The sequence below is a fragment of the Camellia sinensis genome, chromosome 8 (assembly GCF_055761805.1).
Source record: "Camellia sinensis isolate YWXY chromosome 8, ASM5576180v1, whole genome shotgun sequence".
Lineage (NCBI taxonomy): Eukaryota > Viridiplantae > Streptophyta > Magnoliopsida > Ericales > Theaceae > Camellia > Camellia sinensis.
The window spans coordinates 117,950,584-118,094,762 of NC_138968.1; the positions used below are offsets into that span (position 1 = coordinate 117,950,584).

At 37.8% G+C, this 144,179-nt stretch overlaps 4 protein-coding genes and 1 pseudogene across 10 annotated transcripts; 3 read left to right on the forward strand and 2 right to left on the reverse strand.

Moving 5' to 3' along the window:
- The first annotated feature begins 6,725 nt into the window (after window positions 1–6,725).
- On the forward strand, window positions 6,726–17,106 carry LOC145797063 (serine/threonine-protein kinase D6PKL3-like). Its single transcript, XM_082883212.1, has 2 exons — window positions 6,726–7,314; window positions 16,152–17,106. The coding sequence occupies exons 1-2, from the start codon at window positions 6,824–6,826 to the stop codon at window positions 16,948–16,950; spliced, it is 1,290 nt and encodes a 429-aa protein (XP_082739338.1). The 5' UTR covers window positions 6,726–6,823; the 3' UTR covers window positions 16,951–17,106.
- A 2,427-nt stretch (window positions 17,107–19,533) lies between these two features.
- On the forward strand, window positions 19,534–34,827 carry LOC145797065 (IQ domain-containing protein IQM3-like). Of its 2 annotated transcripts, none has more exons than XM_082883214.1 (9): window positions 19,534–20,083; window positions 20,194–20,308; window positions 20,428–20,493; window positions 20,581–20,669; window positions 21,764–21,851; window positions 22,336–22,476; window positions 22,591–22,683; window positions 33,756–33,857; window positions 34,120–34,827. In XM_082883214.1, exons 1-9 carry the CDS (start codon window positions 19,929–19,931, stop codon window positions 34,156–34,158), a joined length of 888 nt encoding a protein of 295 aa, XP_082739340.1. In that variant the 5' UTR covers window positions 19,534–19,928; the 3' UTR covers window positions 34,159–34,827. The 2 variants fall into 2 exon arrangements, with proteins under 2 accessions (XP_082739340.1, XP_082739339.1); XM_082883213.1 differs by having other exon boundaries at window positions 19,541–20,083; window positions 34,124–34,827.
- On the reverse strand, window positions 21,662–37,142 carry LOC145797064 (pentatricopeptide repeat-containing protein At2g27610 pseudogene; annotated as a pseudogene). Of its 5 annotated transcripts, none has more exons than XR_014338087.1 (3): window positions 34,403–37,142; window positions 33,228–33,452; window positions 21,662–21,866 (listed from the first exon to the last, which is right to left on the reverse strand). The product of XR_014338087.1 is annotated as a pentatricopeptide repeat-containing protein At2g27610 pseudogene, transcript variant X3 (transcript). The 5 variants fall into 5 exon arrangements; XR_014338088.1 differs by having other exon boundaries at window positions 33,386–34,274; XR_014338086.1 differs by having other exon boundaries at window positions 33,228–34,274.
- Window positions 37,143–50,991: 13,849 nt separating this feature from the next.
- On the forward strand, window positions 50,992–66,268 carry LOC145798003 (uncharacterized). The gene is made up of 3 exons (XM_082885445.1): window positions 50,992–52,009; window positions 52,097–52,347; window positions 66,130–66,268. The coding sequence occupies exons 1-3, from the start codon at window positions 51,020–51,022 to the stop codon at window positions 66,266–66,268; spliced, it is 1,380 nt and encodes a 459-aa protein (XP_082741571.1). The 5' UTR covers window positions 50,992–51,019.
- Window positions 66,269–104,427: 38,159 nt separating this feature from the next.
- ATX1 (homolog of anti-oxidant 1) lies at window positions 104,428–107,945 on the reverse strand. Its single transcript, XM_028269425.2, has 3 exons — window positions 107,783–107,945; window positions 105,663–105,738; window positions 104,428–104,786 (listed from the first exon to the last, which is right to left on the reverse strand). Exons 1-3 carry the CDS (start codon window positions 107,789–107,791, stop codon window positions 104,596–104,598), a joined length of 276 nt encoding a protein of 91 aa, XP_028125226.1. The 5' UTR covers window positions 107,792–107,945; the 3' UTR covers window positions 104,428–104,595.
- Between the last annotated feature and the right edge of the window lie 36,234 nt (window positions 107,946–144,179).

Sequence of the window (144,179 nt, forward strand, 5' to 3'; positions counted from 1 at the left end):
TTAGATGATCCTGTCTGTAATGAATTTTGTGAAACTGTATTTTTGACGTGGGTTATTAACATATCTGAGCATGGTTTGTTTGATGTGCATATAAGCACGGCTCTATGGACAAAGTTTTTAAATTTTTGCTTCCGTTTGGCCCCTTTACTCTGACGAGTTACGTCTGTATCGGTCTGAGGCTGTAGGTAATCACAGGATTACTGGCCGGTCATGTCCTTAACCCATAGGGGCGGGTTTGGGTCGTGACACTTAGGCAAAATTCAGGGGTTGTTTGGCATGACCTAAATAAGTATACTTTTTGTCTTTTTATGAAAAGATGTGTAGAAAAATAGAGAGGTGATGTGATGAAAAAAAGATAAAAAGATGGATTATTTGGTGTATGCCAAACTTGGCCTCAGCACCCTAAGAAGGGATAGAGGCCTTCCCTCTTATAGAGAAACAACTCTCAAGCTTCTTGGACAAGCTAAGAGCTTGTTTAAATCCCTCCATACACGTGTATGAAGGATACAGTCTGTGCCCTCCAGCTGGCACAGCTGGCATCCATTCAGTCAGACAAAACATGAGGAAACCTGCCGACCAGAAAAGGTGGTCGGCCTGCTACTTTTAGTGGTTGGCTGACCACCTAAAGTGGTTTCCCAAAAAAAAAAGTAGTCGGCCAGGGTAATTGGTGGTCTCCACACTGAAAGCAAGCCGATGGTGGGGTGGGAAACCAGAAAATGTGGCCCAAAGACCAAGAAAATCAGTTTCCCGACCAGAAAATCGGCTGGCGGAGAGAAAAGTGGTCTCCAAGGAAAAAAGCTGGTTTCCCACCCTTGTACCACTTCCAAATAAGGAAAACAAGGTTCGTGCCAAGAACGAACCAACACGGATACAAAACGGGAGTTCGAGAGGCAAGACGCGCAGCCGGAGGCCTCGAAAACTGGCCGTTGAGCACAAAAAGTGGCGTACGACCACAAAAGTGGTCTCCCGGACCACAGTGTCCCTCTAGACAGAGGAAACAAGGTGTGTTCCATGAACCGTGCCAAACGGAGAATGTTAAGCAGTCCCGAACCGAGGCGCATGGTCGACGGCTCCGAAAACCAAAAACTAGTCTCCAAAAGGGAACAGTGGCCTACGACCACGAAAAGTAGTCTACGACCACTGAGAGATGGTCTACAAGACCTCTCCCTCCCTCCGGGAAGAGAAAACAAAACTCGGTCCGCGGATCGAGTTAAAGTACAAAGGGTCCCGAGGTCCAGAGGCGAGGCTCTCAGCCAAGAACTCCGAAACCTCGAAACGAGCACAATATGCGGAATCACCGTGCGCTCAATCGATGACGTCTGAGTCTTAAGGTCGGTCAAAAATGGGGTGTCTACAACGACTCTCCTTGTTCACAGTTATTGCCCTAGATTTTTCATTCGCAGAGGTCATCGAATTACTAGTCATTTCGACTTTCTGTTTCTTCTGTTTCGTTCTTTCGGATTCAGTTGATGATGTTGGTTTTGATATTTTCAAGGATGCTATGTTTGCCTCAGACATTAAGGCCCTATCAAGAACATCCACGTATTTTGGCAATTTTAAGACGCCAACTCGATCAAACACATCTAAGTCAAGCCCACCTTCAAATTTTCTAGCCTTTTTGTAGTCAGTGTCTATCATGTAGGGTGCATATCGGGCCAGTTTGGTGAATTTTGTTTCATAGTCGGCCACAGTCATATTGCCTTGTTTTAGTTGTTCAAATTCGGATACCTTCCTATCCCGGATGCATTGGGGAAAGTATTTTTCGAAGAAAATTTCTTTAAACCTCTCCCACGTCACACCTTCATTATCATTTCGTACTAACATCCACCACCCCCTAGCTTCTTCTTTAAGTGTGAATGTTTCCAACAAAACCTTATGTGCCTCAGTACACGGAAATACCTCAAATATTTTCTCAGTTTCTAAGACCCAAGCCTCAGCTTTCAACGGTTCAATACCCCCCTGAAATTCCGGTGGTTTCATCATATTATATTTCTGTGTCAGTGTTATCATATCATAATTAGCTGGTTCAGGCACATGTATCTGCCCTTGTTGCTGTTGTTTCAGATTTTCGGTTAAGGCTTCAACCATTCTTTCTAACCAGCTAATTCTAGCGTCAGAAGATTCAGATTCGTCTATATTCCTTGTCCTTTCCATTGGCTACACACAAACAGGGTGCTTATTAATATAAGGAAAGTTCTCACTGTTCTCACATTTCATATCAGACGCGTTTATACTTTCATTTCAATTCAGATACAGTCACATGATCCCTTACTTTCATACGTTCATGTTCACATAGATTCCACTTTCGGTATTGAAATTAACATTACATGTTATTCCACTTAACTTCTTTGATCATGCATAAAGGTTTCATTTCAATTCATTTTCAATAAGGATGTGTTCATAATAGTTCATACACTTAAACATGGTAATGCAATATCCTTATTTTATTTCTAATACATCCTATAGCTCATATGGACGCGTGTGTGCGGTATAACTCGTGCTCTGATACCACTCTGTCACGACCCAAACCCGCTCTTATAGGTTTAGTATCATAACCGGCCAGTGATCCTTGGATTACTGAAGGCCTCTGAACAGATTAACAAAATTAAGGGGCTAACGGAAGCTAATACATAAATATAATTGTCCAATGAGCTGTGCTAACTTATATGAAACGGAATATTTAAAAACTTTATATACATAATCAAAAGTCAGTCATACATTATACCCACACACATTAAAGTATCTTAAGTACAGCCAACAGAACAACTGAGTCTTATATATACTGAAACAACAGAACTTAAACACTTGAGACACTCCAGGAACCTCCACGTGAGGCACAATGGTTGGCTGACAACAGAACACAGATCCAGACAAAAGCCTTCAGGCTTGGGCTCCAGAATGCTCACCTATATATATATACACACAATGAGCTAAAACCCAATGAATAACATTAAGGTAAAGGGGTTAGTGAACGAAATCCGAATATATCATAAGCAGAAAACAGACCAGAGCATAATCATTTTCATATCAGAACATAATAATGGTACATCCCATAGAACACATCACAAAACGTCTTCCGACTAGAGTAATCGGTTTCAGATACCGATTAAACACATATCACCACAATGAAGTGGCTAACGAGATCTCGTAATTACTTGTATGTCATGGACCCGCATTTTCATGCCGTCCCCCATGACTTGGGACTATCTATGGATGCCATAATAGATTTCAAACATGGAATATTCGTTCACGAAAATAGATATCGTTTCAGAAATCAGAACTTATCATATTTCATTTGGAATGTAATTCATATGAACATATCTTTACAATAACGTTACTCACAGTGGTTTCCTGTAATGGTCAATCAACCCTCGAGTCTTGACCTACAACCACAAAATACATAACACAAGCATGTCTTATCATTACACATTCAAGTGGCCATTAAGGCTTAGCTCTCATTACATTAATTCTTATTCTTTCTTATCACATTGCCTAAAACACACACACTTGCAGTCTCGGAACTTGGTACATTCTTTTCTTAGTGTGTTTCTAATCCATAACCTCATTACTATGACTTAAATAAGGCTTAGGAATGCCTAAGATGCAATGAGGATGCCAAAACATGCCTTGGAACACTTAGGCAAAATTTCTGAAAATAAGGTCCACGCTCGAGCGTAGCTTTCCTAGCTCGAGCGGAAATGCAAAATGTGAATAGTCGCTCGAGCGCACATTCCTTCGCTCGAGCGATCTGTAAAAGACATGAAACTTTTGGGAGATTGCAATTCACGCTCGAGCGGACTTTTGGTCACTCAAGTGGAGTGCACGCACTCAGATTGGTAGCTCGAGCGTGAACTCCCACGCTCGGGCATAGATGCAAATTCTGAAATTTTCAAATTGCACCTTTAAGCTCAAAACTCGAATTCCAACCTTCAAAACACATCTCTTGGGCCCCAAAACGTGAGATAACAAAGTAAACTTGTAAAACATGAAGCATTACGGATTATTTCATAAAATCATGGCCCAAAAGTTAGTTAAAAACTCACAATTTCAACTTAAAACATGACGAATGTTCATGAACACAACATGCATGGGTTTTCTTGGTCTTGAACTTCCCAAAACATAATTAAACACCACAAAACAACTTGAAACTTGATGATTTCCCCAAATGAAGATGAATTTCAAACATGCAAGAGAAGATTCATGGAAATCATGCTCAATTTGTAAGAAAATGTACATGCATGCAAAACTTTTCGATCTCTTTGCTCCAAAACTCATGAAACTTGTATATTGAGCTCATAAGCTCCATGCATGTAAGAAATCCCTTTTCAAAATATGAATTCAAGGTTCAAAACATGATAATTCAAACATGGATGATATGAATCATGTTCAAAATGATGAAATTAAACTAAACTAAGCATGCATGTATGAATTAACTCTAAATTCATCATCTTTGGTCCAACTCTTGTACTTAATCACAAATTCTTCTTGAAATGATCTACTTGATGGTTAAAAGTCATAATTAAGTCTTAAATCCTTACCTAGAGTATTCAATTAGCTAGGTACTTGCACAATCTTTGATCAATTCAAGCTATAGCCTTCAATTTCTTCTTAATCTCTTCTTATCTCTCTCTAAAATTGCACTCTCTCTCTCTCTAAAATGAATTCTCAGATTTTGGCACTAAGAGATAAAAGAATTGAGCTCAAAAATGAGCTTAAGGGTTACATATATAGCTATGGTGCTAAAATACATTAATTAGAACATAAGGCTTGCCAAACGCAACTTAACGAATCAGACTGAATGAATTTTTAATAAAATTTGTCATATGGTTCTAAAAATTCCAAATAACACATCGGTGTAGTCAATTTCGGTTTTCGAGTGTCGATAAGGCTTTCGATTTACATATTAAAGTGGAATTCCAAACAGATATTTCTATAAGTAACAGATGGAAAGCCAAAATCATACAAAGTGCCCAATAAACACATAATTTATTTTAATCATCTCATTAACATCATTAAATACGGATTAGTGGCTAATTACGGATAGGGGTTGTTACACCTTTTGGAAATTACATCCCCTTCCTGAGGTTTAAAGTTTCATTACAAATTGCCCCCCGAGGTTTAAAGTTTCATAACAGTTCCCCCCCTCACCATAATGATCATCATACATAAAATTAAATTAACAAGGGGATCAGTGTAATTTCCCAAATATGAGGGGTGAACTGTAATAAACATAAACCTCAAGGGGTGTCAGTGTAATTTACCCTAAAAAGATAAAATTATATAAATATGATGTGTTTTAAAAAAAAATCACCAATTTAATTTTTAGTTTCTTAGAAAAAATTTCTGAAAATAAATTTTGAAAATCAAACCAAACACAACTTTATAACAAAAAAACTTCCAACATTATTCATTAAAAAAAAAGGCCATCAGATTTCAAACAACATATAAGTTAATCAATACAAAATAAGTTGTATAATGACTTTACCATTAAAACAGACCATTTTGCAAATGAAACATCTTTAATTGTCCTTGTTTGGAACAAAATTCAAAATTCATGATCAAATGTATCACAATTGAAAAGTTAGAAAACAAAGCGACATAATTCCCAAATTACAGGGACTGTTAGGCCCCTCGTTTGTTTCAGGTTATAGCAATTCGGAGTGGACTGTTAGTGAGGAACAGTAAAATAATATTGTGTTTGTTTTGCAAAGTGAGCTTCGGATTCGTAGTCCTCTTTGGACTACGAAAGGCCTTGGCAAGCAGATTAGGAGTTTGGACTAGGAAATGATATTAGAAAATAATCCATTTGGCTTATGGTGTTACCGGACGTTTGCCTGGTCAATTGGCCAAGTGCAATTTTGATTTTTTTTCCCCATGTTAGACAGCACATTTTGAACATTAATGTTTAATATATTTTGTATTTTTTGTTAACTAAAAACCATGATTTTATTTGTTTTGTTATTTTATATTTATTTTATATAAAAAAATAATTTAATAATCCACACACTAGCAACTATCATCAAAATAAATACAATTTACGTAATCCTCTCACTAACAATTCTCTTCATTTTATCTCTGAAAATAAATAGACCCTGCTATATTTGGTTGGAAAATTTGGGAATAGATTTGGAAAGTAAAGAGGAAATGATAAATAAAATGTGAATAAAATATATTTATATTTCACCTAATTTCACATATATTTTTTCTTTCTCTTTCCAAATTCATTTCCAAATTTCCCAACTAAACATAGTTTTTTAATGTAATTTGCCGATAATATAATGAAAAATAATTTGGAGCTTTAATTCTTGAGCTCTAAAGTTAGCTCTAATGAGCTAGTAGTAGGCCCCATCCACTGTGATGTAATGTTTTACTCTTGGTTGGTTTGTTTTTTTTTTTTTTTTTTTTTTTCCTTACCATGTAATTAGTGCTCCATTAAAATACCAAAATTAATGCTTTGAATCTGTAATATAATAGAAGTTTTCCATTATAAATGGGCAGGATCACAATTCCTACGGGACTCCTTAGATTAAAAGAAAAAGTAAAACATTTAAAAAAAAAAAAAAAAAAAAAAAAAAAAATCCCAAACAGAGAATATCCAGCAATGCAATCTATCTATCTTCAACTTGGGGCCTTTAATGGGCCCACACCAATGCCGGCAGCAACCACGACCCAGCCCAACCCAAGCAGCCCCTTCAAATCCTTGTCTCTCTTCATAACCCCCCACCACCACCACCACCACCACCACCACACTCCCCCAATAATCATTTCATTCTCTCACTCTGGCTCCACCACCACCACCACCTTCCTCCGCCGTTAAGCCACCATGCAATCGTGTGTAGAGGATGTGGATGTCCTGAGCTTCGCCTTCACCACCACCACCGGGTCGGAATCCGGCACACGTGCCGCCTCCGCGAAACCTCATGCGCCATCCACCAACCCCTGCTGGGACGCAATCCGCGGCCTCCAATCCTCCACCGCCACCGCTCTCCAGCTCGGGGACCTCCGGTTCCTCCGCCGCCTGGGGAGCGGCGACATTGGAAGCGTGTACCTGGCGGAGATAAAATGCGCGGAGGGTTGCGTGTTGGCAGCAAAAGTGATGGACAAGCAAGAACTTTCTAGTAGGAATAAAGAGAGTAGGGCGAGGGTAGAGAGGGAAATACTGGATTTGTTGGATCATCCTTTTTTGCCCACTCTCTATGCCACGTTGGACTCTCCTCGGTGGTCTTGTTTGTTGACTGAGTTTTGCCCCGGCGGCGACCTCCATCTACTCCGCCAACGTCAACCGGAGAAAAGGTTCGACGAAGCTGCTGTCCGGTGAGTTCTTTCTCTTTCTCTTCCCCTTTCTAGAATACCAATCAGCTTCTTCGTTACCAAGGTTTGCCTCCACTTTCTATAAAAACCAAAACAATAAATTGGAGTAATAAATTAATCTTGTGTGTTTAATTTGGGTAGAAAGCTAAGGAACCATAATGGTGCTTCCATTATTTTTACGCTAAATTATTAATAGGGCTTATTTTTAGGATTTATTATCTTATATTAATTTTTTTTATTTTTATAAATAAATTTATAATGATAAATTTATAGGTAAATAATATTAGTTAATATATAATTAATTGGTAAGTGTTCATAATTTTTATTCGTTGAGGTTTTATTAGTGGGAGTGAAAAATATTATTCATATATAAAAATTTAAACAAAATGTGCCGATGGTAGCTCTTTGTGGATGGATTGGATGGTGTTGTTAGGTCATAAGGCTTATCACTGTTCATGTTTTGATGATCCAAAGTATTCATTTTATCAAGTATTTCGTATATTTCATCTACAATAAAAGTAAGTCGATTCGATAAATTATAACTTATTCAATTTATTGTGTTGTGACCAAAAAAATGAATGATTTATTTTTTAAAAACACATTGTCGTCTTTTTTTTTGTGACAAACTGAATAAATTAAATATATTATAATTATTAAATTAATTTAATATTTTTTAGATAAAATATAAGACATACCTAGTAAAATAAATATTTTAAATCATCAAAATTAGGCTTATAGTGAGCCCAACCGTCCCAATATCAACACTCTCCTAGAGAAAATCCTCCTCAAAAAATGGCATTTTAGTGCATCTCCACCCACTTTGCTAATTCTTGAGCATCTCCAACCCACTAGGCATATAATGCTTGTTAGTTAAAATGCCTAGTATAACTCATTTTTTTCAACTCCAATGCACTAGGCATATGATTAGGCATTTTAGCTCAACTCATATTCACTAGCTACATGTAGCTAGCTTTCAAGGCTAGACAAAATGAGTTTAATCATTAGGATCATTTCCCTCCATCTTTGTTGCTGATGTGGCATTTTCTAAAATTAATAGTATTTAGATAAATAGCTAAAATAAAGAGCATGGTTGGAGTAGAAATATGAAATAGTTGATAGGAAAAATAAAATATATACTTTATAGTAATATTTAGATAGGTAAAAGGCCTATTACCGTTAGAGATGCTCTAGGTGACACTTTTGATGCTCCACCTGATTTTCCAAAAATAATATGAAGCATGTCAATTTTGACATAGTAAAAAGAGGATGCTAAATTATTTTATTTTTATTATTTTAATGGTAAGGAAGTAAAATTGATAAAATAATTTAAATAAATCGGTAAAGTGTTTTTTTTTTTAGAGATGTCATTCAAATATGTCAATTTAACACTTAAACCTTCAAAATAATTTGACATACAAATTTTTAAATATTCAAGTGGAGATGCTCTTAATAAATAAATGTTATTTTTGTGAATGTCTTATTTTAAAGTAAATGATTTACATTGAACATGTATATAAATTATGTATAATTTTTTTTATACGAATAAATTTAGATCATAAGTAGATGTTTCTTGATAAAATTATAATAAAAAATTCTTGATTTGTGGCATTGCTCGTAAAAAAATGTTCTACATACAAGTTTTCTTCAAAATAAAACACAAAATATAAACATAATGAACAAGATTTTATAAATGATTACACACACACACACAAAAAAAAAAGAAAAAAAAAAAAGAAAAAAAGACAATTATGAGGGGGTCAACAACTGGTGAAATTATTTGATCAATACTCTATATTATTTATCACTTGATATTTACTAAGTTATTTTTAAAAAATTTAAAAGAAAAATATTAAATTAAAACGTCACCAACATTTGTCCAAAAATCATCAAATAATTTTCCCTACAGTTTCCCCCCAACAACGGGGTCTCAGCATGTTCATTCTGCTGTGGGTCTCAGATTTTCCCGTGCCAGCTTTTGAATATCGAACCGGCATATGTTAGGCATACACTGGAATATTGGAATGGGTAATTTTATTTACACACCATCAATCTTCTCAGAACATATCATTATTTAGTACACATATATAATAATTTTTAGATTGTGAAAATATTTCAGTTTACACCATAATTTTCTTTTTTTAACCCTAAACTAATAAACTGGTACACACCATCACCAAAATGTTCAATTTTTTATATATGAACATTTAATATTTGATCAACCTTAATAATTTGAACAAAATAATTTTGTTCAAATATAAATAATTGAACATTTTATAAATGTTCAACTCTGGTTGTCCGAATATGTGACAAACGAACAAGTCATCTAAGAATGAGATAAAACAAAAAAGTAAACTAACTTGTTCATTGTTGTATATTGTTTCAAATCAACAATATGAGAGTCATCAATGGTGTGTAAATCTTCAAAATCAATTGATTTTAATGTTTTTAAAATCTTAAATCTTTAAAGGCAATAAGATTTTGAGTTTGGAAAATAATAGTGAAAATTACATTGGCGAAGGTGATAAGTGTAATGCGTTAGATTATAATGGTAAAGATGATGAGTGTAGTATGTTGTATTATAATGGTAAAAATGAGCAGTGGCAAATGCCATATTATTATTATTTTATTTTATATGAGCATTTAGCATTAAAATGACTATTAAAGACTATTAAAATGCCATATTATAAAGACAATATGAGCAGTGACAAATGCCATTAAAATAATAAAAATAAAAATATTGACACCCATATTGTCATCAATTTTGACAATATGAGCAGTGACAAATGCCATTAAAATGAAGTAAAATGACTATTAAAGACAATATGAGCAGTGACAAATGCCACATTATAAGACAATATTTTTTATTATTTTATTTTGATTTCAACATTTTATTGAATTTATTAAATGAAATGGAATAATATGACATTTTTTAAAAAATATTTATTTTATATTTGATTCATTCAAAAAATAATAAAAATTGCATTGTAAAAGAAATAATAATTATTCCATAAGAAAATAAAAAAAAATAAAAAAATCATTCCATTCCATTGCACTTCATTCCATTTCCCTCTACCTGAACTTTTTCTCTAAAAATAAGATTAGTTTCTTACAAATTTGAATAGAATAAGTGATTAAATATATGATAGAAATTTTAATTTCTATTTTAAGGTACAATTATGGAATAAATAGATGCCATAAAATTTTAGTTCAAATGAGTATATTTTTTGTTATTGTTTTTTATTAGGATGGAAAATTGAATATACACGCCAATGACCATATAGTATCACCATTAAACTTTGTTTTAGTTTCATTTGTAAAAAATTATTTTTAGACCCATCCAAGGCACGGGCAGTTTTTGTGACAAATTTATATTTCCAAAATACAAATCTTATAACAAATTATTCTATTTGGTTTCATTTAAAATATATATATATATATATAGACGAATTTTCATTTTTTTAAATAAATTTTTTCATATTTTATTCAAATCATTATTATTATTTTACAATTTTTTTCAGTTTATTGTGTTAAATTAAAGATTCTATTAAGGAATAGTTATAATTTCTAGTATTGTAAGGGCATTTCATATTTTAAACAAATCTCAGGGGTGTATTTATAATTTATCCAAAACTAAAATATTTATGTTTCATAACTAACCGAGAATCTTTACATTATTACCAAAAATCCTTCACTCAAATTAGTACTACCAATATTGGTAAATATTACCAAAGAAAATGGTAAAATGAAAAAGTCAAATTATAGGTTACAATTAGTAAATTATACAAAATAAAAGGGCAAAATAAGGAGGGGGGAGGGAACTCAAGGGTGTATTTGTAATTTACCCAAAACCAAAATATTTATGTTTCATAACTAACCAAGAATCTATGCATAATTACGAAAAAAAACTTTCATCAAAATTGGTACCACCAATATTGGTAAATAATACAAAATAAAAGGGCAAAATGGAAAAATTAAAGTGCAAGTCTCTAATAGAAGATAATTCCAAACAAAAGGGAAAATTGAAAAAAAAAAAAAATACGAGCCTCAAGTAGGTAAGCGCTTCTTATATGGAGGGATGCTAAATGCCCCTACCTTACTACTTCGGGCCCCTCACTATTTGGGAAATTGTAGACTATTCCTAGAATATCACGTATTCGTACTCCTAACCAATCATAATTTATTATATCCCTTCATGTTCCTCAATTACCCAACATAATACCCCACATATCTACATTGTCCACCAATTACAATACTATGAAATACCACGTGTCTATACTCCATAATTATTGAATAATTACATTCTTTGGGCTTCTACCACAAAAATTGATTCCCTCTTTATTTTTTCTTTGGATCCTTACCATAATCACAAATATACCCTTTGAATCCCACCTTTACACCTTCCACTTGCAATTCCTCTTTCCTTCCTCCGGCAGTCCCCCTCTCATTTCGGCGCCCGCTCTCAATTCCCTTCTCTTGTTGACGACCCTGTACCTTTCCTTTCGATTTCCACCTTCGCACTTCTAGGATCTCTCTCACATTCCGGTAGGCACCTCTAACTCATCTTTTTACTTTCGTGGCAACCCTGGCCGGTGTTCGAAAAACCGTTCCGAAGAAAAAGCTTGATGTTTGGCAGTATGTAGTTGAACAAAAGGCATATGTTTGGTTGTGTGGAGCACTGAGCATATTCAACAAGTTCGGCTCTGTGCAATCGAATAAAGAGAAATTCACCAAACTCTGAGATGAGGAGAGAAATCGACGAGGAAGAGAGAGAAAGTTGTGCATGGAAGACAATCATGTCCTAAAAACACAGCTCATTGACCCTCCAACTTCATTTTCTTTCTTTTTCTTCCTCCTTCATTTACTTTCTTTTACATAGCATTGCCTTCTCAAATCCATTATACTCAAAGCACTCTCTTCATTACGCTCTTTTAGGCTTATTCTTATTCTCTACACCTTTTTTCTTTTTCTCTTTTTGTAAATCTATCCCTGTCTTCTGCTCTCGGTAAACCCTCACTTCTCTCTCTATATTTAGATTATTCTCCATAAATATATGGTTTTGTATCTGGGTTGATGAAGATTGCGATTTTCCAAAGGTTGTCGGCACGACTGGAAGTGGTAATAGGTTGGTCGTCGAATGGTGGGTGGGTTGGTTGTTGAAGGGTATCAACAGAACTGGAGTTGGTAATGGGATTAAAGTTAGATTAGACTTGGGAGGATACGGATGGGGACAAAATTGGAATTTGATATTAGGACAATTATAATAAAATAAAATAAAATAAATAGGGGATTCAATGTAAAAAGGTAGGGATATGTAGCAACACTCCTTATATATGTATATATGTGTTTCTCCTAATCAACTTAAAAAAATAAAAGGAAAATTGCCCCACACACAAAAATAAATAAATAAATCCATAATTTAACATTTGTAATAAAATAAATCTTAATTTTTTAATTTTATCAATTTGAACTCTAAATTTTTATTTATTTTTAATCTAAACCATTCACCTATTTTCGTTAAGTAAAATCGATATAAAAATAGATATTTTAGTCGTTAAACGCAATAAGAAATTATATTTTAGACATTTTATGTATATCTATATTGAGTTTAATAATTACAATACGTTTTTTTTTTTTTTTTGGTTGATTTTAGTTAATAAAAATAGATGAATGATTTAGATTGAAAATAAATCAAAAGATTAATGTTTAAATTGATCAAATTAAAAACTCAGAATTTAAGCCTCATTTGTCAACTATATATTTAAGCAAAAAAGTTAAAAAGTCACTATAAATTGTTACATTACTCTCTCTACTTTTTTACACATATTTTTATAAAAAGTCAAAAAATTATTAAAATAGCCTTAAAAAAACTCAAACTTTTTATTCTTCTTGTAATTGTCCTAAAAATGAATGATATATTATGATACTAATAAAAGAGCTCATTTATTGGGATTTCCTCCTAATTTCTTCCCATAAATTGAGATCATCTACATAATTAATAGTTTGTTGAACCAATTTAGTTTTAAAAATTGATAAATTATTATTATTAAATTTTTTTTGGAAAGAAGGGGTTCATATTTATTTATTTATTTATTGAATAATGTTATATGTACCAATTAATGCTAACTAGTATACTAACAGATAATGTGGCATAATTTTAGAGGTTTTGTGGATTTGTAATTCATATAATAAGTGGAGTCAGTAATAATAACATAATACTAATTGGTACACTAGTGTGTACATTAATTAGTGCATGTAGCACCACCGCCATTTATTTATTTGAATTCAAGTTAGATTGTATTATTTAATGGGATAGACTGATTTGAAATTGATATACAATTATAAGGTTAGATTGGGCATGCCTCGGTTTGGGAAGATGCTTTTAGGGTTTTTTTTGGCTAAAAAAGTCACAAAAAATAAAATAAGTTTTTTAGCTTAATAAGACAAAACATCACATTAAACTCATAATCATTACATTCTTTCTCTCATAAAAAAATCAAAAAAGTCAAAAACTTTCCCCAAATCAGACTTTTTAGCTCCAGGCTAAAATAGCCAAAAAAGTCAAAAAATTAAAAAGCAACCTACTTCCCAAACGATATATTTGTATGTTATATAAATGTAAATGTATAATTTATTTAGTTTATTTTTATTTCGTATAAAAAATATATTTAAGAGGGAAAATATAATCACCAGACAAAACTTAAGGGTGTGTTTGGTAACGTTTACGTTTTTAGTTTATATTTACAAAAATTTTATAAACTGGTTTTTGTTTATTTTTTTGTTTATTTTTAGAAAAACATAAACTACAAACACGTTTGGTAATTGACAAAATGTTTAAAAAATTTTAAAAATATAAAAAGAGTGAGAAATGGCAAGTGGTGGCAAGTGGCGGCGGAAGACGGTGGTGGAAAGTGGTGACGGTGGGTGGTGGGTAGCTGGTGGTGGCGGGTGGGTGGGTGACGGTGGCGGGTGGTGGGTGGTAGTGAGTGGGAGGTGGTGGTGGCGGGTGGTGGGTGATGGTGGGTGGCGGATGGCGGGTGGTAATGGATGGCGGGTAGGTGACGGGTGGTGGGTGGTGAGTGGTCGATGGTGGGTGGTGGTGGGTGGCCGATGGTGGGTGGCGGGTGGTGGTGGTGGGTGGCCGATGGTGGGTGGCGGGTGGTGGTGGTGGGTGGGTGGGTGATAGTGGCGGGTGGCGGGTGGTGGGTGGTAGCGAGTGGGTGGTGGTGGTGGTGGTGGCGGTGGGTGACGGATGGCGAGTGGTAGTGGGTGGGTGTGTGGGTGGGTGACGGTGGCAGGTGATGGGTGGTAGCAAGTGGGTGGTGGTGATAGTGGTGGCGGCGGGTGGTGGTGGTGGTGGTGGGTGGGTGGGTGACGGTGGCGGGCGGTAGGTGGTAGCGAGTGGGTGGTGGTGGTGGTGGTGGTGGTGGTGGGTGGTGGTGGCAAGTGGGTGGCGGGTGGTGGTGGTGGTGGTGGGTGGGTGGGTGACGGTGGCGGATGGTAAGCGGTAGCGAGTGGGTGGTGGTGGCGGGTGGTGGCAGGTGGGTGGCGGGTGGGTGGTGGTGGCGGGTGGGTGGTAGGTGGGTGGTGGTGGTGGGTGGCTGGTGATGGCAGGTGGTGAATGGTGGTGGCAGGTGGGTAGTGAGTGGTGGTGGCAAGTAAGTGGCGGGTGGTGGCGGCGGCTGGTGAATGGTAGTGGCAGGTGGTGGGTGGTGACGGGTGGATGACAGGTGGGTGGTGGTGGTGGTGGTAGCGAGGGGTGGGTGGGTGGGTAGTGGTGGTAGTGGTGGCGAGGGATGGGTGGTGGTAGTGGTGGCGAGGGGTGGGTGGGTGGTGGTGGCGGCGAGTGGGTAGCAAGTGAGTGGTGGGTGGTGGTGGTGGTGGGTAGTGGCTGGTGGTAGCAGATGGGTGGTGAGTAGTGGTGGTGGCAGGTGGTGGTGGAGGGTGGGTGGTGGTGGCGGAAGACGGTGGTGGAAAATGGTGGCGGGTGGTGGCTAATGTTGGGTGATAAAAAAAAAAAAATTGAAAACTCAAAATGGAAACACATTTTTTGTGTTTTCATTTTTTGGCCAAATTTATAAACTGAGACCACTGATTTATAAATCAAAAATTTTACCAAATAAGTTTTTATTTGAGTTTTTAAAATTTTTGTAAATATAAACAAAAAACTGAAAACGTAAGTGTTACCAAACGACACCTAAATGTTTGTGTATACTCAATCAAAAAGTTAGTATTTGTTTGGGTTAACTTAAAAAAGTATTTTTTTTTCTAATATACATATACTTATTTGAGTCACATCTATCAATATCTCATCTCTACTTTTCTAATTACTTTTTCTACTTTTCTACATATTTTTTTTTTATAAAATGTCAAAAAATACACTTGTTTAGAACATTCTAAACCATCCATTAATTAATAGATTTAAGTTTTTATTTAATATATAAATTTATTAGACAATTTTTATTTTTTGACTTTTTATAAAAAGATGTACAAAAAAATAGAAAAATGATACGATCCAAAAAGAAAAAAAAGTACACTTTTGTAGATTATGCCAAATAGTTCTGCAAATTCAAGATCTGAACATGTTAAAATGATAAAATTAACAACTCCCACTACAAGTAACCATTCTCCTTGCCTGTTTTTTTGAAATTCGGATGAAGATGAAATCCAATTCTAGAATTCTAATATGACCATTGAGAAATTTTATGTTATATATATGTGTGTGTGTGAGAGAAATTTGAAATGTTTGATCTCACTCACCATGGGGATGCAAAGAGAGTTTATTTAATTAGCAAGTGACTCATTAATCACTAACAAACTCATCATGTCTTGGTTGTTTGCAGGTTCTATGCATCGGAAGTGGTGGTTGCTCTGGAATACCTCCACATGATGGGGATAATCTACCGTGACCTCAAGCCCGAGAACGTCCTCGTTAGATCGGATGGTCACATTATGCTAACCGATTTTGATCTCTCCTTAAAATGCGATAGTTCAACGTTTGTTTTCAACCAAAACACATTCGTTGCACACTCATCAAATCATGTCTACCCATTTAATCCTTCTTCATTCACTACTTCATCTTGTGTCCTACCCAATTGCATTGTGCCAGTTGTCCCCTGCTTCTACCCAAGACACAAACGCCGAAGGAGGTGGAGGACCGGTCATCATCAAGGGGCCGTCGAGATTGTGGCGGAGCCAGTTGATGCTCGATCGATGTCATTTGTTGGGACACATGAGTACTTGGCCCCAGAGATTATATCGGGTGAGGGTCATGGTAGCGCGGTCGATTGGTGGACCCTAGGGATCTTCATATTTGAATTCTTCTATGGTGTGACCCCATTTAAGGGCATCGACCATGATTTAACCCTGGCTAATGTTATGGCTCGAGCGCTAGAGTTCCCAAAGGAACCATCCGTGGCAGGACCTGCTAAGGATTTGATGGCGCAACTCTTGATCAAGGACCCGGCAAAACGGATGGGGTCAACAATGGGGGCCACGGCGATCAAGCACCATCCATTCTTTGACGGGGTCAATTGGGCACTATTAAGATGCACACCACCACCGTTCATTCCCAGGCCGGTCAGTCACCGGAACCTTGTCTCCAAAGATGATTGTCCTGATGTTTCAATAGAGTATTACTGAAGTAAGAAACTAATGCTTCCATGGCATAGTAATTACTATTATAAAAGTTCAATTGCTCTACACATATACATTAAATAAAAAGAGCTCAAATTAGAAGCCAGTTCTCGTCAGCATGGACAAGGATCTATCCCCAAAAAAAAACCGCATTTGTCATATAGGTCCCCAAGCTAAGGATTTAGATTGTCGAAGTGGTGATAGAAGTGGAGGTGATAGTGAAAGTAGCAATGTTGGACTATTTGGAAAATATTTTTTGCATTTAAGAAAAAAAATATTGTCTGCCCAAATCAATTCATTTTTCGTAAATCATAAAATAAAATAAAATAAAGTTTTTCCTTGACTTTTATTTTCATCATACCAAATACTAAAAAATAATTTTTTTTTTAATTGAAATAAACGAAATTCATTGATAATGAAAATTGTTTGCCAAATTATACTAAAAAAGGTAATTACAAAAAAAATAGCATATAGCAAATAACTCAAAAAAAAGTTCCAAAAGAGGACATTGTATGCAAAATTACAAAAATATGATTTCTATAATTCAGCCCTAAACCACAATAACAAAATTTGTAAAAATTGGACCTTAGCTTTAAAATAAAAAATCAGAAGAGAGCAGGGGTGGGCATCGACCTGTCGGCCATCTGACTTAGCCCTATTTTTTTAAAATTTGGGAATATTGTTTTAACTTATAAGGTGAGGCTGAGTCAACATTTTCAGTCCGATATATTAATAGATTAGGCTTAGAATTTATATTTTCAACCCAACCCGGCTTGACCCACTATTAAATTAATTAATTATAATACATTAAAATATATTTTTTTATTGGGATGTGGACTAATCTTTATTGATTTTATTGAAACTCATATTTGTAGTGATGTATGGTTGAATTTATTTAAGAAATCTTTCAATTTATAATGATATCAATATATTTATTAAAAAAATATAATGTGTTATTAAATTTAATTTTGAAAGGTTTTATTTATTTTAAGCATATAGCCCGTTGAGTGAATTTGGAATTTATAATTATTTTTTTAGCCGAGCTTGGATATATATAGAGTCCCGATGATAGGGTCAGATCAGGCTAGGACAAACATAAAATCCCTTATTATGTATTAGCTTAGTCTGAATCCAACCCGAATCGACATATACCCACCCCTACACCACATAGGTTGCAAATGAGTTGAGTAATAAATTGTTCAAATTTAATTTAAAATCTCAATGAATTTCTAAACATATTCAAACTCAACTTATTTTCATAACGAACCAATCTCGAACGAATTTTTAATGAGGCAAGTTGGAATAGTTTGGCTTGAAAACCTAGCAGCTTTAAAATATGTTCAAATTTAACTTATTTATATAACAAATAAACTTTTAACAAGTCAAACTTGAATAGATTGGTTCATTTTACAGTTTTAACATCACATTTTTTTTTTTTTTTATTTCTCAAATGGGGCTCAATATTTTGAAAAATAAAAAACAAAAAATAATCCACTCATAGTCTAAGCCTGCATTTGGTTATGTTTTGTAAATGTGATTTGAGAATATGAGTTTTATTTTGAGTTTGTGTGTTGTAGAATTATGATTTGAGTGTAGAAAATTTATTTGGTAAAGAGTTTTGAAAATAGTTTTGGAAAAGATGTTTGATTTGAGTGGGGAATTATTGATGTGACATTTGATATGTGATACAAAAATTTACAACTCATAACTAAACATACAACTCAAAATTATTTTAAAACACATAAAAAATTAAAAAAAATTCAGAAAATATTTTTTCCGAGTATGTAAATCAATTGCCAAAAAAAAAAAAAAAATCTGGAATTCAGAGAACATCCGGGTGGACGTCCCCAAGGACATCCGGGTGGTCTTCCCCAAAATTTTGACAAAAAATACGGCCTGTGCATCAGAGTTCTCTGCAGAGAGTGTGAAAAATTGATTTCAAAACCATAACCAAACATCATACTCAAACACACGTGTAAAAAATTGATTACAAATCACAACCAAACAGAGCCTAAATTTTTTTGTCTGAGAGATGCTGTTAACTCTTTTCCAAAATTTACAACCATTTGAAGCTTTTAGAGTAAGACATGATAAAGGCAATAGATATATAACTTAACCCCCTATTTTTTTATGGGTTAAATGCTCAAGAAAGCTACTACATCATGTACAAGATATTTATAAAATCTGACAACTCAACCACTATCTAGTTTATTAGAAATTGACTCTAGCAATTTTAGATCTGTAATGCATAACATGATTGTAATTTTCTTATTGATTATATGAGGCATCTATTTATTTTCGCACAAATGATTCATCAAACCTTCTAGATCACCAAGAGGTCCAATACAGACTCATCATGTATGCAAAAACTAAAAACAGAGTGCTCCGTGACTTGACATGCAGTGTGAAAGGAGTGGACTCAATGGACAAGCCACTGTCTTCCTCTTTTTTCTTTATTCTTTCTTGATCAAAAGTCTCTCCAACCAAACAGGGTTTTGTTAAGAATCTGAATCGTCTAACCAGATAAGTGAAATGTGAAACACACGAATAAACGCACAAAAATAAAATAAAACAAAATCTCACACACAAATAACACAAGATTTACATAGTCTATTCCAAACTAAAACTATGTCTACAGTTGCTACGGTTTTCACTATGATCGAACAGATTACAAGAAATTACAAAAATAATCACCTCTCCACAATTATAAATACATAAAAATTGAAGCAAAATATCATAAACGTGTAAATACTAGAAATATCCTTACTTTAAAATTAAAGTTCGGATGATCTGTAGTTGAATGGTTAGTATTCAATGCTTTTTCCAATTCCACACTACCACTAGTCATGAGCTGTGTTGTACCACCCATTAAATGAACACTAATTCTATATCTAACCATCAACCAATAATTGAAGCAATATATACAGATCCCATAGATAGAGAGAGTTAGTACTATTACCATCTTTTTATTCCCCTTCATACATATGGAGTCTGAGAACCGAGCTCCTTCTAGCTCTGATGTGCAAGAAAGCAAACACACTGAATCAACAGTGGCGGCACTGAGGTTACAGAAGGTTTATCGGAGTTATCGCACTCGACGCAGGTTAGCAGATTCTGCTGTGGTTGCTGAAGAGCTCTGGTACGTACGTGGCCAATATTTTTCTACACTTCCACAAACAAAAGCATATGTATATATAACATTAGTACATGCGTGATGCAACATTGAACTGACAAAGTACTGTTATGAAGGTGGCAAGCAATAAATTATGCTCGTTTGAATCGCAGCACGATATCATTTTTCAATTTTTCTAAACCTGAAACAGCCGCGTCTCGGTGGAGTAGGATCAGCATGAATGCTTCAAAGGTTAGTCGGTTGCCGGTTCATGTGAAAATGACCATGAAGACTGTAACTTTTGTGACTAATTAATTAAACTATGTCTTCATTAATTATTCAAAATTATATAATTTGATCTTGTCTGGTAGGTTGGAAAGGGATTATGTAAAGACAATAAGGCTCAGAAGTTAGCTTTTCAACATTGGATTGAAGCTGTAAGCCTAAAACTGTGCTGCACATACTTTTCTTATACCTTCTGCAACATGGATTAAACATTAGTATTGTTGTTCGGTGTTGCATAGATTGATCCGAGGCATCGGTATGGTCATAACTTGAATGTGTACTATGAAGAATGGTGTAAAGCAGATGCAGGGCAACCATTTTTCTTCTGGTAAGTTGCACCGTGGCTTTTATTTCTGATTTTTTGTTTTGTTTTTATTTATATTTTATATTTTATATTTTTTTTAATTTATTTGAGCTGGTTTTCCTGATGACACAAAGATCTGCATTTTAAGTCACTAGATGTTTGTTTTTATGATATATCCAGTAACATATTTGTGATGGGACAAATACTAGTGAAAAACAAGCTTATATAATCTCCAATGAAATTCCTTTAGTTATTTACTTTACTGCTTTTCATGAATGTACTTCGCAAGTTTAAGTTGCTAATAAGAAGTATGACTGATAATAGGAAGCAATTAACACTGAGTAATGCAATTGAATAGAGAAGGAAGAGTGTAGGATTGTATATGATAGATGAAAATGGAAAAAATAAAGTTTGACCAGTGTGATCAGAAAGGTATGACGACTCCCTTTTAGAAGTGCGCCGAACTGTTTATCCAAAAATGCAATCACTTTCAATGCACCCTTTTTTGTTAAATGTGATTTGAATGGGAAAGCGAACGATGCACTTTTTCGGGACCAGAGGATCCCGTACGATTATACAAAACCTAGTAATATATGGTGTAGTGATCTGATGCAACAGGCATGATTTACAGTATCAAAAATAAAAATAAATAACTAACAAAACCCCTCATGTCACTTCATTTTCTTGAAGTACATGATAATCTTCAATTATTATGAAAAGAAGAAAATGATAGCCTTAACATGGATTGATGAGATTTTTTTAATATTATCTAGTTCTATTCTTCAAACATCTTTTGTGTAATGCCAAATATGACTCACTAGAAAGGAGGGGTTGTAATAAAATAAATCACTAACAACCGCTGACTTAAATCAACTATACAATTCAATGTTACTCTCACAATAACCTTGCAATGGTCATAAACTTAAAAATATGCTTCAAAACTTTAAAGCCATTAGGATAATGCAAGGTATGCCTAAACATGGCCTCATGCAGACACTCCAGAAGATTGCTGTTACCTCTATTTCTTATGGCTTCACATCATATGGATTCAATATGTGTGCAACTTTTGAAAATCACTCCAAATCAATGTGATAGCTTGATAGATCTACCTTGTACAGGTTGGACATTGGAGATGGCAAAGAGGTTGATCTCAAAGAGTGCCCAAGATCAAAGCTTCAGCAACAATGCATCATATATCTTGGACCTGTATATTCCTGTTCACTGAACATCACAGTTCAATTTTTAGTACAAGAGTGCTGTTAGAAATGGTGTAAACACGAAAAACTCCACTGTGTTCTAATAGCACGAAGAAGATGATTACAGATTTTTAAAGGATTTCATGAAATGCCCTCAAATTAAGTTTTTTACAAATCTAATGGCTGCATTCTTAAAAATTCAGATTTGTGCTTCAAATGATATGGATATGTAAATCATAAGATTCTATCACCATGATAGTTCAGAATAAGCCCTCAATGCAAAGTTTCCTAACCTTTTTTTCATGTTTGTTATGACTTTGCTCACATAAATGATGTGCCCACATAAATAAATAAAATTGAAAATTTTCAGACACCAGGTTTTAAGCCCTAAATTTTTGTGAAGGCTCCAATGTAGTGTATAGGTCACAGGAAATGTTCTTAATGTCAACTGAAATATACTGTCCTAACCTTGTTTTTTGTTTTACTGGAACAAGCAAGAGAGGGAACAATATGAATACATAGTAGCTGGAGGGACAATCGTGAACAAACTAACTGGAGATCTCTTGGACACAAAAGTACATGATTCGAAGTGGATATTTGTGATGAGTACTTCTAAAAAACTGTATGCTGGGAAGGCAAGAATTAGTATAGATTTGAAAACCACTATTATTGCTATTTTCCCTTATGTCAAATGCTTTCACTGCCTTATCAAATGCAGCACTAATATTTTTTTTTCTTCCTCTATCTAGAAAAGGAAGGGATCGTTTCATCACTCCAGCTTCCTTGCAGGGGGTGCCACTTTAGCTGCAGGACGATTTATGGCTGAATGTGGAAAGCTCAAGGTAAAGAGCTAACAGTATTCACTGCAATATAATCTGTACAACATGTAACACAGCGGAATATGCACAAAACTAGATATCGTTCTAGTAGACGAAGACTCTTGAATCCATAAGAAAGAAACCTTTGAATCCACAAGAAAAATAGAGCAACTTGGAAACTATATTGATGGAGAATGCCTTTGCCTATAGGCTTACATAACTATTTATAGCAGATAAATCTTGGTCACCAAGCATACTTGGAGACCAAGTAATATAAAAAGAACTAATTAACTAGGGTAGAACTAGTCTTGGCCAACAAGAATACTTGCCGTTTGATAACACATACGTTTTCAGTTTTCTGTTTATATTTACAAAAATTTTAAAAACTCAAATAAAAACTTGTTTGGTAAAATTTTTGATTTATAAATCAGTGGTCTCAGTTTATAAATTTGGCCAAAAAATAAAAACACAAAAAATGTGTTTCCGTTTTGAGTTTTGAGTTTTGAGTTTTTTTTTTTTTTTACCACCCAACACTAGCCACCACCCGCCACCATTTTCTACCACCGTTTTCCGCCACCACCACCCACCCCTGACCACCACCTGCCACCACCACTCACCACCCACCTGCCACCACCACCCGCCACCACCACCCACCTGCCACCCACTCGCCACAACCACCCACCCTTCGCCACCACCACCACCACCACCACTCACTACCCACCTGTCATCCACCCGCCACCACCGACCACCCGCCACTACCATCCACCGCTCGCCGCCACCACCCGCCACCTACTTGCCACCACCACTCACTACCCACCTGGCACTAGCACCAGCCACCACCAGCCACCTATCACCACCAGCCACCCATCCGCCACCACTACCCACTCCCAACCACCACCACCATCACCCACCACCTACCTGCCGCCACCACCCACTACCCACCACCGCCACCCACTCGCTACCACCTACCACCTACCACTGTCACCCACCCACCCACCACCACCTGCCATCCGCCACCCACCTGCCACCACCACCCACTCGCTACTACCCGCCACCGTCACCCACCCACCCACCCACCATAACCACCCACCACCCACCCGCCACCACCCACCACCACCCACTTGCCACTACCACCCATCACCCGCCGCCACCACCACCACCCATCACCCGCCACCGTTACCCACCCACCCACCACCACCCGCCATCCGCCACCCACTTGCCACCATCACCCACCACCCGCCGCCACCACCACCACCACCACCACCCACTCGTTACAACCCGCCACCGTCACCTACCCACCCACAACCACCACCTACCTGCCACCACCACCACCCACTCGTTACAACCCGCCACCGTCACCTACCCACCCACAACCACCACCCACCCACCACCACCCACCACCACCAGCTACCCACCGCCCATCGTCACCACTTTCCACCACCGTCTTCCGCCGCCACTTGCCACCACTTGCATTTCTCACTCTTTTTTATATTTTTAAATTTTTTTAAACATTTTGTCAATTACCAAACGCGTTTGTAGTTTATGCTTTTCTAAAAATAAACAAAAAATAAACAAAAATCAGTTTATAAAATTTTTGTAAATATAAACTGAAAACATAAACGTTACCAAACACACCCTGGAGACCAAGTATTACAATAAACTAATTAGGATAATCCATGGTCAAAAAAAAAATTCTTGGTAGCGAAGTAAAACTTGTTTAAAACTATCATTTCATCCTTGGTCAATAATTTGATTTCCTTGGCTTGTGTTTGTCTAACTGTCTCAAGAAATCTACCGCCACTTGTTCTAACATCAGTCCCCTCTACTTGGAGAGAACTCAACCTCAAGTTCAAATCTGGATAGAAAGACTCCTCCGCATGATACTCAAAAAGATCAGCAACATTGAAAGTCTTGGAAATCTTCTAATCTTCAAGCAAATCAATCATATAGGCATTGTCATTGATCTTCTTCAAAATCTTGTATGGACCATACTTCCTTGGCTTTAGGTTGTTGTATGTACCCATTGGAAATCTATCTCTGTGCAAGAACACCATTACTGAATCTCCTTCTTTGAACACCTTGGTATGCCTACGCTTGTCAACTGCTTCTTTGTACCTTGCATTAGTTTCTTCTAGTTTTTGTCTCACCTCATCTTGCATTGCTTGAGCTTGGTGAGCCATGGCCTCTGCTACAACACTTACTTCCGGACTTCTTGGTGGACGAACCAAATCAACTGCATGCCTTGGAGGTGTCACACATGCCACAGAGAATGGTGACTTTTCAGTGGCACTGTGAACCGCATTGTTGTAAGAAAATTTAGCTTGAGGTAAGGCACCCATTGCTTCGTGTCTCCACATATGCTTCGAACCAAGTTTCCCAAAGTTCTGTTAGTCACCTCGGTCCGACCATCTGTCTGTGGATGTGCGGTAGAGCTTTGATTTAATGAATTATCGAACATCTTCCACAGAGTCACCCAAAATGGCTAAGGAACTTCATATCACGACCGGAAGTAATAGATTGAGGTACTCTATGCAAGCGAACAACCTCCCGAAAAAACAATCGAGCCACATGGGATGCGTTAGAAGTCTTTCAGCAAGCAATGAAATGTGCCATCTTAGAAAACCTATCGACAACCACAAATACAGAATCTACTGCTCGTTGGGTACGAGGGAGTCCCAACGCAAAATCCTTAGACAAGTCTTCCCAAATATTGTTAGGAATAGGTAGAGGCATATAAAGACCAGTATTTTCAGATTGACCTTTGGATACCTGACATGTGTAGCACTTCCTTACGAAATTCCCAACGTCTTGCTTCAATTGAAGCCAAAAGTAAGGTTCCTCCAAGCTTGCTATGGTCTTGTCTCTACCCAAGTGTCCACGCAATCCTCCTCCATGTAGGTCTCGGATTAGCTTTTCCCGAAGAGATGTCTTAGGAATGCAAAGACGATTTCCCTTGAATAAATATCCCTTAATGACATAAAAATCACTGACAGGTTTGTTCTCTTTACATTTATCCCATCTCACTCTATAATTTCTTGGTAAAGCTCCTTCAAAAACTCAAAAGCCAAGATCTCATGGGTCAATGTAACTAGCAAATTTGCACGATGGCTCAACACATTTGCAACCCGATTCAAAGTCCCTGACTTGTGCCGGATGGTGAAAGGAAACTACTGAAGAAATCTAGATCATTTGACATGCATGTTGCTTAGGTGCTTTTAACTGTTGAGGAACTTCAATGCTTGATGATCTATGTATAGGACAAACTCGTGCTGCACTAGGTAATGTTTCCAATGCTTGAGAGCTCACACCACCGCATAAAACTCTTGGTCATAGGTACTCTGCTTTTGTCAGGCTTCAGTTAGCTTTTCACTAAAGAAAGTCACTGTTCTCGTTTGTTGTGAAAAAATTGCTCCAATTCCTACACCACTAGCATCACACTCCACTTCAAAAATCTTTTCGAAGCTAGGTAGAGCTAATACTGGCGCGGTGCAAAGCTTTTCTTTAATCAAAGCAAAACTTTTCTTAGCATCTTCTCCCCAAAAGAACTTTCCCTTCTTCATGCACTCTGTGATTGGTGCCATGATTGAACTAAAATTGTGGATGAATCGACAGTAAAATGAAGCCAACCCCTTAATGCTTCGAACATCACTGACGGTTTTTGGCGTTGGACACTCTCAGATAGCTTGAACTTTTTCTCTATCCACATGAATACCTTCTGAACCAACCACATACCCCAAGAACAATAAACTACTTGCCATGAAACTGCACTTCTTGAGGTTAGCAAACAACTTATTCTCCTGCAAAACTGTTAGCACTTGCCGCAAATGCTCTATATCGTCCCTTTCAGATTTGCTATAAATCTGGATATCATCAAAATAGACTACTACAAATTTTCCAGTAAATGACTTCAATACCTGATTCATAACCCGCATACAAGTACTAGGAGCATTCAAAAGTCCAAATGGCATAACTAACCACTCGTAGAGGCCATCCTTGGTTTTGAATGTTGTCTTCCATTCATCTCAAGGTCAGATTCAAATTTGGTGATACCCGCTTCGTAAGTCAATCTTTGAGAACCACTTTGAACCTTCAAGCATATCAAGCATATCATCCAAACGTGGAATACGAAATTTGTACATGATGGTGATTTTGTTGATTACCAACACACATCTGCCAACTTCCATCTTTCTTTGGCATCAAAAGAGTTGGAACGATACATGGGCTCAAACTTTCATGAATATGCTCTTTTTGCAGCAACTTTTCAACCATCTCCTTCAAATTCTCGTTCTCCTTTGGGTTCATCCTGTAGTGCGGTAAATTCGGCAAACTTGCTCTTAGCACAAAGTCAATCTGATGCTGGATATCCCTTATCAGTGGTAGCTCATTAGGAAGTTCATCAGCGGCGAGCTCTTTAAACTCCTCAAGCAACGGTTCTCCTCTGGAATCTGTAACACTACTTTCTTCTTTCCTTCCTCCACTAGATCTTTAATAACCATCACGTACATCTCTTCTAAAGGTTTAAGATTTGTCATGAACTTAACCTCTGAACTAGTGATGGTTAGAAAAGATTGTCTCTCTGCTTTAGGTGGTTTGGACACAATTTGTTGCGTTGAAGGAGCCATAGCAATTTTATGAGTCCTCCACATAAACAAATAGGTGCTGTCTCGACCCTTAAATATGACATCTACATCAAATTGGTAAGGTCTACCCAAGAGTATATGACTGGCATCCATATCAATCATATCACAAACATCTTCTTTATAATGCTTGCCAATGGAAATATGAACTCGACAAATTTCAATTACCTTTGCTATTGGGCCTTTCTTGATCCAACCAATGTTGTAAGGATTGGGATGTGGCTCAGTTTGTAGTTTCAAGTGTTCCACCAATCTCTTCACAACAAAGTTCTCGTAGTTTCCATTATCAACGATCAAATCACGTACTTTTTGGTTGATTGAGCAACACAATTGAAAAATATTATGGAGCTAATTAAAATCCTCTGTGTTTAGTGTGAATAAAACTTGTTGGACCACACAGTTGACTCATTCTTCATCCACTATGGCAAGCTCAGCCCATGATATGGATCATGATCATTATCTTCTACACCCTCATCAGCTCTAAAGTCATCATCTTCTTCCACTAGGTTGATTGGCCTTCACGCTGGACAGACATTGGAATAGTGGCCGGGTTTGCCACACCTATAACACTAGTCTGTTGTCGGCCTGGCATAAGGGTTAGGATTTTTAGGAGCTTCTTTAACCGTTGAACTTGTCGCCTGGTTGTTGCCTTCGCCATTAGCGCCCTTGGGTTGGTTTATAGTGGTCAATGTTTGGACCCCCTTTCCCCTTTTAGTGGTAGGAAAAAAAATAATCCATAGTTGTTCATCGATACCTCGAACATGTTGGCTTGCGCTCCAATAACTCGACTTTGAGAGCCATGTTGTGTGCTTCCTCCACGGTCCACAAAAATGCCAAACCAATCTTCTCTCGAATGGTTTGCTTCAACCCATTGAGATATCTGGCTACTCGTTGTCCTTCTGTCTCATTTAGATTGTTGCGATCTGAAAGTCGAGAAAACTCGACAGTGTAGTCAAACACAGATTTGGACCCCTACGAGCAATTTTGACAAAGCTGGAACAAGTATTGCTTATAGTCTGGTAGTAGAAATCTGTCCATGAGAAGCTGCTTCATCCACTGCCAAGTCCGAATTGGGTCCTTTCCTTGTCGTTGTTAAGTTCTTTGTAATTGGTCCCACCAAACTACAGCGCCTCCCTTCAATTTGTATGCAACTAATTCACCATTTTTTACTCTGAAACCTCTATCGTCTCGAAGAACCATTCAGCTTCGGATATCCAATCCAAGAAATCTTCAATATATAGATTTCCAACGAATTAGCGAATAGCAATCTTCAACCGGTAGTCATCAATCCATTGTTGTTGTCTCCTTGGTTGACAACCTCTGTTCTCCTCCTCAACCTCTGGCTCGGACCCTTCACTGTCTAATTGATACTGGCCTGGACGTCTCAAGTTGTTTTGGACAAGGTGGCCTCAGGCAATTCCTCCGGCTTGAACTCTGTCCCGGTTAATTGGTTGGCCTCGGGCAACTCCCTCAGCACGTGCCCGATCAACCGTTGGTGCTCTGTTTTTGGCGTTAAGAGTCAACCCCACAATCGTGTCACAAATCTTATCCAACTTCCATTGTTGTCTCTCAAATGCTTCCCACAAAGCACCGATCCCACGATCACCGTCCGTAGGGTTTGTGTGTACATCTCTATCTTGTGCCATTAAGCTAGGCAAATCCTTGCTCTGATACCACTTGACACATCGGAATACGAACGAAACTAGCTATCGTTCTAGTAGACAAAGACTCTTGAATCCACAAGAAAGAAACCTTTGAATCCACGAGGAAAATAGAGTAACTTGGAAATTATATTGATAAAGAATGCTTTTGCCTTAAGGCTTACATAACTATTTATACTAGATAAAGTCTTGGTCACCAAGCATACTTGGAGACCAAGTAATATAAAAATAACTAATTGACTAGGGTAGTACTAGTCTTAGTCAACCAGAATACTTAGAAACCAAGTATAGGAAAATATAAGAAAATAATAAACTAAGATAATACTAGTATTGGTCAACAAGAATACTTGGAGACCAAGTACTACAATAAAGTAACTAATTAGGATAAGTCATCAAGAAAAATTCTTGATAGCCAAGTAAAACTTGTTTAAAACTATCATTTCATCCTTAGTCAATAATTTGATTTCCTTGGCTTGTGTTTGTCTAACCGTCTCAAGAAATTGGAACCACTTGTTCTACATCAGAATTCGAATTTGGTGATACCCACTTCATAAGTCAATCTTTGAGAACCACTTTGAACCTTCAAGCATATCATCCAGACGTGGAATAGGAAATCTGTACTTGATGGTGATTTTGTTGATAGCTCAACTGTCAACAACACACATCCGCCAACTTCCATCTTTCTTTGGTATCAAAAGAGCTGGAACGACACATGGGCTCAAACTTTCATGAATATGCCCTTTTTTCAGCAACTTTTCAGCCTTCTCTCTCAAAATCTCATTTTCCTTTGGGTTCGTCCTATAGTGCGGTAAATTCGGCAAAGTTACTCTTGGCACAAAATCAATCTGATGTCGGAAATCCCTTATCAGTGGTAGGTCATTGGGTAGTTCATCAGCAGCAAGCTCTTTAAACTCCTCAGGCAATGGATGTATCTCCTCTGGAATCTGTAACACTACTTTCTTCTTTCCTTCCTCCACTAGATCTTTAGCAACCATCATGTAAATCTCTTATAAAGTTTTAAGATCTGTCATGAACTTTGCCTCTGAACTAGCAATGGTTAACAAAGATTGTCTCTCTACTTTAGGTGGTTTGGACACTATTTGTTGTGTTGAAGGAGCCATAGCAGTTTTATGAATCCCCCACATAAGCAAATAGGTGTTGTCCCGACCCTTAAATCTGACATCTACATCAAATTGGCAAGGTCTACCCAAGACTATCTGACTGGCATCCATATCAATCACATCACAAACAACATCTTCTTTATAATGCTTGCCAATGGAAATAGGAACTTGCAACTTTCAGTTACCTTTGCTATTGTGACTTTCTTGATCCAACCAATGTTGTGAGGATTGGGATGTGGTTCAGTTTGTAGTTTCAAGTGTTCCACCAATCTCTTCGCAACAAAGTTCTCATAGCTTCCACTGTCAACGATCAAATCACATACTTTTTGGTTGACTGAACAACACGATCGAATGTTAAAATTTATCACCTACTTCACCCACTTGAACCTACTCCACTAAACCTAACCCACTACACCCACTTAAACCTACTCCACTAAACCTAACCCACTACACCACTACCACCTCCTCTCCACCTACTACTCCACCTACTACATACCTACCTCCTTTAAATCTTCTATATATAGGACTCATTGTAAACACAAAATACAACAATCAATAATACAATCAATATCTATACAATTCTCTATTTCTCTTTATACATTAAATTTTTCTACATGGTATCAGAGCCAAGTTTGTTTCACTCTCATTATCACATCCATACACACCGGTATCATGTTGTCTTCAACTTTCTTTTATTTATCATTTTAAAATACACCCTTATCATGTTGTTCCCCACCTTCTTTACTTTATATATATATATATATATATATATCTTTTTATTATATTCTATTACTCAAACTCTCCTCCATTTGATTTTAAAATCACTTATTTTTTATTTATTTTTTCCAAATCACTTTTCCTCCTTTTTACATACCCCTACTTTATTTTTGAAACAATCACCCTGATATTTTTCATATAATCCATCTATACATATTTTTTTTATCTATTTTCTTTCTCCCTTGTTTTCTTTCATTTTATTTTTATTTTTTCAACACAACACTCCCAAAAAAAAAAAAAAAAAAAAAAAAAAACACACACACACGCACAAAACAACCACATCCACAGGCGGGATTTTGCTTCTCTACTCTGCTGCGGGTCGCTTTTTCTTGCCTCCGTCCTGGGCGGCCCTTGCCGGTGCTGCCTCTGTGTTTCCCGCACCCACTCCACTGGGCACGATCACTACTCCCTGCTCCTCCACTGCAGCATATGGCGGACCTCCAAATCGGAACATAACGGTGGCCTTCCGCTTCAGTTCCTTATTTTCCGCCTTTAGCACACTTATCTCTGCTCGCGCATCCTTATACATGCGTTGGAGTAGAGCCAGTTGGGCGTTTAACTGCTGCACCTCATTTGTCCTACTCTGCAGCCGGTGCGACAAGTTTGTGACCGCAGTCATGGTTTCCACACATGACTTCAAAGTATACTGATTCGCCTCAATATCTGATTGCGCTGCCATTCTTTGCTCCACAAACCGCATAGGAAAGGTCAACGGAGCAAACTCAGGGGCGTTTGGTTGAGGTTCAAGGGCAACCGCACCGGTTATCTCTCTTGTGGACTCGTTGAGGTCGGGAAAGAGAGTAAGCAGACCACGGGAAGAAGAGGCCATGTTCTGGGTAGCTGGACGGGAAGAAGAGGCCATGTTTTTGGGTTGCTAAGTATTTCAGAGAAGTAGCGATTACCGATTGGTACTGTCAGACAAGGTTGGTTACAGAGTGTTTCAAGATTTGCAGCTCTTCGAGACAAGCTCTCTGAGAATGCAGAGGTTTCAACTGGTTTGTTATGCTTCCAAGCCTCAGCCTCCGCTTCGGTTTATAAAGACCCTGACGAAGAGGCCGACACGCGTTCTGTCGATCACGTGCATCGCCGCGTGTCTGGCGCGCCTTTTGATGGCTCGCCGCTCGATGATTTCTGTCGGGCACATCTTTTGATAAAGTGGGCGCGCCTTTTGAGGGCGCGACTTTTGCGGGCTCGATATATATATCTACATGTATATCTTTTGGGCAGCCTATATACACACTCATCCAGTGTCCTCTACACCATTATGACACCACCATACAGTGTCCTCTACAACGTTATGACACCACCATCCAGTGTCTTCACCAATGGTCTGACACGACCATACAGTGTCACCTATCCTCTTTTATTTTTATGTATTTTCTTGTTTTGTAACTCTCTCCAAACTCAAGTTGGCTAGTTCCTATCCCCCTTGAGTTTGCAGGAGGCTGTTAAAATTTATCACCTACTTCACCCACTTGAACCTACTCCACTAAACCTAACCCACTACACCCACTTAAACCTACTCCACTAAACCTAACCCACTACACCACTACCACCTCCTCTCCACCTACTACTCCACCTACTACATACCTACCTCCTTTAAATCTTCTATATATAGGACTCATTGTAAACACAAAATACAACAATCAATAATACAATCAATATCTATATAATTCTCTATTTCTCTTTATACATTAAATTTTTCTACATCGAATATATTATGGCGCTAATTAAAATCCTCCGTCTTTGGTGTGAATAAAACTCGTTGGACCACACAATTGACTCATTCTCCGTCCTCTATGAAGAAAATATATATGCAATAGTGAAAGAACCCAAATTACAAAATAAAAAATTGATAATAAGGGGGGCAAAAAATTCCTGACAAAAAACAATGAACAATCATAAAGAAAGCAGAAAAACTTGATTACATATGACTTCACAAGCATGGAGAAAGAAAGCAATGTGCTGCTACACCTACAAACTGATCATGGTTATTATTTTTCTCCAAATTAATAAATTCAAACATCCACAAAAATTATGAAATGGTATATATGAAATTAATTACAGTTTTTAAGTCACTTTTGAAATAATAAAAAAATACTAGCCGTTAATTTCTAATTCAGTCTATTACAAGCTTTCGATAGGTCTTTTAGATATTAATCAGTGAGGACGAGCAGCAACATTTTGCCAAAAAGAATTGCTCAATTGTTTCATTAAAAAGAAATCCATGTAGTTCAGCATAGTGCAAATTGTGAAGAGCCCTAGTAATCATACCACTCTGTAAGGCAATTTGTTTCTATAACAACAATCACTGCTGTAGTCTAGGCAGATTTTCTAATTGCTTACTACTTATTAACAAAGAAAGTACTCACCTTTGAAAACTTGTAAGGAACACAACTTTGTTTGCAAACTTTGTAAATGTTCCTAGATAACCTCAAATACTGTAAAGGTTTGGTCTTGCTCCTTTAATTATGGGATGGGAATTCAAGATACAAATGTAAGTCCCAAGATTTGAAGTTTCAGAGCTTACACAATCCACACAAAAAGACTGCTACATGCAAGATCAGCCTTTACTTCCCTACTTCCTTGCTGTTCACCTGAAATAGATAGTATCATCATGTATACACGTGATTTCATTTCTACTAGGATCAAGAAAAGTCTTATTGCAGATCACCATAAAACAAGGAAGAAAAGGACTCTTCAATGTGAATGAGGTAGGATGTACTGCTTCTTGTACTCGAAAAGTAGATCATCATATAACAAGACAGAAAAGAAGTTTTCCACTCAAGTAAAGAACATAATATGTTAATGTGTTTTTGCATGTATACTTATCCAGTTAAGATGCTTCAATCTATATATCCCTAACATCTGAACTTTGACTTTTTCCTGTCCATTTTCAGTCTGTATCAGCATACAGTGGACATTACCGTCCAACTAATGAGAACCTCAGCATCTTTATAGCCTTCCTCAAGGACAATGGGATTAATCTTGAAGAAGTTAAGGTATGCAGTTCATATGCCATACTGTTTCCAAATATGCCCTAATGGTGCCACCTTCAAATCAAAATGTAAGGTGATATTACATTGGGCCACAAGAGAAGCTATTCTAGATCTCATGAAACTTTGGGATGCAAATGCCCTTAGGGAGCTTTTTCCCCCATGCTCGCTTTTATCTTGTGATATTCCACAACCTAGACAATATAACCAACGTTTTCTGATGGCATACTTCAATCAAGAAAAATTATACGAGTTTTTCCTATTTTAGGCAGGTAATTTCCCATGCCGAAGGCCATCAAAGCTATGATATCAGCAATTCAACTCAAGAAAAAAGTCACTTTCGACACTCAATGGAAGTTGAACCACTCCAACTTCAAGCTTCCAGTGAAACCAAGCAAAAGGAAACCCCTGAACCAGCCAAGACTGCACAACCCGAAAGAAGAGGCAGTTATAAAAGGACGTTATCCAGTAATATCCAAAGCCCAAAGACGAGAGTTCCTAAGAGAGAGATATTGCAGAGAATAGAGTCCAAGAAGGAAGCGAGTTCATACCAATTAGGGCACCAACTGTCCTTAAAATGGTCAACAGGGGCAGGTCCAAGAATAGGGTGCGTAGCAGACTACCCTGAGAAACTAAGGATGCAAGCCCTAGAGTTTGTTAACCTCTCACCCAAAGAGTCCTCCACAGTACAAGCCTCTCAACATGCTGGTCTCACTAAATTCACAACTCTCTGCAAGATGATGTGACCCCAGAGTCAATGATTGTTCATGTGCAATGAAGATGGCAGACATGCACTTCCAAGCCTATTCTCTTTGAGTCTGTGAACAATTTAGCTCCACAAGAACAAAGAATAGCCAAGTTCCAGAATGAATTGAAACATTTTGTCACCAAACACTGTTTATGCTGACAATTCCTGGTGTATATACTCTTCGTAATCCAATGAGAACATTGCATCAGGGACATATCCTGCATCAAATAACTGGGCTGTCAATCCATTCAAAATTTCATGAACACTATATCCTTGAAAATCCATATTATGTCCTGCACTGAAAGAATATATTTTTTTTTTCAATTCAGTCCAGCTATATCCTGGATCTTTCTTCAATGCTTTCTCCTTCATAATCCTCCTCATTTGTGCTGTTTCCCTCCACATCTTTGCCTCTGCATAAATATTCGATAGCATGATATGAGCCGAGGTATCATCTGGATCAATACTCAAAATTTGCTCAGCGGCATATTTCCCCAAAGCCAAGTCTTTGTTAGTTTTGCAGCCTGACAAAAGACAACGCCAAACCACCTTATCTGGCTCTATTGGAAAATGCTTTATGAAATCATAAGCTCCTTTTGTTTGTCCTTTACGTGCAAATAGACTGACCATACAAGCTAAGTGATCTGTCCTTGGGGTGATTTCATAATCTTTGGTCATGGAGTCAAAGTAGCGCAACCCCTTCTCTAAAAGTCCCACATGCCCACAGGCAGATAATACTCCTATAAAAGTCACATCATTAGGCTTGACCCCATCTCTCTGCATCATATCATAGATCTCCAAAGCTTCCCTACCAAATCCATGTTGGGCATATCCCACAAGCATTGTATTCCATGAAACCAAGTTCTTTGAAGCTAGATTATCAAAAACTCTCTGAGCATCACTTAACCGTCCACACTTAGCATACATGTCAATGAGGGCACTTCCGACAACCACATTAGAATCAAAGCCAGGTTTCATAATGCAACAATGGGTTTGCCTCCCCCATTCAATAGCTGGAAGATTCCCACAGATGCTCAGAACACTCGAGTATGTGTAAAGATTGGGCTCAAATCCTTCAGAAAGCATAAGATTGAGAAATTCAATGGCTTCGCCGCAATGACCAGAATTTACACATCCAGATACCAGAGTATTCCAAGAAACAATATCATGTGCATCCATTTCTTCAAAAGCTTTCCAAGATTCTTTCATAAGCCCACTTTTCAAGTAAAAGTCCACGACTGCATTGCCAACAAATGTAAATGAAAAAAACCCCAATTTTACGATCAAAGAGTGGAGTTGTTTCCCAACTTTGATTTTCATTGCATCAGCAAAGGCTCCAAGAACAGATGAGAATGTCATCTCATTTGGCTTGAATCCCAAAGAATGTAACTTGCAGAAAAGACCAATGGCTTCCCTTCCCTTCCCTTGTTGAACACATCCTCCTATTAATGTAGTCCAAGCCGGCAATTGTGGGTTGTTCACCTCCCACAATGCTTGATAAGCCAAGTCCAAGTTACCGCATTTCGCATAAAGATTTATTAACCCAGTCACGACAAACGGATCATTTCTGATTCCACACTTTACAGAATGTGAATGCACTTGCATACCAACGTCCAGCTTTTCTAGCGCAGCACATGCACCCAATACACTCACACAAGAGAATTCATTAACCTTCACTCCTGCCTTCTGAGACTGCATGAAAATCTTCAACCCCTCTAAATTTTCTCCACACTGACAATAGCACGAGAGTAGTGAAGTCCAAGAGACTGAATTTGGCTCTAAAATATCATCAAACACAAACCGAGCTGATTTCAACATCCCACATTTCCCATATAAATTAACCAAACAGTTACTAACATAACTGTTTAATTCTTCCCCAGTCCTATAAATTTTCCCATGAATTTCTTTACCAGTCCTAGCATTTCCTATGCTAGCACAAGCAGATAAAGCACTGACATAACTGTAATGGTTTGGCAGAAACCCAGCAGCAACCATTGATCTGAAACAATTTAAAGCTTCTTCTGAGAGACCCATTTGAGAAAACCAAGTAACAAAAGTTGTCCATGAAATGACATTTTGTTCAGGCATTCTATCAAACACGTTACGAGCATCGTCAATGAGATTGAATTTTAAGTACATTGAGAGCAAATGGTTGGTTGTGTAAACATCTGGGTGAAACCCAGATGAGATGAGCTTGCCATGGACTGCTCTGCCTTTGAGAATGGATCGTGTGTTGGCGTATAAGCGCAAGAGGTTAGAGAATGACATTATTATTGAAGGAGATTTCAATTCAGTGGCGGTGGATGTTGTTTGGTTATAGGGCTAATGGGCGTCTCCATGGGTTTTTATGATGCAACAAACTATGTCAAAGCTTGCAAGGGGCGACGAGTGGCCATTGTAGGGCAACAAAATTAATCGCCATGGTTGTGTTTTCAAACAATTTCTTTCTTCTTTTTCTTTTTTCCTTTTTTAAATAGAAATTATTATTGACAAAAATTAATATTAAAAATGTTTGGGGAAATTACAAAAAAACAAAAAAAAAAAAAGTAAATTACACTTTACACTCCTACATTTTACACCAAATCTCACTTTGCCTACACAAGAAATCATGACAGTTAACCCCTTGCATTTCTGGTCAAATCCCACTACCGCCTATACTTTTGGTAAAATCTTACTTTGGGTAAAATTTTACTTTGGTCTTTATGCAAGTGCCAATGTCCTCTTTCTGTTACTCAATTGTTTAAATCTTTAACAGAATCTAATCATATGATAAGAATGTGACTACAACATGATGGTAAGAAATAAAAATCATCTACATTTTCCATCAATACACATTTTATACCAAAATTACATCAAGATATGATTGTATTAGGTTAAAATGAAACACAGATTGTAAACAATTAAGAAGATGAATTATGGTTTTGCATAAATTGGAATCACGAAACTTTATATTTTCACGATAACACAGTCTTCTATCTATTCATATTTCTTTTTCTTTATTTTTTTGTTACATTTTTTTTTATTTATTACAAAAGTTCTACTTTCTTGTCTTTTTGTCTCAATTTTTACTATACAAACATATATATATATATACTGTGTTATATAACTCTCATGTTTTTATCATGCAGGACAAAAGTGTATTGATGGAAAACATGGATGATTTTCTTCTCTTACCCTCGTTTCGTAATCATATTTTTATCACATTAGTAGATTTTGTTAAAGATTTAAAAATGAAATAACTGAATAGGGACATTGACACTTGTGTAGAGATCAAAGTGAGATTTGAGTAAAAATGCAAGGGGTTGATTGTCACGATTTTATATGTAGGGACTAAAGTGGAATTTGACGAAAAATGTAAGGGATTAACTGTTATGATTTTATTTGTAAGGATTAAAGTGAAATTTAATGCAAAATAGAGGAGTACAAAGTGTAATTAACCCAAAAAGCAAAAAAAAAAGAAAAAAATTGAGTGTACTAAAAGAGGGACTAGCCTCATCGGGGTGAGTAGAGCACATCTCTGATCGTTCTCCCAGTTATATGATCAACGGGAGGTAGGAGTCAAAGGGGAGTTTATACAACCAAGGCAATGTGGTTTACGATTGAATCTCGGGCGAAATCTTATTATTTGGTAAAGTTTTATAACAAAGTAAATCTTAAATTTTTTATTTTATCAATTTAAATTTTAAAATTTTAATTTGTTTTCAATTTAAATTATTTACTTATTTTCATTAAGTAAAATTGATATAAAAAAAAAGAAAGAAAATATTTTGATCATTAAACTCAATGAAAAGTATAATTTGGATATTTTATGAATACTTATATCGAGTTTAATGATTAGTATGCTCTTTTTTTTGTCGATTTTACTTAATAAAAATAGATAAATGATTTAAATTGAAAAATAAATCAAAAGATTAGGCTTTAAGTTGATAAAATTAAAATCCCATGATTTATTTTGTTATAAGGCTTAAATCTTGAAGTTTTGTTTATGTAATTGTTCCAAAACGGGTTAAATTTTTAAATGTTATTTTTTATTCCAATAAAGGAAAAAAATTAAAATGTTTTTAAAATTTTAAATGTTGTTATTCTTGAGTGTTTTGAATTTTGATTTTTGATTTTTTTTTTTTTATCAACTAGATGGTTGATACAATATGATAGTGATTATTCAGTATTTTCAGAATATGGACACGTGGTACTTTATAAAGTTTTGATTGGTAGAGAGAGATAGGGGCTCGCAATTTATATTGAGAATGGAGAAATAACATGAGACTAAGTAATTAGTGATTAACTTAAAATATGGTCACATGATGTTTCGGAATTATTAAATAATTTTTTCAATACGACAGAATAATATAATAAGTGTACCTTTATTGTTTAAAAAATAATGAAGGTTGAAAGATAAAAGGATTGAAGAAAAAAAAAAAAAAAAACTGCTAATAGCCCTTTTTTTTTATGGACTTTTCATTTTTAAGAATTCTCACCTATAAAATTTAAAATTTACAAACCCTCCATAACATAGTTCAGCGGAAGGGACTCCCACTGATTTGGGAGTTTTTTTTTTAATATTCTAAAAAAAAAAACAATTGAGAGAATTGACCTATTTTTTAAATTATTTAAGAAACTAACTTACTTTTTGAAATCACATTTTTAAAATACGATTTTGAAATTGAAATTGCATTTTCAATATGTAATTTCACATTGAAATCGTAAGTTAAAAATGCAATTTATTATGACATAGTAAAATTACATGATCAACATGCGATTTTATGATGAAATTACATGTTAAAAATGCAATTTCAATTTCAAAATTTTATTTTTAAAATACAATTTAGTACGGGGAGCAAATATTCAGGCAAGCCCACACTCCTTTCTTCCAAGCTCCTGTCTGTCCGATCGACCTGCGAGCACAACGGCGGTGAGCTACCCGGCGGTGTGTGGCCGGAAAACCCCTCCGATGATTAGGTTAGACACACACACAGGGATAGAGAGAGAGAGAGAGAGGACTGAGTTGTGTTTAGTGTTTATCTCACCAAAATGTCATCTGTCTAGTATAGGGGGCGCAGACTCGCTTATATACCTTCTGCGTCCCAAATCTACTTCCATTAGTCTCTCAACACGTGGTGTTGCTATCCCATCTGTCAGCACAAATCTTGCTGAACATCACCTAACCCAACTGCCAGCCCACTCTACTGGGAGCTCGGCAGCCGGATTGCAGCATCTCAGCTGCCAACGGCCATGCCGCACTTCAAGCCCAAGTGTTCCAATAGCCAAGCTCATTGAGGACCGAGCTCGGTTGCATCCCGGTATAGCCGAGCTCGGGACAGCTCATACTAGTTTGCCACCGACCTTCCTGCCGAGCTAACTCATGAACCATGGAACATCCACACCTTACCTAGCGCCGGTCATCTCACTTGACTGGCTTCTTCAACATGAAGCCACGTAGCTCGGTCTGACCACACCTGGCCTGGCGCCGAACATCTCACTTGACCGGCTTCTATACCATGAAGCCAAATAGCTTGGTCCGACCACGCCTTGCCTTAACCGAGCAAAACCTTTCAAGATATGCCTGTTTCACCGCGGCCCAAACTTGTTCAGCCCAAATCTGCCCGGTCATTACCACGGCCCAAACCAGACCATAAATCTCCCTCTCAAATTTCAAAAATAAGTTAGTTTTCGAAATAATTTAAAAATTGAGTCAATTCTCTAAATTGTTTTTTTTTAAGAATATTTCAAACAAAAAAAACTGTTGATTTGGTTGCTGCCTCCTCATCCTTTTTCTTATTTTTGCCTTTTGACAACTTCGTTGAGGAGGATGATGAAAACAGTTCAGCAATGCCCATAAAATCCTTCACAGCTCATAGAGCCACGTGGCATGAAAATTATTTACTCCCTCCATGTTGTCATGGTATGCAAATGTGATTTGTGTTTCTGTCATAAACAAGGGTACTCCAGTGTGTTCCACTTTCACCCCCACCAGGATCGTTATTGGGGCCGTTTTGTAAAGCTTATAAGCAGCTCAAACTAGCTTATAGATTATTTTAAGTTGTTTTGGTGTATTTGGTAAAACTTAAGATCACTTTTTATAGCTTAAATTAAGCCAAAAAAGTGCTTTTTGGCTGAGTGGGCGGATGGGTGCTTAACTCATCAGCTTAAGCGGGAAGCTACAAAATTAAGAGACAAAATTACTTAAATAACCTTTACTAATTTGAAGTATTACCAAGTTGTCATTATATAAACCACCAAGCATCACTGTTCATCCTCTTAGAGAGAGACAGAGGCGATTTCCGGCGGGCGAATTCCGGCGAGAGACCAACCAGTGCTCTCTCTCCTCTCTATCTCTCTCTCTCTCTCTCTCTCTCTCTCTCTCGCGAACTAGTGCGATCGACTCTTTCGTGATCGAAACCCTAGCTTCGCGATTTTCGGCGAAAGGCGAGCCAAATCTCTTCTCTCTCTCTCTCTCTCTCTCTCTCTCTCTGCGATCCAAACCCTAGCTTCACGATAGAAACCCTAACCAGATTGATTGCGTGAAACTCTAGAGTCACGATCGGCTTTTTCAGATCTATTTCAAATCTCTTCGAACTACAGGATACCCTAGCTTCGCGATTTTTTTTTTTTTAAGTTTTTGGTGTTTTTTTAATTAAAAAATCATAATAATAATTAAGCATTTTAATGAAATAAATTTTATATTAATTGATACTAATTAAAAATTTTAGTATCAGTTGAGGCTAATTAATCCATTAATTGACACTAATTAATTCATAATGAAAAAATGAAATAATTTTACTAAAAATGAAAAAATGAAATATCACTAAAAAAAATGATATAAATTGAAAAAAAATGAAAGGATTTGTCAAATGAATAAATGAATTACTAAAAATGAAAAAATGACATATTACTAAAAATAATTAAAATGAATAACAATAATAATAATAATAATAATTGATGGAAAAATTGATACTAATTTCAATAATTGATGAACAAATTAATAATAATAATAATAATAATAATAATAATAATAATAATTAATAATTGATACTAATAATAATAACCATAATAATAAAGAAAAGAAATACAGATATAAATAATTAAAATGAATATATGAAAATAATATGAAATGAAATCACAACATTAATATAAATTAGAACATGAATATTAATTTTAATGAATTAATAAATTTAAAAAAATTAACAAAGAAAGAAGAGAAAAAAAAAATTTTAAAAACAAAAGAAAATCAGGTGAAAAAGAAAATAAAATAAAATAAAATGAAAAAGAAAAAGCAAAAAATGTATTATAAATGAAATCCCAAATTTTATATCTTATAAGGGCAAAAATAATAATTATACCGTAAAAAGTTATTTTACAACTTATTTACTAAACACTACTCTGCTGTTTAAATCCATAATCTCACAACTATACTAAACAAGTTACCAGCTTATGTTCACAGTTGTAAGTTATAATCTGTTAAGTTATAATCTATAATCACTTTCTCACAGTTCTATCAAACGGGGCTATTATCATTTATTGTGGGTGTTTGGAAAGTGAGTTTTTTTTATAGGTTTTTTTAGTTATAGAATATTATTTGAGAATTTTTTTTTTCTTTTGTGTTTGGAAAGATAGTTGAGTTTTTTTTAGATGGATGTGATATTTGTGAGAGAAAAATGAAATGATTATTGGATTTGATGTAATATTTTGTTTGAATTTAATTTTTTTTTTAATTTTGTAACCAATTTGTCTTTTAGTGAAAAAAAACCAAAAAAAATCTCTCCCAAACACTGCCAAAAATTGCGGCAGCCTTTGGTTTTGTTTCGAAATTACGATTTCAATAAAAAAAAATTTAATGTTCTTTTTAAAATTCATAATCAAACACATAATTTAAAATTCATAATCAAACAAATAATTCAAAATTCAATTCATAAACTATTTTCAAAACTCATAACCAAATAAACAATTCAAAATTCTTTTCAAAACTCATAACAAAATTCTTTTCAAAACTCTATTTTTAAAAAAAATATCAAAAAATATATATATTTTTTCATTTTGTTTTTTAAAATTAGTTTTTAAAATCATAATTTGAACGTAAAGTTGTGGTTTTAGTTATGAGTTTTTAATTGAGTTTTGAAAAAAGAAAATTTATTTGATTATTTGTTTTGAAAAAAAAATTGAGTTGTATTTTGAAATTTTTTGAATTTATTTTTTTTAAAAAAGAAAATTTATTTGATTATGAATTTTCTTAATTTTATTTTTTAGGATAAATATTTTATATTTTAAATATTTATTTATTTATTTTGATGTACACTGTATTTCATACATTTATACGTTATATATTTTTAAATATTTAAAAAAATTATTTTTTTATTTTAAATATATAATTTTTATTGTAAATATTTTTATTATTTTAAATTTTTTTTTTACTTTTTTTAAATTTTAAAAAAAATTGGATTGCAATATATATCTAAATCATAACAAATTATTTGGTCAATAGTTAAAAAAATAACAAAAAATATTTTTCAAAAAAATAAAAAAATATTCTTTAAAAATAAAAAATGTACTTTAAAAATAAAAAATAATTTTAAAGAACAAAAGAAAAAATATATTTTTTGAATTTTTTAATACAATTTTAAAAAGAGTTTGGTTATGAATTTGAAAAAGAGTTTTGAGTTATTGAGTTTTGAGTTATATGTTTGATTATGAGTTTGATTATGAGTTAAAAAAAATTAAATTAAGTTTTGAGTTATGTGGTTAGCTATGATTTGAGTGTGGAGTAATATTTTGAGTTTAAAATATTAAAAAAAATAAAATATTTAAAAAATAAAATAAAATATTTAAAGTAAAAAAATTAAAAAATTATATATTCAAAATAAAAAAATAAAATTATCTTAAACATTTTTAAATATTTAAAAATAAATAAATCTAATTTTTTTTAAAATACAACTCAAAAGTCAAAATACAATACAAAACTTTTTTCAAAACTCAAAAGTCAAAATTCTCTTCAAAATTCATAATCAAATAAATTTTCGACAATGCTACGTAGCTCAAATTTTGTGGCTCAAAAGTGGCTCAAATGGCCAAAACGACGTCGTTTTAAGTACAGAACAACATAAAAATGGCCAAAACGACCTCGTTTTGGCTATTTGAGCCACTTTTGAGCCACAAAATTTGAGCTACGAGACATTTTCCATAAATTTTCTCTTTTCAAAATTTAACTCACAACTTCACACATTTCATACTTAAATCACGATTTTAAAATTAAACCAAACAGACCCTACCAGTTTCTTCCGGACAATTTGAGAGGTTCCACAAAATCTTTCACACAGTAGGATATCTTCAAGCGTACTTACGTGTAGATCCTAATAAGTAAACTTATTATGTAATAGGACTTATGAAAAAAATTTGTCATAAAAAAGTCACTAATTGTAAGTTTTAGAAACAATTTATAAAAATCATGGCAAAAAAAGTTACTAATTATCAATTTTTAGCGACATATATAAAATATTGTCACAAAAAAATTATTTTTAACGACAATTTTACCTAGGCTTATTTTCAATAGGACTTGATGAGAATTAAGTTAAACTATTAAGACTTATTGGTAGTTTATCCTAGTAAGCAATGAAGACAGATAAGTGAAGCAGAATCCAATAATTTGGTCATTGAGATAACAGGGTCCTCCAAGGATATCCAAATCTGTTCTTCTCAGTACAATATCCTTGTAAGTAAAGATCTCCTTGTTGTCCACGAGACATGAATCTACAAAAAAAATAATAATAATAAACAAAAAAATACAAATATGCGTTTAAGACAGCTATCCTCACAATGCTTTACAATATTCATAATCTTTTACCAAATAAAATGTGCATGGCCAGCAACAATAATCACTTCTAATACTTTTGCAAAGGCAGATGACTTTTTAAGTTTCACTTTGCAAAAGTTGAGCCACAACATAAAAAAACATGCAACTACAAAGAGCTGCCTAAAAAGTAATAAAAAAAAATTGATGGGGGTAAACTCTTAAAAGAAAATTTTAAAGAAGGGCTGCATCAAAATTTTAACCATGCTAATACACTTGCCGAAAAGTTTGAGGGTTGAAAACTAGCCACTATATGGCTTAAATTGGTGCGTTTGCATTCAATCAGACAGCAAACCTGAATTAACAAAGCCAACATCAACATACTACTAAGCAAGACAACAGTGTGCAATAGTTGGCCGTACAGATGATTGATTATTTTTTTAGCTCCAATACATCTGTCTGTTCTAAAACTCATTTTTGAATATGATGTGTCTTCATCACCCAGAGGGAAGAAATTAAGAAATAAAAATCTTCAAAAATCATTAAGAAGCATGACATGATGTGAAGACTAAAACCCAAAAAACAAAGAGTTCAGTTTTGCATAAATAAATAATAAAAATTAAATGACATTTATTTTTGTAAAATAAATAAATAAATAAAAATTAATTTGTTTAGATAATCATCTAATCACATAATAAAAATTAATTTGGTAAAATAAATAAATGCGTAAAAAATTTATCAATTTTACATAATTTTAGAAACAATTTTTAAAAATTTAAAAATATTTTTTTGACATTTATTTTTTGTCAAATTAGTTTATATTTTATTAAATTGACGACTTTGCATTTGAAATTGAACAATGGTATTTTCAATTGTCCTTATTTGGAATAAGATTCAAAAATTTAGGATCAAATGTATCACAGTTGAAAGTTAAAGACCAAAGTGACACGAATCCTAAACTATAGAGACTATTAGTGTAATTCGCCAATAAATTAATAATAGTAATGTTATGAATCCAGACATAAAAATCTAGAAATTACTCAAAATTTTATATCAATAATTTAGATTCATTTCATATGTGGATCGCATTACATTAATTTAATTTTGGAAAATGATTGGTGGCCCTAAAAAATTTACCCCTAATGCCCCTAATTTCCATTTTTAGAAACTGTTTTCTTTTTTTCTTTCTTTTTTCCTTTTTTTTTTTTTTTTTTTTTACCTAAAGTAGAAATTTCGGGGCATTCGAGCCCCGAAATTCGGGCCCTCAAGCAGCGCCGTTTAATTTTTACCCTACATTACTCTACTCAGAAAATCTGAGTTGAAATGTCACAATCCATAGCATTTTTTAATTAATAATTGTGGTGGGACGAATATTTTCTCCCTCTTTCCTAGGCTTTCTAATGCTACGCAAGTGACTCTACATAGAGAAACAAGCCAATAGAGTCCACCGAGGGTGCTTTTTAAACAAGCACTCTGATAGTTAAATCTGAGCTCAATTTTTTTTTTAAACCTATCATTCTTGCGATGCAAGATTCATTCTTCAATGTTTGGCTCTCAACAAAAAGAAGTTGAAGCTAACAAAGAGTATGCTTAATAGCCAAATACGACTTCATTCAACAAACGTCTTTGCTAACTTAGGGCTGATTTGACAAGTTTTAAAAAAGTCAAAAAGTCACTATCCTGACAAGTTTTAAAAAAGTCATTTAAATCGCACTATCTTATTTAAATCACATCACATCACCTCTCTAACAAATCACTTCAAACTCAACTCAAATCTAACTCATATTTAATAAAAAGTCAAAAAGTACACTTATTTAAATCATCCCAAACAACCCTTTACTAAGACCACGAAGATGTTTCGTTTTCCCTTGTCCTAACTTGTCCTAGTTATCATGTGAGTTTCGATTGCTGGTCAGTAATGCCAACTAATCGAGAACTCGGATGAGATTGAACTAATTTGATCCCCACATTAATAATAAGGAATAAACATTGTAGGAGAGGGTTCAAGAAAGGAGTTGGAAAATTCGAAGATCTTCAAAGATCCTTGAAGAACAACTTCAAATTCTCTAGAATATGATGAGAGGCTTAGATTCTTCAATAATCTCAACTTAGGAACACAACAACAAAGGAGATGATGGAGATAAGAGATTGGGTGAAGAAGAAGGCAAAATGGCTAGAGAATAGAATAATGGCAAGGCTCTCCCATTGATCTCCCACTTTCGCTCTCAAGGTTGATAATGGAGAAGGGAAATTAGTTCTTTCCCAAGAGTTAAAAATCTCCAAAATCCATCCCTTGTAAAGCTATGGGTGGGTGCTATTTATAGGCACCTCATGATGTAGGATGGAGCCCATGTGCAAGGCACATGGGGGATATTCTCTCTAACCACCTTGTCCGAGGAGGTGACCTCTCCGAGGAGGTGACTTCTCCGAGGATGAGAAAACCCCGAAGAAGAGATCAATCCCTCGGCGAACCCTTCTTCTTAGCCACACCTAACCAATGATCCCCAATCATCCCAAAGGGTCAGGGGTAGTCCCAGAGGACGTCCTGCCGCAAAATATTGCCGAGTCTCATGGACCCCCCGGGGTCGTGCCACCTCGACCCGGGTATAGGCTGGTTTAACCGAAGAGTGAATTTATCTCCACTCACCGTCCTCGGGATCGGGTCCTTTGTTCGGACTCCATTACGCCCATGGTTCTGGTACGTAGACCCCGGAAAGCTCCGAGCCCGCAAGTGTTCTGGGACTCATTAACGGAGCGACTTCTAGATTGCGTCTGAATCCGTTCGAAGCCAAGTGTTTCGGACCTCTAGGTTCGTGGATCCGAACCCTTTCGAGTCCGAGTGCCTCGGATCTCTAGGCTTGCTTAATACCCTTTCGAGTCCGGGCCCGAGTAAGTCTCTAGGTTCGTGGACCCGAACCCTTTCGAGGCTTACAGCGATTCAATCCGTTTGATGGCGATAAATCTGGGCCCACCGATTCTTGGACTTGCGATAAATTCGGGCCCACTAATCTTGGGCTATTGGGCCTAAATAATTTAGTGGGCTCAAATTAGCCCCTCTTACATTTGCCCCTTGCGTGTATGAGAAATTTTAAATTTCTCAGACATGCATACTGTCATTTCTTCGACCCTGTTTCGCATCACGTTCCCCAAAAAAAAACATTTTGTCACGACAGAGCCTATGGATAAAGTTGATGACGCACTTCAATTTACAAAAAAAATTGACAAGCAAAAATTTAATTTTTTTGTACTTTTTTTTTTTTTTTTTTTTTTTTTTTTTTTTTTTTTTTTTTTTTTAGGCTCACACGTGCCTTTGTTGTTTGGCACACACGGATAATGCTCTTTTTTTTTATTTAAGGAAAGTGCCAAAACCCTAAGCCTCACCAAAATCTTTTACACAGCCGTCACACTTACTCTCTTTCTTTCTTTAACCCAGCTTTTCTTCTTCTTTAAGAAAAACTTGTTTCTACAATACCAGAGCCCATTTCGGCACACTTTCTCTGCTGCGATTTCACCACTTCCCAGCCTCTGCTGTCCAGCTCCGATTACGCACGTCGCCCTACTCAACGCGACGTGTGTGGCCACCGTTCAGCTTGTCGCCAACACAACAACTCGGCAGCGCACACTCACTCACGGCAGTCAGTACACTGCGTTGCTGTCCTGCTCCAGCCGCTGCTGCGCTACGGTTCAGCTCGCACCTGTGACCTCACTGCGCTACGGTTCGGCTCGCACCTGTGACCCAAGCCGCTGCTCACTGTCGGTGCTTCATTTCGGCCCAGCAACGCCACTTCAGAACTCCGAACAGAGCTCAGTCTTGCTCTGCCGAAGACCACCACTGTTTGTGTGTTACTTGTTACAGCCTTAGGTGCCGCAGCAGCCGCCTCAACCTGCGCTACTGTTCTTTGCTGCGCTGTTGTTCACTGATTATATTTGCTCCGAATACGCCAACACCGCGATCCTAGCCATCGCCCGTTCAGCTCGCCAACTTCAATGTTTGCTCACTCCGGCGCCACTTCATCACGATCTCGGTTTGTATTGTTCTTGGCCACTCTCTCTCATGGGCGTGGCCTTCAGATCTGTAAGTATTTTATCGAAACCCACTCTCGATCCTCTTGCTTTGATGAAATCTGAATTTCTTTTGATTTGGGCCTTTGAGATTTGTGGGCATTGTTTTATATCAATTTTGAATTTGAGATAACTGAAGCTTCCATTGAATCTTGACTTGCATATGAAATGAAATCCTGAAATTCATATTCTGGAGCTTCATTTTTGGTGGGCCTTGGTCTTCCTCTCAACTAATTTCATTTTTTTTTATTTTGCTACTTGAAAATCTGTAGACAAGTATATATATTGATTATATATATATATATATTTTAGCTTCGAATCTGCTGGTGCTTGCTTTAGATTGAATCTGCTGGTGGTTCATTTTTTCTTCTTTTTTTTTTTTTTTCACTTTGCTGCTTGACAAACTTTGGGCAAATATATATATATATATATATACTGATTATCATATATATATATATTTTTTTTTGTTTAGAGCTCGGATTAACCACATTAGCCTTGGCTTGTGCACAATCAATCGCTGCTTCCGGCTTCAGTTTATCCGACGTCGACCACGCACGTTCGCCCTCTCAACGCAACGTGTGTGGTCTTGCCCAACCTAGCTCCACATCGCTGCTTCCGGCTTCAGCTTATCCGATGTTGACCACGCACGTTCGCCCTCTCAACGCAACGTGTGTGGTCTTGCCCAAGCCTAGCCCAGTCTTGTTGATTACAGTCTGTAAAGCCTCTCTGATTTCAGCTTAAATTTCCAGTATCGGCTTCGGACTTCACCTCTCTAACTGCCCAAATTTGTAAGTATGACATTCGACCCCCTCTTCCGAATATAAATATACTTAAATATATATAAATATATTTTTGTGGCAATGTAGAGGGCTCAAGCAATCTGATGAAAATAAAAATAAAATAAATAAATAAAAACTGAATCTGAATATGGACTCAATTTTTGTGGCAATCCCAATGATATTTTTTTTTAGCTCAAACACCGTGATTTTGGCCATATGGAAACATGCACTAGCACTTGAAACCTTATTGAGGTGCTTGGCTTGAACATAATTTGTTGAACTTTATCACCGAGGAAAGGCCGAATATAACTTGTTGACTAGTATTTGAGCTCTATTTTTGACATGGAGAGGGAAAACCCTGGACTTATGAATATGGACTTTGGAAAGGACATTCTTGTAATTTGCATAATGATCCATTGAATCTTGCTACTGATAAGCAATGTAATATACTTCGGATCTCGGGCCTGAAATTTACTATTGAACCTCACTCTGTCCAAATTTTGAACCCCGTATAAATTGGACCTTTAATATAGAACATAGTGACTTTAAGAAATTGACCCAATTGAACTTCATCATGAAGCGACCTATGACATTGCACCTCTTATTGATGATAGAAGACGAAAATCTATATGTTGATGATGCACCCATTGGTATTAAAATTTGTTGAGCTTGAAGAATATCCAAGAAAATGAATTGTTGATGACGTCCGAAGTTGAATTTGTTGATAAACCCATCATGTTGCATGTAACAATATTCTGAATTTTAATACGGTCAACTCTTTAATATTTATACAGGTTATTTCAGCCATATGTCTTCTCGAAAGAAACCCGTTGTCCCGGGGTCATCGGAACCGGCTCTCATGAAAGAGAGGGATGTACCTCCGGTATCTGAGTGGAGGAAATCTCCTTATTTTGGTCGGAAGGACCCCTTCTGGCGGGCGGCTACCTCTACCACTTCTCTTCTATCTCCGAAGGGGGCTCCATTATGTCTCACTGAGGACACTAACTCTGGCCAGGAGGCCCTCATTTCTCCTTCCTCGGTGCTACGCTTTCGGATTGAGCGGGGGGACTTTCCATACTGTTATCCTCAGTTCAAGGCCTTCTCAAACCCTCCTTTCGGTTGGCAAGAGTGGGTCGATGATGTCCTCTCGGACAAGAGCCTCTGTCAACGGCTTCAGGAGGCTCGGCTATTGATCCCGGTGAAAATATCTAGATCTCTATCCATCCGTCGCAACAATGCTAGCCTGGAAGCCATGGCTCTTCGGTGGAGCACCGAGACACACACCTTTATACTTGGCCAGCACGAGATGGGGCCCACCCTTGAGGATGTGTTCATGTTGCTGCGTCTGGAAGTGACCGGCCCTGATGCCTTCGACCCTGAGCAGACACCCCCCGAAGATGATTCTTTGATCCAATCTCTGAAGCTAAATCTTCAAACTTGTGGTCGGTGGAGTTCTGTTTTTGATGGTTCAGCGAGGAGGACTAGTCGAGTAAGGACGGACCGTGCCTCCTATACTGCAAGGATCCGTCACTTCTTCAAGGATCTTCAGCCCTTGGCCAGAGATGCTGACCCTGACTCTCGGGAGTATGAAGCCGGTCCGATGTATGGCTCCAGGCTCTATTTCTTGGGATTTCTGGCTTGCTTCCTTTCATTCTTCATTCTTCCGAGCACACCTCCGGATTCCCTCAATCCTTTCGTCTTCCCCTTGGCAGTCCGGCTCTTTAGAGGAGATCGGATCCCTTTGGCTCCCCTATTTCTTGGGAATCTCTACTATCGGCTGGATCTACTACATCGAGATATGGTTCGCTCCGTGGGTCGATATGAGCCTGTCTCCTTTATTCACAGCCAGTTCCTGCTATGTTTCTTCTTCGAGAGGTTCCCAAAATTTGCCCCTGCTCCGACTGTATTTGAGGCGGAAGTTCTTCGGGAGATAGTGGATAAAGATGGCATCCCCGTGCTCAATACTGATGGGTCTCGGACATTTGAGAAAGCAAAGTCTTGCCAGCCGTTGATTACACGGTGGTCACGTACCATTTCCACCTTATCCTTGAATACTCTGGTGGATGATCCCCGACGCTTTGTGGCACAGCCGTATGTATGCCCACCTGTGGGTGTGGCCACACCGCTTATCTATCATGGTTCCTCCCGCTCGGTGTCCTTTCCTTTGCCGAAGAACATCCCTGCACCCTTTGTTGATATGCTGATTATGATCCGTCCGAGTTCATTACCGGTGTGGCATGAGGAAGGCGTTGATAGTGCCGTTTATAGGCCTGACCGTGTAGCATGTCAATTCGGGTTTGATCAATGTGCCCCGGGGCCAGCACCTCATTTATTATCATTTTCAGAGAGCTACGGGCGCTTCAGTCGCCGGCTTATACACACCATGCTTCCCATATCCGGCTCTTTGACGATGCCAGGCTTGAGCCGAGTAGGGGGTTTCACCCCCTCTTTCAGGCGGTATTGGCAGAAGAATATCGATGCGTTTATTGCATTTGTCCAGAGCAGACCGACCGTATGTTTGCCTCCGCCGATTTATAAGAAGGATTCTTCTCTTCGGCTACCCGAGAGCCGAAAATCTGACCACATGTACGAGGGTTTCTTCACTTCATCTGCTCCAACTGACCCTTCTGCTCGGGCATCTGCTTCTAGCTTGGCAATTACTTCTCCAGAGCCAGTCCCTTTGAATAAGGCCTCTGGTCCTCGGACGACCCGCCTTAAGAAGATGGCTCACAAGAGGACTTCTGATGCCAGTCCTTCCGCTCCTCGCCTTTCCAAAAGGCTTCGTGAGGTACCCGAAATTCTTGATTTGAAGCTACTTTCCTTCTTGCGACTATACCTTCTAAAATGAAAACTTTTATTTGCCCATGTTATGTAGGATCCTGCGGTTGTTGACGTTCTCGGTACCGTGGCTCCTGGCCATGCTGCCTCCCCCAGGCCGGACTCAGACTTGGACGACACCCTCCCTTTGTCTGCAAGACTTGTGAAGATGTGCACCCCTCGTATAGCAGTTATAGATGACGATGATGATGATGAGGCTGAGTCCTCCGATCATTTTTGTGACCTTATTCCACGCACGCGTCGTCATCGCCCTACCGTAGCTGAGGAGGAGCACTACCTTGGTGACGAGTTTGTTGGGGCTCACCGTTCTGATGTTGAGATTGCTGGAGGGACTGATGCCACAGAAATTGATGTCGCGGGCCATGCTTCTAGAGGCGATGTAGAGATGAGGTGCGCCTCTGGGAATGGTGTGGAGGTGGATGTGCTAGAGATCTCTGAGACTCGCTCTGGCACTTATGGTGATTCTCATCCTCCGGCCCTCCTTCCTTCTTCAGGGATGACTACTACTGTTCAGGCTTCATCAGACATTGAGATCGATCAGGTGGTCTCTACACGACTAAGTGACTTTGTTGATGCTAGGAGTCCTTCAGTTGCCCCTGCTTTGCATATTGATTCTCCCTCTGGTAATCTTTCTTTCTGAAGTTTGTCATTTACTTATATCTGTGAGAAATCTTTACTTAAATGACTTTCCTGTTCCCTACCTCTAATAAGGCCTTCTTATCTTTTCTTCAGTGTTAGCTGCTAACGGGGTCTTGCCTTCACCTACCTCAGACTCTGCTCCAGTGTTAGCTGCTACCGGGGTCCTGCCTTCACCTGCCTCGGACTCTGCTCCAGTGTTAGCTGCTACCGGGGTCCTGCCTTCACCTGCCTCGGACTCTGCTCCAGTGTTAGCTGCTACCGGGGTCCTGCCTTCACCTGCCTCGGACTCTGCTCCAGTGTTAGCTGCTACCGGGGTCCCGTCTTCACCTGCCCCGGACTCTACTCCGACTCTCTTTGTAACTCCTCACGGTTCTCCTTCTCAAGGGGGAACACCTGCCTTTGAGACGACTGCTAGAGGTTCTTCATCGCCAGTGCCTTCAAATATTTTGGATTTGAATCTCAGTGATTTCCACATTGATAGTGATGCTTTTGGTCTTTCCCCTTATCGTTCGGCATTCTCAGGCTCGGGACCTCTGCCGGGAGTTACCCCTCCGGGTGGTTCATCTAACCCGATAGACATTGGGGAGATTCCTGAGACTAGCAGCTTTCCGGCCCCAATTCCTCCTTCAGCTTCTGGCAAAGTATCATTTCTCCATTATTGGGTAGCTCCTGAGTTTGCTTCAGTTCTACAGCTTGTGCATTCAAGTTACCCGGAGACCTTTGCTTCATTTGCTTGCCAGTGTCCACTCATTCAGACTGCTCTTCTCGAGTCTTTTGCCACTATCTTATATAGCTTGGACACGCAACGGTTGTGTGACCTTAATGGAAAAGTAGTCGAGACGGCGTATCAGGGGATCTCTGACATGGAGCGTCACCAAGTGGACTTATCATGGCTTCGGAAGCGCCTGGATATAGCTTCGAACGCCAGTCATCGGCTGGAACTTATGTCTGTGCTTGCCTCTTATCGCACCTCTATAGATGAGACAAAGGTAACTCTTCGTGAACTTGAGTCGGGTTATGCTCGGGCCTTGGAGACTTTAGAGGCACACTCTACTGTTTGTCCTCCATATGTAGATGTGACGGGCAGCTTCTTCGAAGGTGTCTTTAGGAAAGATTGAGTTTTTTTTTTATCATTACTTTCTTGCCCCTTTCGATAAAAATGTTTTATCTAGGACAATGCAATGAAATGACAAAATTTTTGTTGTTTGGATATTTTCGCATTGTTTTCTCATTCTACTTGATAAAATATTTATTTCGAATGATAGAACAATCATATGCACATGTTTATAAAAGCTGAAATATTCTCATTAGTTCTTCAACTTTCTTGACAAAAGCATAATAGATTCACTGTAAGTGATGGGATAAAACATACACCATAGAGAAAACCAGCTTCTTCATAACGCAAGGGAAATACAACCTTTAGACAAAGTAAGAAAGTGAAAATGAATTTCAACATAGATGAGTCCAACTATGGGTAGTAATGCTTGATAAACTTTGCATTGAGCGGGCCAGTTCGGAAGCCGTCTTCAACCCTTACAAGTTTGTAGTACCCGCTTGAGCTTGCCTGAACCACCTTGTAGGGCCCTTCCCATTTTGGAGAAAACTTGGGTAAAGGCTGTCCTCGCATGATTGGGTCTACAATCTTCCATACTAGATCACCTTCTTCAAACTTCCTTGGTACCACAGTCTGGTTATAGGCTCGGGCGATGGACTCATGATACCTTTCCATGACTTTTGCAGCTCTGTCATGCTTTTCCTCTAATGCTTCCAATCTGGTGGTTCGAGGCTCCAATACCATTCCCGAGGCGAGAGCCATTCGAGCAGATGGCGTTTCCAACTCTATAGGTAACACTGCCTCGGACCCATACACAAGGGAGTAAGGAGTTGCTTGAGTTGGCTTTCTCTTCGAAGTGCGATACGCCCATAGGGCTACTATCAACTGTTCGGACCAAGTCCCCCCAAACTCATCCATCATCTTGCTCAGAATCCTTATCAGTGTCTTGTTTGTGGCTTCCGCCTGCCCGTTCCCTTTTGGATAGTAGGGTGTGGATTTGTGATGCTTCACTTGGTAAGTCTCTAGGAGGCTCTTCACATCTTTGTTTATGAAGGGAGTGCCGTTATCCGAGAGGATGGTGTTTGGTACTCCAAATCGGCAAATGATATTCTCCTTGATGAAGTTCGCGACTGCAGGCCCCGTAGCGTTCTTCAGAGGAATTGCTTCGACCCATTTTGTACTCAATTCTGTGGCTGCGAGAATCCACTTGTAACCCTTAGAAGATGTGGAGATGGGCCCTATCAGATCAAAAGCCCAGGTATGGAACGGCCATGGCGTTCGGATACTATGCAGGTCTACAGCTGGAGCATGGATCAAATTTCCGTGTTTCTGACAAGTCTGGCACCTCTTCACGTGATGGGATGCATCTGACTCCATGGTCGGCCAGTAATACCCAAGGTGTATAAGTTGCTCGAACAGCCGAGCCCCTCCTTGATGTTCAATCTCGTGGGCTCTTCCGAGGACTAGATCTGACTCCTCCCTGGAGAGACACCTCAGGGGAGTGCCCTCAATACTTCTTCTATACAGCTTGTCCTGATCAAGAAAGTACCGCCTCGCTCTCCTCTTGAGGTGTGCAATGTCCCTCGGGCTCTCAGGTAGTGTTCCCTCTTTGAGATAGTCAATGTAGACTTGCCTCCAGTCAGGGGTATCAATTTCAAAGCAACTCTCATCCTCCCGGATGTATGACTGACACTTGGGGCATTCCTTCTGTAATTGATTCGAGTCCTTCTCCATCTCGGGCCAATAATAACCTTGTCTTTGGATTCTTCTATACAGACTGATATCCCCATCCCCGCAAGACTTTTCATGGATCTGTTGTAGTCGGAAGCTTGCTTCTTGTTGGCCAACACACCGGGCTAGGAATCCGGTACCTCCTCGGAAGTAAAGTTCACCTTGAATAATTGTGAATTGGGCAAGCTTGGCCATAGTCATTTTTCCAACTTTGCTTCTGAGTTGTTCGAGGACTTCTCCTCTCCAGTCTTCCGGAAGGCCTTTGTCTTCGGGTATTATTGAAGGTTCTGTTCTCTTTTTGATAACAATTGTTGCCTCTTCCTCTGGAATGTCAACTCTTGCCCCTAATGTTGCGAGGGCATCTGAAAACTTGTTGTCGGAACGAGGCACATGCTCTATTTCGACCTTCTGAAATTTGTCAAGAAGCCTTTGAACTGTTGTTCGATATGTGGCCAAGGCAGGCTCCTTTAAGACGAACTGTCCTGAAACTTGCTTCACTATCAGCTTTGAGTCCCCCCGGATCCGAATCTTCTTGATACTGTGCTTCTCAGCTGCTATTAAGCCTAAAATAAGAGCCTCATACTCGGCTTCGTTATTCGAACAATGGAAATCCAGTTTATAAGACAAATATAACTTTTCCCCACTTTTGCTTGTAAGGACTATCCCGGTTCCTCCCTTCCCTCCGGCTGCTGCTCCGTCAAAGCCCAATGTCCAGAAGCTTTCCTCGGAAGCCATAGCTGCATGCACCTCTCCTCTTAATTCTTCATTCACTGGTTCATAGTCACCACTTGGAAATTGAGCAAGGAGATCAGCTAAGGCTTGGCTTTTGATCGCCTTGGGGGCTACACATGTGATCTCGAATTCACCCAGTGCTAACAACCATCTTGCCACCTTCCCGGTTAGAGCAGGCTTACTGAGGAGGTATCGGATTGGATCACTTTTAGTAACAATCTGAATCTGGTGTGCTAAGAAGTAATGTCTGAGCTTTTGGGCAGTGAATACCAAAGCTAAACAATGTCTCTCTACCGGAGTATATCGGACTTCTGCTCCTCGAATCTTCCGGCTGATGTAATACACCGGGCGTTCTGCTCCATCTACCTCTTGGACCAATAATGCCCCTATGGACTTGGGGGTTGAAGTTAAGTACAACATTAGAGGCACCCCGGGCTGCGGGGCTATCATGGTCTGAGGCGAGGTCAAGGCTGCCTTGATTCTCTCGAAGGCCTTTTGGTGCTCCTGGTTCCACTCGAACTTGGCATCTCCTTTTAACAATGAACCGAAAGGCGCAGAGATCTCTGCCAGTGCTGGGATAAACCTCCGAATATAAGACACCTTCCCGAGGAACTTCTTTAACTCCTTCTGAGAATGTGGGGGAGGCATTGCTCTGATAGATTTGACCTTGTCTTCATCTGCCTCGATACCATGCCTATGTACAAGAAACCCGAGGAACTTCCCGACCGTCACCCCGAAAGCACATTTGAGAGGATTCATCCTCATTTTGAATTTCTGGCACCTCTTGAATACCTTCTCAAGGTCTCGGAGATGGTCTTCTTCTTTCTTGGATTTCACCACTAGATCATCAACATAATCTTCCACCTCATGATGGATCATGTCATGAAAGATTGCAGTCATAGCCCTTTGGTAAGTTGCACCAGCATTCTTGAGTCCGAAAGGCATGACTGTATAGAAGAAGTTTCCGAGAGGTGTTCTAAAAGCAGTCTTTTCTGCGTCCTCATCAGCCATCTTAATCTGATTGTATCCACTGAATCCATCCATGAATGAGAACATCTGGTGTCCCGAGGTAGTATCCACGAGGGTGTCGATGTGAGGAAGAGGGAATTCATCCTTCGGGCAAGATTTGTTCAAATCTCGAAAGTCTACACATACTCTGATTTGGCCATTCTTTTTCTTTACTGGCACGATGTTTGCTAACCACGTGGGGTACTGTATTGGCCGGATGAAACCAGCCTGTTGAAGTTTTTCAATCTCCTCCTTAATCTTTTCTTCGAGATCTGGATGATACTTTCGAGCAGCTTGCTTAATTGGCTTGGAGTTTGGGAACACATCAAGATAGTGGGAGACTAGGTCAGGATCTAGTCCGGGCATTTCCTTATATGACCAAGCAAACACATCTGAGTATCGGCTTATCAACTTTAACAACTGTTCCCGCTTCTCTGGGCTAAGGCTCGAACTTACGAATACCGGCCTCGGTGCATCTTGTCCATCACTCAAATCTACTTCAATAAGTTGTTCAGGCTGAGGCTTCGGCCCATCTTGCATGCATTCTGGAGCCACTTCAGGTTTTATTACTATATCATTGTCAGGAGGCTCTTCTTTTGACTCGGAGTCGGTGACTGAAGAAACCGACTCCCCGCACCTTCATAAATAGTACACCATCTTGCCTCCTTCTCGAACTTTCATCACCTTCCGAGGAATAGGCGGACTTTCTGGTCTAGACATCGCCCGCTTACTTGACTCTGCCATCGGCTCCTTGTCATCTTTGATATCCTCCCAACGAGGAATTTTGACCCCTCGAGGCTTAGAGGTGGTGGGAACTTCTTCGACAGCCAGTTCGGTGAAGTAGATGGCATCAGAATAATGAGCTTCATGGATCTCGAACGGCCTTTCTGTAGCCTGAATTGTCACCGTCTTCTTTCCCCATTTAGCCTTAACACACTGATGATAACTTGATGGTACAGCCCCATATCTATGCATCCAGGTCCTCCCTAGAATGATGTGATAATTTGCCTCAGAATCGATAATATGGAACTTGGTGGCCGAGCGAATCTCTCCAACGGCTAAATCAACTGTTACGCATCCGATAGTAACTCTCCTTTCTCCACCGAAGCCAGTGATGACTATCGGCTGCTTCACAATGCGTTCTTCAGAGATTCCGGCTTTTTCTAGAGTAGCGCGAGTCATAATGTTGATAGAGGCTCCACTATCTAGAAAGGCCCTTTTGAACTCAACCTCGTTAATAAAAACAGTCACATAAAGCGGGCGATTGTGAGAAAAAGGATACTTTCGATCAGCCTCGGAGAAAGTAATGGCACTAGATTGCTCTTTTGCCTTCCTCGGGATAGACCCCTCAGTCGACATGCATTCCTCATGGTGTGCCTCGGCTATATTAATGATAGACTTGGTGATTTCCGTTCTTGCCTCCCTGGAAAGTCCAAGCTGGTCAAAGAACTGCTTGAACTTTACACAGTCTTGCAGGGTTTTGGCATAGTGATCCGGATCTGTTTCCACTCTTGGAGGCTCGTAGTTAACCATCTCCTCGGTCTCCTCAAAATAAGATGCCACATAAACATGGTGTCCTCCTCTTCCATAGTATTCTTCTCCTCCTTCTGGATCAAAGGGATCTTCGCCATGAGTCATAAATGTTCTGCCCTCTGGATCGAGAGCACTTCCATAGTAAACTTGCTCACCCTCTGGCTCGAGGATGTCGTCCAGATAACAGTCATCGTCATCGAGATTAGCGATAGCCTCGATCATTGGGCCTTCATAAGCTATCATAGCAACATTCTTGCCCTTGTCTCGGTGTTGAGGATATGGTTGTTCTCGGATGTCTTGAGTCCCTCGCTTTTTGAACCTCAATTCGTCTGCCTCGACTTTATCTCTGAAGATTTTCTTGAGAGTCCAACACTTCTCTGTCGGATGTTTCAATGTACGATGGTAGACACAAAATTCAGGGCTCTCACGGTCCTTTTTTGATGGCATTTCTTCAACATAAGGCAATTTTAGCTCTCCGTCAGCCACCCATTCCTTAACTAGAGCTTTCACTTCCTCGATTCCACATGGATAAGAAACATTCCCCTTTTCACCATTATATTGCTTTCTTTTCTGGCCCCTATGACCTCCTCCTTGTGAATTTCGAGTATCCGGGGCAGAGGCAGCAGCAACGGTAGGTCCACGAGATGACTTGAAACTAGTCTTGTAACTGGCTTTAAATCCGGACTCCTGAGCCTGAGGGATGCTAATGTTCCGAGCTGCTTCTATTAATGCCGAGAAGGTGGGTAGCTTGTGGTTAACTAGAAACATTTTGTACCTGCTCAATGCCCCTTCTAGACAAATTTGAACCAGATAACTCTCCTCAACTGCTTCATGACAATCCACGGCCTTGTCCTGAAACCTTTTGACGTAGTCAAGGATGTCTTCACTTTCTTGTTGCTTCTCTTTACACAATGTAAGTGTGGTCACCTTCTCCGCCACTTGAAAGAACTTGGAGTGGAATTTGTTAACCATTTCCTCCCAACTTCGGACAGAGTTTGGGGCCAAATTAACATACCAACTATATGCTCGGTCGGTGAGGGACTTAGAGAATTCTCTCAGTCGGAGGACGTGGTTTGAACCATGAATACCTAGAGTCTCGATGAATCGCACAACATGTTCTCGGGCATTTCCTTGTTTGCCGTCGAACTTGATGAACTTCGGCACTGTATACCCCTCAGGGTATGGGTAGCTCAGCATCTCAATGGGGTAAGGCGGCTTGACGTCTGGATCAGGCAAAGAGGGTAAGGTCCTCTTGCCCCGTTCAAGATCGAACATGGCCTGCACATCGGCGAGAGTGAGAAACTGTTGAGGGAGAGAGTTTGATGGTGGTATTCCCGGGACTTGGCTTATGTACCCGAAGACTGAGCTAGGGGCGTCTTGGCCATTCTGGTGCTGCGAATTCATCATTGGTGAGGACATTTGACGATACTGGCCATCAGCGCCTATAGACATGCCAGTTGGTGATGGGATATTGAATTGAGGCCCGTAAAGTCCACCGTACGGCGCTGCTATACCGGGTTGTGCTTGCAGATTTGTTGTTGGCACCAAAGGAGGCCCGCTTGGTGCTTGGGTAACATTTACTGGTGGCGTGACAAGATTATGTACGGGCAGAGCTCCCTTTTGCGCCATCACGCTCCTTATGTTTTCCTGGACACCAACAGTCGCCGGAGCACCATTCATTACACTAGAAACTCCCCTAGTCACCATCGGATCTTGGCTTGGCACGCCATGGAGCCCGGGTATGGGCAAACTGCCGCCGCCTACTGTGGTTTGAGCATGTGTTACTGTGGTCGTGTTGCCATGAGCCATAGGCTGATTGGGGCTTACTTCTCCTTGGATTTGATTTTGCGCTCCGGCGGGAATAACTCCACCACCAGTTTGATTTCCGTTTGGCGCCGGTGCAAAGTTAGAACTCATCACCAACATGGTGTGGGTGAGATTCTGAAGAGTGGTAAGAATCTCCTGTTGAGTATTTTGAAGTCCTTGAATGGCTTCAAGCAAAAGTGGTTGATCTGGAGCCGTGGTTCTGTCATCACCACCATTAGAGGATCCTTGTTGGTGAACTTCATCTTCTCCTGCCATCCTTGTTGGAGTTGTGTGGATTCCAGATCTCGTTGAGACCATTAACCAATCCGCCTCCCCAGCAGAGTCGCCAAAATGTAGGAGAGGGTTCAAGAAATGAGTTGGAAAATTCGAAGATCTTCAAAGATCCTTGAAGAACAACTTCAAATTCTCTAGAATATGATGAGAGGCTTAGATTCTTCAATAATCTCAACTTAGGAACACAACAACAAAGGAGATGATGGAGATAAGAGATTGGGTGAAGAAGAAGGCAAAATGGCTAGAGAATAGAATAATGGCAAGGCTCTCCCATTGATCTCCCACTTTCGCTCTCAAGGTTGATAATGGAGAAGGGAAATTAGTTCTTTCCCAAGAGTTAAAAATCTCCAAAATCCATCCCTTGTAAAGCTATGGGTGGGTGCTATTTATAGGCACCTCATGATGTAGGATGGAGCCCATGTGCAAGGCACATGGGGGATATTCTCTCTAACCACCTTGTCCGAGGAGGTGACCTCTCCGAGGAGGTGACTTCTCCGAGGATGAGAAAACCCCGAAGAAGAGATCAATCCCTCGGCGAACCCTTCTTCTTAGCCACACCTAACCAATGATCCCCAATCATCCCAAAGGGTCAGGGGTAGTCCCAGAGGACGTCCTGCCGCAAAATATTGCCGAGTCTCATGGACCCCCCGGGGTCGTGCCACCTCGACCCGGGTATAGGCTGGTTTAACCGAAGAGTGAATTTATCTCCACTCACCGTCCTCGGGATCGGGTCCTTTGTTCGGACTCCATTACGCCCATGGTTCTGGTACGTAGACCCCGGAAAGCTCCGAGCCCGCAAGTGTTCTGGGACTCATTAACGGAGCGACTTCTAGATTGCGTCTGAATCCGTTCGAAGCCAAGTGTTTCGGACCTCTAGGTTCGTGGATCCGAACCCTTTCGAGTCCGAGTGCCTCGGATCTCTAGGCTTGCTTAATACCCTTTCGAGTCCGGGCCCGAGTAAGTCTCTAGGTTCGTGGACCCGAACCCTTTCGAGGCTTACAGCGATTCAATCCGTTTGATGGCGATAAATCTGGGCCCACCGATTCTTGGACTTGCGATAAATTCGGGCCCACTAATCTTGGGCTATTGGGCCTAAATAATTTAGTGGGCTCAAATTAGCCCCTCTTACAAACATATTAATAAATTACATCAAACAAAGTGACTTAATTAATGTAAATTACATTGGCCTTCTTTGAAATTTGAAACAAAAAATTTATAATAAGTCTTACAATTTTAGCATAACTACATTGGGTTTCCTTAAGGCCCAGTTTGTTTTAAATGAAATACATAGACAATGAAAAAAAAAGAAAAAAAGGGAAACTTTTATGAGTTTATTTAGCTTAAAAGTGATGGAAAGTAAAAGTAAACAGATTTTCTTGTACAACCCATATTAGCATTGTATCTAATTTTTAATTTATTGCAAAAAACATAAGAAAAATTGAATGTATGAGTTATTTATAACTAAATTTTTAAAATTTTCTATTCTTTTCTTATAAAATTTTTATCTTATTCAAATGCATGCTAGAAAATATATTTTCTTTTCTATCATTTTTTTTTTCTTCTAATCAAACAGAGCTTAAAGTTTTAATTCACATAAAGTCGTAAGTTATATTATATGAATGGAAATATGATGATATCGTATTTTTTACACTAAAATATATATTTTTTTCTTGTTTATTATTGTGATTTCACATTATTTGCAATAGTTTCGGTCATTTTAATCTTATTAGAAGGGAGGTCAATGTAATTATATCAATAAGATTGATCCGAGTGGAAATGTTACACTTCAAGGTTTCTTAGCTTACGTTTTTAATCTTTTAATTTATGACATTTGATAAAATAAAGTCTTTTTCATGATCTTCAGGGTGATACAACTTCGGGGATGTAAAGATCGCAAAAAGAGGCCAAAAAGAACAAAATTCACTACCTCAAGCCACTCGGGTCAATTTCAAAGCACAGGAGCGGATTTCCTTGGACCTAGTTTTTCGCCAACTCAATCCATTCAGATGGAATTTTTAAACCACACGAGCGGATTTACCTACGGTTGCATGCGATTTTTCCCTATGTTTCTAACGCTGTAGAGTATAAAAGGAGAAGGAAAAAGCTGGAGAGGGGGTTTGAAAATTATTGCAAGAAAGGCACAAGGAGGCTAGGGTTTTAAAAGTTTTGGACCTGAAAGATTAGAGGTCTTCCATGACGACTTTTTCTTCCTCATCTTCTCACTTGTAACGCTCCGATATTTATATCACATCATTTGTTTCTAATCCATTATTAATTCTCCAATTTCAAGGTACTCATATGAACAATAAATAAAAGTAAATAAATTTATAAACTGGAATTCGTCACACTCTCATAAATTCGTTTTCAAGTTCTTTATAATGATTTACAATACATTGAAATATAAATATGAAAAGAAACAAAAATTAAATACACCAAAATTGCCATAAGGGCTTACACCTTTTAAGATTAAGGGCCTTGATTTGAACAAATAAAATCATTACTCGACAAATAAGTTTGATAACTATAGACAAACAATATCAAAGAAGCTTCACTATTCTGTGTTGAATTCCATTCACATTTCAATGATATTGTCACGACCCAAACTCGCCCCTAAAGGTTTAGCCTCGTAACCAGCCAGTAATCCTGGGATTACCAAAGGCCTCTCAGCAAATTAACACATGATAATGGATTGCAGAAGCAAATATATATTAAATATACAAAATCCATTGAGCTGTGTAGACAAACATAGGACATGAAGTTAAAACTCTGTGTACATAAACTTACATATGACGTCATGTAATCATCCATTCTACATTGCCATTGCACATATAATAAGACAAAAGAATCGTTCACAAAACAAAAAAAGTCTTAATCTTATAACTTGGTTCGCAAAACTCGACCACCAAACTCTTTCTAGAACCTCCTCGGGAGGCACAAAGGTTAGCCGACAAAACGGACCTCCAGGCAATCATCATTGAGCCTGGTCACGTTCCTAGTCACCCACATACATAAATAATAGAGTGAGTGGAAGCTCAGTGAATAATAACAAAGTAAAGATTTTAATGAATGATATCCATATCAAATTCAGATTTAAAATCGGAAGCATAGTCATAACCGTATTCAAATCATGTGTGGTAATCCATTAGCATTAACATATCATGTTGGTCAAGAATATCAAGTTCCATAATGGAACCTCCTGTACTGGATAACATATCTCATACGTGGGCCACGATATTGTTTCCCCCAGGCAAGGGCCTGTGCCACGATATTATTTCCCCCGGACGAGAGCCTATGCCACGGTATTATCTCCCTCGAGCGAGGGCCTCATGACCATAAGCCACAGTATTATGTCCCCTAGGCGAAGGCCTCTGCCAAGGATACCATAAATACATCTCAAAGAATTAAATCATCATTCATTCATACAAAACATAGAATTTTAGAAAACTGATCATTTCATATCATTAGAAAACAATTACAGTTAAACATAACTTTACAGAGTTATTACTCACGGATAGCTTCGGTAGTAGAACAAATGGATCAAACTTCCCACGGCGTGTGACCTACACAAACATATAACAGATACACTTATTGAAACACACACTCGGATAGTACTTAACTTATTTCATTTCGTTCTTAGTGTGTTTTTAAGTATTATCCTCATTATTGTGCCTTAATTATGTCCTAGGAATGTCTAGGATGTAATGAGGATGACAAAATGCACTTTGAAACACTTAGCAAAATTTTCAAAAATAGGGCACCTCGCTCGAGCGTCACTTCCTACGCTCGAGCGAGCCCCTAGGTCTACAAAAGTACTTACATGAATTTTCTGCTTGATGGACTCGGGACGGTCGCTCGGACGGAAGACTAAATAAACACGGTCCTTGCTCGAGCGCAACTCTTATCGCTCGAGCCATCTACAAAACTTTGTAAAACTTCTAGGGGCATGAATTTTATGCTCAAGCTTAGACTTCTTCGCTTGAACGCAAGCACAAAACAAAGGGTGGTCGCTCGAGCGCAACTTCAGTCACTCGAGCGGAGAGGCAAAATTCTGAAATTTTCAAATTACTCTTCTAGCCTTAAGGCTCCAATTCAATCACACAAAACACATCTTTTTGGGCCCAAAACTTGAGAAAACAAGTCTAAACTTGGAAAACATTGAGAATTAATGATCATTTCATGAAATCAAGACCCAAAAGCATGCCAATTGTTCAAAATGAAACTTAAAATGTTGAAAGCATAATATGCATGTAATTTCTTAACTTCAAAGCTTTCAAAACATGAGCTATTGAGGTAATTTGATATGAAACTTCATGAATTCTCAAAATAAAGGCAAGATGAACACATGCATGTGGGAATTCTTTGTAATCAAACTCAAAACTTTATGAATTATGCATGCATGCAAGGGTATGATCTTCCTTTCTAATCCATCAACTCAATTCTTGCATTACTCAGCTTAATTCTTTGAATTCATGTGCTAAGTGACTTAATTACAAGGCTAAAAGGTTGGAATTTTACCTTAAATGATCAATTATGCTTAGATGCTATGTTGGTTAAGGTCACAAGTCAAATGCTCCAAATTTCTTCCCAATTCAACCTCAATTTCTCTTAAACTCAACCTCTTACACTTGACTCTCTCTCTCTCTCTCTCTCTCTCTCTCTCTCTCTCTCTCTTCCCCCCATGTTTTGCTCTCTAAAGATGACAAAATGAGAGTGTTGTAATCAAGAAGCCTTATGTAGGCCTAGTTTAGTGCGCGTAATTAAGCTAGGCTTAACTTAGCTACTGGCATTATTAAATTCTAATTATTTGATTCTGAATCGGATTTCAATTAAACTTACCATAAATTTTTAAAAATTCCAAATTACACATAAATCAAGTCAATTTCATGATCAGATGCCGATAAGGCCTTCAATTTGCAAAACAAGACGGAAACACAAATAGACATTCCTACAGCAAGCAGATATAAACACAAATAATGCAATATACATGCAATTAATTCAAAATTTATTCTTAATTATTGATTAGGTATTCTTAATCATGGATTAGTGGCTAATCACAATTCGAGGTTGTTACAGTCTTCCCCTCTTAAAGTATTTAGTCCTCTAAACTCGAATTACCTTTAGTCTGCAAGAATATCGAATCCAGAGAGAATTGTTCAAGGTATCTCTTCATCATATCTTCTTCAGTCTCCCATGTTACATAAATCCCTCCATGGTTTTGCCAATCAACCTTCACTAATGGAATTTCTTTATTTCTCAATCTTTTGATCTGGCAGTTCACAATCTGTATTGGTCATTCCTTGTATGTATAATCATCTTTCAAAAGTACATGGGTTGACTCAATCACTTGTAACGGATCTCTCAAATAATCCTGGAGCATTGAGACATGAAAAACATTGTGCATATTCTCCATAACCAGAAGTAAGGCCACTCGGTATGTTACCAGATTAATTTTTCTCAAGGATTTCATATGGCCCAACATATCTCGATACCAATTTGCCTTTCACTCCAAACCGCGTTTGCCCTTTCATAGGAGTTACTTTGATAAACACATGATCCCTGACTTCATAATCTCAATCTCTTCTTCGGACATCCGCATAATTCTTTTGGCGGCTTTGTGCAGTTTTCAATCTCTATTGAATCAATTTCACGTTTTCAGTTGTTTCTTGCACAAGTTCTGGTCCCAACAAAGGTTTGTCACCTACCTCAGCCCAACAGATTGGAGAACATCATTTCCTACCATATAAAGCTTCATAAAGAGCATACCGATACTCGAGTGCTAATTGTTATTATACACAAATTCAACTAATGGTAAGTAGGTCTCCCAATTTCCTTAGAAGTCTAACACACGCATTCTGAGCATATCTTCTAAGGTTTGAATGGTTCGTTCAGATTGGCCATCTATTTGTGGGTGATAAGCATTGTTCAGTCTCAACTCAATTCCCAAAGCTTGCTATAAACTCTGTCAGAATCTTGAAGTGAATTTAGGATCTCTGTCAGATACAATAGATACTGGTACATCGTGTAATCTCACAATCTCATTCGCATACATGTTAGCCAATTTATCCGCACTATAAAAAGTTTTGATAGGCAAGAAATGTGTGGATTTAGCTAAACGATCAACAATTACCCAGATAGAGTCCATACCTCGAGAGGAGCGAGACAGTCCAACAATGAGGTCTATCATAATATGCTCTTATTTCTATTTCGATATTAGAAGCAGCTGTAGTTGTGATGACCCTAACCTCCGAACTAGTGTATAATGATATTTTACTAGGTCAAATTTCATGATTATGTGTTTATTTATGTAATTACATGCTTAATTTTGTGATTATCTGTCATTACATGGAATATCTATTCGAATTGACAATTTAGATACAGAAATTGAAGATCATCCATGAATTCATGCATTTCATATCACTTAGTGGTGTTTTAACATGTAGGAGGCTCAATTTATAACATACATGGTTTCAACTTGAAAATTTAAGCTTGAACTTGGACAATTGAAGCATGATTTCAAACAAATGGTTTCAAATTGGAAGTATTTTCATGTTATATAATGATTTTGCAAGTTTTTGTACCAAAAACACAAGTTTTGAGGCTTTGAATTCCCCGGATGATACATAATTTACAAGTATAGTCCTTTATCAACTCAAGTCATCATCTCTGTCTCATGTTCAGTTCTTTTTGAGTAAAGAAATATTTCAAGCTTTTATGGTCAGTATACACCTCGCAAGTCACACCATACAGATAGTGTCGCCAAATTTTCAAGGCAAACACCACCGTTACCAGTTCAAGATCATGAGTTAGGTAGTTCTTTTCATGTGGTCAGAGTTGTCAAGAAACATATGCAATCACCTTCACATGTTGCATTAATATACACCCCAAGCCTTTATCGGAAGCATCACTGTAAATCTGAAACCCATCGGTTCTGTTGGGCAACGTTAGGATATGTGCAATTACTAATCTAGTCATCAATTCTTGGAAGGCTGATTCCTGCTGATCAGTCCAATTAAATGGTATATTTTTCTGAGTTAACTGCATCAATGGCATGGAAAGTTTAGCGAAATCTCTTACAAATTTGCGGTAGTAGCCAGCAAGTCCCAGAAAGCTTCTAACTTCGGACACATTAGTTGGTCTCGACTAGTTAACAATAGCCTCAATTTTCTGCGGGTCAACTGATATGCCATCTTTGTTGATTACATCTCCCAAAAATGCTACACTATCAAGTCAAAATTCACATTTGGAAAGTTTTGCATACAACTTCTTATCTCTCAAGATCTGTAAGGTAGTTCTCAGATGATTCTCATGTTCTTTCCTGCTTTTGGAGTAAATTAGAATATTAACAATAAATACAACTATAAATTCATCAAGAAATTGTTTGAAAACCCTATTCATTAAGTCCATAAACGTTGTAGGTGCATTAGTTACCCCAAATGGCATTGCCAAAAACTCGTAATGCTCATATCTAGTTCTGAATGTAGTTTTCTCTATGTCTTATACCTTAACTTTTAGCTAGTGATACCCGGATCTAAGGTCTATCTTAGAAAACACTTGTGCTCCCTGGAGTTGGTCAAATAGATCATCTATTCGGGGTAATGGGTATTTGTTCTTGATAGTCACTTTGTTCAATTCCCGATAGCCTATACACAGTCTCAAAGATCCATCTTTCTTTTTGACAAACAAGACTGGAGCACCCTACGGTGAAGTGCTTGGGCGAATAAACTTCTTGTCTAACAGTTCCTGAAGTTGAGTTTTCAATTCTTTTAATTCAGAAGTTGACATTCTATATGGGGTTTTGGAAATTGGTTTTGTTCCAAGTATTACATCAATGGTAAATTTAATCTCTTTATCAATCAAGTCCCCAGACAATTCATTCAGAAATACATCGGGAAATTCACAAACAATAGGAATAGTTCCAACATTAAGACTATCAGAAGTCCCAGCCAAAACACAGTACATATAACCTCTACATCCCTTCCTAAGCAGTTTAACAGCTTTCAATGCAGAAATCAAATATGGGGGTGGAACTACCTCATTCCCAGCAAACACAAACTCAGGTAAACTAGGTGAACCAAATACAACAGATTTATTCACACAATCAATAGTTGCATAATACTTCGTTAACCAGTCCATACCTAGTATGCAATCAAAATGATCAATACCCAAAGGCAATAAATTAACATACAATGTCATATCACCAATCACAGTATCACATGCCGAATAAACATAAGCACATACCATAGAACCCCCAGATGGTTTAGATACAGACAATAAATAATTCATGGGTTCTAAAGGTCTAGTTAATTTTCGGGAAAAGGCATGTGACACGAAAGAGTGCGTAGAACCAGAATCTATCAAGACATGCATTTTGGGCACAAATGGAAATTATACCTGACACCACAAACTCGGTGTTCTACATATCCCCAGGTACTAGTGTGAGCACCTTGCCTTAACGTTTCATTCCCAGTGTTACCTCTGGCATTAGTTCTTGCATTTGACCTCGATACAAAAGTAAATTCGGCTGAACTTGTTGCGGGGTGATTGGCATTCTCAGACCTAAGTAGACAATCTTTCATTATGTGGCCAACTTTGCCACACTGATAACAAGAACTAGATGCACGGTAACACACACCCCTATGATTCCTTTCACAATCAAGACAAACTAAAATAGACTCACTGCTCTGACTTGAGTTACTTGTAGACCCCGTGTTTTGCTTTTTGCTTCCAAAGGAGATGCTCTTTTTAAACTTGTTCCCAGACCTCTTACCTCTCCATTCCGTTGTTATTGGGGCTTTGGTTTGTTTTATAGCTGCTAAGTTAGCTTCTTCCATTAAAGCTCAGTCGAGCATGTCCACATACGTAGGCAATTTCAATATGTCGAATCAATCAAACACCTCCAAAGTCAAGTCTCCTTCAAATTTTCATGCCTTTTTGTAATCGGTATCTACCATGTGTGGAGCAAACCGGGCCAATTTAGTGAACTTAGCTTCATATTCAGCTATTGACATATTGCCCTGCTTGTGTTCTTGAAATTCAGAAATTTTGGTCCCGAAAGCATTAAGGGAAGTACTTGTCGTAGAAGATTTCCTTGAATTGAACTCATGTCATGTTCCCATTATCATTTCAGATTAGCAACCACCATCTTTGGGCTTCATCATTTAAAGTATAGGTGGCCAAGAGCACCATTTGAGTCTTGGAGCAGGGAAATACTTCATGTAGTTTCTCTATTTCAAGTAACCATGTCTCTGCCTTTAATGGTTCAATACCACCCAAGAAAGTTGGTAGTTTTATCTTCATAAACTTCTGAGTTAGGTTGATGATATCATTGTTATCCGGCTCAATTTGTATTGGTGGAGGCGGAGGGGACAAAGGTTGTTACCTCAATGATTTTGTGAAGGCTGCAACATTTGTTCCATGCGACTCGTGTGAACCTCAGAGGATTCAGCTGTACCATCACTTCTTATATTTTCCATTTGCTATGGGTACACAAAAGTAATAGTAAACAGAGGCAATAGTTCTTTTCTCAAGGTTTACATTCAGTTCATTCTATTTCGAATTCACATGTTCTTATTGTCGGTTTCTTATCTATAGAATTTACACACACTCACACATGCAGATGTAATGTCCCTAATTCTTTTCTAAGACATCCTATAGCTCAAAGGGACCCGTGTGTGAGGTATAACGTGTGTTCTGATACTACTCTGTCACGACCCAAACCTGCCCCTAAAGGTTTAGCGTCGTAACCGACCAATAATCCTAGGATTACCAAAGGCCTCTAAACAAATTAACACATAATAAAGGGGAAGCAAATAGATATTAAACATACATAGTTCATTGAGCTGTGTAGACAAACATGGGACATGAAGTTAAAACTCTGTGTACATAAACTTACATATGACGTCATGTAATCATCCATTCTACATTGCTATTACACATATAATAAGACAAAAGAATTGTTCACAAAACAAAAAAGTTTTAATCTTATAACTTGGTTCGCAAAACTAGACCACTAAACTCTTTCCAGAACCTCCTCGGGAGGCACAAAGGTTGGCCGACAAAATAGACCTTCAGGCAATCATCACTGAGCCTGGTCACGCGCCTTTTCATCTACATACATAAATAATAGAGTGAACGGAAACCTAGTGAATAATAACAAAGTAAAGATTTTAATCAATGATGTCCATATCAAATTCAGATTTCAAATCGGACATAGTCATAACCGTATTCAAATCAAGCATGGTACATCCATTAGCATTAATATATCATGTTGATCAAGCATATCAAGTTCCATAATGGAACCTTCGGTACCGGGTAACATATCCCATACGTGGGCCACGGTATTGTTTCCCTCGGGCGAGAGCCTATGCCATGGTATTATTTCCCCCGGATGAGGGCCAATGCCACGGTATTATCTCCCCCGGGCGAAGGCCTCATGAACATAAGTCACAATATTATGTTCCCTAGACGAGGGCCTCTGCTAAGGATACCACAAATACGTCTCAAAGAATTGAATCATCATTCATTTATACAAAACATAGCATTTCAAAAAACTGATCGTTTCATATCATTAGAAAATAATTACAGTCAAACATAACTTTACAGAGTAATTACTCACAGATAGCTTTGGTAGTAGAACAAATGGATCAAACTACTCACGGCGCTTGACCTACATAAATATATAATAGATACACTTATTGAAACACACACTTGGATAGTACTTAACTTATTTCATTTCGTTCTTAGTGTTTTTTTAAGTCTTATCCTCATTATTGTGCCTTAATTATGTCCTAGGAATGCCTAGGATGCGATGAGGATGCCAAAATGTACTTTGAAACACTTAGCAAAATTTTCAAAAACAGGGCACCTTGCTCGAGTGTCGCTTCCTACGCTCGATGGACGTGCGACAATCGCTCGAGCGGACTACTAAATAAATAGGGTCCTCGCTCCAGTGTAACTCTTATCGCTCGAGCCATCTGCAAAACTTTGTATCACTTCTAGGAGCATGAATTTTACGCTTGAGCTTAGACTTCTTTGCTCTAGAGCAAGCACAAAACAAAGGATGGTTGCTCGAGCGCAACTTCAGTCGCTTAAGCAAAGAGGCAGAATTTTGGAATTTCTAGGTTGCTCATCCAACTTCAAAGCTCCAATTCAATCACACAAAAAACATCATTTTGGGCCCAAAACTTGAGAAAACAAGTCTAAACTTGGAAAACATTGAGAATTAAAGATCATTAAATCAAGACCCAAAAGCATGCCAATTGTTCAAAATGAAACTTAAAATGTTGAAAACATAACATGCATGTAATTTCTTGACTTCAAAGCTTTCAAAACATGAGCTATTGAAGTAATTTGGTATGAAACTTCATGAATTCTCAAAATAAAGGCAAGATGAACACATGCATGTGGGAATTCTTTGTAATCAAACTCAAAACTTCATGAATTATGCTTGCATGCAAGAGTATGATCTTCCTTTCTAATCCATCAACTCAATTCTTGCATCACTTAACTTAATTCTTTGAATTCATGTGCAAAGTGACTTAATTACAAGGCTAAAAGGTTGATTCTTACCTTAAATGATCAATTATGCTTAAATGCTAAGTTGGTTAAGCTCATAAGTCAAATGCTCCAAATTTCTTCCCAATTCAACCTCTCTTTCTCTTGAACTCAAACTCTTACACTTGACTCTCTCTCTCTCTCTCTCTCTCTCTGTCCCTCCCCCCTCCTCCACACATTTTGCTCTCTAAAGATGACAAAATGAGAGTGTTGTAATCAAGAAGCCTTATATAGGCTTAGTTTAGTGGACTTAATTAAGCTAGGCATAAGTTAGCTAATTGGCATTATTAAATTCTAATTATTCGATTCCGAATAGGATTTCAATTAAACTTACCATAAATTTCTAAAAATTCCAAATTACACATAAATCAAGTCAATTTCGTGATCAGATGTTGTACCCGAACTCTCTCCGCGCGGTCCCCCTTTCGGAGAGGGCGCAAATTGGGTTCTAGCTACTACAGTTCGGACTCCTGTCACGGTTCTGAATCTAATTTCACAAAGTGCAATGTAAGACTGATAAATCACCAAAGAGTCCAAATCTGCCAAATCATTTTGAAAAATCGATTTTAATCAAAAAGCGCCAAACATGGACTACTTTGTCAGATTTCAGAGTCGCCACCTAAATATTTTGTTTTAGAAAATTTAGGAAACCCTGACTCGTGCCTAGGGCCACATGTCCGTCATCACCAAAGTTGCCTCGGCTCGGGAACTTGGGTACGAGAGGGGAAGGTCCTGAAATGAGCACCCCCACTCGCCCGATCAAAGATCGGCCTCTACTAAACATGATATGTTGTTTTTGAAAACACATGTGTTCTTGTTTGATTATTAGCTAATTTACTATGTGATGCGCAGAATACACTAGTATAGACTAAATCGCTTGATTTGGAACAAAACATCTCATGTTTGTTTTCGAAAATGGTTTGAAGATGTTACTCGCAAGTAGGCTAAAATGCGAATTTGCCACCAAACAAGGTAGGCTTAAAACATGATGATTTGCCATTCCAAGTGGGCTTAAAACTCACATTTTGATGAATTGTTCCAATTCAAGTAATGAAGCCTTTATCGACAGGCATTCATGTAGTTAAGCATATAAGCACATAGCCTCATGGCAAGTATGCCAACATGGCTACACTCACACTCATGCAAGGATGCTAAAGCGTAACACTTACAGTGTACTCCGAGCCAAAACAAAAAACCAGTTAGAAATCATGCATGATCCTAACTATGTTAAGTGCCTAATGCAACACATACAATAATGCAACTAAATAGGCTCGGCTATCTGAGATGGCATACGAATGCGACAATTGATACATGTATTCAAATAAGAATTGAAATACAATGCAGTTTGTATGATGCGCCGAGCCCAGTTCATGCAAGACAAATGGACGATGCAAACATGCATAGCATAAGGCATGCTAATCGAAATATGCCCTAATCTAACCACTGAAAGCGGGTAAATAAAAGGGAGAAAGACGTGGGGTTGGAAGACATTTACACACACACACACACTTATTACAACATTTGCCCTCTCAACAGAGGGTCCAAATGAAATGAAATCTAACTAGCTACGCTAATTAAGCTAACTATTACAAATCAACTAATTAACTAACTATTCAAGTTAACTAATTATTACAACACAAACCAATTAGCTAAGCACATTAACTATTTAAGTACAGAACCAATGAATTAACCAGCTAAGCAAAACAGTTAAAAGGCCTCGGGGCGAGGGGATGCAAGCATGCTCGATCGGCTTCCTCCCGAAAATCCGTCGCCTTGCCACTGGTTGCCTCTATTTGCATTCGCCTTGATTCCTGAACACCGATCCAATCTCCAAGTTGTTTTTGCTCCAGAAACAGAATAGCTTTGGACCACCTCTGAGCCTGAGAACTGTCGGCCACTTAAGGAGGCTGTAGGCCACTTGCTCTGGCAGGTTGGCCACTTGCTTCTGCATTCTCCAATTTTGCTGCAAACAGGGAACAACAGAGGCAAAGCAAGGTCTTTGCGGGATATATGTGTACAACCACCCTCCTTATCATTTCTCAAGCTCAAAGGAGTGTGGTACTCGACTCTCGAGCCACCAACCGAGCATTGCAATGCACGATGGCAAAGAAGCCAAGTTTGTACAAGTCAATGAATGCAAAAATAAGACTCGATGAACCTCTACCCTATCATGCATGATCAAGGGTGTCGATGACTAAGAAATGAGACACGTTTCATCACTTTAAGTATGAAATTGCAGACACCCCATTTTTTACCAACCTTAAGACTCAGACGTCACCGATTGAGCGCTCGGTGATAGTGTATATCGTGCTCGTTTTGAGGTTTCAGAGTTTTTGGCTGAGAGCCTTGCCTCCGGGCCTCTGAACTCTTCGTGCTTTGACTGGGTCCGCGGACCAAGTTTTGTTTTCTTTTCTCGGAGGGAGGGAGAGGTCTTGTAGACTATCTCTCAGTGGTCGTAGACTACTTTTCGTGGTCATAGGCCACTGTTCCCGTTTGGAGACTAGTTTCCGGTTTTCGGAGCCGTCGGCCGTGCGCCTCGGCTCGGGACCGCTTAACAACATTCTCCGTTTGGCACGTTTTTTGGAACACACCTTGTTTCCTCTGTCTAGAGGGACACTGTGGTCCGAGAGACCACTTTTGTGGTCGTACGCGACTTTTTGTGCTCAACAGCCAGTTTTCGAGGCCCCCGGCCGCGCGTCTTGCCTCCCGAACTCTTGTTTTGCATCCGTGTTGGTTCGTTCTTGGCACGAACCTTGTTTTCCTTATTTGGAAGTGGTACAAGGATGGGAAACCAGCTTTTTTTCTTGGAGACCACTTTTCTCCCCGCCAACCAGTTTTCTGGTCGGGAAACTGGTTTTCTTGGTCTTTGGGCCACATTTTCTGATTTCCCACCCTACCATTGGCTTGCTTTCAGTGTGGAGACCACCAATTACCTTGGCCAACACTTTTTTTTTTAGGGAAACCACTTTGGGTGGTCGGCCGACCACTAAAACTAGCGGGTCGACCACCTTTTCTGGTCGGCAGGTTTCCTCCTGTTTTGTCTGACTAAATGGATGTCAGCTGTGCCAGTTGGAGGGCACATACTGTATCCTCTATACACGTGTATGGAGGGATTTAAACAAGCTCTTAGCTTGTCCAAGAAGCTTGAGAGTTGTTTCTCTATAAGAGGGAAGGCCCTTCTCCCTTCTTAGGGTTCTGAATTTTGCCTAAGGCTTGAGCATATATCTCCCTTTATATCTCCATATTTTGTGCCTTAAAGTGCTTTGTCTCTTCACTTGTGCGCACAACCTCCTAGCCAAGCACTACTCTTTTGTTGCTGAGGCATCTTGAGGTTGTTTCTGGAGTTTTTGGTTTGGTTTAAGCTAAAAAAAAAACCTGCTGGAGTTGCAGCTTTGAAGAAGTTCATCAAGGGTGAGTTTTTGAACCTTAAATCCCCCTTTCTTGCTTAAGCTTTTAGCCTATCTTGTATGCTGTTTTGAGCTTAACTTATAACTGATAAAATTTGTGTTTTTGCATGCTTTTGATTTGTTTAAGATTACTTTGGTGTTTGGGATTGTTTACCCCATCTTAGGCCTTGTTTGGCCTCATTTTTGTGCCATCTTTGTGAGCTTCGGGACCACCTTGTATTGGCCTTCTCACCACTGAAATCTAGAGGGATTTCAATGGTGGGGATGGTGTTTTAAGGTCCTAAGAAGGAGAGGGTCACCCTCTCTCCTTTGTGTAAACTCCTTTGTGTCCTCTTTACATGCTTCATTTGCCTCCATGTTTGAGCATGTGTTTCTAGCTTGATTTCGAGCCATCTCAGTAGGTTTTTGGTGATGTTTTAACATACCTTAGATCTGTTTTGGGTTGGTTTGGTTGGCTCTTGCATGCCTAATACACTTGTAGTGTAAATCCCTTAAACTAGCTTTATACGCTTCATGCCTTGACATGTTATTCTAGCTTGTTTTCTTCCCATTTCAGCATGTTTTTGGTGATGTTTTACCATGTCATGACTCTGTTTTGGTTTGGTTTGGTTGGCCTTTGCATGCTTCATACACTTGCCATGCAATCCCATGAAATAGCCTAACATGCATCATGTTGGCACATGTCTTTTTAGCATGCTTTTGACTTGACTTCAAGAAGACTTTGTTCATGTTTTTCCATGTTTAAGGTCTAATTTTGGTTGTCTTGGTCATCCATGACTTGCTTTGTATAGCTTTGGTTCAACCTAGCTTGTTTGCTTTTTGCATCGGGTCCACTAGCATGCATTACTTGGCTCATTTCAATGATTTGGCATCATTAGTTATGCTATTTCAGTCCATGTTTCATAGCCGTGCACTTGAATTTGTCACTCAATCAATGCGTTGGAGGGTTCCCTCTTTATGCCTTAACATGAGCCATTGTGTATGCATTCATGCCTTTGCTTGCAAGCCATCATTTCAGTACTTATTTGGGGTTATTTTGCCATTATATAACTCTGATTTTTGTTAGTTGAGTCATCCCGTGCTTGGTCCTAATAGGTGTAGTGTAATCCACCTTATTTGCCTTGTATGCATTATGCCTCATGCCTCTCATGCTAGCACATTTTGGCTTCCATCCATGCATGCTTTAGTCTCATATTAACATGTACTAGGACTGTTTTTGGTTGCCTTAATCACATGCTTCATGTTTTGTATACTTGTAGTGTAAATGCTCTTGCTTGCCTCAAGCTTTGAGCACCATTGCATGCTTTATTTGTGTTGTATACTTGATTTGGCATCACTTAACATCATATTTCAGAGCATTTAGGCCTGCCATATTCCCACTTCTTTCACCCTTTGAGTGCCTTTAAGGGTTGTCTATTATTACCTAGCTTATAGGCCAATGCATGTGCATGCATGCCTTGCATTTGGTGCCTTAGTTTTGGTGTTATGGCCATTGATTTGGGTGTGGTTGAGGCCCATCCATTTTGGTTTAAGTCCATTTTGCATTGAGTATGCCATTGTAGTTCATAGCATTGAGTATGCCATGTTGTCGCATGATTGATCATTGCATTGTGCATGCTTTGTTCATCTCATTATGTATGTTAGTTTCTATGTGCATTGTGTATGCTAAGTGTCATGTGCATTGAGTATACCATTGTTAGTTCATAGCATTGTTTATGCTAGTTGCATGTTTGCATGTTATTCCTTGCATGTTTGCATGACTTAGTTGCATTACATTTAGCTTGCGTACTTGGAGTCGCATTGTGCATGCCATGTTTGTTGCATTGTGTTTGGGATAGGAGTTAGCCCCAAACACGAAAAATGAGGGACGTTTCATACTTGAAATTATGAAACGTGCCTCGATTCCTGATCGCCGACACTCTTGACTACCTATGACGGAGTTGTTGGCTTTAGGTGCTTGTATGTGCATTCATTTTACATTAAGTCGTGCAATTCATCTCCTCGGCCATCATGCATCGAAATGAGTGATGGGTGGCCCGAGGGTCGAGGACTACACTCCCTTGAGCTTATGCAATGATGGAGAGAGTGGTCATGCACACATGTGTTGCAAATACTTTGCCGTGCATCTCTCTTTCTCTTTGTTGTAGAAAACCAGAAACCAGGAGAGGAAACTGGTCGGCCGACCAGATTTACTGGCAGGCTGACCACGTTTTTTAGTTTCCACCACAAAAGGCGGTCGGTAGTTGGTCTCCCATGCCTATAAGCTGGTCGGCAGCCTTCCCAGAGATTCCCAAGGTGGAGTTTCATCTCTCTGAAGCTTTGTCCAAGTTTTTGAGATCAATTGCAAACAAAGGCGAGTTGGGGCGTCACGAGGGATTTTCGAACAAGGCAATTCAAGCATGCATGCGTCCTTTATCATTCAAAGCAGAGCTAAGGCAGCCCCCATTCATTTAGTTTGTATGCTCATTTAGATTGCTTACTTAGTTAATGTTGTATAATAATTAGCTGTAGCTTATTATTCATTTCGTTATGTAATAACTAGTTTAATTAGATTAGCTTAGATTAGCTAGTTGGTTCTGTATTATTTATTCGGACCCTCCGTCGAGAGGGAAAATTTTGTAATAAGTGTGCGTGTGTGATGCATGTCTTCCAACCCCCGTTTCTTTCTCCCTTTTATTTAGCAGCTTACGACGGTTAGTTTTAGGGCATGTTTCAATTAGCTTCCTTATGCTACGCATGTTTGCATTCATTCGTCTGTCTTGCATGCACCGAGCTCGGCGCATCATACTAACTGCATTGTATTTCAATTTCGAGTTAAATACATGTTATTTGTAGCATCTCATATGCCATCTTAGAATAGCCGAGCCTATCTTAGTTGCATTTCACATGTGTCGCATTAGCCATCTTAACATGAACTAGGATCATGCATTGATTACTAACTAGTTTCTGTTTTGGCTTGGAGTACTCGGTGAGTGTTTATGCTTTAGCATCCTTGCATGTGTGTGAGTGACTGCCATGATAGCATGCTTGCCATGAGGCCAACTGCTTATGTGATATACCTGCCTGAATGCCTATGCGTGAAGGTTGGATTACTTGAATTGGAACAATTCACTGATTGCGAGTTTTGAGCCCACTTAAGAGTGGCAAATCACCATATTTTCTAAACCCACTTGAGGGTGGCAAAATCCACATTTTAGCCTACTTGCGAGTAGCAAACTGCTTTCGAAAACAAACATGAGATGTTTTGTTCCAACTTAGGCGATCCAGTCTATACTTGTATGTTGTGCGCATCACATAGTAATTCTAGGTTAATAACCGGAATAATAGCACATATATTTTCAAAAATAAGATATCATGTTAGTAAAGGCCGATCTTTGATCGAGCGGGCGGGGGTGCTCATTGCATGACCTTCCCTAATCGTACCCAAGTTCCCGAGCCGAGGCAACTTTAGTGATGACGGACACATGGCCTTAGGCAATGAGTCAGGGTTTCCTAAATTCCCCCAAAATAAAATATTTAGGTAATGACTCTATATCTGGCAAAGCAATCCATGTTTGGCATTTCTTTCTAAAAATCAAATTTTCAAAACGATTTGCCGGATTTGGACTCTTTGGTGATTTATCAATCTCGCATTGCACTTTGCGAGATCAGGTTAAGAATTGTGATCTCGCAAAGTGCAATGCGAGATTGATAAATCTCGGACGAAACGGGATTTTCCTGGGACGTTCAGGGACGTCTACAGTTTCTGGTGACTCCGTTGGGGATTTAGAGAACTTGACTCGAACTCATGATATCTTGTTTTGATTACACTTATGTGCTTCTTTGCATTGCATTTGCATTGGTGCGCCTAGGACATCGTATTTTCCATCTGCTATTCCTGAACAGTTTGTCAGAGGCTCGCTTTGAGAAGCGTGCCATAAGGCTGACCGGTTACAGGCTCTGCCACGATGGGAACACAAACCCTAATTTTTACCGAGGCACCCTTTTTGACCATTCGACCTAGTGCATATTCGGAATCCATAGTGACCATTCCAAACTAGGACAGGTTGCTTACCCGATTGTAGGTTGTTTGAAACCGCTGCGTGCATAGTGAAACCCTAGCTCCTGACAAAATAGGACAGGGAAACCCTACCCCAATATAGGGATGTTTTGGCTCTTACTTGCTATGTGCTTTTAGAGTGCGTCTCTATAGGAATGCATGTATCAGTTGCAAATCTGGGTATCAGGCCTGAGGGCATCAGTATTTGGGAGAATCAGTTTTACCTGAGGGTATCAGTTTACAGGGAAGAATTTTGGGCAGAATCCAGTAGAGAGTGCAGTCATTCAGCTATGCTCATACCTGTTCTGGTGAAATTAGGCTGAGATGCTGCCTGCTTTCTCTTTTGCTAGGGGTAATCTTGGAACCATAGCTTCAGAAGGCTCCAATATCCCCCGGTACGTTAGACTTGTGCTGATAGACTTTGTCAGGTCAGAGATTCAGTTCAAGGGCAAATCAGTGTTCCTTTGCCAAAGGCAAGGTAAAAAGGTCAGTCAGGCGCAGATCATCAGTTCAACAGTCTTCGGATCAGCAGTCATTATCCATCTCACCTGTGTGCAATTGGGTTGAGATATCTGTTTTTACCACAGAGACAGATATATTGATAGATCAGGGCAGTATGGCAGGAATGGAAGAGATGATGCGTTAGCTCGAGGAGAGTATGAAAACCATGCAGCAGGACGCTGCTCGTCAAGCAGAATTTTCCAAACAACAGGCTGAGGTCATGGCCCAACAGGAAGAGGTAATTATCAAGCTATAGCAGTAGACTGGAGCATCTGCTTCATACCAGGCTCCTCCCCCACCAAGAGTTCCTATACTCAGGGAGACAGTTAACATCCAGGATGATACGGACATTCCAATAGGGCCGGCTCTGCCTCCAATCCTACCTCTGCTATCCAAAGCGCAGACCAACCTACCAGATTCTCCCTTTGAGTTCGAGGTGGACCCCACAGCGTTGAAAGTGAGCAAGCTTGAAAAGCTATTCAAAAAGTCTCAGGGTGTGAAGTCCATTCCGGATATTGAGGATGGGTACACCGACTCGGCCGTGATGCTGCCGGACCGATTTAAGATGCCACACATAGACCGCTTTGACGGGTCTGGGGATCCTATGGTGCATCTATGGTTGTTTTCAGATATACTAAGGCCGATGGGCCTCTCCAGATTACAGAAGCTTTCCTTGTTTGGCCGGACCCTGTCAAGTGTAGCGGCTATTTGGTATGCAAAATTGGAGGACTCCGTCAAGAGGAATTGGAAGGAGATGGCTGAGGCCTTTATAGCTCAATACTCTTATAACACGCAGATTAAGATTACAACCCACGATCTTAAGACCACTAGGCAAGAGCCGAAGGAGAGCTTCTCCTGTTTTGTGACCCGCTGGAGGGCTAAGGCCTCGATGATGACCATCAGGCCTGTTGACAAAGATCAGATTTGGATGGTTGTGCGCAACCTCCAGCCCAAGCTCATGCAGAAGATGATCGTTTTCCTCCTCCCCACCTTTACAGATCTACATGAGATTGGGGTACAATCGAGGACGCTATGAAGCAGGGCCTCATTGACCAGGAGAAGGAGCAGCCCAGGAGGGCGTTTTCCCGCAGTTCGAACGCGACCACCAGTGGTGATGCAGCTGCAAGATCTTCTAAAGTAGGCATGGTCACCACCACCGCATCAAAAATAGCTACCCCATTCACCGGTGCGTCCGGAAGTAGCTCACAAAAAACCAAATATCCACCTCGAGTCAAGAGGGTTTTTTTCCCATTTTATATGCCTTTGTCAAAGGCTCTAGAGGTCTTACTCAGGAAAAGATATCTGAAACCGTTGGAACAACAGCCTCTACCCGATCCTATCCCTCCAAAGCATGACTAGACTAAATACTGTGCCTACCATCAACAAACCGGTCATGACACTGACAGTTGCTTTCGTCTTCGCCATGATGTACAAGATCTATTTGACAACAAGGTCATCACCGCACCAGCTCAACAAAGTCTATCGCTACTGGATCAGTGAACTTGGGAGATAGTACGAATATGTGATCAGGGGATGAACCACCTGCGGGCGACGCTCAGTTTGCTCCAGATGTGGCGTATGGCACGCACTGTTTTGAGCATTTGTGAATGCTGGTTTTTGTATTTTCTGACTTGGGTATTAAGTCAGTTTTATTATGTCGTTTAGAGTCTGTCCCGTTGTATAGAGTCAGTCTTTTCATACTGAGTTAGTTGGATCTGTCTTGTTGTATCGAGTCAGTCCTATTTTGTTAGAGTCGGGTGATCCCGGGGGCGTTACCTTGGATATCACTATTTTGTTTTGTGTTTGTCTTTTCGCTTTCTTTTGAGTCTGTTTCTGTTGGGGAGCCAGTTACACCAGAAGATCTAATTTAAATATCTGTGGTTTTCATGCTTTTGTGCTTGTTTCTGCTTTAAGCCTGTTGTGCCAGCAAACTTGAATGAAATGACAGCGCTTTTCACCTGCTTTTCTATGCCTTTAAATCATTACATCGACCCAAGTTTTTCAAAACCTTTTTCAACATTGTGATAAAAACGAAGAAGAAGGAATTCTTTGGGTTTTGCAAAATTTGATCAATTGAGAGAAAGAGAGGCGTGCTAAGCCCTTAATGAATGAGATCATGTTTGTTAATGTGAATACTGAGAAGGATTCTGGCTTGATCCAGATCAGTTCTACATTGTCTTCAGCGCGAACGACTAGTCGCTTTCTTAAAAGATTTCAAAAAATGTTTTGCGCAGTCTTGTGAAGACCTATGTAGAATCGCTCTTGAGATTGTACAGCTTAGGATTGCTCTCAGCCCCGAGACTCGACCCCTCACTTTTAAACCTTGAACTTAAATTCAAAATGTTTAACGGTCAACTACAATGTGAGGCCTGTGTGGCCAGATTCGAAGCAGCCCTCGAAATAGGGGCAGGGAAGGCAGATCAAGAAGATCAGATGTCGTCAAAAGAAGCTTGCAAAGCTAGATCAGAAGCACCCCTCGAACTAGGGGAAAAAATGTCAAAGGTGCTCGAAGAGTCAAAAAATTGGGATGTTTCTCAAGCTAACAAAGATCAGCAAGAATGCCAAATTCCAGAGGGGAAGAAAGAAGAAAGTATTGCTGAGGGATAACCGAGTTCCTATCCACAACACTAGGGGCAAATTCAGCCCCCCCATTGGATGGACTCTTGCATCATCAGCGAACAGTAGCCATTCTCCTGGATTCAGATGACTTCAGGATCTCAAAACCATTTGACATGGACAAAGCTACACTTTTACCCTTGAGAGGCTCGCTAGGCCGAAAACCTGGAAGGGCGACCCAGGCAAAAGTTAGAGTAAGAAAAAGAACAAAAAAAAAAAAAGAAAAATGCAAAGAATGAAAAAAAAGAAAATGAAAAAAACTGAAGAAAATGAAAGGAAAAGATGAAAAAGAAAAAGGTAGAAAAGAATTGAAAAGAAAAGAAGAACGTAACTCGCAAGGTTGAAAACCCAGAAGGGTGGCCTTGGCAAAAGTTAGAGCGCAAAAGGAGAGGTTAATACCCGAGTGTACCTTAACCCCGAACTACTTAAGGCTTGATTCCTATGTTTGGGATACGTAGACAACTTCATTCTGAAGTCCAGCCATAAAACACTTCAAATTCAACTGTCCTGTCTATGAGATTGAACAGGTCATCTTTGTCATTTTTGTATCCAAGAGTTCGGTTGTGACCTTCACCATGAGAATTGGTTACAGTGCGCTGCGGTACTATTCAAACAAGGGGCAACTTTCCCTTGCCATACAGTGTGCTGCAGTGCTATTCAAACAAGGGGCAACTTTCTATTGCCGTGCAGTGTCCTTCAGACAAGGGGCAATTTTCCATTGTTTTTGGATCTAAGGTTGTGCATCTCAAGAGTCAATTCTACATTGGTCAAACAGTGGCCATTTGCAAAAATAGTTTTTGAGAACTTTTACTGAGGTTAACTAATTCTCTCAAAAATAATTCTATTTTTCCAAAACTGGACCATTTTCTTGGACCCAAAAAGAAAAATTTTCAGTGCTCATAACCTAACTTGCATGATTTTAAATCAGAAAATCGAACAAGCATGTTAATCTAACTCTCATGTTGGTCAAAATTGTTTTAGCAGAACGTCAAAAACAAAAAAATGGTCAAAATAATGAACTAGGGGCACAGTTAAGTCAGGTGTTTTGTCTTTTCTCTATTGTCAACATACTTGCCAGAAAGGGCACAACAAAAACTAACAGCAAAATGCCGAAAGTTCTCTCATCCTCCAAGCAGCGAGGTATCAAGCTAAGTGCGAAGCACGAACTGGAATGGAGCAGGATATTTCATTCTCTCATCTAGACAGATCTAATCACATCCAAACTCCCCAGTAGAGCATCATCAACCAATGTCAATTGCAGATCTGCTGCACATCCAACCGTATCACAACCCTTCTGTGGGGGGAGTTCACTGTTGTGAGCAGAATAAAAAGAATCTAGCAGAATGCTAGGGGCAAGAGCCCGCAACTTCTTGTTTATCCATCAACCACCCAGGGGAAGGGATAAAAAATGAGAGATTGAAGAATAGAGAGATGTGCGTTGAGAGGAAAAGTGAGGAAAAGGGCTTTTTCAGAGAAAAAACGGAGCCTGAAGACCGAGTGATCTGAGAATCACAAATGAGAAAGGGTGGGAAACAATACCCAGAGAAACAGGCTCCTTGTGCACGTCTGAGTGTTGTGTCTTTTTGTTTTATCTCGATTCTTGTTTTGAGTCGTTTCGAGTGTTACTCGATGTGTTTAAGTTGTTTACCTTTTGTTTTCTATTGTTGAGTCGTAGTGCGCTGTGTTCAGTCGTAGGCTCAATACCCCGGTCAAGAACTCATCTCTCAATTTCAAAAATAAAATCATTTTGCGCTCCGAGTGCCATGCCGTCCTCCACATCTGTGCAAAACAAGATTCGTTCTTTCGTAAAATCGCAGGGTTCAACCCAGATCATGCGGGAACAGTAAAACCAGGACCTATCTGAAGCTATATAGGTTCCAGACTGCAAAGCAAAAGAAAAGAGGGAAAATGTCGGGTATCTGAGTTTGTTTTAACTTCAGTAAGTTTCAAGATTGCATTCCATGTGTACCTCTTCAGGTCTTGCCAATGCTCCGAAGTATGAGTGTGCCTCTACCTCAAGCTCAAGATCAAGTCGGCTTCAAGCCAGAATGGCGATCAAAAGTGCTCTCCCTGAGTATCATTCCCTGCCAAAGGCATCTTGGCTGTGTTTGCAATGAGTTCCTAGGAGACCAACTACGACGGTGGAAACTAGAGTTCAAATGGCTGTTGCCTAGAACGCAAAGGTTCGGGATTTCTCAGACTAAAGTCTGGTTTAAATACCCAGAGCCGTGTCGTCGGCTTGAAATCTATATGGAAGCCCCATAGGTTGAGATAGCGTGTATGTACCTCAATTCTGAATACTGAACCAACCTAGTTTGTTACCCCGTTGGAGAATAGGGAAAGTTGTGAATATGATCAGGAAAAAAGACAGCATCCAAAGTGTTCTACGTGAAGAACCCTTGTCACTATTTCAGAGCCTTTGTACTGTAAGTTGAAGGTAAGTGTTTGAAGAGCACGAGGGGAGATCCCCGTCAGAATAGAGCGGTTCATCGCCACTCACCCCATGAGGTGCTTTCTAAAGCGCCGCTAGGTTTGTTTATTGCATTCCTTAAACATCATGCATTGTATTGCATTATACCTATCAAGTTTCTTTCTCATTCATACACGATATTGTATGTACGATTCATTTGAAGCCGGCGCAACTAGGCGATAATGGATGTGGTTCATTCAGAGAAGTTTCGTTTAAGATTGATTTTGTATAGTGTATCTATCACACTCTCTTCACTTAGTGTATCTATCACACTTTGCTCATATAGTGTATCTATCACACTCTGTTCACTTTTGTGTATCTATCGCACATGTTCACTTAGTGTATCTATCACACTTCGTTCGCGTTTGTGTATCTATCACACATGTTCACTTAGTGTATCTATCACACTTTGTTCTCTTTATGTATTTATCACACTTTACTTCATATAGTGTATCTATCACACTTTGCTTCACTTTGTGTATCTATCACACATATTCACTTAACTCTTTTCGCTTTGTGTATCTACCACACTTGTTCACTTAGTGCATCTATCACACATCGTGTTCACCTTTTGTGTATCCATCACACTTGTTCACTTAGTGCATCTATCACACTTCGTCTTCACCTTTTGTGTATCCATCACACTTGTTCACTTAGTGCATCTATCACATTTCGTGTTCACTTTTAGTGTATCTATCATACTTTGTTCACTAAGTGCATCTATCACACTTTGTGTTCACCTTTTGTGTATCCGTCACACTTGTTCACTAAGTGCATCTATCAGACTTTGTGTTCACCTTTTGTGTATCCATCACACTTGTTCACTTAGTGCATCTATCACACTTCGTGTTCACCTTAAGTGTATCTATTATACTTTGTTCACTAAGTGCATCTATCACACTTTGTGTTCACCTTTTGTGTATCCATCACACTTGTTCACTTAGTGCATCTATCACACTTCGTGTTCACCTTAAGTGTATCTATCATACTTTGTTCACTAAGTGCATCTATCACACTTTGTGTTCACATTTTGTGTATCCATCACACTTGTTCACTAAGTGCATCTATCACACTTGGTGTTCACCTTTTTTGTATCCATCACACTTGTTCACTTAGTGCATCTATCACACTTTGTGTTCACCTTTAGTGTATCTATCATACTTTGTTCATTTAGTGCATCTATCACACTTTATGCACACATTTTGTGTATCTATCACACTACACTCACTATGTGTATCTATCACACGCTCACTATGTGTATCTATCACACGCTCACTTTGTGTATTTATCACACGCTCGCTATGTATATCTATCACACTATGTTTGCTTTTTGTATCTATCACACATGCTTGTACACTTAGTGTATCTATCACACTTCGTTCACCTTTATGTATCTATCGCACATGTTCGTGAGAATTGCATAATTTTCTTACATCCTTTCTGCAGGTAATGTAGTTTGGTCTGAATTTGCCTGCTTAAACTATCGCATTCATTGTGTATGATTGCTTCGTTACAGCTTTCTTTGCATGATCATAAGTTATGTTCGGCATCTTGCATGTCCTTTGCATTTTGCCCCTGCTTGCGGGCACATCTCTGTGTTATCTTGCCTGTTTGTCTAAGTCTTCGGCCTTGTCAAAAATGGGTCGTCTCTTGGCTTTGACATTCACTCCCGTCACTTATGACTTCTGAGTTCTGTCAAATAGGGGCAACTGTAGACACCCCATTTTTGATCGACCTTAAGACTCAGACGTCACCGATTGAGCGCTCGATGATAGTGCATGTCGTGCTCGTTTCGAGGTTTCGGAGTTTTTGGCTAAGAGCCTCGCCTCTGGGCCTCTAAACTCTTCGTGCTTTGACTCGGTCCGCGGACCAAGTTTTGTTTTCTCTTCCCGGATGGAGGGAGAGGTCTTGTAGACCATCTCTCAGTGGTCGTAGACTACTTTTCGTGGTCGTAGGCCACTGTTCCCGTTTGGAGATTAGTTTTCGATTTTCAGAGCCGTCGGCCGTGCGCCTCAGCTCGGGACCGTTTAACAATCTCCGTTTGTCACGTTTTTGGGAAAACACCTTGTTTCCTCTATCTAGAGGGACACTGTGGTCCAGGAGACCACTTTTGTGGTCGTACGCCACTTTTTGTGCTCAACAGCCAGTTTTCGAGACCCCCGGCCGCGCGTCTTACCTCCTGAACTCTCTTTTTGCATCTGTGTTGGTTCGTTCTTGGCACGAACCTTGTTTTCCTTGTTTGGAAGTGGTACAAGGATGGGAAACCAGCTTTTTTTCTCGGAGACCACTTTTCTCCCCCCCTAGCCGATTTTCTGGTCAGGAAACTGGTTTTCTTGGTCTTTGGGCCACATTTTCTGGTTTCCCACCCCACCATTGGCTTACTTTCAGTGTGGAGACCACCAATTACCCTGGCCGACCACCTTTTTTTTTTTGAGAAACCACTTTGGGTGGTCGGCCGACCACTAAAAGTAACGGGCCGACCACCTTTTCTGGTCGGCAAGTTTCCTCCTGTTTTGCCTGACTGAATGGATGCCAGTTGTGCCAGCTGGAGGGCACATATTGTATCCTCCATACACGTATATGGAGGGATTTAAACAAGCTCTTAGCTTGTCCAAGAAGCTTGAGAGTTGTTTCTCTATAAGAGGGAAGGCCCCTCTCCCTTCTTAGGGTTCTAAATTTTGCCTAAGGCTTGAGCATATATCTCCCTCTATATCTCCATATTTTGTGCCTTAAAGTGCTTTGTCTCTTCACTTGTGCGCACAACCTCCTAGCCAAGCACCACCCTTTTGTTGTTGAGGCATCTTGAGATTGTTTCTGGAGTTTTTGGTTTGGTTCAAGCTAAAAAAAAACCTGTTGGAGTTGCAGCTTTGAAGAAGTTCATTAAGGGTGAGTTTTTGAACCTTAAATCCCCCTTTCTTGCTTAATATTTTAGCCTATCTTGCATGTTGTTTCGAGCTTAACTTATAACTAATTAAAGTTGTGTTTTTGCATGCTTTTGATCTTTGTTTAAGATTACTTTGGTGTTTAGGATTGTTTACCCCCTCTTAGGCCTTGTTTGGCCTCATTTTTGTGTCATCTTTGTGAGCTTCGGGACCACCTTGTATTGGCCTTCTCACCACTGAAATCTAGAGGGATTTCAGTGGTGGGGATGGTGTTTTAAGGTCCTAAGAAGGAGAGGGTCACCCTCTCTCCTTTGTGTCCTCTTTACATGTTTCATTTGCCTCAATGTTTGAGCATGTGTTTCTAGCTTGATTTCGAGCCATCTCAGTAGGTTTTTGGTGATGTTTTAACATGCCTTAGATCTATTTTGGGTTGGTTTGGTTGGCTCTTGCATGCCTAATACACTTGTAGTGTAAATCCCTTAAACTAGCTTTATATGCTTCATGCCTTGACATGTTATTCTAGCTTGTTTTCTTCCCATTTCAGCATGTTTTTGGTGATGTTTTACCATGTCATGACTCTGTTTTGGTTTGTTTTGGTTGGCCTTTGAATGCTCCATACACTTGCCATGCAATCCCATGAAATAGCCTAACATACATCATGTTGGCACATGTCTTTTTAGCATGCTTTTGACTTGACTTCAAGAAGACTTTGTTCATGTTTTTCCATGTTTAAGGTTTGATTTTGGTTATCTTGGTTATCCATGACTTGCTTTGTATAGCTTTAGTTCAACCTAGCTTGTTTGCTTTGTGCATCGGGTCCACTAGCATGCATTACTTGGCTCATTTCAATGATTTGGCATCATTAGTTATGCTATTTCAGTCCATGTTTCATGGCCGTGCACTTGCATTTGTCACTCAATCAATGCGTTGGAGGGTTCCCTCTTTATGCCTTAATATGAGCCATTGTGTATGCATTCATGCCTTTGCTTGCGTATGAAAGGGAAAATTTTGTAATAAGTGTGCGTGTGTGTGATGCATGTCTTCCAACCCCCATTTCTTTCTCCCTTTTATTTATCAGCTTACGATGGTTAGTGTTAGGGCATGTTTCAATTAGCATCCTTATGCTACGCATGTTTGCATTCATTCGTCTGTCTTGCATGCACGAAGCTCGGCGTATCATACTAACTGCATTGTATTTCAATTCTGAGTTGAATACATGTTATCTGTAGCATCTCATATGCCATCTTAGAATAGCCAAGCCTATCTTAGTTGCATTTCGCATGTGTCGCATTAGCCATCTTAACATGAACTAGGATCATGCATTGATTACTAACTAGTTTCTGTTTTGGCTTGGAGTACTCGGTGAGTGTTTATGCTTTAGCATCCTTGCATGTGTGTGAGTGACTGCCATGATAGCATACTTGCCATGAGGCTAACTGCTTATGTGATATACCAGCCTAAATGCCTGTGGGTGAAGGTTGGATTACTTGAATTGGAACAATTCATTGATTGCGAGTTTTGAGCCCACTTGAGAGTGGCAAATCACCATATTTTCTAAACCCACTTGAGGGTGGCAAAATCCACATTTTAGCCTACTTGCGAGTAGCAAACCACTTTCGAAAACAAACATGAGATGTTTCGTTCCAACTTAGGCAATCCAGTCTATACTTGTATGCTGTGCGCATCACATAGTAATTCTAGGTTAATAACCGGAATAAGAGCACATATGTTTTCAAAAACAAGATATCATGTTAGTAAAGGCCGATCTTTGATCGGGCGAGCGGGGGTGCTTATTACATGACCTTCCCCAATCGTACCCAAGTTCCCGAGCCGATGCAACTTTGGTAATGACAGACACGTGGCCTTAGGCAACGAGTCAGGGTTTCCTAAATTTTCCCAAAATAAAATATTTAGGTGGCGACTCTGTATCTGGAAAAGCAGTCCATGTTTGGCACTTCTTTCTAAAAATCAGTTTTTCAAAACGATTTGCCGGATTTGGACTCTTTGGTGATTTATCAATCTCGCATTGCACTTTGCGAGATCAGATTAAGAACCGTGATATTGAGTCCGAACTGTAGTAAGCCCAATGGATGAAACGAGATTTTCCCGGGACGTTCGGGGACGTCTACAGAAACGTTTCTCATTTCTTGTGTTTGGATTAACGTCCGATCCAAACACATGCAATGCAACACAAACATGTTATCTTGGCATGTTTTACTTTGACTCATTTTGTTTACTCATTTAGATAACCGATTAATCCTTTAACCGGTTAAGTCCAATGGTGAGAAGTCGTTTACTTGGAAAGATGGACCAAGCCACAAGCATCTTGAGCATGAAAGAAACATCATGTCGTTGGTTAGTAGAAACCCTCAAGAAAAGACTAAAACCATTAGGGATGAACGCCTCAATTTCGTGCTCAAACCAACGAATGGCTTAAGACCACTTTCGAAAGTGATAAAACAAATGAAAGATGGAATGCAATGACACATATTCCAGCACTGAAATGACATTCTAAATGACTTAAAATCATGCAAATGATGAATGCAAGACATGCTTGAAGTCAAAGGCATTGAAACTAGCAAAGAGCATAGCACTATAGGCATACAATACTAAGCCTAAATGACCAAACCAACCTCAAACAGAGATTAAATATGCCAAAACAGTGGCTAAAATATGCTAAGATCAAGGCATATAACACAAGAAAAACATGCTCATTTGATGGCTCGCAAACATGGCATGAAGGCACAACTCTCAAAAGCTATTAAGGAGTGGAATATGTGAGTGCAGCAGTAATATATGCTCTGAAATTACATACCAAATGATGCCATATCACACAAACATCATAAATATAGCATGCTAAGAGTCTCAAAACTCAAGACTAGCAACGCCAACTATGCCATAGCTATACAAAGCAAGCCATATATGACCAAGACCACTCAAAACAGTCCTAAAGCATGTCAAAACAATGCCAAAAACATGTTGAAGCGTAGCTAAAATAAGCTAGAATGGGAAGCCAAATCACCAAGTACACTAGGTTAATGAGCATGATTGCACTACAAGTGCAAGAACCAAGCAAGAGGTGACCCAACCAACCAAAATCAGAGTTAAAGCATGTTAAATAATGGCCAAAAACATGCTGGAGTATAGCCAATACATGCTAGAATTATAAGCTAAGACATGAAACATGTTAGGCTAGCAAGTAAGATTACACTACAAGTGTGTGAAGCATGCAAGAGGTGACCAAACCAGCCAAAAACAGAGTTATAGTAGGTCCAAAAAGTCACAAAACATGCTCAAACTAAGCCTCAAGAAGCGAGAAACACATGCTCATTTGGTAGGCCAACAACACATGCTAACAAAACAAGAGAAAGGGGGACCACCCCCTCCTATTTGGGACTTCAAATCAAGTTTTTTACTACTGAAATTCCTTTGAAATTCAGTGGTTAAAAGGCCAAAACAAGATAGTTTCAAAAGCTTTAAAGGAAGGCAAGAAGCTTAGCAAACAAGCCACCAAAGAGGGTGAAACACCCCTAACTCCAAAAACACTTTAAACTACCATTTTTAACACTTACAAACAAAGGTTTTTGTAGTTGAAAGCTAGGCCTAAAATAGCATGCAAAAGTGGCTAAGTAAGCAACTAAAACAAAGCTTCAAACAGAAGATGGCTTACCCTTGAAGCACAATAGCCACAACAGCACTTCTGAGCCAAAACCAACTTAAAAAGGCTCCAAACAAACCTCAAGAAACCTCAGCTCCAAGGTAGGAGTATTTGATCAAGATTCCCTTTCCAAATGCACCAAGAATTCCCACTTTCAAGCACAAAAAATATATATATATATATATAGAGAGAGAGAGAGAGAGAATTCTAGAGAGAGAGAGAATTCTAGAGAGAGTAGATTTTTTGCTCTAAAAAAATCTGAACCCCTTAGAAGGGGAAGACACCTCCCCTTTTATAGAAATGCAAGCAAAAGCTTGCTTAAATCCCTCCCTACACGTGTAGGGATGATGCACTCAGTGACCAACAGCTGGCACAGTTGTCACCAAAAATATCTACAAAAACAGCAAAATGGCCGTCGGCCACTTCAAGTGGCCTACAAGGGAGAAAAGTGGCCGACAAGGTTCCAAAAGTGGCCGACAAGGCTGAAAAACAAGAAAAGTGGCCTACAAGAGGGAAAAGTAGCCTATAGCTACAAAAAGTAGCAGACAGGCCTCCTTCTTCCTCCAGGCAAGGGCACCAAGGTCTGGTTAAAAAACAAGGCCAAAACATAAAACAGTTAAGAGGCTCAAAGACAAGACACTCCGTTGAGACCTTCGGAGACTCAAAACGAGCACAAACATGCGCAATCACCGAGTGCACAAACGATGACATCAAAGTCTTAAGGTCGGTCAAAAATGGGGTGTCTACAATGTAGATAAGGCCTCCAATTTGCAGAACAAGACAGAGACACAAACATATATTCCTATAACAGACAGATATAAACACAAATAATGCAATACACATGCAATTAATTCAGAATTTCTTCTTAATTATTGATTAGGTATTGGATTAGTGGCTAATCACAGCTTTGGATTATTATAGATATCATGAGTCACCTTCATCACTTGGAGTTTTAGGATATCCAGCCCATAAAAAGGGAGTGAGTTTTTACACTCACTAGGAAGTAAACTTAACAAAATGTATGAATGTACAACATAATTATGCTCATGCAATGTCATGTCATGCATACGACTTAACTTTGTTTGGAAACTAAATTATGAAATACATAGTTTGTAACCCATGTTTGACCCAACACATTAACCATTGTCATACCCAAGAACTTTGATTTTGTAATAAACTCCACGTAAGATATCTCAAATACTTCCCACATTTACTGGCCATCAAACACATTAGGGCAAGTGGGCACCTCTTACTTTTTTGAAAACCTCCACATTTACCGACCACCAAGCATGGAGAGGGAATTGAACACTCGTTTCCTTCTAAAAAAATCTCCACATTTCCTGAGCACGGAGAGGCAATTGGACACCCACGAATCATTTCAACATTTCCCTCACATTTACTAGCGCTTAGCACGGAAGGGCAATTGGGCACCTTTACAAAAATACCAATGACATCCCCACATTTTTCGGCCACCGAGCACGAAAGGGAAATTAGGCACCTTTACACACACAATGCATTTCCAAAACCACACACATGGCTTTAAATAATTCAATACTTAATCCAACACCATGGGAACGCAATGCAATGCATAAGTTTTCAAACATTCCTGATTATCCAAAATTCCTTTTAATTGCACAAGAATTCAACAAATAAAAACTAATGAACTATTCTCATTTTCAAGACTCCAAGTCCTACTCTTTACCAACCATCATCCCATGCAAAACATTATCTTACACCCTTTCAACATTCCAAGTGTTCACACAATTCAACTTCTTTAAATCTCCAATAATATCATCATAGATAATAAATTTATCCAACACACTTATCAACATGTAAAATCAATTTAATTTTCAACATAAGGTACCAATTAGCTCTAACCCTCTTTTAATTTAAAAATCCCAAATCTAGGGTTTTCAAGAAAAATTGGGATTTTCCTCATTTCTTTGTTAAATTCTCAAATCATCAGGTATTATCCATCAATGTACCAAAACATTCCCAATATTTCAAAGGTTTGAGTGAAAACCCCAATTTTTTAATATAAACATCTTTAAATCAAATATTTCAAACTCAAATCTACTCATACTTTCCATAATATACCATAATCGAACGAAATCATAAATGATTTGACTTAAAAGAACTCCATATCTCAAGAAGGTGAGCAACATCGAAGACCTAAGCATGAAGTCTGACGAAATCGTAATCCAACCGGTCAATAACATGATTTAGCTGTCTCCTTCACTCCTCTTGTGAGATCTATGGTTAATACTAAGTATAAAGAGATGAAATCAAGGGTTTGAGGGCTAGGGTTTTTGGTCATGGAGGAGTGAGAGAGAAAAAGTGAGAGAAAATAAACAAAAAGTGGGTTTTATACTAGCTAATCCTGAACATACCGCTTAAGCGATGAAACCTTTGGTTGACCCGCAGAACTCATTAGAGTTTATAAGACAAGGAACAACAACAACAACAACTCTTGCCCCAAGAACGTTCACCATGTCTCAACCACCAACAAAACACACAACCTCATCGAGTGTTCAATGCTCGAATACGAAAGAAAACCCTCGCAACAGAACCTTCGGGCGACTCTCACCAAAGAAAAGGACTTGCAACAAAACATGGTCAAAACAACACTCTGGCGTAACAAGCCCCAACACCCCAAAACACTACTCCAACCAACCACACAGACCTATGACTAACGATTCAAACAAAGTTGCAACCCAACCCATTCATTCCAAACAATTAACAACATAATTCCTTGTTAAAGGTAAATTTCTCTTTTTCTTAATTCTTTGAAAATCAATCCCTTGTATTTAAAATATTTCTCAAAAGGTGTTCAAACTCATGCTATCCAAAATTAGAAATACATTTTTATTTATTTATTTATTTATTTTAAACAAAAGTGTTAATTTGGACACATAATCACCCACAATTAAGTTGCAAAAACTATTCGGTGAAATCCCTCATCAGAATTTAGGTTAACATATCCATTTATCAATGCCATTCGAGACCATCACACAAGAAAATTTTCATTTCCACTTCCTTTTTCACATAACACCCAGTGAATTTCTACTGTCACCCAACAACACTCATTACTCTTACAATGATGCAACAACCACATACACACAACGTCTCTGTAATAATAATTAATAAGAATAACAACCGTGTTACCAACATAGGTAAGGCACAAGAAAATTCACAATTTTGCAATTTAATTCCTCCATAACATTACCATCAATTATTACCTACCCGAGGCATAATGCATAAGTCAAAACAACAAGTCTACTAGATGTTACTCCAACCTAAGGAAATTTTGTTAACTCAAGACAAGCTTTACACTAGCTTCACAACTACATACACAAGACTTCACACTCGCAAAACCACTCTAAGGCACCCGCAACTTTACAGCCCTCCTACTCAAGCCTTGCTATTCCCAAGGTGACTACTTATCAATCAAACTCCCCTATCAAACCACCAATAAACCAACTCAACAAATTCCTATACGTGGCACTAAACACCGACGTGTTACCCAACACTGTTTATTTTGATAAGGAGCTTCACACACCATTCCACACAATTCTTGAACTCATACTGGATTCCCAAATCAAACCCTATCACTTATGTTCCCAAACATACCACCATTCACGTGCCTATATGGAAAACGCATCCTCTCATCACACCTAAGTCCGAATTGGACTTCTAAAGGTCAAAGCATACCACTCACACCCTTAGGTCAAGTCACACATAGTCCCTTGGCCATTAAACCTCTCATATGACACAATAGACTGATAGAGTTATAATAACTCACTCTTCACACCAACCTGTTTCCAACCACTCTCTCTCATTCTATGAACTCAAAGGGGTCACACTACCCCCGCATTATACACCCCAAATAAAAGAAAATTCATTCCTAACATCTCAATACGAGCCCCTAATTCCAACAACACAGACCCAATTACATATAATTCTCACAAGACCTCACACACTCAACTTACAAAGCAATAACGTGTTCACAACATGATTAAGATTAAAAGTTTAACAAGGATTCATCAAAACATATAAACTTACAAAGCATTACCATCCAATTCCCTTGGAAAATGCGCGCGCAAACACACACACACCCCCACACACACATATGCAACATTTGTGATTACACTGCCCTACATACAATACCATAGCATTACCATACCAAAACAATAATACATCACACTACTCCCTCAAATCATCACCATCCTGACTAGGATCACCGAACTTGTGACGACCCCGACCTCCGTAATATTATATCACATTATTTTGATAAGTATAATTGCATGATTGTTGCGTTAATGTATGTATATATATGTTTAATTTTGTGATTATCTATTAATACATGGAATATCTGTTTAAATTGCCAACTTAAAGACAGCAATTGAGAGCTTAAATGGCTTCAGAAAATGAAATTGATTAACTTGATGGGCTAAATAGAATATTTAGAATGTTGTGGCCACTTTCGTCGAAATTTGACTCGAATCAAAATAATTAGAGTAACTGAACGAACTTAGTTAGAATTGAGCCTAATTAATTAACCTTAATCAACTTTGATTAGATTAAGCTAATTACACACTATGTAAGCCTAATTCATGTCTTGAACTCACCTATACAACATATGGACTAAGATTTAGAGAGAGAGAGAGAGAGAGAGAGAGAGAGAGAGAGAGAGAATGAAGGTGAACTCAACACTTTAGAGAGAGAAAGGAGAATTTGAAGAGAATTGCTAGAGATTTGGAGAATCAAGCTAAGATAACACTTGAATTCTACACTAGGTATAACATTCATCCCTAATTCATGTAGATATGGCATGTAGAAGTTGAATTCCTCTCATTTTTTAGCTCATTAGCATGTCATTGAAGAAAAGAAGCTAGGAATATCATGTAATGGAAGAACAGAGTTGAATTGCATACACACATGCATATTTGGAGTTAGAATTCATGAGATTCTTACATGCATGACACTTCCACACACCAACTTGATGGATTCCTCACGTATTAGTACATCGCATACCACTTAAACATGTTTTGAAAGGACACAAGCTCAATTTAATGCATACATGGATCATAGCATGAAGTTTTAAGTTTTGGGTTTGAGAATTCGACATGATTTTGAGTAATCGAATTCAAATTGGAAACTATTTTCAAGTTGTACAATGTTTTTCCATGTTTTTGTACCAAAAACACAAGTTTTGGACCTTTGAATATCAAGTTTGAACTTCAAACACAATTCTGGAATTTTCAGAATTCGACCTGTCCGCTTAAGCGAATGAAGTGTCGTTCGAGCGTAAAAATCAAGCTCCCAAAAGTTTTACAGAGAATTGAACGGTGGCTCGAACGTCCAAAGCTACGCTCGAGCAAACCCTGTTTTGCATTGCTTATCACTCGAGAGACGAAAAGCTCGCTTGAGCATAAACATCATGCAACCGGTACTTTTACAAAGTTTTACAGACCGCTCAAGTGACCAAAGTTGTGCTCAAGCTGAGACCTTGTTTTCTACAAATTTTGACTAACTCTTTTGAGTACATACTCACATCCTCATGTCATTTCAAGTACTCTTAGGCACCAATTAGACACACATAACCATGGAACAAGCTAGGAACACTTGAAGAGTGTTAAATTAAATGTTATGGTTATCGAATGGTGCTTTCGATTATATATTTGTTATGTATTTTGTTTAGGTGGACGCTCGAGGACATAGCAACGACTTAACCCACTACGAGTATTAACTTTATAAAGATATGTTCAAACAATACTTATTTTCAAAATTGTTTTTATTATCGAAATCAATATATGAGTAATTAAATGGATGGTTTGACAAAGAATTATTTTCTATTGGTGAATGAATGTCACTTTTGAATTATATTGTGGCATCCGTTGAACATAGGCCCTTGCTTGGGGTAACAATACCATGGCCCTAGGCCCTTGCCTGGGGGTAACAATACCATGGCTATTGGATTGATTGAAACATAGAAATGTCTAGTGTTAGACCTTTATGGTTCATTGTGATTGGAATATTATTGCTTCATGGATGTACCACTTAATTTGATATTGAATGTTATCGAAGATGAAATTTATTGATTATTGAGAACTAAAATAAGAATTGGTTTGGCAATGTTATCGAACTTCATTCACATAACCTCTTTATTCTATTATTACTCACTAGGCTCTAGCTCGCTAATTATTTATACATATGTAGGAGGGCAAGCTGAACATCAAAGTTAAAGAAAGCCTCGAGTCTACCCAGGTTAGCCTTTTGAAGAGCTTCGAAGCGAAGTAAACTAGGCTCAGGTGGAGTCATGGTAGTTAAACCCGTTTTTGCTTTGTACAATGGTTTTGTATTTGTGTATAAGTTGGGGTTATGTTTATATATGACATGGATGTTTGAACTTATGTGATGAATGTGCATAAAGAACAAATGTTTGCTTATGATACGAAGTTCTTTTCATATACGCAAGGTCAATGGATAAATGTTATGTTATATTATACTTCCGCAAAGCCCCATAATTATCTTAAAAAGGTTTTTGTTTATAGAGCCGTAGGTAATCCATGATTACTGGCCAGTCATGGTGCTAAACCTGTAGGGGTAGGTCAGGGTCGTGACAGAACTAGTCCCACCCACTCTAGAGAAAATTGCGCTTAACATGGCCTGGCTGATTACACTAAAAACAAGTGGATGGTCCCCTATCTTTTAATTGGGTCGACTGGTGAAGTTGTTCTCGATTCGAGACCGGCGGAAAGCTATGCGTCTGTTGGAATCTCGAAGCAGTAAGGACCTCTACCAACGGTGGGCAAAGTCTCTTCACATGCCCTGGTTGTCAACAATGGTAGCAGGTGGACTTCCAACCACCACCCCGAAACTGGCTCTAAGAAGGAGCCAACCACTGCTATAGTTGTCTTCCCTTCTTTTGAGGGCAAGCTGAAGCCTTGTGACCTTACTGGCCACATTGAAAACAAATCATTTTATTCTGACTGGTACTCCCTAAACTCATCCCCGCTACCAATCCATGAGGCTCAGTCCACTGCGATTGTAAAGGTGTGATAGTGCTACCCCTCGATTTCTTGGACGTCCCTGAGTCACTCCGTGACTCATTTTCTCCTTGTCTCTTACTTCTCTATTTCCTTCCCCCTTCCAAATGATTTCCACATGTGCGGCTGCTTCCACGAGTCTATCATAGTTCTGAATCATACTACCAAAAATTTTTATCTAAATTTCCCACCTAAGTCTCTTCTCAAATTCTAAACAGCGCTCCTCAATCACCACTAACTCTGGTGCAAACCTAGACAAGCTAGTAAAAGTGGCATCAAACTCTGCTACGATTGTGTTTAGTTGTTCGAGCTCTTCAAACTGTTTTCTTAAACGCTCTCTGGCTGTGGGTGGAAGATATTTCTCTTGGAAAGCATGAATGAATGCCTCCCGTGTGTGCACTATACAGTCTTTGGCATATTTCCAGCATTGACCCGTGTCCCCTTTTAATTGAAAAGCCCCTAACGTGACCCGAAGCTTATCATCTACTATATGAAACACATCAAACGTCTTCATTCTTTGTTCAAACCACTCATCCACTAAAAGTGGGTTAGTACCGCCATAAAACTCCATAGGTTTAGATTCAAAGAACTCCTTAACCAAGGAAGAGGCCCTAGTTTCTTCCACGGGGCCCATGCCATTTCTTTAGCCCTCAAAATGTTCATAGATTCCTGAAGTGCACCTGCTAACTCCTGAGCCAACAAGCCCATAGCACCCTGCACCTCTTGTTCGGCTATGCTAGTTCAGTTTGCTCCCTCCCTATAAGGAAAACACCCCAACCACCATGACAAGGTCTACTGTGGCTTTTATCACTAGGTCCAGACATCCTATATAAGAATAAGAATAAACTTAGCTTACAAATTAACCTGAACGAAACCCCACACTCTACCCGAAATGTCTACACATGTCTATACATATAACAATTCTCACAATGACAAACCACATAAACACATATTCACATAAAGCACATACAAATTATCCTAAGATGCCAAATTGCCCCCACAACATTCAAAGAATTCACGTTAGAATGGCATTGATCAGGAGCCCTCCTAACAAGACTCCTAAGAATTCATAGGCACAAACTTCATCTTAAGAGTTTAATCCCATACCCACATAATCACATCAGCAAACACAAATCAGAGTAAGCACTTAAACATCCCATTCTAAATTAGTAACCCATTATGACAAACGTCACTTCTCCCTGAGCCCAAGGTATTCAAACCTGGTGAGCTTTGATACCAAGTTGTAATGCCCTGATATTTATATCACATCATTTGTTTCTAATCCATTATTAATTCTCCAATTTCAAGGCACTTATATAAACAATAAATAAAAGTAAATAATTTTATAAACTGGAATTCGTCACTCTCTCAAAGATTCCTCTTCAAGTTCTTTATAATGATTTACAATACACTGAAATATAAATACGAAAAGAAAGAAAAATTAAATACACCAAAATTGCCATAAGGGCTTATGCCTTTCAAGACTAAAGGCCTTGATTTCAACAAACAAAATCATAACTCGACAAATAAGCTCGATAGTTGTAGACAAACAACATCAAAGAAGTTTTAGCACTCCGTGTTGAATTTCATTCACCTTTCAACGATATCATGGGTCACCTCCATCACCTAGATTTTTAGGATATCTAGTCCATTAAAAGGGAGTGAGCTTTTATGCCCTATAGGAAGTAAATTTAACATGTATGAATGTACAACATAATTATGCTCGTGCAATGCCATGCCATGCATACGACTTAACTTTGTTTGGAAACTAAATTGTGAAATGCATAATTTGTAACCCATGTTTGACCCAACTCATTAACCATTGTCATACCCAAGAACTTTGATTTTGTAATAAACTCCACGTAAGATATCTCAAATACTTCCCACATTTACTAGCCACCAAGCATAGTAGGGCAAGTGGGCACCTCTTACTTTTTTGAAAACCTCCACATTTATCGGCCACCAAGCACGGAAGGGCAATTAGACACCCCGTTTCATTTTATAAACATCTCCTCATTTTCTGGCCACCGAGCATGGAGGGGCAATTGGACACCCATCAATCATTTCAACATTTCTCTCACATTTATCGACGCTTAGTACAGAAGGGCAATTGGGCATCTTTACCAAAATACCAATAACATCCCCACATTTTTCGACCACCGAGCACGGAAGGGAAATTAGGCACCTTTACACACACAATGCATTTCCAAAACCACACACATGGCTTTAAATAATTCAATACTTAATCCAACACCATGGGAACGCAATGCAATGCATGAGTTTTCAAACATTCCTGATTATCCAAAATTCCTTTTAATTACACAAGAATTCAACAAATAAAAACTAATGAACTATTCTCATTTTCAAGACTCCAAGTCCTACTCTTTACCAACCATCATCCCATGCAAAACATTACCTTACACCCTTTCAACATTCCAAGTGTTCACACAATTCAACTTCTTTAAATCTCCGATAATATCATCATAGATAATAAATTTATCCAAGACACTTTTCAACATGTAAAATCAATTTAATTTTCAACATAAGGTACCAATTAGCACCAACCCTCTTTTAATTTAAAAATCCAAAATCTAGGGTTTTCAAGAAAATTGGGGGTTTTCCTCATTTCTTTGTTAAATCCTCAAATCATCAGCTATTATCCATCAATGTACCAAAACATTCCAAATATTTCAAAGATTTGAGTGAAAACCCCAATTTTTGAATATAAACATCTTTAAATCAAAGATTTCAAACTCAAATCAACCCATACTTTCTATACTACAACATAATCGAACAAAATCATAAATGATTTGCCTTAAGAGAACTCCCTACCTCAAGAAGCTGAGCAACAACGAAGACCTAAGCATGAACTCCGACGAAATCGTAATCCAACCGGTCAATAACACAATATAGTCTTCTCATTCACTCCTCTTGTGTGATCTATGGTTAATACTAAGTATAAAGAGATGAAATCAAGGGTTTGAGGGCTAGGGTTTTCGGTCATGGATGAGTGAGAGAGAGAAAATGAGAGAAAGTGAGAGAAAATAAACAAAAAGTGGATTTTATACTGGCTGATCCCAAACAGACCGCTCGAGCGATGAAACCTTCGCTCGAGCACAGAATGCGAACTTCCAGAAGTTCAGACTAAACAAAGGCAGACCGCTCAAGCGACCAATCCTGCGCTTGAGCGAACTTCAACATCTCCTAGAATCTCAAACCTGGAAAAGTATTGGATGACCCACAAAACCGCTTGAGCGAACAATCTGTCGCTCGAGCGAAGAGAAAAAAATTTCTAGAGTGTTACATCACTCCACCATGAGTGGCTAGTCTCCCTTTTTCTAGGGTTTTGATGAAACCTTAGCCATGTAAATAGAGTTTTAACAAAGCTTTGATTGTTTAAACGTTTTGAGCAAGTTGTATGAATGTTTTAGAAGTTTTAATTTCAATTTCTTTCTATCCCTTTCAGTATTTTACTTTATGTGAATGTTGAATGTTTTTCATATAATGGTTTTCTTTGTGTTGTATTCAAAGTATGGGATTAGTCATGCTATGAGAAACGAGTCGTGTTGATACCGTAGTCTAGAGCGAATGACTTGTACTACTTGAGATGATTCGTGCTTATACGTTGAATGCAACAATCCTCTTGATCAATGTTTCAAACTTGTAGTTGTGAAACATTAGGTAGTTCAAATCGTATTACAATTAGATGCCAATGTTAAACCCTATTTATGCAACTAGTGGTGGATTTTTTGCCCTATGATTTTTTCCAAATTGAATTATCAACCTTAATCTTTATTGTTTATTTAATTTTGTAGTTGTCATTTTAATTCTTTCTTTAATTTAATTTCCATCAATCATTCTCGTCTAAATTAATCTAGGAATGTTACTATAAAAATTAGTTGAATTTCACATTAGTTCAATTTAATTTCCATCAATCATTCTCATCTAAATTAATCTAGGAACTATTAAAATTAGTTGAATTTCACATTAGTTCATATGGATCGATACCTAAACTTGTCATTATTCTACAAAATTTAGGTACAGTTTAGTCTTTATTTTTAGTGTGCTTAACGACCCATCAACTATTTGTATTTTCTCTATACCTTAAAGGAGGTCAATGTAATTTACCCATCATTTTATTATTTTCTTATCCAATCATGAGAGATTATTTATAAATATCAAGTGTATTATATTAAAAAACTGTGAATTATATTAAATTAGATAACTAATTTAGGCCAAGTTTGGCATGTCTTGAAAAAGAAAAAAAGTGAAAAAGTCACTATCATATTTAAGTCACATCATTTTATTTAAGTCACATCACCTCTCTAACACATCACTTTAAACTCAACCCAAACCTAACTCATATTTCATAAAAAGTCAAAAAGTACACTTATTTAGATCATCCCAAACAACCCCTTAGTCTTACTAAGAAAAAAACAAAGATAACTAGAAGGAGCTCGGGAAGGCTACTGCACATGGTTCGCAACAGTTACTATTGCTCAGCCAATGGAGTCTTTTTCAAGTCTCATTTTGACAATCCGAATCGCTCACTTTTAGAAGACATCGAGTAGAATATGCCTATAAAAATTTAAGTTAATCGAATATCGGTATTAATCTCATCAAGTCATGTTTGTATTCAAATTTATACTTAAATTTGCCATTCAATTTTTTAAATACAAATATGTTTTGATAAAAAAGATACCGATATCCGATTAACTTAAATTTTTACAAATATATTCTACTTAATATCTTCTAAAAAGTGAACAATTCAAATCATTAGAATAAGACCTAAAAAAGGTTTCATTGGGCGCATAACAACGATTGCTGCGCATGGTGCACAGCAACCGCTCCTTAATAAAGGAGTCGTTAATTTTTTTATTTAAAAAAACTTAATCTTAACTTATGTGTGTAAGAGTGATTAACTAAACCAACTCAATTTAAATTGAACTCAAGTACAACCACATTGGAGAGCCAAGGAGGGAGGGTACAAAGGGTATCTGCAGGCCCTCCCGTAGGGATTGAGCCACAGCCACTCCCAAATCAATCACTGTCTTCCTCTGATATCCTTAATCTTCTGTTTAATGGAATATTATTTAGCCTCCGTTTGGGAAGTGGGTTGGCTTTTTGGCTATTTTAGCCTGGTTTGGGAAGGGCTTTTTGGCTTTTTAGCTTTTTTGACTTTTTTTGTGAGAGATGATTGTAATGATTATGGGTTGAATTTGATGTTTTGTTTTTTGTGACTAAAATAACCTATTTTGTTTTTTGTGGCTATTTTAGCCCCAAACCAAGTTCCCAAACGTAGAAAAGATTACAACCCATTTTTTTGCCTTCTATTTTCTTTTGCTCTTTCTTTCCAAACAACCACAAATCAAGCACTATATGAACCAAAAAAAAAAAGGCAAGTGTACTACGAAAGAGCACACCTTATATTTATAAACTAGTACAGAACATCAAATATGAAAGAGCACACCCCCCAGAAATTAATCCAGCTTACAATCATGTTAAAGCTTACTAAACACTCTGGAGTCCATATTATATTCTTATAATTTCACTAAGCTAATTTATTAAGCAACAGCAACAGTTTCTGCAGGCTTTGCCTCGGGTTCAGCTGGTGCTCCTTCAGCTGGTGCTTCGGCTTCCCAGAAGGTGGTTTTCTTTCCAGTCTTGGAAACTGTCTGGAGAACTGCTTCTGGCTCCACATTGCCTTTCACAGTCACTTTCTGCTCCTTCAGATCAATGTCAAATGACTCCACGCCTGAAATTGTTAAAACAATGCAACCGGTGAATATCAACAAAACAATATAACAATGATGGGTTCAGGCTTATGGTGAAAATAGATATCATGAAAGGAGCAGAAACCAGTAGGGAAAAATTTAACATTGTTTAATATAATATTGAACCAATCTTTGTTTAATCCAAATCACTGCCAAAATTTCTCAATTAGTTTAACCAAAGTAGATAAAAGTGTGATGAATGCTTATTACCAAACAAAATCAGAATATTCAGCTAAACATAGTCTAATTGCAGACAAAGCTTTTCCAGATACCAAATCTTTTTATACACTTAAATATAATATATATATATATATATATAAACTACTGAATTCCAGCCAAAAGAAGAAACAACACTTCCTGTCAAATGCACATCCTGCAAACTGATCACATACTTTTCTGCCAATACCAAATTGGAGGACCTTCAACAGTTCATCAAAATTACACACCATACATATGCTTTTTGACTTTGGTATTAGATAGGGCATCATTTGGTCAATCGAGCCAACAATTTCATGACTAATATGTTCTCTAATCAGCAACAGGTTCTACATACACCTGAGACACCAAGATGTAATGAACTAGTTGCGCTACATTTCCCCATCAAATATACCATTTATATAACTTTGGGAATCAGAAAAGGAACTTCAGTTTATTTATTTATTTTTTGTGTGCACACAAGTGCATACACAAAAAACAAAAAAATCAGTTCTTTTGTTTTTTCCCCCACTAGAATCTAAGCAATATGCATATATAAATGGGAAGCTTGACTGACCAGCGAAGCAAACCCCAAGAATTTTTTATATCACAAATTTATCATACTGCTTAAGAAAAAGAAAGAAAATACAAATTTATCATACCGTCCATTTTGCCTAAAACTCGCTTCACGGCACCAACACAACCTTGACATGACATGCCAACCTTGAGGACAACAGTCTGCACTCGGAACAAATGGTTTTCAGGTTGGTAATACAAGGAAAAATCATCAATCAGTAAAATACATCAGTATAGCACTCAAAAATCATTGGACCCTCACACACAGAGAGAGAGAGAGAGAGAGAGAGAGAGCAATGGAAATGTAGACATGTCAGCTTACAATGTCTAGGATTAAATGAGGAAAAAGCTCCATTTCCATTTAATATAAAACAAATTATCATGGAAATTACAGAACTGATTAGTAATAGTTGGTTGTAATTCTCAAAGAATTTGACTCCATATAACATTAACCTAGCGCTTTTCTTAGGCCTTACCCTTTGGCTTGGTTAGACATGATATTAATTTCAAGATGTAAACCTCAATCCCCTCATATAAGGAACCTCTGGGAATAAAAAATCTTCTCGACTATACAACCATTGGGTCTCATATAAAAGATGTCTTGGGATAAATATCATATAAAATATATAATTTCAGAGATAAGAAAAACATTCTCAATAAATGGGATAGAACAATTATTTTCTTTAAAACCATGACACAGGTCACTATTACCCCTCTTCTATTATTGTAAAGTAAGATAATTTAATGGAAAATATAAAGTTTGTTCATTATTTCCTCTAATGCCGTATGTAGGAAAATGGATCCGAAGAATTTAGGCTGTGTTTGGTTAAGCTTTCCAAACTCAATTCCACCCATTGGTTTGAGCCATGTGTTTGGTTGCAGTTTTCAAAAATTGATTCCACACCCATCTATAAAAACACATCTATCCGGTCATCCTCTCGGACACCTAGCTGGTTGACCGGAATAGTGTTCGTGCTTTTTTTTTCTTCTTTTGTTTGCACCTGTTATTTTAATATTTTAAATAAAAAATATTTGTCGAATTTTTTTAAAAATTTTTATGAGCTTTGAATAGAATTTTGAGTTGTGTATTTGGTTATGAGTTATAAATTTTTGAATCAAATATCATATGTCACATCACTTAATTCAAAACTCTTTTCAAAATTCTTTTCAAAACTCATAACCAAACAAATTTTTCACACTCAAATCATAATTTCAAAACTCACAAGTTCAAAATACAACTCTATTCTTAAATTATAATTTTAAAGCTCTACCAAACGCAACCTTAGATATTGTTTCCATAATTTAAACCAACTTCATACCAGCCTACCCAACCATGACAACTAACAAATAACCAGCCAGATATGGTGAATTCAAACTAACCATCTTTGATCTAGCAAGCAACCAGTATCATTCAATGAGATTTAAACACACATCATAACATGAACAATCACAACAACAAATTGCATACCCAAGTACAAACTTTCAAGCACAACCTCCATGGTTCCAGTTAAAAGGGATAGTCTTGTCAAGCTGTTGCTCTATTAGCAGTAATTCCATTAATGCCAACAACTACTTTTCTAGATACGATTTACTCAAAAATAACCTTCAAATTTACAATCAAGCGCTCAACACACACCATGAACATGCACACAATTTAATGATAATAGTAGAACAATCATCTGACCCAAAACTGAGGGTTGTTTTGGATATTGATTTTTTTTTTTATTTTTTACGAAAAGACGTGAAGAAAACAGAAAAAAGAGTTTCACTTTTTTGCAGAGATTTTTGGGTTTTTAGCTAAAATTCAAAGTTGCCAAAATAGACAACTTAGTTATAAAATCATACAAATTTCCATCCCTAAATATTCAATTGAGCTCCATCATTAAAAATAATAAATAAATAAATCTACAAACTTAGTCGGATCTCCATTTTTGGATCTAGAAGTTATACACAAATTTCAATCTCAAAAAAACAAAAAAAAAAATACAGAATTGGATTTTATGCACCCTGTCTAAATCCCAATTCATCCATCAGCGTATTACACGATTATAAATTCAAATCGATTCAATTGAAAACACCACAAGAGCATATGAATCCAACGCGACAACACCAGAAAAAAATTAATTCGATGCAGCAAAGATGCACAAACACATGTACACATACATAACTATAAAAACCCTAATTTCAAGAGAAAGTAATCAATTACCTGAGACATGATGACGATGAATATTCAAAACAAAAATAGAATTGACGAAGAAAACTAGAAAGTATTATTGGGTTTGTTGTTTCGAGCGGAGACTTTGAATAGGCTTTTATAGATGAAGAAGTAGAATAAAAAATGGGGGAGGTAAAAAGTATTGGGTATGGGCGTGTCATAATTTTGTGGTGTAAGCGATGACCTGTGCGACGGCTGGATTGGGTTGACCACACGTATTCAATTCACATCACACGCACAACCACCGTTGGTTCGTCTATCAAAAGGCCTGGTTTTGAAAATTAATTATTTTAGTTAATTTTTTAATAAAATAATGTGAAAAAAATTAAAATAAAATTAATTTTTTGATAATAACTTTTTAATTTTTTAACTATTATAACTAATTTCCAAAATTTGTGCTCGATACTTTGGTTAAGCCGTGGTTTGGTATCTAGCTACAAAACAATTTTATTTTTTAATGATTTTATTTTTAGTAAATTTTTTTTTAGTAATTTATGTTAAAAAATTTCAATTTTTTGAATTTAAAAAGTTAAAAATTATATATTTTAAAATTTACCGAAGACATTTTTTTTGTTTTAAAGAAAATCAGCTAATAAAGTATTTAAATTTTTCTTTTTTTTATAAAAATTCACTAATTTTTTTTTAAAAAATCAATACATTTAAAATAAAAGTAAAAAAAAAAGTCAAAACCATGCCTAAATAGTATTGCAAATGAACCGAACTGTTTGCGAACTCGTTCGGCTAGACTCGTTAAGGGTTCAGTTCGGCTCGTTTGAATAAGCTCGTCAATCTCAATTCATTTATCTTTATTTAAATTATATATTAAATATATTATTTATATATCAAATAATATATAAATAATAACATAAATATATTATTTATGTATTACACAATATAAATAATATTTTTTATTTAAATAATAATAATAATAATAATAATAATAATAATTTTATCGAGCCAAACTCGAGTTTCATTAATATGAAGAACCGAGCCGAGCTCAAGCTCAATAAACAAACTCAATAAGTAAATAAACCGAGCTCAAACTTAACAAAACTCGACTTAACTCAACTCATTTACAGTCTATACCTAAAGAAGTTTAGAAAAGTAATGCTAGACCAACCTATATTTAGGTAGACAAATGTTAGATATTCACAGTTACACTCATGATGATGTCATAAAAAATTTGTATTTAATATAATTAAATGTGAGACAAATAAAAAATTTAACATTTATTATGGCACACCATAATCAATTTTTTTTTTTTCAAAAAGAATTTCAAACATTTTACTATTTGGATGTCATCTCAAGTAGCTCCACACATGTCCTCCTTTACTAAGGGGTAGTTTGGAATGTTCTAAATAAGTACGCTTTTTGAATTTTTATAAAAAGATGTGTAAAAAAGTAGAGAAGAGATGTTGATTGATGTGACCCAAAAAAAATAAAAAGCTAAAAAGATGGACTAAAATATGATACCCCAAACAAGGCCTAAATTCTATTTGATGGGTCACATACACTCCACAAGAGGTGCTTAAGAGCATCCGTATCAGTCTAAATTTTGAATTAAATTACAATTTAAAATTTACTTTTGTATTTTAATTAGTTTCTTTTTTATGTATACATTCTATCAAACTCTTTATTTTAAAATTCTATTTCATTAAATTATATTTTTTTATTCTTTTATCTTTTTCAATTTAAATATATGATGGATTAGTCCCAAAAGAACAGCAAACAACATACAAACAGCAGCAACACAATCACACAGGCCGGACGACCGGTCATGCCAATTTTGAACATTTTCCTTCTTCTACTATAGGCACTCACGGGACATCAGGGGGACATCTGGGTGGATGACCGGTTTAAAGATTTTTTAATTTTACTCCAGAAAATATAATAAAAAATAGATAAACCTATGAACAGTGTCTCGCTTAATCAGGTGAGGAACTGTAGCAAATACAAAATGAATGGTTGGTATAAAGAGTCTGGTGGAGTACGTATTTACAGCTCTTGCTCTCTACAATAGATTCAAAAGCATTGTAAAAAGCCTGATGTGGATACTCTAAATTTGATATGAAATTGATATAAACATGTCAATTTTGAAACTTTTCATTGTTGTAATGGTTCATTTCAAATATTTATTACTTTTATTCTCTTCTTTTCTTTTCTTTTTCCAAGTAAATTAAAGTGTAAATTAATAAATTTGTAACATTTAGTGGGGTCTTTCTTTTAGAAATGTTAAATTTGCATATAAACCCTAAACCCTAATTTGTCATTTAAAAGTCTTCAGAAAAATTTTACATACTTTTCAAAAGCTTGAGTAGAATTGCTCTAAAACACTATTAAAAGTTTCAAACCAATCACATATTATCATGACCCGAACCCGTTCTTATGGATTAAGATCATAGCCGGCCAGCAATTACGAGATTACCTGCGACCTCAAACAAAATCAGACATGTATTAGGGGCCAAACGGCAGTAGGCCTAAAAATTTTGTCCAACAAGCTGTGCTTACATGGGAAAACAAACATTCCAGAAATAGTTTATAATAACTCACGCATGAAGTCAAAATTAGCATCTTATGTGTCCAGGAACTTTCAACATGCTATCAGCCAAACAAAAGCTTATATACATGGTGATCCAACATATTCACCAAGGTAACAAAAGGGAATCAAAAATAAAAGAAACAAAGCAAAGTCTCATGCATGAGACGTTTGGGCTGACTCCACAAAAACTCGACTCCTCTCATGTCTTTTACTGGGACTGGGTTTGGATATCCCTTTGCTCACCTACACACACATAAATGAGAGTGAGCGATAGCCCAATGAATAATATCTAAATAAAGGAGTACATGAATGAAATTTGTAGCAGTCATATCAAACAACCTTAGGCCCATTCATGATTCTATCCAATACATCAAACGGCTTTGGGCCCAAACATATCAAACGGCCTCAGGCCCAATTCGCTCTTATCAAACGGCCTCGGGCCTAATTTGTTTAAATCAAACGGCATTTGGCCCATTTATTCATGTCAAACAACCCCTAGCCCAATCATTCATGTCAAACGGCCTTTGGCCCAATCATTCATGTCAAAGGGCCTTTGGCCCAATTCGTTTATGTCAAACAGCCTTTGGCCCAATTCATTTTCATGTGTCATATTTATGTGTGTCACATATTCGTGATCATGATCATATTCGTATTCAATTAGTCTTACGCAAAAGACTGATTTATCCACAATTCAAAATACAAATCCATAAGGCTCATACAAAAGTAACATTTGGGAAAGAACGTACTTGAACATATCTTTAATAAGATATTACTCACAATGATCTCGCAGATGATTTGTCCTTGCGCTTGACCTTACATATATCATAAACATAACATATTGGGTCACAAACGATTCAATCCATTCTAAATTTTATCCACTCCTCGCAGGCCTCTTTCTTATCCTTTTAATTCATTTATAATGTTCAATGCATGCCTAAGAGTGCTCAGAAATGAAAGAGAATGGAAAATGATCCATAGAACAACTTTTCAAAATTGCTGAAGTAGGGCTCTTCGCTCGAGCGCAGCTTTGGTCACTCGAGCAGACCCTCTTTAGCCTGTAAAAGTTATGGTTACTTGCAATTTATACTCGAGCGAGACTATTGACGCTCAAGTGAGGAGTCACGCAAAAAAGGGTACGCTCGAGCGCAGGTTTTGCCGCTCGAGCCACCATGCAATCTTTGCAAAACTTCTGGGAGCTAAGTTTTCATGCTCGAGCATGACTTTCCTCGCTCGAGCGGACAAATTGAATTCTAGGTTTTCCAGAATGTTGTCCAAGCTTCAAAACACATCTTCAAATATCCAAAGCCCATGTTCTTGATACAAAACCATGGAAATCTTTATACAACATGAGGACATAAACAAATTGAGTCTAATTTGTCTAAAATCATAATTCAAATCCCAAATTATTTCACATTTTTCTTGACAACCTCATAACACAAATTACCAAACTTCATATCTTCAAAGCTCATGCAAATTAATTTCCATATTATTTTGAATTTTACATGCATATGAAATATAGTGTCACGACCCCAAACCGCCCCTAGTAGGATGGTGCCTTGATGGCCAGTAATCCGAGATTACCGAAGGCCAACCTACAAAGATTCACACACAAACAGAGTATTCATAAGGGCTTGCAAATGCAGAAGTAATAATTTAAAATACAAGTGGTCCATAAGAGCCGTGCATAGATCAAATGAAATGGCATACATCTTAACATGGGTTACAACTTGGTTACAATTAAAGTAAAGTACATGTTACATCTTGATCAAAAGGCTTGCAAAATACAAGTATTACAGGTCGAGAAGCATAATCTTCAAGATTGCCGACATGAATACAAGTCAAGCCGACATAATAAGAATCCAAAACAAACTTGCGAAACACATCTAGGCATCACCGCCTTCTTGCTCATCACTTACATATATATATGGAGAGGGTGAGCTTGGGTACTCAGTGAATGATATAAATAATAAAAGGTTTGCATGAATAATAGCCGAAGTCTTTTCAAAACAAAACATATTAAACTTTACATAACAAGGGATGATCCACATTTATCTAACAAATCTTCAAAGCTTCTAGGGATGCCTACTAGCAACAACATATTGCAAATGATGACATTCCGGACAAACAAACCCACGCGGTAAACTGTCAGTGGCAAAACAAGACAAAACAAGGGAGATATCTCAAACGATGGTGCAGTTGCATTATAATCCCCTGGCACTAAGGACTTTCAAAACAAGGGTGCAGTTGCATTATAGTCCCCTGGCACTAAGGACTTTTAAAACAAGGTGTGCAGTTGCATTATAATCCCCTGGCACTAAGGACTTCTCCAAGAATGTCATCAAAACAAACGTATTTACTTGATACACAAAAATAGGGATATTCATTCATGCTTGAACAAATACTTTTATCAAAACAAGGCAAAGCAAAGCTTTATCAAAACTTTATAACATAGCTTTATTAAAAATACCACTCACATAGTTCTTCTGTAACGCCCTCAAAATAACAACATTAAACCCATTAGATAAGACATGCATTTACATATAAACTAACCACATTCCTTTATTCATTAGAGTTCCATTACATAAGTATTACATGTTAACATCATAACAAAATGCCCTACGGGCTTACAGCTTTCCAAGTTAACACTTGGTTACAACAAAAGAATACTAACTCGTTTACACATTAAGCCCTTGGCTTGAAGTTACATGTAATACATCAAAAGTAAAACGACAAAACATGTCCGCCTCTAGCCTCCCAAGCTATGTCCTTGGAGGTGGCATGCTTCCTGCACCTGAAAATGATATTCTCGTATAGGGTGAGCCACAGCCCAGTAGAAATATACTAAACCAACCATGAACAATGACAAAAATATTAGCAATTGATAGATGGCCAACTCTGATACAATCACATAAATCACATATTTATGTCATACGACTTAAGAATCCAAGTTTCCTTTCATTTTCCCTTTTTCAACGGATAGGCATATAAGCACTACCCACATGCTCAACAGATATGTATAACAACAATATCCACATTCTCAGATAAGCAGATAAGCAAATAAGCTATATCCACATTCCACAACAGATATGTATAATAACAATATCCACAGATAAGCATAAAAGCTATATCCACACATCACAAAGATAAGCATATAAGCTCTATCTTCACTTCTTTAGACAAGCATATAAGCTGTATCTACGGAGTTCATCCCTTATCTTCTCCCACCACTATCCGGTTTAGAGGTACATCCCCTATCTTCCCCTAAACCGCGGAGTACATCCCCTATCTCCTCCTCTACACATAACGTATATAAACACATTGGTTCTATATACAATCACCCAATACATACAGTTAATGTATTCTATCAACCGTCAAGTTCCATGACATACTTCATTGATTAGTTTCAGTTTGCCTAATCATCATGCATTGTCTACAACAATCACGACTATCCTCCACCGATAGCCCAAAGCAGTTATTTCTAAACAGAAAATAAATGCACAAATGGATATTCAATCAACATTTCATTTCCTCATTTCTCGCCATTAATTATCCCAATTAATCAATAATGTAATTAGGTCATTATCCATAATTACCATTTCAACCCTTAGGTCCCATTTTCATCAATGATTTAACATTCATTCAATTTCTCTATGCCAAACATGCATTCAGGTTTATTATGAATAAAACCCCAACTTTTGTAAAATTACACAAAAGCCCCAAACTTTCACAAAATTACCAAACCAAGCCCAACATCTCAAAATACCAAAATTTAAAGACAAAATCCATAGAGAGGAGTAGGATATCCCTACCTTGAAGTTTTAGCCAAAAAGGAGATGAAGACTCGAAGATCAACTTGCTCCAAATCCAAACTTTTTCAGATTAAATCGAAGCTCTCAACACCCTCTATCTTTTTAACAAAGGCCCTAGGCTAGATCCACACTCTAGGGAGATCAAATCTTAGAGAGAATATAAGTGTAGAGAGAGAGAGTCTCGGATTTAGGTTTTGGATCAAAAAGAAAGTGAAAAAGTGATGTTTAAAATTGCTACTGTCCGCTGATATAAAACACGCTCGCTCGAGCGAAGGCTTGGTCGCTCGAGCGACCAGACACAGAAAACTCTCGCTCGAGCCAAGAAGTTCTCGATCGAGCGAAGAAAAACCCAGACCGCTCGAGCGAAGGAAGCTCGCTCGAGCCAAGAAAGACAGCTCTCAGGTCCAGAACCAGGTGCAACCGCTCGCTCGAGCGAGCCACTCTGGCTCGACCCACCAAACACGAACCCCACTCTCGCTCGAGCGACCAACTCCTCGCTCGAGCGAAGGTCCAAAATTCTGGGCAGCAACACTAGGCTCCCGAACACAACCAACCTGTAACAAACCTGCCTAACACATCCTATAACTCAAATATGAAGAAAAAGGAATGTAAACACGATAATAACCAACTACCAACATCCACGGACACATGTCCGGATCACTGTACAACAAGGGTAAACCCGGGATTGCTATAACCTCCCCCCCTTAAAGAATTTTGCCCCCGAAATTAAGCACAAGTTTTCAAAAACAAGTTTTCCTTCATTTTAGACAATGTTACAATTTAACATTCAACAATTCGACCCATTACCGGTCATCCCATCCCTTTAACAAGAGACATATCACAATATGTAAACAACATATGTATTTTCAACATGCATCAACATTATGCACTATCTTTCCAATTTCAACAATATATTCAACATATACAATGTTACATTCAACTCCCATATGAGGCAAGTTCCCAAAACATACTTCCAATAAACCAAACATTTTCAATGTTTCACAACTTAAGACATATATAAAAGCTCTTAAGTTCAACAAAATACTAAATGTAAATACAAGATCACATATCAACAAGCAAGTCCGGATATTTCTCACGGACTCCCAACTCACGTTCCCAAGTGGCTTCCTCCACTCCGTGATGTTTCCATAAGACTTTCACCAAAGGAATGGTCTTGCCACGCAGGACCTGATCCCGCCTATCCATGACCCGAACCGGTCTCTCCTCATACGAGGCATCCTCATCTACCTCTAAATCAGTCCAATCCAGCACATGTGATGGATCTGGCTCATACTTCCGAAGTATACTCACATGAAACACGTCATGCACTCCGGACAACTGCGGCGGTAAGGCTAACCGATAAGCGACCTCACCTATCCTCTCAAGGATCTCAAAAGGACCAACAAACCGAGGGGATAACTTCCCACTCTTCCCAAACCTCATCGGACCTCGCCTAGGTGATATCTTCAGAAAGACATGATCACCTACCTCAAACGCCAAAGGCCTCCTCCTACGGTCGGCATAACTCTTTTGTCGACTCTGGGCTGTAACAAGCCTCCTACGGATAAGCTCAACTTTCTCCGTCGTCTCCCTAACCAACTCCGGACCCAACAAAGGTGTATCACCCACCTCGGCCCAACAAACTGGAGACCTACACGGTTGGCCATACAAGGCCTCAAACGGTGCCATACCGATGCTAGACTGAAAACTGTTGTTGTAGGCAAACTCTACCAAAGGTAAGTGTCTCTCTCACGTCCCACTGAAATCAAGGACACAACCCCGAAGCATATCCTCGAGGATCTGGATAGTACGCTCGGACTGCCCGTCAGTCTGAGGATGATAGGCCGTACTAAAGGTCAACTTAGTGCCCAAGGCACTCTGCAAACTCTGCCACAACCTAGCAGTAAAACGAGGATCTCTATCTGAGACGATCGGCACTGGGACCCCGTGCAATCTCACTACGTCCCGAACATACAAGTCGGCAAGATGATCTACCGAATCTCTCACGCGCATAGGAATAAAGTGCGCCGACTTAGTCAACCGGTCTACAACCACCCAAATAGCATCACTACCTCGCTGAGTCCTCGGAAGACCTACAACGAAGTCCATAGTGACATGCTCCCACTTCCACTCGGCAATAGGCAAGGGTTGCAACAAACCCGCTGGCCTCTGATGCTCGGCGTTCACTTGCTGGCAAGTAAGGCACGTTGATACGAAAACAGCCACATCTCTCTTCATACCCCGCCACCAAAACTGGCGACCCAAATCCTGATACATCTTAGTACCTCCCGGATGCACTGCAAGGCGCGAATGATGAAACTCTCGGAGTACTTCCTCTCGGCAAGACTCCGGTACAAACAAACGGTCTCGGTATCTCACACTCAAGTCGGGATACACCGTCAAACCCTTCTCAACTTTCCCACTGGAGATCTTCTCTCGGAGGGATTCTACCTCAAGGTCATCTCTCTGTGCCTCTAACACTCTAATCACAAGTGTAGGCTGCAGGCCGCAGCCTCAACAGATTCGCCCAGTAGCAAATCAAACTCGCCAAGTGCTCCCAACATCTCCCATTCCCGGATGGCTATACAAGCTACCTCACCAATGGTCTTCCTACTAAGGGCATCGGCCACAACATTGGCCTTTCCCGGATGATAGTGCAACTCAAAATCATAATCCTCGATGAACTCCATCCACCTCCTCTGCCTCAAATTCAAGTCTCTCTGTGTAAACAGATACTTCAAACTCTTATGATCCGAGAATACCTCGAACTTCTCACCATAAAGGTAGTGCCTCCAGATTTTCAAGGCAAAAATCACAGCCGCTAACTCTAGGTCGTGTGTGGGGTAATTCTTCTCGTGTATTTTCAACTGACGTGAGCCATAAGCTACCACTTTCCCTTCTTGCATTAACACACAACCCAAACCCTCTCGTGAGGCATCACAATAAACCGCATAACCCAACCCTCTCTCCGGAATAATCAACACCGGAGCGGTGGTCAATCTGACTTTCAACTCTTGGAACAACTTTTCACAAGTCTCACTCCACACAAACTTGACTCCCTTCCGAGTCAGTCTAGTCAACGGTGACGCTAACCTGGAGAAATCTTTCACAAACCGACGGTAATACCCAGCTAATCCCAGAAAACTACGGATCTTAAACACACTCTTAGGCTGTGCCCAATCTTGCACTGCCTCAACCTTGGATGTATCAACAGACACCCCTTCCCCGGATACCACGTGGCCTAAGAATTTGACTTCCCTCAGCCAGAACTCACACTTCCCAAACTTGGCATACAGCTTATGGGCTCTAAGCAACTCAAGCACCACTCTCAAGTGTTCCTCGTGCTCCTCCTCTGAAGGTGAATAGATAAGGATGTCGTCCACAAAGACGACCACAAATCGGTCTAAGAACTCCCAGAAAACCCGGTTCATCAAGTCCATAAAGACTGCCGGTGCATTGGTAAGCCCAAATGGCATCACCATAAACTCGTAATGGCCATACCGCGTACGGAATGCCGTCTTCGGAATATCCTCTTCCCTGACCCTCAACTGGTGGTAACCCGATCTCAAGTCTATCTTTGAGAAACAACGGGAACCCTTCAACTGGTCAAACAAATCATCTATACGGGGCATAGGATACTTATTCTTAACCGTAGCCCGATTCAACTTCCGGTAGTCAATACACAATCTCAAGGCACCATCTTTCTTTTTAACGAAGAGGGCTGGTGCTCCCCACGGTGAAACACTAGGGCGAACAAAGCCCTTATCTATCAATTCCTGGAGCTGAACTTTCAACTCAACCAACTCTGCTGGAGCAAAATGGTAAGGTGCCATAGAAATCGGCGCCGTGCCGGGCACTAAATCGATAGAGAACTCTATCTCTCTGTGAGGTGGTAAACTAACAAGGTCTTCGGGAAAGACATCCGAATACTCACAAACCACCCTCGGCAATACATGCTGGGTCTCACCACTCTCACCACTCTCAAAGCTAGCAAGTAGACTACTAAGCTCACTTCGCCCTCGCGAATCATACCCCGATGGCAAAACACTACCAACCCGGTCTCCCAAGAAATGGAACCACTCCCCGCTCAAGGTACATAACGTGACCCTCTGGCGGTAGCAATCGATAACCGCCCGGTATGACGATAGCCAGTCCATACCCAAAATAACATCAAAACCCTTCATGGGCATGACAACAAACGGAAAAGGAAGCCTATAGTCGGCGACCTCTATATCACATCCTCTAACACCCTGTTTCAGGATCAACTCACCACCCAAAGGCGATACCACACAAATAGGAGATGCTAACTGTGCTAACTCCAATTCCAAAACAGATGCAAATGCAGCAGATACAAAAGAATGAGATGCACCCGTGTCTATCAACACACTAGCAACCGAGTTGCAAAACAGAAAAGTACCTCTCACTACTGATGGAGCCGGTACTAAATCCTGCGCGGTAACAGCATACACGCGCCCCGTAGGCCCCTGGTCTACCTGCTCACCTCTCGGAGCAAAAGACTGCTGCACAGACTGGGATGACGAAACTCCTGGATTGGCCCTCGAGGCCTGCACAGACTGAGCTGGCTGAAAACCCTGCGTCTGCCTAGAACCAGACGCTCCCGAAGTGGTACTCAACTGTGGGCAAAACCTCTTCAGGTGCCCAGGCTGTCCACACTGATAACAAGTCAAGGGCTACCCCCTGCCCAAGCTCTGACTCTGCGGTCTAGCTGAAGAAGAAGCAGCTTTCTGACCCCCACCCTTCTGCGGGCAAACTGAAACCTTGTGACCCAGCTGGCCACACTTGTAACAAGTGAATTCCCCCTGACCACCTCTCCCGGAGCCTACACTCGGCACTGGGAAGGTCGATCTAGCAACACCACCCTGCGACTGCTGAGGGTTAGAACCCTTCTGCCTCCTGCCATCACTCTGACTATCCTGGCTCCTCTTGGAGCCCCTCTGTTCTTCCTCCTCCTCCTGCATCATAATCTCCATATGAGCAGCAGCATCAACTAGGTGTCTATACTCTCGGATGTAAGACCCACCAACTCTCAACTTGAGGCCCCGCCTCAACTTCCGCTCAAACTCATAGAAACGGCGTTCCTCAGACGCCACCAGTTCAGGTGCAAACCTGGACAGACTGGTAAAAGTAGCCTCAAACTCGGCCACTGACAAGTCCTGCTGTTTAAGCCGGCTAAACTGATCCCTCAGCTTCTCCCTAGCTGCTGCAGACAAAAATCTCTCCTGAAAAGCATTTATAAACGCCTCCCAAGTACCACCAACACGAGCCTTCTCGTACTTCCACCATTGACCCGCATCTCCCTTCAGCTGGAAGGATGCCAAGGTCACTTTCAGTGCTCCGTCCTCGATGCCAAGCATCTCGAACGTCTTACTCATTTGCTCTAGCCACTCATCAGCCTTCAGTGGCTCCTTCGGATCCCCGATAAACTCATCCGGATTAGACCGGAAGAACTCCCTCTTCAAGAAAGAAGGCCCTGCCTCAGCTGCCTGATTCCCAGCTCTAAGAATACCCAAAGCTCCTGCTATCTCTCTGGCCAAGGCACCCATGGCCTACTGACCCACTGGCTCGGCCACATTGGCCTGCCCAACTCCCTCTTGCACTGCCGGAATCTCACCCGGTAACGGTACTTCCTGCCTCGCAGGTCTACCACGCCTAGCTCCTCTTCCTCGTCCTGACATCCTAATAAAGGCAACACAGAACGTTAGCACATTCACAAATGTGCCGAAACTAAACACTCACGTCCTAATACATGGATAACTGTAATTCACTCCACATAAGCACATAAACACATAAGCACTTACGAATTTCATTCCCGGATAATGATAGTCCCGAGGCGTTACTAGAGTTCCGGTTAGAAACAGCATTGATCAAGTGCTTTTCCAACAAGACTCCCAGAAACTCAAGGATCCAATCAACATCCTAGAAATTAAATCCCATACCCACATAGTCACATAAGCATGTTAGCATTTAAGCACATAGCATATGATACTACATCTAAGTCTCTATCAAGCGAGACAAACCCATTGTGATACTAATCACTTCCCACGTACCCAAAGTATTCGAACCCGGTACGCTTTGATACCAAGTTGTAACGCCCTCAAAATAACAACATTAAACCCATTAGATAAGACATGCATTTACATATAAACTAACCACATTCCTTTATTCATTAGAGTTCCATTACATAAGTATTACATGTTAACATCATAACAAAATGCCCTACGGGCTTACAGCTTTCCAAGTTAACACTTGGTTACAACAAAAGAGTACTAACTCGTTTACACATTAAGCCCTTAGCTTGAAGTTACATGTAATACATCAAAAGTAAAACGACAAAACATGTCCGCCTCTAGCCTCCCAAGCTATGTCCTTGGAGGTGGCATGCTTCCTGCACCTGAAAATGATATTCCCATATAGGGTGAGCCACAGCCCAGTAGAAATATACTAAACCAACCATGAACAATGACAAAAATATTAGCAATTGATAGATGGCCAACTCTGATACAATCACATAAATCACATATTTATGTCATACGACTTAAGAATCCAAGTTTCCTTTCATTTTCCCTTTTTCAACGGATAGGCATATAAGCACTACCCACATGCTCAACAGATATGTATAACAACAATATCCATATTCTCAGATAAGCAAATAAGCTATATCCACATTCCACAACAGATATGTATAACAACAATATCCACAGATAAGCATAAAAGCTATATCCACACATCACAAAGATAAGCATATAAGCTCTATCTTCACTTCTTTAGACAAGCATATGAGCTGTATCTACGGAGTTCATCCCTTATCTTCTCCCACCACTATCCGGTTTAGAGGTACATCCCCTATCTTCCCCTAAACCGCGGAGTACATCCCCTATCTCCTCCTCTACACATAACGTATATAAACACATTGGTTCTATATACAATCACCCAATACATACAGTTAATGTATTCTATCAACCGTCAAGTTCCATGACATACTTCATTGATTAGTTTCAGTTTGCCTAATCATCATGCATTGTCTACAACAATCACGACTATCCTCCACCGATAGCCCAAAGCAGTTATTTCTAAACAGAAAATAAATGCACAAATGGATATTCAATCAACATTTCATTTCCTCATTTCTCGCCATTAATTATCCCAATTAATCAATAATGTAATTAGGTCATTATCCATAATTACCATTTCAACCCTTAGGTCCCATTTTCATCAATGATTTAACATTCATTCAATTTCTCTATGCCAAACATGCATCCAGGTTTATTATGAATAAAACCCCAACTTTTGTAAAATTACACAAAAGCCCCAAACTTTCACAAAATTACCAAACCAAGCCCAACATCTCAAAATACCAAAATTTAAAGACAAAATCCATAGAGAGGAGTAGGATATCCCTACCTTGAAGTTTTAGCCAAAAAGGAGATGAAGACTCGAAGATCAACTTGCTCCAAATCCAAACTTTTTCAGATTAAATCGAAACTCTCAACACCCTCTATCTTTTTAACAAAGGCCCTAGGCTAGATCCACACTCTAGGGAGATCAAATCTTAGAGAGAATATAAGTGTAGAGAGAGAGAGAGTCTCGGATTTAGGTTTTGGATCAAAAAGAAAGTGAAAAAGTGATGTTTAAAATCGCTACTGTCCGCTGATATAAAACACGCTCGCTCGAGCGAAGGCTTGGTCGCTCGAGCGACCAGACACAGAAAACCCTCGCTCGAGCCAAGAAGTTCTCGATCGAGCGAAGAAAAACCCAGACCGCTCGAGCGAAGGAAGCTCGCTCGAGCCAAGAAAGACAGCTCTCAGGTCCAGAACCAGGTGCAACCGCTCGCTCGAGCGAGCCACTCTGGCTCGACCCACCAAACACGAACCCCACTCTCGCTCGAGCGACCAACTCCTCGCTCGAGCGAAGGTCCAAAATTCTGGGCAGCAACACTAGGCTCCCGAACACAACCAACCTGTAACAAACCTGCCTAACACATCCTATAACTCAAATATGAAGAAAAAGGAATATAAACACGATAATAACCAACTACCAACATCCACGGACACATGTCCGGATCACTGTACAACAAGGGTAAACCCGGGATTGCTATATCTTCAAACGTCAGGGTCAAGGCAAAAGTCCAAGTCCTACAAACACATGGCAAAGTCTATTGAACGCACTTTCAAACAAGCTTCACATGCAAACGGATGATTCGACATTCTTCAAAAACTAAGTCAAATCAAAACAAAACACTGTTTCGCATCTCGGGAAAACATGCTGGGCACCAACTAGGTCTTGGCCGAGGTCCCACACCTTCTCGTCGAGGTGTGGTCCCGATGGCCACATTCAAAAGCAAAGTTGGGAAAATCTGAGTTTCCCTTTAAGGAACATGAAGAACATGAAGATGGAGAAGATGAAGAACATGCATGCTTAAATCATAACTTGTTATTACAAAGTCTGAGATTTCATGCTATGAGTTCGAAAACATGGATCTTGGTACCCATACTTGAAGATCATATGAAAACAAACACGAAAACATGCATCTTGATACAAACTTTCGGATCAAAACATAGTTTTCTTCAAGAACACATGAATATCACTTTCTCTTTCTAAAACCGAACTTCAAAGCAATGCATGGTTCATGAAACATGCTAGATCATGCAATGCGATTAGATCAACATAAAGAATAACAAGAGTAGATCACGAATCTAACCTTAAAACACGGATCTAACGGCTCGATCTCTAGGGATCAAGCTTGGAAATCCACTCTCTCACTCAAAAGCTTCTCCTTCTTCTTCCTAGAGTCTCTCTCTCTAAAAGACAAGATTTGATACAAAATGATATGTTTTATCTCGACAATCACTGACTTAACCCTCTGCTGGGACACGTGGCATCGGCTGATTGGCTCTACTCAAAAAGGTGATTGACTGATAAGACAAGACCATGACAAAGTGTGTTCAACAAGCTAGACGGCAAGAGCACTCTGGCAAGTGATGATCTCGGCTAAAGGCAAAGCTTCGACAAGTAGGGTGACAACGACATCGGCTCGGAAGGATAACACTTGACTAAGCTGTGCCACACTTTGGCCTAGATGTGCCACGCCTCAGTCTAGGTCATACCATTCCAGGAACAAAATCACTAAGTGCAAGGATCAAGGATCTAGGACGCCTAGATGATAACATCTCGGCCTAGATGATGCACGTCTCGGCCTAGGTGACAAACACCTCGGCCTAGATGGTGACATCTCGGCTAATATGCCTGGGTGATGGTGGAGGTCAACCAAAGTGGTCCCAAGATAGTTCTAAGTGTAAAAATGTTCAAAGGTGACTAGGCTTAAGGTGACCTTAGCAACACACCAGGCAAGAACAAAGCATGCAGGCAACACGCAAACAAAACAAGGCAAGATTTGCAAGTGTAACATAACAAGACAAGATCATACATGAATGTATGCAAGTATGACTAAGTTGAAGTGAGGGTTGTTACATATAGGCTTCATTTTCAACTTGAATAATACAATTGATGATCATCTTCATGAAACTCAACATTATCATGTTTGCATGTGCCAAATAGCCTTTAATTCATCATAAAATGCATGTTTGTACTCAATTATGCAAACTCATGACAATTCTTTACATGCATGTACATACCAACTTCAAATTCATCAAATTCATCTCAATTCATATTCTTGATTACAATTTATCTTTGAGTTCATATAATAACAATTCAAATTCATAAATTCATGTCTAACTACTCACCTAGATGCTCCAATCTTCCAATTTCTAGCTAGTTCTTGGGCCTAGCCTTTCAAATCTTGAATTCTCTTGCAAAAATCTAGAAGGATGGCTTCTCTCTCTCTCTCTCTCCCTCTCTCTTTCTCTCTCTCTCTCTCTCTAAACCGGCCCTCTCTCTCTCTCTCTAGAATGTGATTTCAGCCAAGATGAGCTCAAAAGAAGGAATTTGAGTGTATATAGGCCTATTTATAGGCTTGGCTAATCAAATTAATTAAGGCTAAGTAATTATGCTCTAATTTAATCATTTTGAATCTAATTGTTTTGATCTGAATCAATTTCTAATCAAATTTCACTATGGACTCTAAAAATTATGCCAATTACAATAATACAGTCAATTTCAATTTCTGAAACCTCTATGGTCTCCAATTTAAATTCTATAGTAAAAAGTTAAACAGATTTTCTTACGGTGAACAGATAGAAATTCAAAAACACATATAATTATATAAATGACACTCAAAATCATATTAAGCACATAATCACAATCATAATTAAAATTAATTAACATAATACGGGATAGGCTTATCACACATACCATGCTACTCTTAGTAAATTTGTTAATAATAATTTAAGAATATGTAGCATTACTCCCAATAATTTATGGATACATCATTTCATGTAGTAAATGTTGACTAGTAAAAACCTAAAATAAAATTTAGAGCCTCCAAAGATTATTTTTTGATTGTCAAGCTTATTTGAGGTAGGCTGGACAAGAAATATGCTGAATTATATATAAAAAAAAAGAAAAAAAGAAAAAAAGAAGTCATTTTGAAGTGTTTTGTGAACATGATTAAAAGTTAGTTTTTGACTTTTAACTAAGTTTTTTGACTTTTTTAAAAAGTCATTTGAGAAGTTGGTAAAAAGTTACTTTTTAGATTTTTTACTTAATATTTATTTATATTGTCACATCATTATCAAATGACCAAAATACTCTCACTCATTTAAACAATATGAAAGGTATAACTGTAATTCTATAAATAATTTTTAACAACCTTCCTAAATGATTTGATGACAAAAAAGTCATTTTAACTTTTTTTTTGCCCAAGTTGCAAAATGTAACTTTTTTCTTCATGGCACCTTGGTTTAAAATGACCATATAGGTCCGATAAGTAAACAGAAGTCTATATCAGTGGTTCTCCTTTATTTTCAGAGGTATCACGAAGGAAATTCATAATAAGGAAATTATTAATGAGAAAATTAAATAAAATTATATTTATTTTGATGATTGTTGTTAGTTTATGAATTATTAAATTATTTTTATATAAAATAATAAAATAAATAAAAAAATATAAAAAATTAAATATTAATGTTCAAAAAAAAATTTCCAATATGTAAAAAATAAAAAAATAAAAAAATAAATTTCTAATCTCCTCACTATTTTTTTAATACCACCACCATCACCACCACCATCACCTCCACCTCCACCTCCACCTCCATCCCAATCTCCCTTCGACCCTCCATCTTAATCCCTTCCTCCATTCTAATCCATTCCCCAACTTTACAAACAAATACAACACTAAATAGTCCCACCTCCATCCTAATATCATTCTATCCTTTACACCCCAAAACAAACAGGGCCAAAAAGAGTACTACATAGACACCACATACGAAAGAAATAAAAATAAAAATAAAAATCATTTTTTATACTATATATATATTTAATGATTATTAAATTAAGCAAGTATCCATGAAAGTATCTCATGCTAATTAGATTTGATAAGTAGTTGGGTTGTTGGGATGTTCAACTTCCAACTTCTTGTTCAACTTTAATAATGCGATGAGAAATCAAGAAATAATCATAAAATAAATGTTATAGTACATATAAATTGATGTTTTACTGGATTTTATTTTGTGTCATTAAATACAAAAACATGGGACCTATGTGTACTTGTTAATGTCAACCTTATTATTTTTGTGTTTATTGATAAGTAAATTTCGTAAGAAACTATAATATACTTTAGTATAATTTGGTAATGTTTAGTTTAGTTTTAAAACATGATTTGGATGAAAAATAAAAAAGTTGTTTAGTTAACAAACTTAAAAAATATATTCAAAACTCAATTTTCACTATCCTCTCTCCTTCTCTATTTTTTTTATTATTAATAAATCAATCAATCAATCAATCAATCAATTATTTTTTCTCTCTTCTCTTCTCTCTCCTCGTCTCACATTTTACGCATCAATTAATCAAATTTTCTCTCACGCACATCTATTCAATTAAAATAAAAAATTACAAATTATCAAAAAATTATTTTTAAAATTCATAACTAAATAAATTTTTAACTTTCAAAACTCTTTTCAATAATTTATCTTTTTAAAAACAACTCAAAATTTAAAATTTATTTCAAAAACTAAACCAGACATAGCCTTGTTTGTGGAACCATGAAAAGTGAAATGTGTGGCTTATTTTGGGTAATTGGTCAATTATTACCATTTATTTATTTATTTATTTTAATGTGATGAAAATGCAATTATTATCAAATATCTAAGATATTCCTTTGAAGTAAAGTTTTTTTTTTTTTTTTTGGTTGGCGGGGGGTGGTGGTTGGGAATTTGATTCTGTCTGAGGATGATGATATACTTGTTGGAGGGCACTAAAACGTGGGGGGAATTCTAGTACAAAATTTTGTTGCAGTACTTTGTTGTACTACCCCCTCAATGAAGTACAAGCGGGTAAATTACAGTTCTCTTAGAGGGTTTCCACTACTTTATTAAGGGATATTCTAGAAAGATGGGATATTCTAGATGATTAAAAATTATTTTTTAATTTATAATTTATTTTAAGTCATATTATTTTTTATATATTTATATATATATATATATTTTAAAAAAAAAGTTAAAAAAGAATTAAAAAGTCAGATTCTATTAATCTTTTTAAAATAATCCTAAGCTTTCGTTTGGAAAGTGAGTTAGCTTTTTAATTTTTTTGACTATTTTAGTCTAGAATTAAAAAGTCTCGTTTGAGATTTTTTTTTGACTTTTTATGAGAGAAAGAATATAATAATTATGAGTTATATGTGATATTTTGTCTTAAAGCATCTCCAATGGCTGTTGTTATATTGTTATTGTTATTGTTATTGTTATTGTTATTGTTATAATTTGATAATGAATAGTGTTATTTTGTCAAATTATAGCAATAGTGCTCCAATGGTTATTTGCTATTTTGACAAATCCCAACTAACTTTCCCTCCAAGTTTGTAGGTGTTGTTGGGATATAGGTTTTTTTGTGATTTTATTTTTGTTTATTTTTTTGTTTTTTATGACCTTTTTTTAACTGTTTGTAAGAAAAATTATATATTTATATTATTCCCAACTAGACAGATAAAAAAAATGAAAAAAATTGAAAAATTAGGAAAAAAATATATTTAATGTATTTTTATTATAATAAAATTATCTTATTATAAAAAAATATATTTAATGTCTTTATATTATTTAATGCCTTCTTATTATAATAATATTTATGTATTTAATGTCTTTTTATTATAAAATATATATTGAAAAACTGGGAAAAAAAGTTATCTTATTATAAAATTATCTTATTATAATAAAAATTGAAAAAATATATTTTATTTAAAAATTGGGAGTCGATTAGTACTGAATAAGATCTCAGCCGTTGATTAAATAACAATCCAACGGTTGAAATTAATCCTCTGGAATAATCTGCTTAAATTTGAAGACAAATCCCTATTTGCTCTCTCCCTCTCTATGTCTCTATCCTCTCATCTCTCTCTTCATGACTCTTGCCTCTATCTCCCCCACTCTCACTCTTACTCTCACTCGCACCATCTGTCTCTATCCTCTCATCTTTTTCTTCAACACTCTCACCGTTTGTCTTAGCCGTTGCCTCTACCCCGTCTCCACAAGAACCTCTTGTTTCTCAATGAAGATCAGAGAGATCGGAGAGAGAAAATCACAGTCCGGAGAGTAGATCACGGTCCGGTCCGAAGAGTATCTCCTAACTCATCACTGTCTTCCAACTCTTTGTGCTTCTGTTTGTATTTTTTGGATCAGAGAGCAGATCACGGTTCATAGAGCAGATCACCATTGCGCGCCACCGCTACTCCATTGTCGACACTTCCCCTCCTCTGTGTGTGTGTGTGTAATCAGCGACTCACAATCACGATTCTCACCGAAGGAACTGAGGAAGCAACAAATGATCGTCATTGAATTCACCGAAGGAACCAAGGAAGTTTTTTTTGGCCAAGCAACATATACAGAGCAGTGGATAGAGGTAAGCTTTTGAAATTTTATTTTATTTTGTTTTGTTTTGTTTTGTTTTATTTTATTTTATTTTTTGTTTTAGGAGTGAATTCTATTGTAACTAATTATTAATTATGCTTTTTTGTTAAATTCTTAAATTCTGTTGAAATTCTTCACAAAAAATGATATTCCTGAAATTCCCGTTTGTGAGTAATTGGTGAATTTGGTGATTTTTTCCTGAAATTCTGTTGAAATTTGTGTTTGACAAAGGCACAAATTGACGAATTTGGTATTTTTTTTTTTTAGACACACTTTGAATAATTGGTGAATTTTGTTTTTGAAAAAAAAAAAAAAATTCACATATTTTGGAAAAGTCCCAACTGAAAGGGAAGGAGGGAAAGAAGAAAGTAGTTGGTTTTGGGGTGACTTGGTAGATGCGGCAGCTGCCAAATTTGGCAGTTGCTATAGCATGCCATTGGAGAGACTATTTTTATCCAAACTGTTATATTATGGTTTTGGCAGCCGTTTTAGTAATCCATTGGAGATGCTCTTATTGGGCTAAAAAGTCTATTTTATTTTTTTGTGACTATTTTAGCCAAAAAATTCCAAACCTCAACTTCCCAAACAAGCACTAAATTTGTCATTAAATTTAAATTTAATAAAAAAATATTTAATTTTAACTCTTTTATCAAATGGGCGAATTACACGAATAGTCTCTATAGTTTGGAACTTGTGTCACTTTGGTCTCTAACTTTTCAATTGTAACACATTTGACCTGAATTTTGATTCTTGCTCCAAATAAGGACAATTGAAAATATTATCGCTTAATTTTAAGGGCAACATCGTCAATTTGATAAAAATAAATATCAAAAAAATATTTTTGATTTTTAAAAATTATTTCTACCTACTAAAGATAAAATTATGTAAAATTGATAAATCTTTTAGACATTTATTTATTTATTTATTTACCAAATTAATTTTTATTATGTGTTTGGATGATGATCATATAATGAGTGGTTGTTTTTATTTTTATTAAATTAGTTTCTATTTTTCCAAAAGTCAAATATGATGATAATTTTGATATCATTATTAAACCAATCCATTAAATAAAAAATCCAAAACTAAAAATAATTCATATATTAAATATATCGATTACACATTAAAATCCTCACAACCACCCGTTACATGATCATCATCCAAACACATAAGAAAAATTAATTTGGTAAAATAAATAAATAAATAAATGTCTAAAAGATTTATCAAGTTTACATAATTTTATTTTTGGTTGGTAGAAATAATTTTAAAAAATTTAAAAATATTTTTTTGGCATTAATTTTTGAGTAGTGCTATGCTATTAGCACCCCATAAATTATTTTGGACCCCCCATTTCTTTGGGCCCCCACTTATAGATTTTGAAACCTTCAAAATTTCTTCCTCTCCCGCAAATAATACCAAAATTATCCTTGTGAAAACATTTCGCCTATTGAATGCACACCCTCCACATCCTAAAAAAATCCATCTTTCAAAAAATCTAACAAAACCCACAAAGAAGAAGAAGAGTCAGTGTGATTATTGTTTCTACTGTCTTATCCACCATTGTCACAGTTGGTATGCTCTCTCTCTCTCTATATATATACATAATTTCTTAATTTTCTCATAATAATTTCTTCTCTTGTAGGAAAAAAATTATAATAGTTGGTCTGGTTAGTTTTGTTGGTAGTTAATATAAAATTGTGAGTTCAGTAGAGAAATACGCAACAATATTATCAAAGTTATGTGATGAAGAAATAACTTTTGTGCCTGATAATGGATTTGGGCTACTTCTGATAACTTCTGTAAGTGTTAAAAATTTAAACCATTTAATGCGTTATTTCCATGTTCAAGCCTGTATTCCAGAACTTGAAAAAATGAAAACTTCTGTAAGCATTAACAATTTTGACCGTTCAATGTGTTAAGAAATTTCCATATTCGAACCTACATTCCCAAACATTATTTATTTGTTCGGGAATGTTTTCCTGAACAAATAAGTAATGTTCGGGTATGTATTCCTGAACTTGAAAAAATGAAAACTTCTGCAAGTATTAACAATTTTGACTATTCAATGTGTTAAGAAATTTCCATGTTCGGACCTGCATTCCCGAACATTACTTATTTGTTCAGGAATGCTTTCCCGAACAAATAAACAATGTTACGGGCTCGTGTTCCCGAATTTGGGTCACATGTTCGGGAGTTCAGTCTCGAAAAAATGACAAACAGATTCTATTATTTTTGCCATTTTTTTCAAAAACTTATTCTTACAAAGTCAATCTTCTTTGAGCTAAGAACAACATCAAAACTATGAACCTCCTTTAAGCTTTTATTGTTGAACTGTTCTCATCTTATGGAGTTGTAGTTATTGGAAAAACTTTCATTCATTTTCATTGCCGGAGAAGTGTAGGTAGTCAAATCGTTGTCACTGTTACCGCCAGAATATTGCCGCCAATAGATTTTCAAGATTTTGAGGGTGAGTAGATTTTGAAGGTGGGATTTGAGAAAGATAGACGGACAGGTTTTCAAGGTGGGATTTGGAAAAGATGGATGGGTGGTGATGGAGGTGAGTGTTCTTATAAACCCTAATTCATGATGTAATAGGTGTGTAGGTTTAATTGTAAGATGGAGTATCCTAAAATTAATGATGTCATTTTTAATTATTTTATTTGAGGTTATTATTGTAATAAAAAAAAGTTAAAAATTGAGGGTCCAAAATAAATTATGGGATGCTAATAACAACACTCTTATTCTTGTCAAATTAATTTATATTTTATCAAATTGACAATTTTACCATTGAAATTAAGCAATGCTATCTTCAATTGTCCTTATTTGGAATAAGATTTAAAATTCATGGTCAAATGTGTCACAATTGAAAAGTCAGGAACCAAAGTAACACGAGCCCCAAACTATAGGGATTGTTAGTGTAATTTGCTCTTATCAAATTGATATCAAATAGAAGAAGATTTATTTTTTTGAGTTAATTACCTAAAAATCTTATTTATAAATGTTATGACAGTTCAGGTTCTATCTAAAATTTTTTGAACTAATAAGTCCTATTTAGTAAAACTGAGAATATTATCAGTTTGTTCTAATTTTTAAAACTAAGAATATTATTAATTCTGCATAGTAATGTTCTAGATAACTGTTTCACTAACTAATGAAAAAAAAGTAGAGTATGAGATTAAACATTTTTACCCTTTTACTTATTGGTTTGATTCAACTATCCAATAAAATCAAGAACATTATCAATTTGGAAAATGTTTGGGACCCCATTTTGTGGGGACCCCCTTTTGGGGAGACCCCCACTACCCCCACAGTGATGTGGACCAATGATGCGTTTGTATTATTTTTTTTTCTCTCTCTTTCTTACTTGGACCAATCACAAGTGAGCGGGGGTTGTGGGGGTGATATTTTGTGGGGGTCTGAATCATTACTGTATCAGTTTTTTCTAATTTTAAAACTGAGAACATTATTAGTTTTTTTCATTTTTAAAGTTATTTGTTTTTTTAGTTTTGCACATCAATGTTCTATTATCATGCTCCTTTATAGATACAAAATTTTCAGTTTTTCACAAAAAATAATTCAAATTTTTCAAATTTTTCAAAGAGAAACATCAATTTGCTTGGTTGTGTTTTTTCAAAAACACTTTTCAGAAAATTCTATTTTCTTGTTTTTCGTATTTTTTTATTTTTATTGAATTTTTTTAAACATACCTAACATAAATATACCTAAAAAGTAAAAAATTTGTGAAAAAACATTTTAAAAATTCACTAAATAACAAACATACAAAAAGAAAAATATGAGAATTCAGTACATTTTTTATATTTTTATGTATTTATTAAAATTTTAAAATATTTTTTCACAATTTTTTTACTTTTTAGATACATCTAAGTAAGGTGCATCTAAAAAAGTAAAAAAAATGTTTAAATTTTAAAAATATTCACTAAAAACAAAAAAACAGGAAAACCAAAAAACTGAGCTTTCAAAAAACTTAATTCAAAAAACTCAAACCAAACACACTATTAAACGTTTGGGAAGTGGTTTTGTGGGCCTTTTTGACTATTTTAGCCACAAAAGATAAAATAGGCTATTTTAGCAACAATAAACAAAACATCACATCCAATTCATAATCATTACACTCTTCTCTCACAAAAAAAAGTCATAAAAGCCAAAAAGTCCTTCCCAAACCAAGCTTTTTAGCTCAGGCTAAAATAGCCAAAAAAGCCAAAAAGCCAACCTACTTCCCAAACCAACCCTGATTAGGTTTTTTTTTTTTTTGGCATATGATTTTTTTTTTTTTTCAATTTGGAAGTTGATATTTTAAATTTTTGAAAATCAAAATAAATATCAAATCATCATGTTCCTTTATAGATAATCATAAATGATGAACAATAATTGTTTGAAGGGCAATTACGACAATTAAAAATTTAATGAGACTTGAAGGTCCAAAAATCTTAGTTAAAATTTAATGAAATATGAGTTCATAAATTAGGACTTATTTGTAAATGCCTCTATTTTTATTTTATTTTTATCAAATTAAGAAAGCTTTGTTCTTTCATTAAATTTGTAGATAACTATTGGACCAGACGCCCTCCAAGACATCCTCTTCTTTGCAAAATTGCCCATAAAAGTGTTGGTCAATTTACACAAATCGATTAACCAGTCGAACATCTATTCGGTTATCTTCTCGGTTTATCGGTGCTTTGATGAAAAATATAAATTGTCCGTTGAAATACTCGATATCAGATGAAACTTTTATTCAAATTTTCACCCAAATTTGATAAAAAAAAAAAAAGAAAAGAAGAAGAAGTAAACATTGGAAATACTCTTATGAATACTTCTATTGAAAATTTTTTGGTATGCAATGTAGCACACAATATGTAACCCAACATAAAATTACACAAGTTTTTATGAGTTTATATAAGTGATGTCATAAAAATGCCAAAATTAAATACCAGTTCGCGTAATCACGTAAATTTTTGTGAACTTATGTGAATTTGTATTCAATTTACGTATTTTCATGACATTACTTATATAAATTCATAAAAACTGACGTAATTTTATATAGGATTACATATGTGTGCATTTCACATTTCTAAACATATTAATAGTTTTACTAAAAATCTTACTAAAAATATAAGAGGTTAAATGTGATTGGTTTGACAAAAAAATAATGACATTTAAATATTCAATAATATTTGGCCATGTATATTTTTAATTAAATTTTAAGTATTTGGCAAGTGGGTTGGGGCTAAAATAGCCACAAAAGATAAAACAGGCTATTTTAGCCACAACAAACAAAACATCACATCCAACCCATAATCATTACACTCTTCTCTCACAAAAAAAAGCCAAAAAGCCAAAAAGCCAAAAAACCCTTCCCAAACCAAGCTTTTTAGCCCAGGCTAAAATAGCCAAAAAAGCCAAAAAGCTAAAAAGCCAACCCACTTCCCAAACGGACTAATAGTATTGCTCGAAAAATATTATGGAGTTTTGACATGACAAGAAACTGAAAATAGATTACCATAATCAATAAAATCTTAAAAGAAGTTAAGCACCATTTACACTAGCTATTAAATCTTGACAACTCATAGCCAATTAGTACCAGGAAAATAAAATTTTGAGGTTAGTATAATTTTTCTTAAGGTAATATATTTTTTGTTTACTAATTTGAGAGTCAACCTAATTAACGAATAATAATAATAATAATAATAATAATACAATGTATAAGGGAAACATGGTACACAACCATTTAGAGGGTGTATAATATGCACCTATTACATATTTTTATGATAAATATTATGTATTATTTTTGTAATATATTTTAATTTGTGATTTAGAAATAAAATAATGCATTTTTTTGGTAGTGTTACGCATTTTTATGGTAATATTACAATTTTTTTTTTTATCTAATCATTTTCTAACAACAAATGTAATAGTTTTGTGTAATATATTAGGTATGTTTTAAGTTAAAAAAAAATTTAAAAAGGTCCAAACTAACTTAAAATAAATTGACACATTGAAAAATTAAAAGGCCCATTCAAATTAAAAGGGCCCACTCTCTCTTCCTATCTAATTCTTAATACTAACTCTTTTGACACAATTTTTTTTATCCTTTACCTTCAAAAAAAATATTTGGTTGAATAAAAAAAAAAAATGTGAAGGACCTCAAATGATCCAGTGATATTTATTAGTTTATTATTGGCTTTAGGTCTCGAAAATTTCAAGACCGGGCTTGCGTAACTCCTACTAAAAAGTATGTAATATTTATCACAAAATACATAACACACTACAAAAATACATAACAAGGTGCATATAATCTTTTAAAATTAGATAAATGGAATTCAGTTGAAATAATATTTTTATCAATAATCATTAAATAAAGATTTGTTTCTTAAAATTAAATTTATAAAAAAAAAATTAATTTTTTATTTTAATTATAGATGCAAAATTTTGACATAATCCAATGCTACTACATGAATTAAATTCGAACAAAAAATGACACACCATTATAATAATAAAAAAAATTAATCAAATTAAGGTAGTATTGAAATAATTTTGATATAAATAAAATCAACACGACACGGTGGTCATCCTAGTGACAACTAGGGCTTTCGGATGATTTTGGCCCACTTTCCCACCCGCCTTGTATTGAGTTGATTTTTTTTCCTGACCGGACTAAAGTTCGGGCATGGAGTCGGTCTCTTTTTTTCTCCTGCAGCGGGTTTGTTTTGAGACGGATGGTGTTTCCTCCAACCCACTTACCCTGTTATATTAAAAATATTTAATATTTTATAAATAAATTTAAAATATATATAAAAATCACACTTCCATATTTTTTATTTAAAGATTTGAATTGTTATATTATTTACGTTTGTGAAAAGATTTGTAATGTTAAAATTTGATTTATGTTATTTTATTTTATTGAGATTGGTTTTATTTTATTTATAAATTTTAAAAAAAAAATGATGGGTGGGAGGCACCCGTGGACCTAGGTGTGTGTTGTGCGGCCCATTGGGCACTTATTCTACACATATTTTGATAATTTAAATTGTTTATATTGTAAGATTCGTCAAACATATTATCCGTGTAAAAAATAAAATCAATCGGACATCTATAACCCCTTTGATCAAGTCTTAACTGTTTTAAAATAAATTATCAAAACTACATTAATTGTTTGCTTTTTGAAAAATAAATGTGGCCTTATTTGAGGTTACAAATAACCAATTAATCTGACTTTTTTTTATTTATATATTTTTATTTATATTTTTATAAATAAAAAATTCAACAAATTTTACAATATGAATAATTTGTATCAATGACCTGAACTCCGAATAAGAGCCCAATGCGCCGCACAACACGCTCCCTAATTCCCCCATAATAAGCATGGGTGGTTGTTGGCTATATATCTTGTATAGTCTTATCACAGCCTGACACGTGGATTATAAGTGGTTAATTAGGGAATCAGTGAAGATCTCCAACCATCGACAGACACGTGACAGTTTATATTGGTAACAATGGATCTGCGCAGCATTGAAGCAGTTCAAAAGCGCAAGGTGATGTGGCCCAACAGTTTACTCACAATTCAAATTAAAATTCAAGAGGGAAGTCCAATTGCAAGAATGGCGTAGTGGAAGCAAACTGTTTAAGGCCATGATCAGTGATCGTGGAAGGGCATTTCGATGATTAGAAAACCGCTTCGACAGTTACCATTAGAGGGTATGAATAGAAGAGAAGGCTAACAAAAAAAAAAAAAAAAACTAGGACTCAGATTCAGAAACCAGTTATTTACTTTATATTTTCTTTCTAGTTTTACATTTCTTGTTCTTCAAATCCTGTACTGCACTTCAATTCTTAGGAGTAGTTCTAAGTAGTCTATTGCTATAAAACCCTTCGAGACTGTGGAAGTGCACAGGTATCATTGTAAGTTCTTATTATTTAATGAAATCCAGTTCTTGAAACTGTTTTTATCTATTGTTATTATCAATATCTTTAATTTTCTCTTAAGCAAAACCATCAGTAAAAGTCATTGTCATTAAGGCTGAAAGAATTTCAACATAATCGTCTGATAATTGGTTGGCAATTAAAATTTCTGTAAGGACTTATTGATCCTTGTTGGCACGCTTAAAATTACATTATTAACCTTTGAAAGCTAAAAAAACCAACATATATTTTTTGGCATGCCTAGTGAGACTCTTAAAATGGCTAGACATCGAGTAAGAGGGGAAAATGAATACCTCGAAGAAGGTGTAGAATGAGCTAATATAGAGGAGAATGTTGAGCCACATCCTAAAAATGTGCTTGCTTCAAACAATCCTCCACAGTTGGTTGAAAAAACCATTACTTCAGGGTATACAACCCAAGTCCAGAATATTGGGCAAGGCCAAGAAACTGGCCTTTCGACTGTCTCATCCACACAACTAGTTAATTAATGGGGAGGCTTAATGGATATTATGGGACAACAGTTAATGTATACAACGGAGAGGTGGACAGTATCCTTTTTGGATCGAATGCATACATATCAACAACCCATCATTAGACAAGCTGAAGAAAACATAAATATGCTTTAGTAGCAATTGGCTCGAAATAGACAGCCTATATAAAACAATGGGCAAAACAATGGCCAAACCAGTAATCAAACACCTGAAGAACCAATACCAGTGCCTCTGTCATGGTATGAGCCCCTTCTGAGAATGTCAACAGGCTAAAACATGTTTATACCTACCAGCGAAGCCATAAATATTGGTGGAGTAGGATCAACACAAGGAAATGACAAAGCATTTACTAATCCCATGTTCAAAGTTACACCCGGGGGGTTGGATAGGATTCCTCCAATTGGAAGAGAAACAATGCCTGTTCCCCCTCTAGTTGTTCCTTTTGCAGTACCTTTGTAGGCTAGGCACCTGCCTAAAGGGGTCAACTATATCCTCAGGCTTACCAGGCACAACAGGGACAACTAATCCCAAATATGCCTTTACCTGGACCAAGGGGACTCCAAGCACAAGTGGTTCCTCCAAACGCAGTGTTTGCTCCCCCAATAGTGGCTCAATTAGCACCAAACATGGTACCTAGAGACCACATTGTTGATGTAGTAAGAGAAATTTGTGGACCCATGGCTCGAGAGGTCTAGACTTCTGTCTACAGAAAGCCTTACCCATAATGGGTAGATAGGTTACATGAGTACCCAAGGGGATATAATATACCAAATTTTGCCATTTTTTCATGGAAATGGAAACTAGTCAACCATTGAATACATTGTCAGATTTACAAGCAAATGTGGTGAGTTTACCAATAATGATTATATGAAACTTCGACTTTTTCCAAATTCTCTAACTGGTGTAGCTTTTGTCTGGTACACGAACCTTACGCCTGGTTCTATTCATACTTGGCAACAAATGGAGAAAATGTTTCATGCTCAATTTTTTCAAACAGAACTTGAGGTTTCTATGACAGACTTGGCAAGATTGAGCCAAAGGCTTGATGAGAAGGCTACTCAATTCATTGACAGATTCAAAAGAGCATGTAACAAATGTAGGGTCATTTTACCTGAACCTGGATTTGTTAGATTGGCCCAAAATGGTTTAGAATTCAGACTTTGAAAGAAGTTTGATTCAATAGAGTTTCGAGATCTAGTGGAACTCACTTATAAAGTTTCTAGATATGAAGCCTTACTTGAAGAAGAACAAGACTGAAGTAACGCATCCTATAGGACCTATTATAGGGATCCTAACTTTGAAATTGATGCAGCAGAGATCATATGAAAATAACCTATGACCTGTGAAGTATTGATTCAGAAAGATACTACAGTTGACCAAAAATTTAAAAAGAAAGACCTTTATAGGAAATATTCTTTTGACATAACAAAAATAGATGACATATTTGATTATTTGCTAGGAGCATATTTCTTAAAGTTACCTAAGGGAGTTAAGATCCCAACTTCTGAAGAACTTAAAGGAAAATTGTACTGCAAATAGCATAATTCTTGGTCATACTCAATTAAAAACTGCATTGTTTTCCAAGACAGGATCCAAGAACAAATTTAGAAAGGGAGATTGAAATTTCTAACCAAGACTAAAAAGGCCATGGGAATTGATACCAACCCATTTCTAGAAATTGGAGAGACAGCAGCTAATGTTGGCATACCAGATTTCCAAAATCTATCTTTGAAGGAATTGGAAGAAGTTAATGTGCAAATATATGTTGCTAGACAGGCTACCTCAAGAAGAACACAAAAGGTTCAATAGTTAGTTAACAAAGCTTTGTAAAAGGATGGCTCCAGTGAAGAAGCATTGGATGATGACTTTTTAGAAGTAGTTATAATACAAAGAATGTGTCCCAGATGCAGGTTAAGTTATAAATGGCTGAGGGGGCTCCCAATTGATGGGAAGAAGTACTACAAAGATGTGCAGAGAGACCGTAGGCCAGCCAACACTTATGGTAGGAGGCTATTTAGGCAATAACCACCCTTGGCTGGGCCTCCTGACACTAGGAATCTGTCAAGGGGTAAGAGACCTCTACATGAGATTAGGCCACATGATTACTACAAGACAGCCAGCTAGTTTGAGAGAAAGCTTGAATTTGGCTCAAGACAAGGCACCAGAGCCAATGATTGGCCTTCAAAGACAGCTTTGAAGACATTTTCAAAGACAAGAGTAGCAAACCCAACAACCGGAGCAATAGGTACATGGGTATCAGGGGTTCTACAGACACCCTATTTTTGACCGCCCTTTAGACTTGGACACCTCAGGTTGATTACTCGATGATGAAAGTTATGCTGTACAAACGTTCAGCAAGAAGAGCTTCTAAATCCCAACCTTACACCCCATTTTGGACCAAAACTATTTTAGACCTTAAAACCCTCTTTTTCAAAATATTTTTCCAAATATTTCTACGATGCTTTGAGGCTCGTATTTCGTTTCAAATATTACACTTTTCGGTAAATCGAGTAAGGACAAAGTGGAAATAAATGAAAAGGAGGTGAACTCTTTGAAAAATCTTTAAAAACATCTTATTTAGAGGTTTGGAGTTGAAGAAAATATGAGGGAAGGGAAGAAAACTGGTTGGGGGAAAAGTTAGGCATCAATCTGTTAAGATAGAAACTGAGTAGCCTTCACTAAAATAGGCATATCTCCTTTGACACTTATAATTTAGATGTGATTCTACCACCATTGGAAAGTATGCTTCCGAGGCTTCAATTTAGACTCAAGAATGACCTAAAACCAAGTCCTGTTGAAGGAGATATACCCGTTTGAAGTCGAGCCTAGAAGTAGATTTTTGTTTGGCCGACCACTAGTGGCCTGCCGCCCACTAATAGTGGCCAGCAATCCACTTTTAGTGGCCTGCTGGCCACTTGTGTCAAAAACACAGATATTTTGGCCAGTTGTCCCCTACAAGCTCTAGTTGTTCTTATACAGATATTTCTGATCTGAGAGGTTGTTTTTCTATAAATACAAGGCCAACCCTCATGGTTTTAGATTACAAAAAATTTCTTAAGGCCCAAAACTTGAAATTCTCTTTCTATCTCTATGTTGAAACACACACACCTTACCCAAAAACTTCTTAAACCAATATTGGAGCTCTTATTGCTGAGATTATTGAGTCCAAATTTTAGCCCTTAAGAGTGAGAATTTGTTGGTTTGTTAACAAAAGAGTTGCCTTGCTTCAAAAGGTATAATTTTGAGCATCTTTACACTACTTGTTTTCTATCTTTTCTTGCTAATTTTGAACTATTTTGAACTATTTTTATGGCCTGAAACTTGTGGTTTAAAGCTACCAAAGGTGAAGGGGTTAACCACCATTCTTTGAACCTTGTTCTATAAGTTTTTGCCCTTGTGTTTCCCATTCTTTTCTCAACTTTTTTTTGTGCTTTTTACCACTAAATTTCAGAGTTTTTTAGAGTCTAAAAATGTTGTTTTGAGGTCCTAAAAATGGAGGGGTTAGCCACCCCTCCTTATGCTTGTTTACTAGCTTGCATTCTCCATTATTTTAGTTTACTCTTTTAGCTTTTTTTTACATCAATCCTAGCACTATTTTAGTCTAATTTAGGATTGTTTTGAGGTGTTTATTTCATTTAAGCTTTGTATAGTATGCTTGTAGTGTAATGGTCCTCATAGGTTTGGTGTTTTAGGCATTAGATACCAACCTATTTGAGTTTATAGCATTTATTTCAAGCTTTCCATACTTGTGATCACCTCTAATCATCTCTGCAACCTCTATCATTTCTTGGCTTTTCCTTTTCTTTTAGAGTAGTTTCAAACCGATTGTTTTTTAAGCTTTAGATAGAGATTGTTGTGCTTAATGGTATAATCTCTTCAGAGATTCATTACCAACGACATGACATCTCTCTCATGCCCAAAACAACCCTTGGTTTGACACTTCCCTTCATTAGTGAACTTAATCTTCATTATTAGACTAAAATGACTAATGAATGAAAAGGTAATCAAAAGAGGTAATAAATTGGAATAAAATGGAGCAAGATAATAAAAAAGTTTGGGGTTCAATCGGACGTTAATTGAACCCATTGAGTCTTGAGTCGTTTCATACTTGTTAGTGATGTAAACAGTTCAAGAGTCAATGTCAACCGCTTCCCTTGATCAATCTCATGATAGGGAGGAGGTTCATGAATCTTTCATTGTGCATTTATTGAAATTGTATCCCTTGATTCATAAGTCATCGCGCAATGAATTTGCACCGATTGATGGCTTGTGAATCGAGCCTACCACTCCTTTGAGTTGTTCGATGATAAGGAGTGGCAGGGTGGACAAACATCCCTTGAGAATACTTTATTTGTGCTCTGTTTGTTCTCTGTTGTGGCAGGAAAGAATCAACACTAGTGGTCGGCAGGCCATTTTTACTGGGCAATAGACCACTATTAGTGGCTGGCCGGCCACTACTTCTGGATTGCTGGCTACTTTGTTTCAACAAGGCAGGATCCCTTTTGCAGTAGAGTAGAGCAGAGGCTAAAATGAAAAAATAGTGCAATTTTCTAACTGTGCAACGGAGGCATTCCGGCAACAAAACATAGAGCATTATCTGGTGGAAATCCACATCCATGCATGAGCCATCCCTCGATTCTCGAGATTTCTTAGAATGATGTTGTAATATTAGTGTGTTGTACTTAGAGTAGCGGACTTCTAACTAATTATTTATATTAGTTAGAATAGATAGTTAGTTTTGTGTTGTACTTAATTAATTAGCTAAAGTAGTTAGTTAATTTGTGGTATTGTAATAATTAACTAGCATAGTTAATTTATTTCATTTGGTTTGTAATAATTAGTTAAGTAGCTTAGATAATTCATTCATTCAGACCTTCCTGCACGAGGGCAAAAATGTAATAATGTGTATGTCTTCCAACCCTACGTCTTTCTCCCTTTTATTTACTTGCTTATAATGGGTAGTTTGGAACATCATGTTTCTTTTAGCATTTCCCATGTTTGCATCCATTTGTCTTGCATGCATCAGGGCTCGGTTCATCATTCTAACAAAGCATTGCTGTTTATTACTTCATTGAATACGTGTTTAAACCGCATGCTATCAAATTGATTCACATGTCATAATTAATAGCCGAGCCTATTAGTTGCATATTGCATGTGTTTCATTAGTCCTGTTGCATTAGTTAGGAGCATGTATGTTTTCTAACTCTTTTGTTTATTTTGGCTTGCCTTGAAGTACGAGGTGAGCATTTTTGTGCTTTAGCATATCGCATACGTGTGATTGTTGCCATGTTTAGTATGCTTGCCATGAGGCTAACTGCTTAATTGATATACTTGCTTGAATGCCTGTGGATGAAGACTAGTTGCTCAAATTGGAATAATTTGATGCATGTACATATGAGTTCACTTTTTCAAGTAGCACATATTCAAAATAATTTTCAAACAAACATGAAATGAAAGTGTTCCAATTTTTGCAAATTAGTCTATACTTGTATGCGCATCACACAGTAAGTTAGCCTAATAATCGGAATAAGAGCATATAATGTAAATAAGAATCACATCATGATTAGTAGAGTCCGATCTTTGATCGGGCGAGTAGGGTGCTCAATTCATGACCTTCCCTTCTCGTACCTAAGTTTTCGAGCCGAGACAATCTTGGTGATGATGGACACATGGCCTTTGGCATGAGTCATGGGTTTCCTAAATTTTTCAAAAATATTTAGGTGGTGACTTTCTATTTGGCAAAGCAGTTCATTTTTGACATTTTGATTCAAAATTGATTTTCTAAAAGAATTGCCAGATTTGAACTCATTTGTGTTTTTCTATTTCACATTGCACTTGTGAAATCAGATTCAGAACCACGAGAGTGCAAACTGTAGGGCTAGTCGTATATGAAAAAAGCATGAAAAGTCGAGCTATAGTTTCTAGCAACTTCACTGGGAATTTAGAGAACTTGACTCGAACTTTATGATTTGAAATTTTTTCTACACTTATATGTTCTTTGTATTGTATTTGCATTGGTGCGCTTAAGTCACTATGTTTGCCATCCGCTATTCTTGGACGGTTTGCCAGAGGCTTGCCTAAAAGCTTGCCAGAAGGCTGACTGGTCGTGGGCTCTACCATGTTAGGAACACAACCCTTGGATTTGGACTACCACTGTACCTAAGTTTCTGAGCCGAGACAATCTTGGTGATGATGGACACGTGGCCTTTGGCATGAGTCATGGATTTCCTAAATTTTTCAAAAATATTTAGTGGTGACTTTGTATTTGGCAAAGCAGTTCATTTTTGACATTTTGATTCAAAATTGATTTTCCAAAAGAATTGCCAGATTTGAACTCATTTGTATTTTTCTATTTCACATTGCACTTGTGAAATCAGATTCAGAACCACGAGAGTGCAAACTGTAGGGCTAGTCGTCTATGATAGAAGCACGAAAAGTCGAGCTATAGTTTCTAGCAACTTCACTGGGATTTTAGAGAACTTGACTCGAACTTCATGATTTGAAATTTTTTCTACACTTATATGTTCTTTGTATTGTATTTGCATTGGTGCGCTTAAATCACTATGTTTGCCATCCGCTATTCTTGGACGGTTTGCCAGAGGCTTGCTCAAAAGCTTGCCAGAAGGCTGGCCAGTCGTGGGCTCTACCATGTTAGGAACACAACCTTTGGATTTGGACTACCGCTGTACCTAAGTTTCCGAGCCGAGACAATCTTGGTGATGATGGACACGTGGCCTTTGGCATGAGTCATGGGTTTCCTAAATTTTTCAAAAATATTTAGGTGGTGACTTTCTATTTGGTAAAGTAGTTCATTTTTGACATTTTGATTCAAAATTGATTTTCCAAAAGAATTGCCAGATTTGAACTCATTTGTGTTTTTCTATTTAACATTGCACTTGTGAAATCAGATTCAGAACCACGAGAGTGCAAACTGTAGGGCTAGTCGTATATGAAAGAAGCACGAAAAGTCGAGCTATAGTTTCTAGCAACTTCACTGGGGATTTAGAGAACTTGACTCGAACTTCATGATTTGAAATTTTTTCTACACTTATATGTTCTTTGTATTGTATTTGCATTGGTGCGCTTAAGTCACTATGTTTGCCATCCGTTATTCTTGGACGGTTTGCCGGAGGCTTGCCCAAAAGCTTGCCAGAAGGCTGACCGGTCGTGGGCTCTACCATGTTAGGAACACAACCCTTGGATTTGGACTACCGCTGTACCGTTTGATCCTCCTTTCACTTCTCAGTGTTAAGTGTGAGAGGTATATTAGGTAGTCTTGCCGAGGCACCCTTTTTGACCATTTGGCCTAGTTGCATATAGAAAAGCCATAGAGACTGTTCGAAACTAGGACATGACGCTCACCTGAATGCAGGATTGCATGAAACCACTTGATTGAAGTAGTGAAACCCTAGATCATGTCAAAGCTAGGACAGGGAAACCCGACCCCCTCATAGGGGTGTTTTGGCTCTTTTTTAACTGGTATGTGCTTTAGAGTGAAACTCTGCAAGAGTGTGCATATCAGTGGTACAGTTGGTATCTATTGTAGGCAGAATTAAGCGGGGAGTATAGTCACTCAGTTGT

Excerpts from the sequence above, each read along its gene's own strand:
- LOC145797063 (XM_082883212.1), top strand. The coding sequence starts at position 6,824 with ATGCAATCGTGTGTAGAGGATGTGGATGTCCTGAGCTTCGCCTTCACC. Across the intron at positions 7,315-16,151 it reads TTCGACGAAGCTGCTGTCCG|GTTCTATGCATCGGAAGTGG; the intron begins GTGAGTTCTTTC and ends GGTTGTTTGCAG.
- LOC145797065 (XM_082883213.1), top strand. The coding sequence starts at position 19,929 with ATGGAGTCTGAGAACCGAGCTCCTTCTAGCTCTGATGTGCAAGAAAGC. Across the intron at positions 20,084-20,193 it reads GTGGTTGCTGAAGAGCTCTG|GTGGCAAGCAATAAATTATG; the intron begins GTACGTACGTGG and ends ACTGTTATGAAG. Across the intron at positions 33,858-34,123 it reads TTAATCTTGAAGAAGTTAAG|GTAATTTCCCATGCCGAAGG; the intron begins GTATGCAGTTCA and ends TATTTTAGGCAG.
- LOC145798003 (XM_082885445.1), top strand. The coding sequence starts at position 51,020 with ATGGTTCGCTCCGTGGGTCGATATGAGCCTGTCTCCTTTATTCACAGC. Across the intron at positions 52,010-52,096 it reads TTTCCAAAAGGCTTCGTGAG|GATCCTGCGGTTGTTGACGT; the intron begins GTACCCGAAATT and ends CATGTTATGTAG. Across the intron at positions 52,348-66,129 it reads GAGCACTACCTTGGTGACGA|TTCACAATCTGTATTGGTCA; the intron begins GTTTGTTGGGGC and ends TTGATCTGGCAG.
- ATX1 (XM_028269425.2), bottom strand. Across the intron at positions 104,787-105,662 it reads AGTTTTAGGCAAAATGGACG|GCGTGGAGTCATTTGACATT; the intron begins GTATGATAAATT and ends TAACAATTTCAG.